The 144,179-nt window shown below is 34.2% G+C and overlaps 1 protein-coding gene and 1 pseudogene across 2 annotated transcripts; both read right to left on the bottom strand.

Annotated features, from left to right (window-relative positions):
• Positions 1–17,686: 17,686 nt before the first annotated feature.
• SPPL2A (signal peptide peptidase like 2A) lies at positions 17,687–65,576 on the bottom strand. Of its 2 annotated transcripts, XM_031955193.1 has the most exons (16): positions 65,289–65,576; positions 54,099–54,218; positions 53,571–53,750; positions 50,352–50,441; positions 48,323–48,456; positions 39,887–40,035; positions 37,548–37,644; positions 37,161–37,262; positions 35,374–35,455; positions 34,516–34,590; positions 29,567–29,623; positions 29,292–29,345; positions 28,770–28,872; positions 27,692–27,766; positions 25,804–25,964; positions 17,687–18,008 (listed from the first exon to the last, which is right to left on the bottom strand). In XM_031955193.1, exons 1-16 carry the CDS (start codon positions 65,352–65,354, stop codon positions 17,937–17,939), a joined length of 1,617 nt encoding a protein of 538 aa, XP_031811053.1. In that variant the 5' UTR covers positions 65,355–65,576; the 3' UTR covers positions 17,687–17,936. The 2 variants fall into 2 exon arrangements, with proteins under 2 accessions (XP_031811053.1, XP_031811054.1); XM_031955194.1 differs by lacking the exon at positions 29,292–29,345 and having other exon boundaries at positions 65,289–65,574.
• Positions 65,577–68,156: 2,580 nt separating this feature from the next.
• On the bottom strand, positions 68,157–69,845 carry LOC111719882 (annotated as a pseudogene).
• Positions 69,846–144,179: the final 74,334 nt, after the last annotated feature.

Here is a 144,179-nt window from a genome sequence, read left to right on the forward strand (position 1 = left end):
TCTTCCAATGATGCTAATCAATCATAGGCCTCTTCAGGACTAATGGTTACTCATTGTAGGAGTTGTAGCTGTTTCCCCCCATTTCAATAAAATATCTAGAGTAACATAAATTGTAATTGGGGAGACAGTCCCAGGATATTATGAGATACTAGACATATTTTTTCAGTTTTCCTGGGAGGAAATTATGAACTGTGAATGAGAAAATTTCTCAAAGCATACCTGGATCCTTTGGGCTATGACTGAGTCTTTCAAACAAGCAGTATAAATATAAGATGTGACATCAACTTTAACTCCAAACTTTTAGTTATTGTGATTTATTAATAAAAGTTGTTGCTCACTAATAGGCAAATAACATGTGATATTATGTTATAAATCCTCAAGGATAAGATAAACTTGGAAGCAGGCACTTAAGATATGATAGCACTGGAGGCAACTTCAAAAGTGAAGGAGGGATGGGGATTGTAGAATGATAAGAGGAGGTCAGAGCTGAACTTCATTTCAAAAATGTTGCTTTGGGATGACACTAGACTCAGAAAGAAAGACAAGACTGAGAAAAATGTCTTCTTTCTGCTATACTTCTAGTAGGCCCTGCTTCTTCTGGAGCTCAGAACTTAGAATTTAGTATTAATAGTAATATCAATCAACTACATCATAGATTAGAAAATCATCTGGACTGGGCTAGACCCTATTAAAAGCATTGTGTTGAAGGGAAAATGCATTGTGAGTTTTAACAACTGACAGGTACACACTTGGGAACTTTGGGGAATGTTATTTTACTGGCAATCTTATTTTAAACCTTATATTATAGACATTTCTACCTTGCTAGTGTAAAAAGGCATCTCCTGGTACCCTTGAAACCATACTACAACTATAAAAAGTTTGTTCCTTTGGAACTTGACTTATGAATAACTATAGTATGATTCCAGGAGTGGGAAGAGAATGTTTGCTACTCTTGCAATCATTTTTAATTCGAATATGAAGGTTCTAACTTGAACTATGAAACTTCACTTTTGAAATGCAATTTCTTTTAGCCATTAATTTATTTCAGCTTCATAGATATTGTGGCCCATGTGTGAAAAGTTACTCTTTGATATTATGTACACTCATCTTTTAGTCATTTTTTTAGATTTAGATTTAGATCAATCAGTCATCAAGTATTTATTAAATACTTTGTGCCAGACACTGTGTTAAGTTCTGGAGATTCAAGTGAATCCTGACCAACTATAAACTGGACTCACAAACCTTATAGTTAAATGATATAAAATCTTAAATTGGCCATTTAAAATTTTTAAATTGTAAACATATCTTCAGACAAAAGAACCAGGACTTCCATGGGGGGAAAAGTTAATTGGCAGGAATCAAGAAGAATTAAGAAGTTTACTCTGGAAACTTACTAGCTGTGTGATTTAGAGCAAGTCCCTTAACCTCTAAGAGCTTCAGTTCCTCACCTATAAAATGAGGATAATAGTACCTACTTTATAAGGTTGCAGTAAGGATCAAATCAGAAAATATAAAGTGCATTGTACACCTTAAAGTGTTATATAAATACTATTATTACTATTATAATTGGAGGAAAAGAGTAAACATTATTGTTCCTTGTTCCCTCTCAGATCTCCCAATCCCTTACTCCAGTTTTGTCTAAAAATATGTCAATAAATCAGGGCTCAGGCCCTTTCTCCTCCCTCCCCCAGGCAATTGGGGTGAAGTGACTTGCCCAGGGTCACATAGCCAAGAAGTGTTAAGTATCTGAGGCTAAATTTGAATTCAGGTCCTCCTAACTTCAGGACTGGTTTTCTATCCACTGTGCCACCTAGCTGCCCCCGGTCCAGGCCCTTAAAAAAAAAATCTCTTCATTTGCCCTTTGGCTATTTCTTAATCTTGGTGACTCCTATTTTGTTTATTCCAGTTCCTGCTGGAGAAAGCTCCTACTCCCTCATAGCTGCTGGAGGAAGTTATAGGAACTATGCTGACCACAAATTCATGCTATTGAATGATTTCAATTCTAGTTGACTCATTACATTTTCAATAATTGGATTTCCAAACCTCTTCTACGTAATCAGTTTTACCTCCACTTCCATTGCTTCCAGCATTTGCTTCCTACTTGACTTAGATAATAGCCATTATTTATTCTTCTCCACACCCAAATAGCCTCCCCTTTTTTAGATTAAACATATACAATTTTCCTAAACATATTCTCATATTCATCATGCAAGAAAATTAGAATAATAGGGGGAAACGAGAAAGAAAAATAAACAAGCAAACAACAACAAAAAGATGAAAATATTATTTTTTGATCCACATTCAGTCTCCATAGATCTTTTTCTGGATGCGGAAACTTTCTACTTATGGGAAAATTCTACTGGAATTGCCCAGGTAGTCTCTTTTTTTCTTTTGGTCTTATGACTCTTTCTCCTTGTCAAAGCTAACTGTTCCCCTTCCTTGTCCCTTAGGACTTCACCTCTTCATTCCCTTTTTGTCATAGGATTAGAGGATAAAATAAGGACCTAAGAGATGATCTAGTGGCATAATCCTCTCATTTTAGCTTTGAAGATACTAAGATCTCAAAAGTTGAGATGAAGTGAATCTGAAGCACTATTAAATGATTCAGATTTCTTTTTCACCTCCAATTTCTCTCTCTCTCTCTCTCTCTCGGATCCTTTCCCTCTACCTAAAGATATGCTTAGATCTTCTGATACTAGAAATTGGCTTGAACATACTTTAAAAAAAATCGAACAACAGAACTAGAATTGGAAAAAATTTCAGAAACCATTTGGTATAATCTATACCTCAGAAAGAATCCCTTTTACAACAAATTTGGACAAATGGTAAACTAGAAGATAATGTGTGAGGGGAAACCTAATCCTGACAAAGCAGTCCATTTCCCTTATTTTGGTTAAGCTCTAATGAGATTATTAATGGATTCCTTTTAGCTTTCTCCTGGATTGCCAGGATAGTTTCCAAAAAGCTATTATTAAGTATTATAAAAACACATTCAAAAGCTTCATGAACTGTGAAATTTCCTTTGAGAAAATTGCTATTATGGTATTTGAACTGTGTCTTAGGAAGAGGTGAATGATAGGAAGGCAAACTAGTCTAATAGGATTTACTGAAGAATGAACATCTGAACTATAAGTATTTCTCTTTTTAACAAATTTGTCTAAACTCATATATTGTATTCAACTAAAAATCCAAATTACTAAGATATTTCATTCCTGAAAAATGTTACACAAAATAAGTGAATTTCCCTAAATTGGAGGAAAGAGGAAGTATTTTAGACATAAAGGAATAAGGAATCAAATAAGCATTAAAAGCTTTGGTATAACTTAACTTGGTATACTTTTCTTGGTAGACTCATGGAAAAAACTCTTGGAAATATTACCTTGACTAGTAGTGTAGAGAAGCTCTAATAATTCTGATAATATTTATGTAATACTTTAAAGCTTGCAGAAGGGAAACACTATACCTACTAGTAGGATTTAATAAATTGCTATTCAACTTTCAGATTAGTGATCCTTGCTCCCGAGTAATATTTTTTTCTTAAAGTAGGGCATGGGAAACCACATGCAGAAAAATACATGCAGAAGGAAAATGAGAACCTGTATAGCTTTCTTCTACACACCTTGTATGCATATTTTATAATCCATCTTCCTCATTAATGAATTTTTGAATAAAACTTCTCTTTATAAACAGCTTTCAGGCTCAAAACATATTATTAAGTAGCCCCAGGGTGCTAGATTATGACATAAACTATAGTGATTTACTAGTATCCATAGAGAGCAATTCCCCTTTGAATGAAGCTAAGCCTTTGTGTTGATGAAGGGTTTAATCACTGGGACTACCAAATTAAATACTAAATTACCTGCTTTGAAGAAAATTTGAGGATATAATGAATAAAATTAACCTAGTTGGACAAAAGGAGTAGAAGTATCATAGAATCCAAGTAGCAGCCATTCCTCCCCCTCCAGGCTGTGATTTATTTTTTTCCCTCACTAGAATTTTTTGGTTCTGTAACCTGCACTCAATTATCCTGAGCAATATTTTTCTAAGACAGCATGAGGAAAGATGAGATATTTGTTCTCAAAACATAAGCGTCATCGACCTAGCAGACATAGTCTGATAGTATTTATATAAGCGCTAACTCCCAAATTCTCAATCAGAGATACAAGAACTACCTTGCTTATAATCATGTTTTGAGAATTTGAGAGAACCTGTATTAGAATATTTACCCAGATTGCATGTTCACCTAAACACTTTTAGATGATAAGAGATAATAAAATGGTATGAAGAATAACAGTGAGGCACATTTTCCACTACTACATGTTTAACTAAAACAACCAATTGATGCTATTTAATAATGGATTACTATTATTCACTTCAGTGAGACCTCAATGTTTTCTGAAAAACTTGAGAAGATAAGTTATACGTAGGTAAGTACATTTTCTCTTGAAAACCTTTTCTAATTTTTTTGGAGGGTATAATTTCTATCACCTTTAATTCTAAATCTTTTCCCCTCTCCCTTCCTTACTCAGATAACTCTCTCTTATAATAATAGTAATAATAATAATGAGGAAGCAATTCAGCAAACTTAATGTAATATTCTGCTCCCATAATGCCCTACTTCTCTAATTGAAAGAAGGGAGGTACATTTTTTAATCTTTTTCAGGGACAAATTTAAACCTTACGTAACATCTGAGTGTTGCTTCTTTCCATTACATTAATGTAGTAAAATTGTATATACTGTTTTTCTAACTGCACTAATTCATATAAATAAATGAGCACATTATCAATATGAGCCTCTGGCTTTGTGCCTCCATAATTACTTTTTAAAAAATTTGTTTTTAAACTCTCATCACATAGGATGTTAGTTAGAAATAAGGTTGTGAGAGCATAAAAGAAAAAGCTTTATTTTGCAATGTGAAGGCTATTACACTGAGATAAGCATTATCTAATCACTAATCACATTTTAAAATTACAACCTAGTTTAAGGAATAACCTAAAATTTAAAACACATAAAATTGAAATGGAAAGATAAAAATAAATGAAACTTGGCTATTCTCAAGAGATTCTCAACTTGTTTTCATGAGAATCCGAAGGGGACAACATTCAGTCAGCGTTAGTTAAATACAACTCAGAGCAATTAAAAACTAATTATAACATGCACAAAAATTCAGTAAAATTCATAAACATATAAAATATAACTACAATAGACTGGGAGACTTCCCCTGATCAAGATAATTTTAATATATTGTAGGGTTCCAAAATTAACAATAACTTTTCTCATGATAGTCTATTAAATTTCAAGTTTTACAGCTCTATCTCATACATACATATATATTTAAGATATTTTTTAAAATACTGAGGCAAACTTTGTTGGTTCTTACATTAAATTTAAATAACTCAAGATTTTAAAAGGCAATAAATCAATGAAATACCTTAATTACCTATCATAGACCTGTTTTCCATGTAAAGAGTTTTTTAATTGAAAAAAGCTTTCCCTTCCTAAATGAAACTTTAATAGAAGGAATTTTTTGGTTGGTTATATTTTAAATATACAAACACAATACAGTTCAAAAGACCTATGATTTACTCAGTGGATTTACTCCCTCACACCTTAATCTTCATAACCTGGTGTGGGATAACTCCAAATTATATTCGGTAGTTAACTTTATGAACCTCTCTGAATTTAGGCACTGATTTACAGAATGTTTTAGATGTACCCTATTATTCCTACTCCCATGCTCTGGCACATTTTATTAAGTTGGAAACACTTCAAGTAAGGACTGGTCAAGGGACTGAATGCTTTTTGTCCAATGACCAACCTCATTAGATTTGGAAAGGCTCGTCATCAGGTTGGCTATCATGAATTTTCATGACATAAAATACTTCCCTCCTGGGACAGGACAGTTAGCAAGTCATAAATCAATCATAATCCAAGTGGTTAAGATAAAATATAAACAACATCTTTTATTTGAGTCAGAATTCTAACAAGAGTAATTTTTCTGTATTGCATATGCAAATCACTTGGAAATATTCCATATTTGAATAAGTGGTAAATTCTCTCAAATAAAAACTCCCTTAATAGCATTCCCCACTATCCTTATTTCTTGTTTCATGGACTAAAATACCTGGAAAGGAATTAAAAAAACACCATTCAATCTATATCCATATATTTCAGGCAAGGGGAAAATCCTAGTTACCCAGAGAACTTGTTCTGCCCTTAAAAGAATAACTTTTTTCTTCTTAAAAAAAAAAAAGAGACAATTTGACATGTTATAAATCAAAGTTATCCATTAGAAATGATTTTGAATCTATTTAATTTATAAATGGAGTTTTGTGTGAAGTTTGGAATGCCATAGTTTAAGGAGAACATTGATAAGCTGGAATGTGTAGAGGAAAGCATTTAGCAGGGTGAAGGGTCTCAAATCTATATGGAAAGAAGATCAGTTGAACAAATAGATGATGTTAAACCTGGAGAAGACTCAAATGTGACCTGAGAGTACTGTCAAGAGATCAGATTTAGGGGGCGGAGCCAAGATGGCGGAGAAGACACACGCGACTTTTTAAGCTCTTCTCTTACCCTCGTTACCAATATTATATCGAGCCTCAAAAATAGTCTTGACTGCTACAATTGGAAAGATAAGAAGTAGAACAACTCACCTGCCAAAGAAAATCTGCAGTCTCTACCAAAAAAGGTATGGTTCCGGGCCAGGGGAGATCAGCCAGACGGGAGAGAAATTAGGTTCCGAGGAGAGTCTCAAACCGGGGTGAAGGCACAGATCTCAGCAAATGCCAGCAGCCCCAACCCGCAGTAAGGGCTTTTCCTATGGGGCAGTTAGATCCTGCTCGCAGGAGGACACAGCCCGGGTTAGCCTCCAATCTGCACAGTGGGAGCCTGGCTGGGGCCATCAGAGCTTTTCCAGGGGTCATTGATTGGGCAGAGACACTGGGGCAGAGTTCGCTGGTTCGCGTGCTGCACTCAGCTGCTAATACTCACAGTCCCACAAGAGGCTCCGGCCTAGGGGCAGTGAACACCTTCACCATTAGTCTCAGCCTCAGGGCAATCGAGAATCCACTCAGCCCCACTAAGCCGCTTGATAGCTCGGTCAGTGCTGAATCCACTTCCTGTTGGGGAAGGGAAAACTCCACCCAGAGTCACTCCCATACCTGGAGGCAGAAATCGCTTGAAATCTTTCCCTGCTCTGCAGAGGAAGCTGGTAACCCCTGCCTAGGAGACCTACCCTAAAGGCTTTAAAACATGAATAAAAAGATGAAAAGAACAATCGACAGCTTCTATGCAGAAAGAAGAGCAGGTCAGCAAACCTGAAGAGACTCAAACAGCAAAATGCATCAGACTGTCCTCCTTTAATAATGCTCTCATAGAAGAGACCATTAAAAGTCTCAAAAGAGAGTTAGAAGATAAATGGGGAAAGGAAAGAAAGCCTTATAAGAGAGCAACAACTTCCTGAAATCATCATTGGAAGAAGTTAAAAATTCCAGGAAGTGCAAATTGGTGAATTGGAAAAAATAAAAATCACAGGAAAGTAAGAATTGTGAATTGAAAATAAAGAATTACTAGAAAGTAGGATCCGTGAATTGGAAAAGACAAAGAACACCAAGAAAGAGGATCGTGAATTGAAAAGAAAATAATTCACTAAAAAAAAATTAGTGAAATGGAAAAAATTCCACAGACCAAAACAATACATTCTAAAACTCAATTGGACATATAGCAGAAAGAAGAAAAAGCCTAATGAAGAAAATAATTTTTAAAAATTAGAACTGAACAAATTGAAACTAATGATGCACTGAGACAGCAAGAATCAGTCAAGCAAAACCAAAAAATGACAAACTGGAAAACCATGAATTATCTACTATGCTAAAATGACAGACTTGGAAAATAGATCCTAGGAGAGATAATCTGAGGATATTGGACTCTTCTCAAAAACTATGATGAAAAAAGATGCCTAGATACTTATTTACAAGAAATCATCAAAGAGAACTGCCCAGATGTAATAGAATCAGAAGGTAAAATAGGCATTGAAAGAATTCATCTAAACCTTCTGAAAGAAACCCTAAAATAAAACACCAAGAATATTGTGGAAAATTTCAGAACTATCAGATAAAGGAAAAAATTTTACAAGCAGCCAAAAAAACCATTTAAATACGAAGTGCCACAATAAAGGATCACAACCAGGATCTGGCCTCTACATTAAAAGGAAAGAAGGCCTGGAAATGATATTCAAAGGCACAAGAACTTAGGGATGCAGCCAAGAATAAACTACACCAGCTAAGGCTGAGCATTTTCTCAGGGAAGAAGATGGACATTTAATGAAACAAATGAATTCCATTTGTTTCTGAAGAAAACCAGAATTAAACAAAAAATTTGATCTCCAAGAATAGAAATCAAGAGATGCAGAAAAGGTAAAATAAATTTGAGAATTGTATTTCTGTTGTGGATATACAAAAAAAATACATGTAAAATTTGATAGTACTGATATAACATAAAAAAAGGGAAGTAGATATGGAAAAGGGATGATGGCAGAATAAGGTGGGAAGGAGGGATAAAAAGAGGGAAACCACATCCCACAAAGAGGCTAAGGAAACTTATCACATCTGAGGGAATTTAGAGAGGGGAGGAACATTGTGTGAATCTTACTCCATCAGAGTTGGCTCAAAGGAAAAATAGATTGACATTTGTTTTAGAGAAAATTCTCCTCCTCATTAAAACGGGGAGAGGAAAAGGAAAAGAAAAAGAGTAATACTGGAAGGAAGGGGGAAAGACTCAAAGGGGGAGGGAGGGATTAAAGAGGATAAGATCAATGACAAGAGGGGTACATAAGTTTAAAAGGGGAAAGAGGGTTGGGGAGGCAAGAATAAGTAAAGCACAATCTGGGGTTATTAGGATGGCAGGAAATACAGATTTAGTAATTCTAACTAAATGTAATGGATGAACTCCATAAAGAGGAGGCAGATAGCAGACTGGATCAAAAGTCAGAACCCTACAATATGTTGTTTACAAGAAACACATTTAAAGCAGGGGACATATAGAGTAAAGGTAAAAGGCTGGAGCAAAATCTAATATGCTTCAGGTGAAGTCAAAAAAGTAGTGGTAGCCATCCTTATCTCAGATCAAGCAAAAGTAAAAATTGATCTAATTAAAAAGAGATAAGGAAGGAAACTACATCCTGCTAAAGGGTAGCATAAACAACTAAGCAATATCAATATTAAAACTATATATGCACCAAGTGGTATGGCACTCAGCTTCCTAAAGGAGAAGTTAAGAGAGTTGCAAGAAGAAATAGACAACAAAACTGTAATAGTAGGAGATCTCAACCTTGCACCTCAGAATTAGACAAATCAAACCACAAAACAAATAAGAAAGAAATTAAAGAAGAAACAGAATATTAGAAAAATTAGGTATGTTGGATCTTTGGAGAAAATTGAATGGAGATAGAAGGAATATACTTTCTTCTCAGCAGTCTATGGAACCTATCTCAAAATTGACCATATATTAGACATAAAGACCTCAAAATTAAATGCAAGAAAGCAGAAATAGTAATGCTTTCTTTCAGATCATGATGCAATAAAACTACATTCAACAAAAATTAGGGGAAATAGACCAAAAAGTAATTGGAAACTAAACAATCTCATCTTAAAGAATGATTGAAGTTGAAGCAAAATTATAGATACAATTAATAATTTCACTCAAGATAATGACAATGATGAGACATCATACCAAAATTTGTGGGATGCAGCCAAAGCGTAATAAGGGGGAATTTTATATCCTTAGAGGCTTACTTGAATAAAACAGAGAAAGAAAAGATTAATGAATTGGGCTTGCAACTAAAAAACTAAAAAGACCAAATTAAAAACCCCCAATCAAATACTAAATTGGAAATTCTAAAATTAAAAGGAGAAATTAAAAATATTGAAAGTAAAAAATCTATTGAACTAATTAATAAAACTAAGAGTTGGTTCTATGAAAAAGCCAATAAAATAGATAAGCCTTTGGTAAATCTGATTAGAAAAAGGAGGGAGGAAAATGAAATTAGTAGTCTTAAAAATGAAAAGGAGAACTTTCCACCAAGGAAGAGGAAATTAGAGAAATAATAAGGAGTTATTTTGCTCAACTTTATGCCAATAAATTTGATAACCTAAGTGAAATGGATGACTACCTCCAAAAATATAGACTTCCCAGACTAACAGAGGAGGAAGTAAATTGCTTGAATAGTCCCATTTCAGAAAAAGAAATAGAACAGGCAATTAAACAACTCCCTAAGAAAAAATCCCCAGGACCAGATGGATTTACATGTGAATTTTACCAAACATTTAAAGAACAATTGGCCCCAATGCTATATAAATTATTTGATAAAATAGGAATGAAGGAGTCCTACCAAATTCCTTCTATGACACAGACATGGTAATGATACCTAAACCAGGTAGGCTGAAAACAGAGAAAGAAAATTATAGACCAATCTCCCTAAGACATATTGATGCTAAAATCTTAAATAAGATATTAGCAAAAAGACTACAGAAAATCATCTCCAAGATAATACACTATGATCAAGTAGGATTTATACCAGAATGCAGGCTGGTTCAATATTAGGAAAACTATCAATATAATTGGCCATGTTAATAACCAAATTAACAAAAACCATATGATCATCTCAATAGATGCAGAAAAGCATTTGATAAAATCCAACATCCATTCCTATTAAAAACACTTGAGATATAGGAATAAATGGACTTTTCCTTAAAATAATCAGCAGCATCTATTTAAAACCATCAGTAAGCATCATATGTAATGGAGACAAACTGCAACCATTCCCAATAAGATCTGGAGGAAACAAGGTTGCCCAATATCACCGTACATATTTAATATTGTATTAGAAACGCTAGCTATAGCAATAAGAGCTGAGAAAGAGATTAAAGGAATAAGAATAGGCAATGAGGAAGCCAAATTATCACCTTTGCCGATGACATGATGGTATACTTAGAGAACCCCAGAGATTCTGCTAAAAGTTATTAGAAATAATCCACAACTTTAGCAAAGTTGCTGGTTATAAAATAAACCCACATAAGTCATCAGCATTCTTATATATCACTAACAAAATCCAACAGTCAGAGTTACAAAGAGAAATTCCATTTAAAGTAACTACTGATAATATAAAATATTTAGGAATCTATCTGCCAAGGAAAATCAGAAACTTTATGAGCAAAATTACAGACCACTTTTCACACAAATTAAGTCTGATCTAACCAATTGAAAATATTAAATGCTCTTGGATAGGGCGAGCAAATATAATAAAGATGACAAATTACCTAAACTAATCTATTTATTTAGCGCTATACCAATCAGACTCCCAAAACTATTTTAATGACCTAGAAAAATAACAACAAAGTTCATATGGAAAACAAAAGGTCAAGAATTTCAAGGGAATTAATGAAAAAATCAAATGATGGTGGCTTAGCTGTACCAGATCTAAAATTATATTATAGAGCAGCAGTTACCAAAAACTATTTGGTATTGGCTAAGGAATAGATTAGTTGATCAGTGGAATAGAGTAGGTTCAAGGGATAAAACAGTCAACAAATATAGCAACCTAGTTCTTGACAAACCCAAAGATCCCAGCTTTTGGGATAAGAACTTACTGTTTGAAAAAATTGCTGGGAAAATTGGAAACTAATATGGCAGAAACTAGGCATTGATCCATACTTAAGCCAGACACCAAGATAAGGTCAAAATGGGTTATGACCTAGGCATAAAGAATGAAATCATTAATAAATTAGAGGAACATAGGATAGTTTACATCTCAGACCTGTGGAAGGGGAAGGTCTTATGACCAAAGCAGAACTAGAGATCATTACTGACCACAAAATAGAAAATTTTGATTATACCAAACTGAAAAGTTTTTGTACAAACAAATCTAATGCAGACAAGATTAGAAGGGAAGCAATAAACTGGGAAAATATTTTTACAGTCAAAGGTTCTGATAAAGGCCTCATTTCCAAAATATATAGAGAATTAACTCTAATTTATAAAAATCAAGCCATTCTCCAATTGAAAAATGGTCAAAGGATATGAACAGACAATTCTCAGATGAAGAAATTGAAACTATTTCTAGTCATATGAAAAGATGCTCCAAGTCATTATTAATCAGAGAAATGCAAATTAAGACAACCTAAGATACCACTAACACCTGTCAGATTGGCTAAAATGACAGGAAAAATAATGATGATTGTTGAGGGATGGGAAAACTGGGACATTGATTCATTGTTGGTGGAGTTGTGAACAATCCAACCATTTTGGAGAGTAGTTGGAACTATGCTCAAAAAGTTATCAAACTATGCATACCCTTTGATCCAGCAGTGTTACTTACTGGGATTATATCCCAAAGAGATTATAAAGAAGGAAAGGGACCGTATGTGCATCAATGTTTGTGGCAGCCCTTTTGTAGTGGTAGAAACTGAAACTGAATGGATGTCCATCAGTTGGAGAATGGCTGAATAAATTGTGGTATATGAAAATTATGGAATATTACTGTTCTGTAAGAAATGACCAACAGGATGATTTCAGAAAGGCCTGGAGAGACTTACATGAACTGATGCTGAGTGAAATGAGCAGGACCAGGAGATCATTATATACTTCAACAACAATACTAGATGATGACCAGTTCTGATGGATCAGGCCATCCTCAGCAACAAGATCAACCAAATCATTTCTAATGGAGCAGTAATGAACTGAACTCAGCTATACCCAGAAAAAGAACTCTGGGGGATGACTAAAACCATTACATTGAATTCCCAATCCCTATATTTATGCACACCTGCATTTTGATTTCCTTCACAAGCTAATTGTACAATAATTCAGAGTCTGATTCTTTTGTACAGCAAAATAATGTTTTGGTCATGTATAATTATTATGTATCTAAGTTATATTTTAATATATTTAACATCTACTGGTCATCCTGCCATTTAGGGAGGGGTGGGGGTAAGAGGTGAAAAATTGGAACAAAGAGTTTGGCAATTGTTAATGCTGTAAAGTTACCCATGTATATATCCTGTAAATAAAAGGCTATTAAATTAAAAAAAAAAAAAAAAAAAAAAAAAGAGATCAGATTTAAAAATTTTAAATTTTAAATTAAATTTTAAAAATTTGGTCCAAAGGAATAATACCAGGAGTAATAGGATGCAAGTTGCATAGGAAAACTAATGTCAGGAAAAATTTTCAAACCTGCAGACTACTGAAGCCATCCAAAACCAGAATGAGCTTCCTGGAGTTTTCTCCTCTTTAGTAACCTTCAAATATAGGCTGGATAACTATGTGTCAGGTATTATAATTTAGATTGATACCTTTTACATATAGGTTGGCCTAAATGACTGCTGAGGTCTCTCCTATGACTGATAATTACGTGAATGCAGACCACTCTAACAGATCTCAAAGTTGCAATTCTCTTTCATAATTCAAAGTATAAAAAGGCATAATAATTTTTTTAAAAAGAAAATACATTTATTATTAAGATTCATTAAATACAGTTAAAATATTGTTTTATGTTGTCAGTATTTGCACATCATAATGGTAGTTCAAAGCACAATGAATAATTGTTCTAATTGGAAAAAAACAAATTTACATTAAAATGTTCTACACCAAAAGAAAGCTTAGTAGTGTTAAGTTTTATGATAATATATACACTGAAATGCAAGCATAAACATTCCATTAAATTATTTTAAAAATAAATGTCACATTAAATGAATCATTTAGGCAATGAAAATGCAATCATTTAATTAAAAAAAAAACACTGATATTTTGCAAATAAGTCTTTTTAATTCATATTTGAGTTGAATGATAATTTGGGCCACTTCACAAAATAAAATGATACTAAGAGTAAGCAGAACATAAAACTAACAATTTGTCTTTAAATTAATATAGTCTTAAAGTTAAACAAATATGTTTATCCTTGTAGAAATGAAGCTACTTACAAGTGGTTTGGTGGATTTTAAAAGGGAGTAATGATTTCCTACCACTTTTCATTATTTATCCCAGATGTTCCTTTTTTTACATCTAACAATGATTGGCTTGTGGTGGTCAGATGAAAACTTCTTCTCAATGTTTTTTTTCAACTCCAATTTTTCCAAAGAAATGAAAACTTTTGTTCTAACTTATGGAAATATTTATAAGAATCTCGGGTTGAATATTTTTCATGGCTTGCAAATTCAGCAATAGAGGACAATATATACTGAAAAAACACCTTATAACTTCTAAATGCATAAAGTACAAAAAGTTTAACAATTCAATTCAGGTGTCTTCAGTTTGTATATTTTCCGTTTGAGAAATTCAGTGATTTTCAATATAACATATACCTTATCTTCATGATCATTTTGAGGAAAGCATTTTGAAAACTATAAAATATATAAGTGGAAATACTATTGTGCATCTTTCCTTTATAATTTTTCTGTTGCTAAAAAAGACAGCAATTTTACATAAAGTAACAGAGGACCAAGCATCTACAAAGTGAAAAAGAAAGCTGAAACATCAAATCTGCAAGCTTGATTTGGCATTATGTTCACAAAAATAACAAAGCTGATTTGATTTGATGTAAAATTGGTCAAAAACTGTATTTGTGAAATATAGACTTGCCCCACATCATATAATCACAGTCAGTGTCCATGAGAACTAGAAAATACTCCTAATTCAATGCATTCCACTAGAAAGAAAAGAAGTCTTAAAAAAAAAATCTCATTTGCTAAAATCAGGATAGAAGTTTCACTAAGCATATGTACATTAATTCAAATGTTTAATATTCAGAAATATTAAAATATTTTTCCAGTACAAAATCAGAATTCAATTCAATGAATATCTATCAATCAAGCACTATTGTGTCCCCTGCACCGTGAATTGGAAGAGTTTGCAAAGCTTAGTTATTTTTGCTTTAAACATGTCCACTTCCCATTGGTCTCTATGTGATAGGCCAATAGCTAGAAATTTATTCTAACAAATAGACTAACATTCTCACTGAAAAAAAAAAAAAGAAGCACTAGAACTCACCTTCTAAGAATTAATTTAAAGGTTAAGTTTTTATGCAAGTTGGAATAATCAGGAAGTTTAAAAGATTCTCAAGTGCACATTCTATAATCTGATTTTAGGAAAACACAAACAGAGGGAAATATTCAGATCCTTTTCCCCAGCTCAATGGTCTCACATTTCAGTAGTATCTGAATCTAAATAAATAAAAGTTATATGTATATAAATATTTACATAATCTATGTGGTGGGAATACTCAATAATTTCTAAGTAGCTTTATATATCTCATTGTAATTTTTTTCTATTGTATTAAAGATGAGTAGATACAAGTTTATTTTTTTATACGATAAGCTCAAAAAGGATTTGGGTAAGTCAAGACTGTCCTAATTGAGTAAGAAAGAAAACAGGAGACTCTAATACTAAATCCTGTCCTACTCTAATTTTTAGTTATTTCAGATTGTTTTGTACTTAGTTTTTGGTAATTAGGTAACTTTGTACAGTGCTCCTTAAAGTTAAAGATAAAAACATCACCTGTATTTTACCATGATTAATAAATGCATATTATTTTAAATTAATTTGTTATGTTTGAGTTCTTGCATTGATCAACCTAACTTTTTAAGAATATACTGCTTGTGATGAGAGTTAAAAATAATTCCCTATTTCTGAATTCATTTGATAAATTTTAATTAAAAAGTGAGTTTTGTCATTGAAAGCAGCAATAAAGCAATGCTTAGAAAAAAAGCAAATAGTATCAGGGATCACATTTTCAAAGTTGGAAAATATATCAAATGTCAAAAAAAAAATACCAGAAAGATTATTAAATAAAAATTATTATAATTATTTCAATTATACAAAACAAAATTTTTATTTTAAGGCATATGCAATAGATGAAATTCCAAACTTGACTTAATATGATAAAGCAGAAAATAATAACCTATCATATCAAGTCTATCATTGCTTTAGCTGTCAAGTTTAGATGAAATAGCACTTCTGAAAAAGAATCTATTAGATGAAAAATTTTATTGAAGTTATACATCAAAATATAGATGAAAATTTTCAAGGAATTTAATTTTAGTCTATCTTTCACTATCAAAGTCTTCTCAATAAGAAACTGTTTTAGGAAACCATGCTTAATTTTCTGTCCCAAATAAGGCATTCATTAAGAACTACAAAAATCTAGGTTTTGGTCCTAGTTAAGCCATAACAAGCATTAACTTGGCTTACAAAACTCTTTGGTCTTTAGTTTCTTTATTCTCAAATCGAAGGGAACAAGACTTGAAGATTCTTTAAAAGTCTCACCAGTTCTTAAATTCTATGGCCCTCTCATCATTAAATACCTATGCAAAAAAGAAGGGTCCTGGTATTCAGATGACCCAAAGAGAATTGCTTTAATTAGCTAAGTTTATATCACTTTAGTCCCTTCCACTGGTAATTTACTCATGCAAAGTTAAACATTAAACCCAAAACCAAATTCTGTTATGGTCCAAATCTTGTCTATGTCACATGTCTGATCTTTGAAAATGAGAAAGATTAGCTATGACTTTTAGTAAGTTATACTTAGTCCTTAAAAATAGACAGTTATAGCCATATACCATACATATTTTGTAAACTGCTTATTGAACTGTACTATCTCAGCAGTTGCACAATTATGCTTTATTTAGGAATTCATAGGAAGAACAAAAGTTGAAAAAGAAAAGAAAGATAAAAGTGATTTTTGACTCTGACCTCCAAGGAGACCTGGATTTATGTTTTTGGATTAATTGCCAGATTCCTAATTCAGTGAGCCTTAAATCACAGAATATTACAAGCAGGAAGAGACTTCAGAGTTCACTTAATTTAACACTTTCATAGGTGAAGAAACAAAAGCAGAGAAGTTAATGTGGCTAGAGGGATTAAAACTGAGTCTCTTGACAATTCAGTACTCTTTTCCCCACATCACATTTTGTATATTATTATGCTACCATTTCTACCACATGATTATAACCACCTAAACTCAATCTAATGTTAATGAAAAAAAAAATGAAAGCTACCATACCAAGACACGGTAAGCTATTAAATAACAGATTTAGGGGCAGCTAAGTGGCACAGTGGACAGAGCACCAGCCCTGAAATCAGGAGGACCTGAGTTCAAATCTGGTCTCAGACACTTAACACTTCCTAGTTGTGTGAGCCTGAGCAAGTCACGTATCCCCAATTGCCTTAGGGGAAAAAACCCCAAACATTTAATTTTTGGTGTTAGTGACTAAAATTTTAGTCTTCTATTTTTTCTTCAGCTCTTGGGAAAAAAGTTTATAACAAGGTATGTAATCTTAAATTCTTAATTTGATTCCAATTTCAAAGTTTTTTCTACTGTACTATATTACATAAAAAAATATTGTGTATATATCCTCCAAATTCTAATCTATACCCTGCTTTCTTGAGGTCAGTTATTAATTTAAAAAAATAGATAATTGCTTTTTTATATTTTAGTTATTTCTATATATATTTAAGAATTGTTAAGATATTTGTATGACTCTTTAATAGCACAATCTGTTTAAAGCCTCATTGTGACAAAAATAGCAATTTGTCACTAGTCATGGAACTAAATTCAAGTCAGAAGAAAAATATTTAATAAGAGGCCCAGGGGCAAGATATGCTTTCAGAAAAAATTATTCTGTATACAATGCATTTGAAAATTGCACAGACCATATGCTTTTATTTAATGTGAAGGCACAACTAACATTTTGGCTCTTAAAATACATTTTCATTATTTATGGTGTACTTTGTACCAGCTCATAAAAAAATACATATGCAAGCAGTACAAATTATTGAAGATTCTTTTAAATTTCCCATTCAAAATTCCTATTTTAAAAAATCAAACTTTGTTGTCTATTTGTAGAAAAATGTATATAACAGATTATTGCAGGTTCACCTAATATCACTGTTGGACAGTTTGTTGATTGGTAGTCACATTTTCTTCACTAGCTCCATAGTCCAAGTTTTCCATCACCTAAACATAAAAAAAAAAAAACATTTAAAAATTTCAACACTTCCCAATTTTTTAGTGAGCTGACACAGAAAGTTCCTAGTTCCTAGGAGAAAACCACATGAATCCTCAGGACTGGAAGGTGTCTCTTTTTGCTAAGAGGTGGAAATAAGGATAGAATACATAATAGACATAAAGGACACCCTACACATAGACATTGATATGGGAAAATGGACTGCAGCACTTACAGACTATTTATTGGGAAACCACTCTTCTCTTCTTTCCTCTTTTGACTGATCAGGTACTCCTTTCAAAATATTACCCCCCAAGCCCTACCATCTTACCTTCTAAAAGAAAATGAGTTTTCAAATAAGTTTATAGAAACAAATGATCTCTCACAATATCCTTCCTATCCTTTAAAATCCTTCCAATAAAAAGAAAACAAAATTCAGACTCAAATACATATGCTAAATTTTTAATAAGTTTGAATGGCTTATAAAATTTACAAGAGGAAAGTATTTTCCTTAAGTTTTTCACATCTTTAAAAAGACATAACAAAACTAATGACAATGTAGACAGAATGATAGCAAAAAATATTTGTGAATAGACTATAAACTGGAGATTTCCTTCGAAGTATTGATTTGGCCATTTGCAGATAGTTCTCCTGTTTATAAATGGAATCTTCTCAAAAACTGGGCCATCAACTATTCAAAATGATAAAACTAGAAAAGTGCTGATATTAAAATTTAAATGCTTGTTCAAAGGGCTTTTACATTATCATTTGTTAGTTTTATCTTGTGAATTCTAAAAATAATAGAAGTACTTGTGACATTTAGCAGAGCCAAAATGGATGGATTGTAGGATGTTAGCCAGCTGTAAAGCTAATGGAAAATACATTCAGATAAAAATGACAAAAATTGAGATTTTTTAATCCAATGTTTTGGGATTGGAAATTTTTACTACAGGAACAAAATGATTCTCTAAAATCTTTTACAGCTCTAAAAACATCAAACAAACCACTGGTTTTTCAAAGGAAAACATACCATCGTTAGTTGGAAACAAAGACTGAATCAAATCAAATAAATGAAACAGAAAAAGAATTGTTTTATATTTAGAAACATATTCCATGGCAGCTCATGTATATATAGAATTTATAATTTGCTTTTTTTCAAGTTAAGGATGCTTTGATGAGTCTGAATTCTTGAACCAGTTAACAGATTACTTCTGTGCAGAAAAGGATAGGATAGAGAATTAAGACTAAAGAAAAAATTCCTTACTTTTTAAAAGCAGATCTTTCATGCTATAAGCACAGACAAAAGCAAGTCTGTTTTTTGGCTCACATAGCTTTCTTTCCATTAGCGTGTGAGCTCCTTAAGAATAGTGTTTGCCTCAATCTTTGTATTTGTACCTCTATAGCTTAGCATGGTGTTTGGCACATAGCTGGTACTTAAAAATGTTGGACAAGTAGGAAAACTACATATGATAATGGGAATATATTAGATAAGAATCACTGAATCATAAAATCCTAGAATTGAGGGATCTGAATGTCATCTAATAATAACTTGTCAAGCAGTAGCTGTCATTTAACATTCAGCTGTGCATATCTAACGTCTTTAAAAATACTTAAGAAGTGGTAAAATATTGCTGACATTTAACACTTTTTAAATGCAGCACTATATTATATCACTGTATTCTTTTGTGTTTTAAGGTTTTTGGTCTTAAAGAGTTTTTTTTTTTTTTTTTTTTTTTTTTATTAAAACAGATACCGCGGGGCAGCTAGGTGGCACAGTGGATAGAGCACCAGTCCTGAAGGAGGACCTGAGCTCAAATGTGACCTCAGACACTTAACACTTCCTAGCTGTGTGACTTTGGGCAAGTCACTTAACCCCAATTGCCTAAGCAAAAAATAGACATAAAAACTCCAAAACACAGATACCTCACATAGATACTGCTTTGAGGGTGATTCTCTTCTGTTATTACTGGGTCACACAAGGTCATGAATTTTGTAAGATTCTCTCAAACTATGAAACCTTTATGAGCTATGAATGCAAAATAAGGATTTTGGAGTAGATCTGAAAGATAAAGAGAGACTACTTGGCCTTTTTGTGCAATAAAATGATATGATAAAAATAGGAGGACTTAAAAACCAAAATTGTAAGGGTGAGTTTAAGAAGTCAAATGACAGAAAAAAAGCTGGGAACTGAATATAAATGATGCAAGTTAAAATTCCTTTTCTCTTAGCAAACCTGGAACTTTCCCATTCCATTTGATGAAGTATGGACTTAAAGCTGATACCACCCAACTGTGACCCACTGGCAAATGTTAATCTATGATGCAAGAATATTTTCACACAAATGAAAGTTCATTCCTTTTAGGACAGCTCCTTTGTTCATTCAAATATGCCAGAAATGTTTGCAGGGTCAGTTAGCTACTTTACAAATCATGAATAGCTCCGTTAGCATTCTGAAAATTATTATACATAGAAAATAAAATGTATTTATTCCTCTAACTTCCCTTCCCAAATATTTTCATTCTAAAATAGAAGAAGAGGATGAGGTCAAAAGATTCTAAGTCTGATCCATGTTTCCAGGAAAGAATGTTAGGTGACTGAAAGACATTTACATTTATTATTTCCAATTTCTTTTTGAGTTACATTTTAATTAACCCTTTTAAAGGATTAAGAATAATTTGTGATAACTGTAAATGAATCATTAATTCATTAAAGCAGATCCAATAGGATTTCTGCTTTCAGACCGATAAAGTGTATAGGGTATCTACAATTCTTGAAAAGTATACATTTTGCATTTTTTAAAAGTTTTACTTAGCCTTGTTTCTCTTTCCCAATCTATTACAAAAGGCTTACTGTAGTGCAGAGTAGTAGGTAGGTAAAAGGTATTAATTTCAACTTGTAAAAAAAATTATGAGACACACATTCATTTCTCTATAAATAAGATTTTTGCAAAACTGGATGTTCAAGCCATCAATCACACTTCAAACAAAACTTTCCTAGGTTTTGTCTATGACATAAACATTTACAATACTCATAGTGAGTTACTAATAAAACTGGTCACTATTTCTCTCTCTTCCTCTTCATCTCCTTTTGATGGATTTGGTACAATGCTCCTCTTATTTATTTTCTTTGTTCATTACCAATTTAATTAGATATGCTGATAACTAGAGTGGGTCTTAGGTCCAAAATTCATGAATAATTTTCATGGGATCCTGGGATGCTGATTCAAAGTTCCCACATATAAAAACAGATGAAGTATCAGCAGAAGTAGGGTCTAAATGTGGTTGCTTCTACTTAACTCCCAAGCAGAGATATATCTTAGCAGATAAATAAAACACTTTATTATGGGACAGTCAATAGGAAATAATCTAAAAGTAAAAGCAAGCCTTGCTATAAATTGCTACTTTTCAACATGATTTAGTAAAATAATGACACTTTGATGGATTAGTAATCTCAATTCCTCCACTGGCTCACATGACAATTTACCATGCTTTCTCATCTTGTCCAAGTACTTCCATTAATTGTTCAAATAAATTAAAAAAAAACATTTATTACATGCTTATATGCCAGGCACTGTGATAAACCTTAGGGGATACAAATTTAAAAGAGAGGCAGTCCCTCCCTTCATGGAACTTACATATTTTATAGAAAAGGAGAGGAGCATTATTGGCCATGTAGGCTAGATTCTTGCAAGGTATTGAAACCATCTTTGAGACAGGCCCAATTGGGTCAGTGGTGTCTCCTGGTGAGTGAACTATACAAGAGAGCAAACAAGGAGGCAGGGAAGCTGCACCTAAGTGAATCAATGTTGATTTCTTACTAAGTGTGTCCATTTAATGTTGTGGCTAATTAAATGGTCTGAGTTGCTCATTTTATTTTGAACCTGAAGCACCAGAAGAAGTTCTAGTCTACAACTGGCAGAGTTGACACAGCTGGATTGGAATGGCTTTGCTGATGTAGGAAAAGATAATGCAGAGAAAGGCAAGTCCTGGGTGTTCTCTTTTCTTATTTATGGTAGTAATGGGCTCATACTGTGAGATAATGCTTTTATTCCAAGGGGATTAGAAAGAGAAAGAAAGAGTAAATTGACTGTGGGTCTTTAGCAATAGATGTGAACATACTCCGTCTTTGAACCATAGGCTGATGATAAAGATAAATGTTCTAAACTATCATTTCACAAATTTATATAATTTTTTATTTGGGTGTAAATGGTGATCTCCAGGCTCATCAGCTGTGCTAGGCCAGAGTCTTTCCTAAAGAATAGAATGGAAAAATTGTCTGAGACTGTTCTGATGGAATACATTAGGATTTTTACACTGCATTTGGAGAACTTTATTGGTATTCTCTGGTTAAAGACAATGGGGAGACATGTGAAAGGATAATGCTTAATTTTCCCCAGGAACCTAGTGATCTCTCCAGAACTGGGGATATGGGCAAATGTGCCACATATACAACAATTGATTTGCTAAAGACAGCGGGCAACATATCAGTTTAAAAGAGTAAAAGAAGAGACCAATTCCATTCTTGCTCCTGTGACTTTCTTTCTCTCTGAAATTCCCAGTCAGAGGTAAGTAAAGGGTCCGTGCGGAGTGGATCCCAGCATATATCCCAGCATGGGAGGGGAAAGCATAATAATCCTCAACAGTGTTTGACCTGGCCCAGTAGAGTAAAACTCAGGCTCTGCCGTAAAGAGGCAAGTTTTGATACCAGCAATAGTAGCACTTGCAACAGCACTTAACCTGGCACAGATCACAGTCCTAAATCTTGGCATGGGGGTGGGCAGAACTAGGTCCTCCCAGAGTAGTGGGATGAAAAATGTCAGAAGTAGAGTAGACAATGGTATGGACACCAAGATAGTGGGCACTGGTTTGTGCTACAACAAAATTAGGTCCCACAAAGCCCTTTTCTTATTATAATCTGGAACTGGCTGGGCTCTCCCATATTGCTGCCAATATAGTAATAATTAGTCAATGCTCAATTCTTTCTCAAAGGTGGCATAAAGAATCAAAGTGTAGCACTGTTGGTAGATATGGTGTTAAAACTGTCCCCTGAAGTCCTTTGGAAGAGAGAAGCAGAGGTCTCGATAGGGACATATATTTAATATTATCCACATGTCTCTCCTCCTTAATGAAACTCCCAATTCCTAGCTGGTAGATCAGGGAACATAGAATAAGAAGTGGTGCAGGATGAATCTCAATATTGACCCTGGCACTGGGATAGGCTGCATGCATGGCCTCTTAGCTACCTTTGTAGAGATGACCCTGACCCAAGATGAAGATCAATGACTGTGCCAGAAGTGTCATCATCTGTGCTGGGGCTTTGATGTTCTTGGGGTTCCTCCTTTTCATCATCACCGCTTTCCACTGGGACTCCCACTGTGAACTGCAAAGATTTGGTATCATCCAACACATGGTCTAAATTGTTAAAATCTGGAACTTGGTCCTTCTAAAAGATGAGGGGAAGATGAAACTTGGAATTTCTGGTCTTCATTCACTTCCATAGTCTGTCATTCTTCACGGAGTCATTACATTATTTGTCTCCTTTTTTTTTTGGTTTGCTTTTTTGTTTTTCTTTTATCTACATTAAGCTCTTTTTTCAGCGCTACTTATAGTAGACTTTTAGCATCTCTGAAATGAGGGCTGCCTAGTAATGGTTCAAAAACCATTTAAGTATTAGAAGATGATCTAAAAACTTTTGGAACTTTGCCACCAGGTGGTGAGGCATGAAAGGAATATTATAAACTACTTAGACTATCTAATTTTTTCTTTCCATATAGAAACTCTCCTTAAGATTTAACTAACTCAGGGGACTAAGGCTCTTGCCAGTGATATAAAGTTCTTGGTCGCGTAAGTGAAAAAACCACTCAACAAGGAAAAATAGAGAGTGAGGGAACCAGCACAGAGAGGTATCAAAGGTGGACTTCTGCAAATAAATGCTGTGTCTTTGCTGAGTGTCCTTTCTATGTCATGATTAAGATCATTTCTTCTTGTTAACTATTAAGTAGTTGAGTGTCTATGAATGTCTTATGTCACTCCAATTCTGAATCGGCAGTAGCAGACTAGCCTAAATCAGGCTGAGCCTACCATAAGGAAACAAAATACACACAAAAAAGATGGGCACCAATAGTGAACATGGTAAATGGAGCTAAATAGCAATTGACAAATCTTTTCCAGAAGTAATAGTATTGATGATTTTCTTACAATTCACAGAGAGTAACAACCCAATAATACAGAAGCCTTTTAAGGTAGAATGTAGTGGAGACCAGGGCATTATTTGGGCTATCCATCTGTTATTTATCATTTTAATTTTATAACAGTATGATTTATTTAAATTTTTGAAGATATCCAGGCAACACTAAGACAAGATGTGATTCAAATCTTTCATTCTTTATTTTTAAGCTAATAAATTGTTAAATTGGTCTTCTTCAAAGAAGAGTTTTTCTAATTATTCATATATTATAAATATTGATATCACAGATATGATATGGCCTAAGGATTTTGTCTAATTAATTTTCCATTTAAGAAGAGTGTTCAGCTCATTTCCTACCAATTCTTCTCTGACTTTTTCACCATGCCCTCATGCCAGGTAACTTTTTCTTCCCTTCCCCCTCCTTTGACTTTTCATTTTCATTTATGTTTTGTCTTCAAGCCCTGTTAAACTGTAAGCACTTTGAGGTTAGCACCTGCGTTTCTTTCTTTTCTTTTTTCACATTTGTATTCCTAGCACTTAGCACAGTGTATGGCATAGAATAGGTGCTTAATAGATATTTATTGACCAGCTGAGAGTGTAGCTAACTGGACTTGGAATATCCTCATCATAACATGGACCAAAGCCATGACTTTGACCTCAGTAGCAAAGTGCTTCTATCTAGAGTTTCCCAACTATTTTCAGTCCTAGCACATTTGTAAACACTGTGTGGGTGAGGCAGGGGAGGGATAAAGGGGACGATTCAGCTTCACTGAACTTGGGAGGAATTTAGTTTCAGTAAAGAGACAAGCCTAACACCCAACATAAACAAGTTCTGATAATGAAAATTTTCTCTACTCTAGGAATTTACAGGCTGGCTAATAAATCACATTTAACCTTACTGCCCTGTTTCTCTCTCTTTCTCTCTCTCTATCTCCTTCTCTCTATCTTTTAAACCAAAGTTATGATTTCATTACTGTAAGAAACTCCTAATAAGGAAACTTGTTCTTATCAAAGTTGGCCTGGATCTGCTTGGTAACTCAAAGTTTTAGAGAGCTACCTCGGGCAGAGAAATTGATTTGCCCAAGGTCATTATCTATGTATAAAAGACAGCACTTAAACCCAGGTCTTCCATACTCCAAAGCTGGTTTCTCATTCACTATGCCACATTGTCTCTCATCTGGAAACATTTTTATAAGCTCCTTTAGGAGCTTAAGAGCAGCTGATTATTTAGTTATATAAAATGAATGCTCTGACTACTTATGAAGATTAAGTTAATTTTTAAGTAGTTTTATTTTCCATGAATCATGCTTTTGTATATCTGAAGATATTTTTAGCAACTTGAATTGACTTTTGTTTTCTAAAGTAGTTTCCCTCCTAATCTTTATTTTCTTCTTTCCACAGACGTGGTTTTTCAAAGGATCTTCTAGCATTTGTGCTTTTGCCTTCAGATACAGAGAGGAAGTTATCAAAGATTGAAAATGTGGTAGGAGTGGCAGGTGGGCAGCCACCAAAAGGTTCATCCTGTTTCTAGAATGTCTTCATGACACACCAAAGTAAGCTAGGAGACAGTGATCATCAATAAAGTCAAGTCAAAATATCAACACAAACCCAAGTACATACCTGATAGCTAGTGCCTTCCCAGATCTTCTTCACTTCCTTACGTCTCCAAGCAATAATCACAACAGTAATAAGTGTGCAAGATACTAAGTAGAGAAGAGCTGGCTGCCCCTTTTTCATTAGCACCAGAACTATAAAAGTGAGTACCAAGCCCACAGCATATGCTATAAAAGGAAGAATGCTACAGATTAGTCATTTATATTCACAGGCACCTGTGCTGATATTATAAAAATTCCTGAAGACTTTGTATTTAAACATCTGAAAGACCTGGGAAACTGGCTTCTACTTATGGTTTTAAGATTGTTTTACCCAATGCTTTTTGAAAAGTAACTTTACAATCTCTTAAAAGTTTGATTAGAGTATATGCATATTATTAGCTTAATTATTTGTTAGGGATAAAAATAGTAATAGTAATGCTTCAATTATCTGGTCTCACCATAGAAGGAATTGCACCATAGTCCATAACAACTAAAATGTAATTATTCTACTGAGTAATAATATTTTGTTTCAACTACTTTGGATAGTTAAAAAGTATCACAGACTTTTCTGACTCCTTAAAAAGGAGAAAATATATTAAGAAATAGTTAACCTTTTCTGAATGATCCAAAGTAATCTTTTTTCCCTGAGGCAATTAGGGTTAAGTGACTTGCCCAGGGTCAACAAGGAAGTGTTAAGTGTCTGAGGCCACATTTGACTTCCTGACTTCAGGGGTGATACTCTATTCACTGCACCAACTAACTGCCCCTCAAAGTAATAATTTTGAACATACAATCAATAATAGACTATTAAAGCAGAAACAAACTTTGAATATAATTCTAGGCTAATTCCATGATTTTTCAGAAAAATAACTGAGACCCAGAGGAATTAAATCATTTGCCCATGGTCAAAGAGCCTCCTAGTTCAGTGCTGCGTCTCCTATATCAGAATGTCTTTTAAGATACTACTACAATAGGTGATACCTTTAGGAGTTACTGATACAGAGTTGCTTTAATTAAAAAAAAAAAAAGCTTTCCCCATCTTTCTTATTAAAGACTATCAATTGTCTTTTCTATAAGTATGCTTGATTATAATAAGACTCCCTTCTTTGGCTTGTTTTGATTTGCTGGGCTAAGAAACCAGATTTAGGAGTTTGTTATAATTGTATTTGAAAAGAACCAAAAGGCTGTAAGGGCCATTCTGTACATAAAGAATATATACTTTATTCTATCTTGGATGGTTGCTCAGAAGCTTTTATAGGTACTTCCTGGTTGTTGCCTGTATATTGGATAATTACAGTTTCAAGATAAGGGAATTCCTGATAAATGATATATTATACTTTACATTTATATGAGTCTTTTGCTTTTAAATCTATTTTTAGGGGTGGGGATGTAGTGAGCCTAGACTCCGGGAAACCTGTGATTTCTTTGGCAGAAGGAACTCCCAATTTGGAAACTCCTTTTTACCAAAGAAGAGCTATACTTATTCTATCAATTAATATTCTTAGGAAGTTGCCTGGAGGTATTGAGAAGTGAGTTCAGTGATTTACTTGGGGTCACACAACCAGTCTCCTTGTAAGAGGCAGCAGAACTTAAAATTAGATCTTCCTGCCTCCAGTCTTTGGCCTATACCAAGTTAACTTTCAAAAACCTATTTTTATTTTCTTTTTACTAATTAGTGTTTTTCAGTCTAATTTTCTCCTTTCAAAAAGTTTGTGAATTAGGTAAAATAAATAATTATTGTAATCTACCTGTGACAAATGAGTAGACTGAAGAATAGTGACTACTCCTCATAATCTGGCTAGCTATGAGCATAGTGAGGGCTATAATCTGTAAGTCTTACTACCTATATTCCCAGACTTGTCTTCTATTTGTCTATACAATTATGAATAAAAAGAGGAAGTAAAAGAACTTGCCAATTACACAGGAAATATAGTAGATAGAAGAACCAACATGTATATCGAATCTTCGACAATAAGCAACCAGGAGACCTAAAAAACCCAACAAAATTAGTTTCTTTAGCGGAAAAAACCTTTAAAATGAGTTCACTTATGTGTATGCCTTTCAATATTATAGTGGCAGTAAGGAACCTTGAACTCTCTGGAATAAAAGAGGCTATATAAGTTTAACAAAACTTTGAAATCACTAACCCTAAGATAACTTAAAGGGGTTCTTTCTCCACTGACTTTCTAGAACTTTATCATCCTCTCCTAAATTTAGAATATTTTGATTTCTATTATATTAACTATGACTCTGGCAAACCCTCCATTAGAGGAGGATCATATCTCATCTTCATAAGCACTGGATTTTATGATTTTCAAAAAAGGGTAATTTTCATAATAGCATGAAAAAATTTCAAGTTTTAATACTAAAACTTAAAAGGTCAATGAAGCATCAACTTTAGTTTTATAGTTGTACAGAAATAACTAGTTTTAAAAAACTTTTTAAAATTAAAGATATCCTTTGTAAAATTCAGTCTATGAAGAATCCTCAGAACTGACTATATGAATAAATATTTATACACACAAATGCACATCTAGCTAATATACACATCTACTGGCCTAGTTTCCCTCATAGGCACCTAAATCATAGACCATCCGTGATCAAACATTAGCTATTCCTCTCAAGAGAAGTGCCCCAATACTGTATATCCCCTATAGGTCTGAGAGCATTTCAAGAGTCATGGAGAATCAGAAAAAGAGAAGATAATTACTTTATTGAAACCTACTCCAATGGTCCAATCATCAACTACCTCTTTAAGTGTATTTCTTATTATCCTGTCCTGGTTCTTCTAAGTCATCTCACATTTTAAAATAGAAATTTAAAAATATGATTTGTCTTACAGGCAATTTTGGGAATAGTAGTTTCTCTATAGACCTGTAATTACAATGTAATTACTAAATTTATTAACATTCAAAGGAAATATGAAAAACAAGTTATTTAAACAACCACGTTAAAAGCAAATAAAAAAAATTATTATAGACAACTGCTCACCTGGAACAATAATGTCTCCAAAACCCAATATTGAAACAGGGGCTAAACACACACTCATTGCTGAGAAATATATCAACCTTGGTACTCTGATAACAACTGGTAACTGCAGAAGGAAATGCTGACATTAAGCCTCATCTGAATCTTTAATTATTTCATTTTAAAAGCAACATATTCACATCAGAATTATTGATTTACTCATTTTGATCAACATTTAAAAAGAATTTAAAATTGGAGGACACACATTGAACACACACACGCTCACACACACACGTGTATACACATGATTTACAAAGCTTGAAAGAAGCAGATTATGTAGCGTTAGAAAAATGAAACCCAACACACACATAGGATTGATCTTAATAATCCAATAGCCCCACTGTCTAACTTCAATGACCAACAATATGACTCAAGTCTTGAAATAATATAGACTATTTTGGTCATCCATTTTTCCCCCAAAGAAGAATCTTATCTCAGAGGATGTGATTTAGAATCCAGTGAACATATCTGAAATACAATTCTTACTTTCTCATGGGGAGCTGAGGGCTGAGCAGTGGCTTCCACCAAGTTTCCACCATTCTAGGATGAAACCCAAGTCAATAGGTATTTAATAATTTTAAATGACTAAAAAGTGGCTATATTTTGTAAGAAAAAAATTATACCTTAATATGTACTACGTGCTCATTGAATTAAATGAGAAGACAAAATTATTAATTGCAGACACTATGGAAATGCAGCAAAATTAATTGTATACACACACACTCGGTATGAAAATGCATTTCTGTGTAAGATATTCCTACCTTTTCATTGCTTCCAAAAGGTCCAGCTGCAACTTCGATCATGATACTTTCCCCATTCTATTCAATGAAAAAGAAAAAAGATATGCCCTCTAAATGATTTAACAATTTGCCACTCTTCAAGAACTGTTTGAGCACCTAGCACAAAGCATCTATCTGGTTAATATTTGCTGAATGAGTAAATAGCAAAAATAGAAAACCAAATAGAATGCAGTCACTTAACATACAACTCAAAAATACCTAGCACACTTGTTCTTCTTACAATGGTGTTGATAAAACATCAGTGACTGACAGAGAATAAAATGTACACTTGTTCTTCCTACAATGGTGTTGATAAAACATCAGTGACTGACAGAGAATAAAATGCACCCAGTTTAACAAAGTAAACCAAAGTATTGTTCTGTACTAACATATAATTCTGATAATCACAGTCAACTCTTCATTATCTGCATGAATAATTAATAATGATAACTACAAATCTGTAATATTTAGCTAATAACTTCATATTTATATTTTAATTCAGATATAATTCTCTGAAAAGTCGCAACACTTATTGTATAATAATGAAACTATATTGCATAGCAATTAAATGACCTTCTAAACAATCAATACTGTAACAAATAGTCATTAATAGCTGCTGAATGGAAGAACAGCCTAAAAGGAACTGGAAAGCTCTATAAGCCTCCTGACCTTATAAGCTGCTCATATTCAATTTTGTACTCTTTCCACACTCCATGCTGGAATTAGCATTCTGTGACCTTTTTTTTGCCTAAAGTTTCTATCAGAGGAGAGTATAAAGTGAAAGGGGGAGAGAAGCAAAATAAACTTCTGTGTAAACAATTTCTGGAGATGGAGCTTGGCATGGAGATGGCAAAAACTCTTTAGTCACTGGACTGAGGATGCTGTGGGACACAGATTTTAAAGTTCTATCATCTCAAAGCAAAATAGGTTATGAAGGTAAACAGGTATTAAAAACAAAACTGATGGTATTAAAGGAAATGTTATGACAGACTAAGGATTCCCCCTTTACTTTGTTTCCTGGGTTGGAGAGGTAATCAACTGTGTTTTTTAAAGACTCTTTTGCTCCTGAGCAGGGTCCCAGGAGTAATAAAATTACTAACTGTAGTTAGTTGTCAGTCTTTCCACAGTTTAGCTTACTTTTTAAAGAAAGTTAAGAACTTTTCCCTACCTCTCAAAAAAATACTATTTGTCATATCAGACAACTTCCTGGGAAAATAAGGAAGAAGTAAAACAAAATATTAATTAAAATAAACAAAACAACCCCAAACTAAGGACATACAAAGCTCCTCCACCCATCCAAAGTTCTTTGCATTGTCACCTATTTTCTTCTTTTTCATTTTGAATCCTGTCTATATTAGTTATTACTTATATAATAACTTACACAAGTTACTGGCTAAATCCACATTTCTGGGCCTATTTCTGCATATTTAAAAATCAAGGTTTTAAATAAACTACCTGACTTCTAAGGTCCAGACACAAAACTCAATGACTTCAAATTCCTATAAAACTTTTCAACTTGGAAGTCTCACTAGTACCTCAAAATTCGGTCTGTTAAAATTGAAATCTGCTCTTAATTATTACTTCACTATTTCTGTGAGTGGTACCATGATTTACTGAGTCTTCTACTTTTGAAACTTGGTATAATTTTTTTATTCTACTACTTCCTTTACCTCTCCTATCTAATTAGTTAGCATCTCATGTCTACTCTACCTACATAATATCTCTGGAATCTATCCCCTTCCTCCCTCCCTCCCTCTCTCCCCCCCCCGGCCCGTCCCTCTCCCTCCCTTCCCCCCTCTATATATATACACTAGTGTATATACTATATATATATATATATATACTAGTATATATATATATTTATACTAGTGTAATAGCAGTTTTTAGAGGAGGATATATCCTCCTCTAAAAACTGCTATTACACTAGTATAAAGATAGTATATACTACTTACCTGAACTAGAGCCTCTTAACCGGTCTTACCTTCATTCTTACCTTACTTCAGTCTATCCATATCACCCCATCCAGTTAAAATGACTACCAGACTATGCTCTAATAGATGAATAGTTCCACTTAACTCCACTGCTAAAAGTTTTTCAGTAGATCTACCACTTTGGTTTCTATATTACATCTCTCCCATACAACTGTCATAGCTTTCTATTTGAGCTCTCTGTGGCAGCATTCTCTTACTCCAATTCAATGTGATTTTTGTGAAGCATGGATCTGACCATGATACACACCTGTTCTTGAAAAACTCTAGTGGTTTCTCTCTTATCTCCAGAATTAAATCTAATGTTCCCTGTATGGCATTTAAAGCATTTTGTAACTTGACTTCTTATTCTTTCAGTATTATATCTTATTCCCCTTCACATAATCTATAATCTAGCTACCATGGTCTATTTGCTTGTATATCTCCCAGCTTCCTGCTTTTGTAATGCCTCTCCCCTATGCCTGGAATGCTCTTCATATCTTATCTTTTAGTTTTTTTGGTTCTATCAAGATTCAGTTCAAATCTCATCTTCTGCAGGAAACCTTTTCCTGTCTTATCTTTGAGATTATCTTCCATATAATTCCACATACAACTATATGCACTTAGTTAGTTACATTTCCTCATTCATTAGAGAAGGTAAAAACTGATTTTTCCTTTCTTTATATTGCTATGCCTTAGTGCAATGCCTGGCAGATAGTAAATGTTTAATAAGAACTAGTTAATTAAGTCATTAAATTAAAGGGGAAGGTGACAAAATAAACGGTAAGGCTATTTCTTAAATCATATTTCTATGTCATAATTGGATTTCCATTTAATGGAGAGTTGACTGTGACTCATTTGCTTATGAATTCTTGTAACCCCAAACTTAAGTTTATTAATATTTTCACATGTTCTAAATACATGCAATCTTATATTCCTACTTCTATACCTACATGCCTACCTGCTATAAATCTATTAGGTTCATGGACATGATGTAGCACTTCCAAGGTTCAAACCTTCTAAGCATAACAGCAAAAATGGAAAAATTAAGAATGAAATTATCTGAGATTAAATTAATGACTATGTAATGAGGTGACATCAACAGCCTAAGTGTGTAAATTTAATCCCAATATAAAAACTTTAATAGAATTCATTTGCTTTTTGTTGCTGCTTTTCAATTTTACTATATGAATATAAAGCTAATAAACATTTCTAATTCCTAGGGCTAAGAGTAGAACAAGAAAGAAAAAAAAATTATACCTAGTAGAAGGAAGAGGGAATAGTTGTATATATGTTATTCTTCCTCAGGTCACATAATTATAGGTTTTTAAACCTATATGTCCCTAAGGGATAGACCTTAGAAGTTACAGATCTTTAGTCTTTTCTTGTGTGCTTCTGCTTTGATTTGGAAAGTGGCAGGGGAAGTATTTCTCACAGAAATGGTTTATAGGACTGAGACAAAAAAGAAATAATGGTACCCAAAGGATAGTTGCTTATTGGTGTAAAGCAGAATACCATAACTATAAAGAGTTCAGCTCCAGTTCAAATTTCCCTTGCATACTTTGTTCTCTCTCTGTTTCTCTTTCTCTCCCTCTCTTCCCCCCTCTTTCCCCACCTCCCTTCCTCCCTCCCTCCCTCCCTCCCTCTCTCTCTCTCTCTCTCTCTCTCTCTCTCTCTATATATATATATATATATATATATATGTATCTATATCTATCTATCTATCTATCTACCTATCTATATCCATCCATCTCTCTTTTTCTTTGTACACTGAATTGATAAAGAACATTCCTTTTATAAGGACATTCCTTTATAGAGTACATATCATCTGGACAGAGACTAGAGAAAGTATTTGTTTACTATATTATGTTATGAAGATTCAATAAAGTACTGTTAGTATAGGCCAATTATTGAAATAGGTTTGCTATTTGGAATCTGCCACAATAATGGTATTTCTTATAATGGTTTTACTGCTTCTTATAAATACATGCAAAGTGATGTAAGCCCTTAACCTGAAAAGATTTGGTGGCGCTTATAATATGGTCTAGAAGATAAGAATTTTAATAAAAATTCATATTACAAGTCATAACACTAATTTTATACTTATGTATGCCAAGTGATCTTCAGGTATTAAGATGCAAAGCAACTGACTATTTGCACTGACTATTTCACTGGGCTGTTTTTAGATCAAATGAGATAATGTCATATTATATGATTCATGAAAAACATACAACAGTGTTATTTTTTTCCCATTCATAGATATAGCCTCATCACTCTATCTATAAAAATGGAATATGCTAGCAAAATATTATAGCTGGTGATAAATTCAAAATACAATTTTCCAATTCAAAATTATTTGAAAAAGAGCTTTCTCTATTATTCATCACTACTAGATCATATCCTTGGGATTATAGTATACATTAAACATAATAAAAGTTTTTATTATAAATTTAAAAATCACTAGGAAAGAAAGAAGGAAACAATTGATGGAGTGATAAAGTTGGTTTGAAAAATTAGAAATGGTATGGATAGGCAAAAAATGAGTTAAGAAAGGAAAAACACATAACTTTTAGAAACTCAGGAGAAAGAAACACAAATCAAGAAAAGGATGAGTGAGAAGCAAAGTAGGAGTGATCAGATAATGATGATAAAGCTTCTTAAGTTGCAGAATGGGGAATGAAAGAATTAAAGGGGGGGGGGAAGCCAACACCATGCATATTATTAGTATCTCAAACTGAAACAATTTTTTAGTTAAAAATGCACAAAAATACCATTATACTCTCTATGAAATTGTTTTAATTGAAGAATAAGAATTCTCAAAATACTTCAAAATGGGGGAGAGGATTCATAAGGGCATACAGATTTCAATTTCATGGCAAAATCCTCATGCACAAACGATTTAAAGAACTGAATAAATGTCATTTCTCAGAATGTTATATGTAAATTTTAGAAATATTAACATACCTTTGTGATGAATGGTGTTATGAAAACAAAAAATACATCATAGATGAGGAGGAGAACTAGAAGTATTACACAAGCCTATTGGGAAAAAAATTAGAGATTATATTTCACACATCCTAAGAAAGCATTGATAGTACTTTCAGATAATCATACATCTATATACCTATTAAAAAAACCAACCAATCTTTACACAATTGCTATTTCTAATTTTGTCCTATAAGACAAAAAAAGATTTTGTTTTTCTTTCTACTGTTTTTATTTTTTTGAATATTGCTTGTTCTTCATTCTCAAAGAGAACCATGACATTAGGGAAGTATTGCCATGACATGCAAGTGAATTGGATTTAAGTAAGGGAGGGCTATGTAAAGTCACCCACCTCACTTTAAACTCCAGAACCACCTAGGTCCAGTGGCAAGAAAGAGATCAGGAAGACTAGAGTCTAGTGGCAAGAAATAGATCAGGAAGACTGGAGATAGCTTTCATTTCTTTTAATAGCACTGATTCAAAAGAAAGTCCTTTGTTAAATTTCTCCATTTTCTACAAGGCTATTCAGTATGTATGTCATCATTCAAACAGGCAGCATGGTGTAGTAGGAAGAGTAGGAACTTAGAACTAGAAGACTTAGGTCCAAGGCTCAGCTCCCTCAGCTTGCTAAACTTCACAGTTGTGGGTCTCAGTGATCACAAATGTGAAGTGGGGAAGATGTAAGTACTTTTTATTACTTCACAGTACCAGGGTTGAGTAAGATAATATACAGCAAGTACTTTGTAACCATAAAGGTACTTTACAAATATGACATTATTTTCTTATTACTCATGCACATAATTAGTATACTTTGGATAGGACAAAAATATACTCTACCTTGAAATTGGGTAATTTCAATGTTTTAATTAGATTCAGACAGAAAGCCATTCCCAAGAGATCTTGTAAAATCCAGGCCCATCTAAAATAAGATATTAATTTCATTATTTGCAATTATTTTTAAAATGGATCCCCACAAAATAGAGAGGTCACAATGAATAATATGTCTAACAAAATCAATACAATAAACATTAAACATCCATTATCATGTGTCAAATATTTGGTAGAAAAAAATTGAACTAAAAATTAGACTGAATCCTCAGGAAATTCATAATAAGAGAAATAAGGCATATTCTTGGAGGAGAAATCTCTCTTTCAAAAGATGGAAAAGATGGAGCATATTTGAGTTAGATCTTGAGAGAATGGATGGATCTCCATTTAGGAGATGGGTGAGAAAAGCATAGTATAGAGATGGGAGAAGGGAAGAGAAAAAGAGCTGATGGTGTGTATTCTGATTTGACTTAGATGTAGAAAGAGTGAAGGGAAGTAATGGGATATAAGGCTGAAATAGTAGACCAAATTATAGAAAGAGTTATATGCTACTATAAAGGACTTTAAAAGGAAGTTAATAAAACAGTTTTTGGGTTGAGAAGTAACATGATTTGAAAATTATTGAAAGTTATACAGGAAATAAGAGTCTGGTAGCAGAAAGACAAGTCAAGAAGACATTACAATTATGCTAAGTAAAGATGGTAGTGAATTCCTGAACTAGAGTGAATGCAGTTGAATTTGAAAGGAAGGAATAAATATGAGACTGTAGAACCTAAATGAAAAAGCCTTTATAAATGACTTTATATGGGTAATAAATGACTAGAACAGGTCAAGAATGATTCAAAGTTTCTCAAAGGTGATTGGCACCATCAATGTAAGTAGACCATTTAAAGGAAAGGATAGGTTTTCTGGTGGAAATGAATTCACTGTGACCATGTTAAACTTTAGGTACCAGCAAGGTCATAGAAAAAGAGATACTTAGCAGATAACTGGAAATGAACTCAGAAGAGTTAGAATATTGGAAAAGTTATTTCCATGGAGCTGTTAAATGAAGTCATGAGAAAGTGTGAAACTATCAAGAAAGAAAAGGGAAAAAAGCTCAGGACTGAAGTCCCTGTGATATGACCACTGGGTAGCATTGTGTAACAGAGTGCTGGACTTAGACTCTGGAAAACATGGGTTCAAATACTGCTTTAGAAATTAGCTATCTGACCCTGAGCAAGTCATTTGCTCTGGATTTCAGTTACCTCATCTATAAAAGGAGTGAGTTAATGATCTCTAAGGTCCCTTCTAGCTGTATATTTATGATTTTATGATTGTTTATTGTCAACTGTTGTTCAAAAAATTAAGAAAGCAATATTTCCTATATGTAACAAAACAATGACATGGTAGAATATTAAGCATTATGATGAGAAAAGGATACAATAATGCTAAATTTGTTTTTAAAATGTTGCAAGCTTGTAGAATAACTCTCCTAAATAATAAGCTAAACATTTAGATGTATTAATTTCTATCAACTTTTAACAATGTTAATAATTCATTAAATGGCTTTTTAGCTTTATTTTTAAGCCTACATTTAAAAATGAAATCATAGTTTCAAATATTTTTGTACATTTGGATACAAGTCAATCAACTTGAGAACTATTTATTTGACATGGTTTTTCCTAAAAATTCATTTTTTAAAGACTATGATATTCCAGGATAAGTCACAAATTCCTCAGCCAAAAGACGTTTATCTGAGTGAAATATGTAACACTCTTGTCTCTAATTTAAAGTTGTAAAAATTGATCTCCCACCTGTCATCATTTCGAAATACAGCCCAAACAACAGCCAGAGATATACAAAATACTGCAAGAAAAAGAAGTCTCACTTCAAAGCTTTTACTGCCACAAGCAATCCTAAAAGAAAGAAACAAACAAAAAAACAAAGGGAGTTAATTTAGTTTGTCAAGTACTAAAACAGATTGGGGGTAGTGGCTGGGTTAGGTTGAGTAGGCTCACAATAGAGCCAAAACAAATACAAAAACAACTGTTCAGTGCTAAAGTTGCTACAATAACCACTTTTAAATAGAGCAACTGATAATAAAGTGTTTAAATGTGTGCTATTTTGAAATTTCCACTTTTTCTGTGTCTACCTTCAATAGCTAATGGAAAAATTTTATAGTTGTCCAGAAAAATTCATACCTGCATTGTCCATATGGTATTTTCCTAATTAGTGATGAAAGGCAGTTGTATAAACTCATTGAAGATGCCAAACAGAAAATTGCTATCATAACATAGACTGGAAAAAAAGAGAAATATTAAATGAAAAAAGAAATGTCAGTAAAATACTGTTACATGGCATAACATTTCTGAACACCATATTTCAAATGATTGTTTTAAAAAAAACGATTTTAAATAGATGCTCAAAGAATATCCAATTAGACTGACTAGACTGCAATGTGATGGTATCTTTGACTGAATGCTTATTTAGGGATCTGTAAGAGAAGTGGGAGAGTTACTTGTATGCCAGTAGTTGTTTGAAAACCATTCATTCTAAAATTTAAACTAACATAATCATGTGAGTTTTAATAAAATAAATCCAAGAATACTTAAGAAAGAAAAATGAATTCCTTTATTCTGCTTATTTGAAATACATAATAACGCATACCTAATAATCTAACAATATATAAATTATTTCTGCGGGTTTATATAATATTTATAGGATATAAATTGATTTACTCTGTGGCCATAGCCATGTAATACAGTACCTTTTTTAAAAGTTTTTAATATAGTTTTCAATATTTAATATACATGTGTTTTTATTTAAAATTATTTTTGTGATAAAATTACTACACTTAAAAGATTGTTTTCTTTTTTTTCATTTCTCAATACTTCAAAATGATAATTTTGCTGCATAGGCATTTTGAAGTTTCAGTGAAACTGAGACCACTTCAAGACTTATTCAAGAGAGGAGGACAAGTCTAGAGCCAGGGAAATCATCCCTATAGGGGTGATTAAACAAGAAATAATACATATAAGATGTGGATGAGACATATACAAATAAATGTAATATAGGCACATGAAAGATTAGAGTTATGAGAAATTTGAGGGAGGAAATACTTTTAGTTCAAGTTGGGTGGAGGGAGGGATCAAAGACTTAATTGAGGAAGTGGTACCTGGGCCGAGACTTTAAAGAGAAGAATCTGAACATAGTCCGAGAGACTATATTCCAGGGGTGCATGTATGTTTGAGGCAGAGGCATGGAATGGGAAGGGAAGAGGTCGGAAGGATGATGTATACAAAATGAACATAGATGGGAAAGATGAAATCAAGAAACAATCAATAGACTAGTTTGTCTGGGATACAGGATATTGGATAGGAGTAATGTTAAATAAGAAAGGAAGGTGGGAAACATATTGTAGAGGACTATGAATACCAAGTTAAGGAATTTCTAATTTATCTCAGTAGGCAATAGTGAGCCACTGGAACTGGAGAGTAAGGTCATCAGATCTACTACAGTTATTTTGGCAGCTGAGTAAACGATGGCTTAGGAAGAGAAAAAAAAGAGGCAGTAAAACAAGTATGATAGTTTTTGTGAGAGATGATGGTCTGAACTGTAGCAGTGGGCCAGGAAAAAAAAAAGAATGGATTAACATATTGACTAAATTAAAAATGCTATTAAAGAAAGCTAAAGTACAGTTGTCATAGATTGAGGGATGTTTTAGAAATATTTTCCAAAGGCAGATGAATTAAGCAAATGATTCAAGATATGAAATCTCAGGTTCTTCACCCCCATTTTAGGCTAATATTCTTTGAAGAGTGGCTTGGGAAAGGTTTTTGGGTGATCTTCATGAATGTTCTTTTTTCTCCCATTTCCCTCTTCTTGCTATTATACACTTTGGCCTTTGTTGGACAGTTACAAAAGCAGGACTGGCAAGTTTCCAAGAGGCTATACTAGAAAGAGGATTATTCTAACTTTCACCTCAGCCATCAGGGTACAAAAAATTCAAGCTATTCCACAGGCCACCAACCATATTCCTGATTATACTGTAATATGATATAATTCTCAATTTGGTATAGAGGATCTGGATTAATGATAAAAGATTAATATATAAAGATATTTTTAAAATAAAATTTAATTAATACCAACTCAAATGCCAAACCATTTTAACTCAAAAATATATGGACTACACTTTTGGAGCATTATATTTGAAATCCTTCTAATTCATGCATGAAAAAAAAAACTTAGAGCACTATTTTAAATACAATTATGTTTTAGTCTTTAGGGAAGAAAAATTAATTATACGATAGCAAGTACTTCTGCTTTGTCAAGAATTAATTCTCTTATTGAGATTACAAAGTAACATCTAAACTAACAAGGGTGGAAGAATTTTAAATTTTGACAGCATTAAAAACGAAATAAGTTAAATCAGACATCCAAGTTTTCATTAAAAAAAGTCTTTATTTAAATAAAAGAGGAAGTTCATGGAAATGGATTAGGGTAATATATACCAAAACTTTTAAAAAAGCTAATTTCTTACCTAGCCACTTGTAGAAGAAATAAAGTAAGATAATTATAACACAACAGCCAACCACAAACATTATAACTGTAAGTGGAGTAAAAGTTAAGGAGTCTTCTTTCTTTTTTATTTCTCTATCTTCAGTATTTGTCACTGCCTTCATGTCCTCCCTGCAAAATACATTTAAGAGTCTCAGTCAACCTTATTCTGTCAAACACTCACACAAATACTTAAAGAATCTTCTTCAGCAAAGGGAATTCTTGTGTGACAACACTTTCACCAATAGAGATCACATCCAGCTGAATAGATGTGTAGATTGTGAACACAAATATCATCTCCTTTATAATTTTGTCTAGAACAATTCCTGGAGAGATCAGTTGAACTGGGGTGGGATACGAAATGATAAGGGAACAAAAAAGGGACAGGACTATAGAAAAACTTGGCAGCAAAGCAGATAGAAAATAATAGTATAAACACATGAGTTTATATGAATTAAAAATAAAAATTGATTCAAGCAAGGTTCAGATAAATTCTTAAATACCATTTTACCATTAGCTTTAAAGAGATATTTAGGATTAACATTCCAAGGGCAACATAAAAAAGAAATTAACACAGTCTCTTTAAAAAAACTCCTAATGCCATCATTTGAAACACAATATTAAATGAAACACTTACTGTTCTGACCAATATCATTTTAGAAGAGGATCTGGGTCAAACTTTTGTATCTGAACAACTTGATAATATTTATGACACAAAAACTTAAATTAAGCTTATTATATTGTTATTGCTGCATAAAGTTAAAAGATTTAAAATGTTGTGATTTGAAACATCAAAATATAATTATTATTAATCAATGCAATAACATTAAAATTATTGTCTTTCCTATAGAATGCTTCTTTTCCCTTGTTAGTGTCCTCTTTAAGAGTTATTTTAATAACAATATATGAATTTTTGTTTGAGTATACTTTTTACTTTCTAAATTGTCACGTAAAGGGCAAAAATTTTTCCATTATCTTCTTTGTAGACTTTCTAAATTTAACCGTGCAATCCTATTTGAGAGCCCATATCGAAAATTAGGGTTTACGGACCTTGATGTTGGATCAGGACATCCAAATGGTGCAACCTCTATTAAAGGTTCGGTTGTTCAACGATTAAAGTCCTACATGATCTAAATTTCAGTTCCTGAACTAGAGCTGAATGAATATTAATAAGCTGATTTAGTTTAAAATAAGTTTAATATTTAGTAGTAATGATTACTAAGTCAAAAGATTAGAAACATTTTTTAAAATGATATAGCTACTCTATATTCTGTAATGTCTGTATTAAAACTTCAATTACAGATGTGTTATTTCAATCCCTGCAGTCATCCAAGTCCAATAGATTTAACTATCCTTTCTATCATTTTTGATCTATAACTATAAGTAAGATTGTGGAAAAATAATGTTCACATTCTCATTAAGAATTAGATTTTTCAAACTAAGAGTTCTGCTAAATATTGACCTATCTGTGGACACAATCCAGCTAATTAGCTAGTTAATTTCATATTTTAAGACTCAAAAAAAGTAAGTGGTCTTCATTTTTTTCTTTCTCTTTCTTCCTTGCATTCATGTCTTGCCTGTATAAAACTATATTCATTTTATTATATTTCACTTCACTGTGCTTCAGAGATAGTAGGGTGTTTTTTGTTTGGTTGGTTTTTTGCTGAGGCAATTGGGGTTAAGTGATTTGCCTAGGGTCACACAGCTAGGAAGTATTAAGTGTCTGAGACCAAATTTGAACTCAGGTCCTCCTGACTTCAGGGCTAGTGCTCTATCCACTGAGCTACCTAGCTGCCTTCCCACACCTTTTTTTTTTTTTTTTTTTTAAACAAATTCAAAGCTTCTGGTAATATTGTGTTGAACAAGACTACTGGTGCCATTTTTCTAGAAGCATGTGCTCACATCATGTCTCTGTGTCACATTTTGGTAATTCTCAAAATATTTCAAACTTTAAAATTATTATTATATCTGTTATGGTGACCTGCAATTGGTAATCTTAGTTGTTTCTATTGTAACTGTTTTGGAGTGCCACAATGCTCCTATGAAATGATGAACTTAATAAATAAGTGTCTTCTAACTATTCCACTGACCAGCCGATCCTCCATCTCTTTCCCACTTCTCTGATTTCCCTATTCCCTGAGATACAACAATACTGAAGAATATTATATAAACTTACTTGTGAAAGCAGTAACAGGATTTTATAGGATTGATTCCAATATTGTCTTTTTTTTTTTTTTTTTTTTAGTTTTTTTTTAAATTATAGATTTTTATTTATAAAACATATGCATGGGTAAATTTTCAACATTGACCCTTGCAAAGCCTTCTGTTCCAAATTATCCCCTCCTTTCCTCCATTCCCTCCCCTAGATGGCAGGTAGTCCAATACATGTTAAATATGTTAAAGTATATGTTAAATCTAATATATGTATACATATTTATGCAGTTATTTTGCTGCATTAGGAAAATCGGATCTAGAAAGAAAGGAAAAAACCTGAGAAGGAAAACAAAAATGCAAGCAAACAATAAAAGAAAGAGTGGAAATGCTATGTTGTGGTCCATACTCATTTCCCACTGTTTTCTCTCTGGAGCTGGTTCTCTTCTTTACAGAACAATTGGAACTAGTTTGTGATTCCAATATTGAAAGAAGTTCCACTATGGGAAAAATGCTATCAAGCAGCATCATATGCTATGGAGGAATCTTTTCTGAAAGGAAGAATCAATCAATTTGGCAAGTTTCATTGTTGTCTTAAAGAAATTGCCACAGCCAGTGCCCTAATAAGCCAACAGTCATCAACATGAGGCAAAACCTCTAACAGCAAATAAGATTTGTTGAAAGCTGAGATGATAGTTAACAATTGTTTTTAGCAACAAAATACTTTTTAATTCAACTATGTACATTTCTTTAGACATAATACTACTGCACTAATAATGTACAATTACTACAGTACAGTAAAAATGTAATTTTTGTATATACTGAGAAACCAAAAAGTTTGTGACTTATTTTACTGTGGTGATCTGGACCAAAAATCACAACATCTCCACAGGATGCCTGCATACAAGAACCTCAGTCAATGTTTTTGTTTGTTTATTTGTTTTATTTTTGGACAAGCATTCATACAAATACTTGTGTTTGAGTCTATTATGAATTCTATGAATTGAAGAATCTATGATGATTCTTGGTATGGGGACTCCCTCATCCTCACCTAATAATAAGACAATAGAGAATTATTGCCATAAAAATTGGATCTAGTTGAAAAAAGTCTGGACTTCAAAGGACAGTTCTGAAAACAATATACCATTTCACCTACTTTTAAAGAAAGAAACAAAACATATTTTGAAACTTAGTAAAAAAACTAGAACTGTTGTATGACAGTGGATAGTTTCTGGACTTGGGAGTCAGAAAAACTGATTCAAAGATCAAGTTCTGAAATTTATTAGCTTGTGATCATGGGCAAATCATTTAACATCTCTAACTCTATAGCAGGCCTTCTAAGAATATAAGTTTGATACAGTAGTCATCTGTGTCCAGATAAGGTGTTCTAACACAGAAAAAAATAAAAATTCTTTAATGTATTAATATAAATTATAATCAAATCCCTTTTTTATAAAAAAATTATCTCATAAAGGTAGGTGAGTCTAAACTTGTCATTAACCATATCAACAAAGAGAATATTTTAAAAGCATGTCAGAATAGAATATGTTAAAGTGGAACATTATCAACAAGAATTTTCAATTAAGCTTTGTATCTTTATCTTGGGGAAAGGCAAAAAAGAATTAGATTCCAGAGCAAAACAGCCGAAACACAGCAAAGAACATTCATATCAAGACTTTAAAACAATAACCATCATCTAAATCTATATTCAGAGAATGTCCTGGAATCAGTATGCATTCAGTTTAAGATGCTATGCATTCTGGCTCTAAGTACTGGGTTTAGAATGAAAACTGTCATGTAATACAGTATTCTGAATGATTAGACATATTAGTGGGATTTAATATTTCCTTCACTATCATGGAGAAAGCTTAGACTCATTGTTACCTTTGTTTGGTACCAACTTTACCATGACTTTTACTATCTGTTCAAATATGATTCCTTCAGTACAAGGTCTTGGCATTTCAATACGTGAGAAAGCAGACTTGAAATTTGCTCATGACCTTTTTGAGGCCACTTTGGGAACTGTACAAAAGAACTGTCACAAGAGGTGAACTTGGAAAAAAAACACATTTTATTTATCTTTCAGTTCTTCCAAAGTTGAAAATATTAAGTCCTATTGCTAAAGAGGAAAAAACAAAACAGAAGCCTCTCTCTCCCTCTTAAAGTCACAAGATACAGAAAGATGTTTTTCTGGGAAGGATAAATACAGAAGCCTCGGAGGGAATATGGCCAGCAAAAACCTCTCCCAAAAATTTAAAAGCATAAAAAACATAAAAGAAAAAAAAAACCCAAACTGATCAACAGTAACTCTGATAAATATAGGACAATGCAGGATAAGTAAAAATGAAGAACAGTGAAGAAAACTCTTCAAAAAAAAGTCACTTAACCCTAATTGCCTCCAAAAAAAAAGAAAAAAAAGGAAAAAAAGAAAAAGTTATATACAACTGAAATGACTGAATAATTGAATGGTAGGTAGAAATTAAAAAGAGTTTTAAGATGTTTGGAAAGGGTTATGTGTTAGCTTAATAAAAAAAAAGAAGTCAACCCTCTGATATTGTTCACAGTAAAGAAGAATTTTAAAAGTCATTTTTAAAAAATGAACATTTGCAAAAAAAATACATTTACAGTACTGTCTAGATACAAATGCCTTCAATAAGGTTTTAGGTATTTATTTTCATTATTTTAGTAAACTTGACACAGGATGGTTTTTTGGAGAGGAAGAAGAAATTTATGTTCTGCAATCTTTGTCTTAATGCTACATTTTAAATTGCAATTCACCTATAAATTATGAAAAATACAATAAAACCCAAAACCAAACTTGTCTTAAATCAGCTATACATATTGTCAACTGTCCAAAGAGAATAAGAATATTTTTTCTATATCAACTTAATGTTAAAAGAATTATGCTTGAGGATATGTGATCTATTTATAATAGTCTTGAATTCTCTATCTTGAAGTATTCATGTGGAATCTGTGATCTTTTGCTTTCATTTCCTAAAGTAACTAAATATTTTCTATTTGACAGAACAATCTATTTTGATCTGGCTCTCAAAACCTTTTTTTTTTTTTTTTTTTTGCAATTTACCAGACCCCTTGCTAAATAATATGCTGAATAACATTTACATGCTACATTATAATCTTTTTACAGTTTATATTTCTATTTTCTAAGAAAATCTTATACTTGGTCAACCAACCAATCAACAAGCATTTTTTATCTATTATGTGCCAAGCACTAGGCATAAAAAGACAAAAATGAAAGTCTCTTTTCAAAATTAGTTCCCCAATTCTACTTGGGGAAACAACATGTATGCATATGCATATATATATATAAACTTTTAAAAGATAATTTGGGGGTAGAAGTACTAATACTTGGGTAGGAGACAATAAGAAAGGATTCATATAGAAAGGGCTCATGTGGGTGGCATTTGAATGGAACTGTGAAGGAAATTAAGTATTCAAAGAGCTTGCAAAAGTGAATTATATTACAAAAATGGGGGACAGGTTATGTAAAAGCCACATAGAAAAAATGGAATGTCATTTGTGAGGAAGAGCAAGGTAACAGAGTATGTGAAGTTGGAAAGGCAAGTTACGGAATGTGAAGGGCTGTAAATGGCAAACATTGGTATATGCATTTGTTCTCACAAGTAATAGAGAGCAGCTGTAGATTACTGAGTAGTGATATGACATAGGCAGACATGCTTTAAGAATATCACTTTGCAATGTCTACCTCTCCCTGCTTTGGGTACACCTACATTTTTGCACGTGATTTTCTTTTCTTATATTAGGCCTTCTTTACTCTTTTCCTAATTCTAAAAATCTATGTACTTACTTTGATCACATTGTAAAAAGCTATTGTCTTCAATAGAGATACAAAGTTTGCCCCCCTATGTCTTTATATACTTGAAAACCTGTCATTGTATTCCTCATGATGGTTTTATTTTTATGTTTTGTAGAAGTATCCTGGTAATTATGTATCTTAAGGTTCTTTGTGATATGTATTCTGATTAAGTTCCTGAAAAGCTTAGTTAGAGTTCTTTAATTTGGGGAGCAAAGATTGAACATAAGCTTTTAAGTGTGACATATTCTAGTACGTTTCTGAGACAGAGGAAAAAAACAAAGTGACTTTTAAAGTGACTAAAAGTGTACAATAAAAATCTGTGAAGCAGCAATTTCACTAGAACAATAATTATTTCAAACATTCTCAAAAACAGCCTATAAAAAGGATGGCTGATATCAAAGAGCTTCATAATCAAATAAGATGATTGAATATTGTGGAATATGCAAAACATAAAACTAAATGAATAATATTTTAAAGTCAAGATAATAAATTAAAATGCTAACGCAACATCCCTAAATGTTATATGTTACATGTTACATAAAAATTTCTAATTCTTTCACATGAGTTTTATTTTTGGGCAAGAAGAGAAAACCATTCATATGTACATGAGCAGATGTGATTAAAAAATTATCTTAATGCTCTTTCCAAATAGTATTTAAGTTCATTTCTCTCTTACATTTCTTTTGTTTTCAAGTTTTCCTCTTAATTTGAGTCAATGTTTGGTACTCACCAATATCTGAACAAATACAAAAAGGGCATCTTAAATGATGATACAGATGAAGCATGTTCACCTAGTTAAATGCAAATGTATATTAAATATATAGACCTTAGACATATGACCATGTCACAGAACTACAGCCTTAGACATTATATATATATTTACTAGAATTATAACCAAAAAAAAAGTTAAATTGAAGGGAGGAGGAGAGGTAAGAAGAAAAATCTGGAACACAAAATCTTACAAAAACATGTGGAAAACTATCTTTACATGTATTAAAAATAAAATACTATTGATAAATAAGAAAAAGGTTAATTGAAGAAAAGAATATTGTGGTGGGTCTTTTTTTTTTTTTTTTTTGAAGATGACAATACTAGCCCAACAAAAGGAGAAATATGTTTTCCACTTTTTTTAGTATTAGTTTGTACCTTTTGGTTCCCCTTATGAAGAGCCATACACAACCGTGTGGCATATGCCAGTTATCATTTCCATTTGAATTGTCTTAGGAAGATTCTGAAGATCACCTGGCAGGATAAGATACCATACACTGAAGTTCTTTCTTGAACTATACTGCTAAGCATTCAAACCCTACTGTAGAGAACACAACTCTGTTGGCTGGCCACATTATTCTTAATGCCAAATGTATGCTTTACGGAAGGATTATTTTATGGAGAACTCATATAAGGCAAGTGCTCACAAGATGGTCAGTAAAAAGCAATACAAGGACACTCTCAAGATCTTAAGAACTTTAAAACACGGGCACAGGAACATGTAGTATGGTGTGCCCTCATCAGAGAAAGTGTCATGCTCTATGAGCAAAACAGAATCAAATTAGTTCAGAAAAAAATTAAAATGCTCAAAGTTTGAGACACCATGCCAAATGTTCATAGGGACTATTTGTGTCTGACTCAAGTTAGAGCATTATGAACTCATATTGGTCAGACCAGTAACACCTGGACACCCTAACTTGAATCTAACAGAGTGATGGCATTTTGGTTCTCTTCAAGAACAAAGGACAACAACCAATGAACTAACCAGTCTGTAAGGGTCACCAAAGCTACAGGCTTCATTTATTCCTCTCTGGGCTTCTTTCTTTACTCCCCCCTATCAGCTTTTCCACTTCGGAGATCCCTCTATCCTTGCCATCACTTCTTTTAAGCTCTTCCCAGAACTTCCATTTTAAGGAAGGGTCTAGACCAACGAGGTTCACTCCTCTCCAGACTTCTTTCTCTACCATGTGCCAACACAGAAACCTTCTCCTCTCTCTTTTTCAGTTCTTTTTATGGGTTATCTTCCTCCCTTAGGATGTAAGCTCCTAAGATTATATGGAACTTATTTTGAAATCTGCATAATTTTCAAGTTCATTTTTCTTTGGAAACATGAACTATCCTCTGTACTTTCAGCCATGTTCAAAAGAACAAACTATTATGATTCTAATGTAAAAAACAAAAACAATACAAATAAACATGTTTCTGAAAAGTATTTGTTCAAGGGAAAAAAAGAAATGTAAGCTCCTCAATGGTAGGGACTGTATTTTCTGCTTCTAAGCACAGTCCTCGGCTCATAGTAAGAGTTTAGTAAATGTTTGTTGGTTTGAAGAGTTGGTTTAAACTATATCATGCTAAGCTAAGTAGCTCAATCTTTAAAAATTAGTTTATAAAAAAAATTTCTCTTCTGCCACTTAAAATATACCAAAATTTGATACAACTTACAATTCACTGACACCACTCCAGTAACCTCCTAAAGCCACACTTGACACAGCAATTATAAAGATGACTACCAAAGTATAATCAAATGTAGGCCATGATGGTGCATAGAAGTTCATAGAAATGTTATTTCCAAGAGTCTGAAAGAAAAAAAAGCCAATTTTAAAAATGATAATGAACACTTTCTAAGACACAAGGTTAATAAAGAATTATGGAAACAACAAAATTTTATACTTCAATCTGGAAAGGATTCTGTGACTAATACCAGACTTCAGCAACTGAAATACCAGATGCAGAATAATGGTAGGCATGATAAATTCTCTTAGGAGGGAAACCATGCAAGCTTTTCCTAGCTAAGCGCATCAAATATATTGATTGACATAAACTTAAAAGTGCATATTTTGCTGACCACAATAATATAATTTTAAAAAATATTTAAAAGATTAGAGATTGTCAATAAATATAATGTCCAATTGTGACTTCAGAGACCTGTCTTGTGTAAAGCATACTTTCTGTCTTTAGGTAGAGAAGTAGCATTCTATGGATGAGGAATAAGGAGTGCATTTTCAGACATAATGAATTTGTTTTATTTGCTTAATGTACTAATTTATTACAATGGAGGGAATGGGATGGAGTCGTAGGATGTAGTTATTGTCAATCATCAGTGATGTTAAAAAATATATCAATAAAATTTTTTAAAAGTTCACAATTTATAATGCCATATATCATTCAGTCATTTAAAATGAGCATAATTTACATGAAATAGGAGGACATTAACGAAGTCAAAATTATGATCATGTCAATGGGTTCTAGAGGAATCCTAATTCACATTATAGAATACCAGGATCACTCTGAAAACAATCTGGAAGGTACTGAAGTAGTAGCTGAGTTCTTCATAAATTCAGATTTTTAAGATGATCTCAAACCAGTATTTCAATAACACTAAAGTTGCAAGTCTACTGACTAGGAAAATGGTAGTACCCATGAGAGTTATAAGGGAATTCAGTGGGAAAAATAAAGATTTCTTTTTTGATCACACTAAGTTTGAATTGTCTTTGGAACATCAAGTTTAAGATTTCCAAGTGCTCATTGGAGATGAATGATTATAGCTTTGTAGACAGACTGGAAACAGATATAGAGATCTAGGAATCATCTGCATAGTGATAATAATTGAAACCAAAGAAGCTAATGAAATTACTGAGTGAGACCAAATGAAAGTGAAAAGAAGAGGACCCATAGCAGTTAATGGGCATCATTGGATGAAGAATTAACAAAGGAGATGAGAAGGTACAATTGGACAGATAACAGGAGAATAAGAAGAGAACACTGTGGAGGAAAGACTATCCAAGAGGAAAGGGTGATCAACACTGTCAAATGGCATGGAGAGGTCAAGGAGAATAAAAACTAATAAAAGTACATTAGATAGGGCAAGTGAGAGATCAATAGTAACTTTGGAGAAGACAGTTTTGGTTGAATGAAAAGATCAGAAATCACACTGCAAAGGAGTTAGAAGCAAATAAGAAAAAGGGAAGTAGAAGTACTAAATGTGGGTAGCTTTCTCAATGAGTTTAGCCATGAAAGGGAAGAGATACAGAATGATAACTCATAGGAATGATTAAGTCAAGTGAGGGTTCTTTCCAATCCAAATTGGATAACTCCAAACTTAGTACTCTAAATTCTGTGTTGTTTCCATTAATACATATGAACAATCCCTAGCATTTATATAACACTTTGCAAATATTATCTCATTTTATCCTTATAACAAACCTAAGAGGTAGGTGCTAATTTACTGATGAGGAAGCTGAGATATACAAAGGTGAAATGACTTGCCTAGAGTCACAAAGATAGTAAATCTGTTTAAAGGCTGGATCTGAATTCAGCTTTCCTAATTCTACATTTAGTGTTTTATCTACTGATATACCTAACAACCTTGTTATCTCAATCATTATAATATAACAGAATTGGAAAAAAAAAACCCAAAGCTATTGAAATTAGACTTCAGTGGCATTAAAACCATAAATTATAACTAACTTACCTGTTGCATATCTCTCAAGTCTTTGTTACTCATAAATGCAATCAATATTTTCACATCTTGAAATTCAGAATTGTTTCCTGATGGAGGAAACTAAAAGAGAAAATGTTTTACAAAAATATAGTAGAAGTAAAGAAGTAATAAAAAAAAAACAATTGATTAAAAATAATTAGGCAAAAATACAATTTGAAGGAATTGTGTTGTATGTTATTTCTTAATATTAAATGTTGTATAAATGATACTTTTCTTTGAAAAACAGAATATCAAAAAATTAATAGGTCCTCTTTTGACAAAAAATTTATTTATATCACAAATTTATTATTTATTTTAAAAAGTGTTTATTCCAAATTTTGTTAAACTTCAGATACAATGATAAAACACAATAGAAATTATATTCTATATTATTCTGGTATATAAAAATTTTGTAATCATCAAAATAATATAAATTATAATCTCTATTATTAAAATGAGGAATGAAATAGGCTTAATTCATAAAGTGGAGAATTACTGCTATTCTTAGGAAATAAGATTGTGCCTATATGTTAGAAACAGAAGTACTGAAGCTACATGTGTTTTCCCACTTTGACTACCAATACTGTACATGTGTTTTAATAACAATAGAAACACCTGAAATCACTAAAGTAAAAAAAGAAATAATCTTATTGATCTCAGTTTACATAAAATTTGCTTAATTTCACAAGCATTAAAATAGGTAGAGAGAGTTAGTCAAGGAATATGTTAAAATACTCACAATGTATATTTAGAAAACCCCAGAGAATTAGAAAACTATTGAGGAGAATTAGAAATTTCAGCAAAATGACTGGAAACAAAGTAAATATACATAGAACCAACATTTCTATACAATCTGAACAAAAGTCAAGAAGAAATAATAAATCCCATTCAAAATAACTACAAAATACATAAACTATATGGGGACACTATGCAACATTTATATAAATAAAAACATTCAAAACAATCAACAGAAATAAAAGGGATTTACATAAATGAAATATTCACTGCTTATTATTGGGCTGTGCCAATATATTAAAAATTAATAGTATTTTAAATTAATTCACAGATTAATGGATTTGCCAAGAAAATTACTGAGTTTTTTCAAACTGGAAAAAGTTCCTGTAACAGGAGGAAGAAAGCCATCTAGAATCATGAGGCCAATCCACAGGGAAAAAATATAGATGAAGGGAGTATATTATTAGATATTAATTTACAAAAACAGTAGTCATCACAACTACTTGGTATTGACTAAAACACAGATTAATGGAATGAGCTAGTTAACAAAAAACAACAACCCGAAAATTGAAAACAGTAGGGTAGGATTGATAAATCCAAGAACATAAATTACTTCTTTTTTTTGGTAGTAATGGTGGGGTACAAACTGCTGGGGAAAATGGAAAAGAATTTGACAGAAATTAGGGCTAATCCATTGTACAAAATGTTTTTGTGACCTGAACATAAAAGATCAAATCATTAAAAAATTAGAAGACAATAACAGGAAGTTCCTTTTGCAATTGAGGCTAAGGGAAAACTATTAACCAAAAAGTAAAGGATATCATAAAAGACAAAACTGGCAATTTTGATTATAGAAGATTTTTAAATTTTTGCATAAATAAAATAAAGCCAGAATAAGAAGAGAAACCTGAGTGAGAAAAAATATTTGCATCAAGCATCACTGAAAACAATTTAATATTCAAAATAGAGGGATTATGCAGAAATATATGATATTACCACATAGTCATGTTTCAATAAATAAGTGATTAAAAGGTATAGAGTTTAAAAATACAAGTAATAAATACTCATGTGAAAACATAGTCCAAATAACTAATAGTAAGATAAATATAAATGACTATAACTGTGACATTTCACTTCTCACCTTGTAAATTGGCAGAAATAAAAAAATGAGAATCATCATCAGTAGATGTATAGGAAGACAGGCACATTAATATGCTACTGGTAACACTGTAAATGCGTTTAACTATCCTGGATATCATTTTGGGAATTTGTAGAAAAAAAATGATTAAATTGTTCATGATCTTTTTCATGCCATGATAGCATTATTAATCACATGCCTCAAGTAAGCTAAAGACAGAAACAAAGGAACAAAGAAAATAATATTCACAGCAAATTCTTTGTAGTAACTAAAAACTATAAAACAAATAAGTACACAAACTGATGTTGAGTGAAATGAACAGAACCAGGAGAACATTGAACAGTGTACAATTGCAGCAAGATTATATGATGATCAATTATGATATACTTAGCTCTTCTCAACAATACGGCAATCTAAAATAATTCCAACAGATTTGAAATGGAAGAAGCCATCCCCTCCAGAGAAACAACTATGGAGACTGTATGCAGACTGAAGCATACTATTTTCACTTTTTTTTTTTTTTTGGGGGGGGAGGTGCTGCTTTTTCCTTCTCATGATATTTTCCCCTTTTGTCCTGATTTTTCTTTCACAATATAACTAATATAGAAATGGTTTAAAATTTTTATACATGTATAACCTATGCCAGATTGCTTGCTGTCTTGGGTAGGGAGGATTCAAGGGAGGAGAGAAAAAAAAATTTGGAACTCAAAATTTTACAAAAATGAATGTCAGGAGTAGCTAGATGGTGCAGTGGACAGAGCATTAGTTCTATAGTTATGAGGATCTGATTTCAAATATGGCCTCAAGACACAACACTTCCTAGCTCTGTGACTGTGGGCAAATAAATCACTTAATCCCAATTGCCTCAAAAAAAAAAAGCATTGATAATTTTTAGAAACAAAAATAACAAAACAAAACAAAAAAATAATGTTGAAAACTATCTTTTCATGTAATTGGAAAAATAAAATACTATTGAGAAAAAAAAGAGAAGGGAGCAAGGTACATTTTTATATCTTTTTTGAGCTAAAAGTAATATAGCATTTACTAAATGTAACTTCTGCATAAAGTCTTTCCTGGTTTTCCCATCTCCAGCCACTAGACCCTCTCCATTTAACATTACCTTTCATCTATTCTATAAGCTTTTAGAGGGCAGGAAATATTTTGCCTTTATTTATATTGTTCATACTTAGAACAATGTAAATACACAATAAATGTTTAATAAATGCTAACTGATGAAATAATTTTTGTTCTGTCACTTTATGTTGTAGTCATTTGTACTTAATATTTTGGGGGGTTTTGATTTTTGCTTATTATTTTAAAAGCCTATTCATACTTACATATAAACTGTCATTGGCAACCAACAATGCTTCAGCGCCTCCTTTTTGTGCAATCTTAGCTTTTTCGAGAAATTCACAGGTGCCCCATGATACTGCAACGACTTTATTTCTTATTCCAGTGGAAGGAATGTCAGAAGAGTTGCAGAGTGGTGTGGTCAGATTCTCCAAACTAAATGAAGTCTGCAAATGTAAGAAATATCTTTACATAGCAATTATTAGCCCCCATCCAAGAAAAGGCCCTATTTCATAAGAGAGCAATACTAATTTGATACATCAGTCTTGCAAATCAGATAAATGATTTGATCTAAATTCATTCTTATAAGAAACTTCCCAATTGATCTTTCTACAGACTATAATTTATTATAGCCAAGAGCATGAGATAAATAAAATCACTATTCATCATTACTTAACCACCATAAGTTTCTATTGGTCCTATATACAATAAAACTAATCAAAATTCATTCTCAGGATCTTCATTTTCATTATTCAGATTATCTACTTAAACCATAATTCCAATTATGTACTTACTGTATTTTCTATTGTAGTGGGAAGATTCGTCCAAGAGGGATTATAAAGCATGCAATAATCTTTAGATGGTAATGGTTTTCCTTCTCCATATGCATGTATGATTCCTTCCCGAGCAGCTGTCTAAGAACAAAAAATTTCTACATAAACAATTTTGTTTACTAATAACTCAAGATTTATTAGTGTTTGTGTGCAAGGTTAGTCATATTATATAACCATATTTCCTTGGGAAGAATATTTGAAAGGACTTGCTTCTTGCTTGTAGGATATTTTAAGATTACAACCACAATCAATCAATAAACATTTATTAAATGCCTACTGTGTGCCAGGCCTTGTGTTACATACACAACTCTTGCGTAAATACATTTGTGGGCCTTGGTAAAATTCTGGGGAAGATGACTACAATAACATAATAGATTCACTACTTCCTACATTTATGATTGCATTCTCAAATCATTTAAAAATGTTGTTTGTTATCTTGTAAATGTTAAATAAATGAAATGGGAATATTTACTCTTCCACAATCTAATACTAACTACAGTACAGACTCTGTAAACCACTAATTTTTATCTCAATCCATGGAGATTGGGAAAGCTCCTTGATAACCTTACTATTACATATTTACAGACAACCATTCTGCTCACTTAAATACTTATGTAAGATATATAAAAGAAGTTGAAGAGCTGGTTCCTACTCTCAAGAAAATGTGTACATCTTATAATTACATAATTTCAGTGCTGAAAGGAATCATCAAGTTCGATCTCTGACAAAGAATCCACCTGCCATACTGCCAATAAGTGGTCATTAAACCTTTGCTTGAAGACTCTAAGTGAGGTGAAGCACTCTACCTATAGCTCTAATTATCAATAAGTTATTCTTTGCATAAGTAAAAAATCAACCTCTCTGCAACTTTTATCGCTTGCTTTTAGTTCTATCCTCAGGGATCAAATCTATTGACAATGCCATTGTCATATGGCATCCTCTTAAATACATAAAGGTAACTGTATATTCTCCTTGAATCTTTTAGTCTGTAAGCTAAATACCCAATTCTTCAAGTAATTTTTATCTGGTATGATCATGAAGCTTTACTCTATCCTAGTAATCTTTCTCTAGATAATTTTCTCTTCAGATTATCAAATGTTCTCTTTAAAATATAGCACCTAATATTTAATGTGATTATTTTAAATGATACATCTCTCCAAATGTAGACTAAAGTGGCATTGTGTTCCGAACTGATGCTGAGTGAAATGAGCAGGACCAGGAGATCATTATATACTTCAACAACAATACTATATGATGACCAGTTCTGATGGACCAGGCCATCCTCAGCAACGAGATCAACCAAATCATTTCCAATGGAGCAGTAATGAACTGAACCAGCTATGCCCAGAAAAAGAACTCTGGGAGATGACTAAAAACCATTACATTGAATTCCCAATCCCTATATTTATGCACACCTGCATTTTTTATTTCCTTCACAAGCTAATTGTACAATATTTCAGAGTCTGATTCTTTTTGTACAGCAAAATAACGTTTTGGTCATGTATACTTATTGTGTATCTAATTTATATTTTAATATATTTAACATCTACTGGTCATCCTGCCATCTAGGGGAGGGGGTAGGGGGGTAAGAGGTAAAAAATTGGAACAAGAGGTTTGGCAATTGTTAATGCTGTAAAGTTACCCATGCATATATCCTGTAAATAAAAGGCTATTAAATAAAAAAAAGAAAGAAAGAAAGAAAGAAAAAAAGTGGCATTGTGTTCAACTATCATTTCACATTGTAGGCATATGAGGTTTGAAAAAAAGATTCTACTTAATTATATACCCTCCCAATTTGATTTGTTTATTCTTTCCCCCCTCTCCAATATCAGTATAAGATATTATATTTATCCTTACAATATTTTATTTGTCCTCAAATTCTAACCTAACAAAATATTTTTTGTCATCAAATATGCTACTTATCCTTCCCAACCTAGTATTGTTTGCAAATTTGAGAAGTATAACATTTATTCCTTTAATATTTTTAGCAAAGACTTGCAAGATAAACAGTATTGAGGTGAGAAAAACACTGCACTAGAGACCTTCCTCCCCAGTGATACCAATATATTAATTATGCTTTGGTTACAATCATTTAGTTGATACTGAATTTACCTAACTATAATGTTACCCAGCATATTTCTTACCATCTTTTCCACAAGAATGGCATGGCTTTATTAGATGTTTTGCTAATGTCTAGGTAAAAATATAGATATAACACTTTCTTTTTCTATTGCCCTATAAAGAAAGAAAAATCTGATGTGCCTGTTTTTAATAAAGCCATGCTGGCTCTTTGTGATCATAGTTTCTTTTTTCGATATTCTATCCTTTTAAAGATTTGTTCCAGAATTTTTTACCAGGAATCAGAGAAAATTATTTCTTCTGTGTTTTGCACCATCTCTCCCATTTTCTGTAAACATTCAAAGGTTAATGATAAGAGATTGTTAATCACATCTATCAGTTCCTTCAATTCATTTATCTGTGTTTGATAACTCAAACTCATAAAAGGTAGTTTTATCTAATGCATTTACTCACTATTACCTGTTTTTGACTTGTCCTTTTCAATCCAAAGAACATTTTCTTTGGCAGAGAAAACAGAAATTATGGAGGAGTTGAATAATAGTTCTATCTTCCTTCCATCATCTGTTATCACCCTATCCACCTTAAGGGACAATCATTTTCCCTTTTTGATCCTTTTTTTGCTTAATATACAAATCTTTTTTTTTTCTTTAGCATCCTTCACCATCTTAATCTCATTATGAGTTTAAGCATTGCTGACACAATTCTTATAGATTGTGCTACACTTCTGTATTTATCTTCCATTATCTTTCCTTACATTCCATTTTTGGTACATATTTTAAAACTGCAATCTATGAATTGCCTAGGGAATCACATATTTCTTTACACAACTCTATTTTTCTCCTCATCAAAATTACCTTTATGTTTTTAGAATTTCATTTATGAGAGCTTCTATCCCTCTTTAGCTTATTTCTCTTACAGAATTCTAGGCCAAACCACCTTTATCTTGATCCTCTGAAACAGACTCTAACCAAATTTATAGAACACATCAGATTATGCTTGGCTTTTATTTCCTTCTCTATTACAAATTTAAAAATGAAGTGCTTACTAGGTATTATTTTAAGAGATTACATAAATGTTTATTATTATTATTATTAAAATTATAATTATCTTTTAAAATCTCTGATTTGATTATTACAAGAAAAATTTTCTTGGAGTGGCAAGGACTGTCAGTGTAAAATAGTACATTCTATAGGTCATTAAACACAGGTACTGCATCAATTAGTCTTTATTAATTACTTTTTTAAATAATAAGAGAAGGCTCACCAATGAGTAGTTATATAATGTTATAGTAGTTATATAATTATATATTAATTATAATTAATTACTAATATGTAATTATAACATAATAATGCATCAATAAAACAAAACTCTGAAATAATAAAGTAGGAAATGATTTAGTATCACATGAATGATAAATGTCATAGGAACTTGGCTCACTTTCTTAGAAGTACTCTGCTTGAGGATTTATTCATGTATAAGAAAACTCCCATGAATCCACCTCCTCCCTTCCTCTATCCCCACAATCACTTCAGAAAAAAAAGGAGAGAAGAGGGGAAACATAAACCAATAAAATGGACAGAATTCAATGTTCTGCTTGTCACAGAATGAGCTTGGAAAAACTGAAATTCTTCACCATCAGACTTCTAAAGTACCACATTTTTATTCTATTTCCTGAATTTATCAAAATTGGCCTCATCAACAGATAACCTTACAACAATATTAATTCCCTTCTGTTTTAACCATCAGACATTCTCTACATAGTTTCTGAATATCCTAAAATGAATATATCTTCTTAATATACAATATTACTTTTCTCCTTTTGCCTTTTCTTTCTCTATTCTATTCTTTCTGAATAATGACTTCTCTTCTAAAGCCTTATTCCATTTATTTATTTATATAGATCTTTTTCAGACCAGGTGAAAGAGGAGATTCATTTCCTCAATTGCTATCTAGCAATAATTACTGAATGGGTGTGGCCTTAGTCAAACTGAGACCTATTAGAGATCTTAGTTTAAAAAGGCCAAGGTCTCCTACTTCATCCAGAGCCACCTCCTGTTGTCTTGATCTTCATATTGCCACTAGACCCAGATGGCTCTGGACAGGAAACTGAGGCAGGTGATCTTGCAGAGCCCATCCCTCACTTAAATACAATTCACTTGCATGTCATGGCTTGACCCTGATATCATGATCCTCTTGGAGAATGAAAAACAACAACAACCATCCTACCAACTCTGTGGACCAAACGTGCTTTCTTTCTTATGTTAAGATATTCAGTTCATCTTATTACCCATATTCTGTGCCTTCGGGTAGTCATCATATTGGACCACGAATTACTGGGAACCTTTACTTGTCTTTCTTCCTTCATGGTTACCATTCTCTATGGTGTTTTAATAGATATTGTATTTCTTCAATTGCATCTTCTCATACTTTTCTTCTTAGATTTAGTAAATAAATTCATTGTAAATAGATTTTCATAATTTTACAGTCTTTGCATTTATGATCTCAGCATAGTCTTTCAGATTTAAAGAGTTCTAATGTTTTTAAGACTGTCTTCATAGAATAACCTCCCATAGTTTAATCATATTAGTTATTCTTCTCAGATTAGTTCTATTTTATCTTTGGTGTGGTAAGGCTGCAATAATTTTGCATAAATGGAAACTTTTTTATTTTTAATGGCATTCTTGGGAATAGTCAATATTTTCTTGGTCTTTTTGCTTACAGCAATGTCTTGAGCTGACCTCTTCAGGGATCAGTTTACAATGACTCTTTTGAATCTCTTAGGGAATAGATTTAGTCTTATTAATTTGTATCAATTCTTTAAAGATTTTAGATGTCAGATTTTTTAAAAATAAGAATTGTTGATCACAAAGAGTTCTTACAGAACATTTTAAAGAATTCAAGATGCATTTTTGTTACACAAAATTTTCTTGAACTTGGAAAATTTTCATAATTTCAGAAATCCTTACTTTAAGAAATGACTTCCTTATTTCTGCTGAAATTGGCACCATTCTTTCAGACATAGCCATCCCCATCTTTTCCCTTTCTCAACATATCTAGTTTTACAGATTCTACCTCTACCACCTCAGAAAAAATCTCTCATTTCCACTCAAAGGGTGATTACTTTAAATCAAGATTTCTTGCCTGTACCTCTACAATAGTTTCCTAATGGGTCTCACTCTTTCTCGTCTCTTTCATTTTCAATCCATGCTTATACAGCTAACAAAATAATCTTCCTAATGCGCAAATATGACCAGGTCACATCTCCCTTTCCCAGTGTTTCCCAAGTTTCATGGATTCTAATTGCCACTAGAATAAAATACAAACTCCTTAGCTTAGCAATTAAAGGCTTTTGACTTTTTCCAGATTTACTTTATATTAGTACTCTTCATATAATTCAAGATTTCAGCCAAATTTGTCTACTTCCTGTTTCCTGAACTCCACATCCTATTTCCATGTTTTTGTACAAGCAGATCTCCATGCCAGGCTTTTTCATGGGCTTTTTTTTTTTTTAAACTGGTTATTAGCCTAAGACTTTTGAGAGTAAGAACTATCTCACTTTCGTAATTGTATTCTTAGAGCCTAACAATATCTAACAGTTTAAAAAAAAAAAGTTTTTAAAATATTTGATTGCCCCTCTTTTTAGTATCTATTTAAGATTTTGTATTCCATAAGCAATATATCAACTTCCTGAAGGCCAAGACTACTTGGCTCTTGTCTTTTACTCCCACTGCCTCGCAACTTTTAATTGCTTAATAAATTCTTGCTGAATTTAACTTATTGGGTCACAACTGATTGATCAGAAGATCATCATTTTGTAATTATAATTCAGGTTTTTTTTCCATGCATGCATTATCTTGCATTTATGGTTCCTTCTTGACTATGTCACAGCCCACTCCTCAATAAAATCCTGTTATCCCCTATTACCTCTAAAATCAAAAGGCAAAATCCTCTTTTTTGGTATTCACAGCCATCTGCCCTCCTCCTCCCCTTCTTCCAGCCTTCTTATACTCTATAACCATCAGGCCTTTATATAAACTGCAATCCAGTGATACAAACCTCCTTGCTGTCTTTCATTCAAGACATTCCATGTACTCACACCAGGCATTTTCACTGGCTGTCTCTCATGCCTGGAATGTTCTTTCTTCTCATCTTCAATTTCCTTTAAAATCTCAACTTCTATAGAAGGCTTTTCCTGATCCCTCTTAATTCTAGTGCTTTCTTTCTATTGATTATTTCCAATTTATCCCATATCTAGTCTGTTTGCAAATAGTTATTTGCATGGTGTCTCTTCTATTAGACTGTAAGTTCCTCAAGAGCAGAGCACAGTGATTAGCACGATGTTTGACATACAACAGGTACTTGATAAATATTTATAGACAGATTAACTTCATAGCATAGTCTAGAGCAGGAGAGACCTCAAGGGTCATCTAATCCAGGGTTTCTTAATGTTTTCTACTCCCAATCTCTTTTCACATGAAACATTTTAATGCAATTCTGGATAAACAGATATAGAAAATAAGTATATAAATCAAACATTTACTGATAGTAAATCATAAACAAATTTATTTTAAAACAATTCTTTTATAAATATATGTAATTTTACCATTTATTAAAGAGGAAAGGAAATTTGTATACTAATAATATGGATGTGCTTGTTTATTTTTACATTAAGAATTAAATCTTGGTGGAATATTTGATACCTTTTACTGTTGCCAAATTTTTCATGACCCCCACATTCAGTTATGCAACCTCATTTGGGATCGAAACCCATACATGTGCTTTGAGGTAGCATAAACCACTTATTTTTACAGATAAGAAAACTGAGGCCAAGAAAGTTAAATGATTTGCCCACACTTACCCAGAACAGTAAGCAACAGAGGTGAGAATACTGACTTTTCACTGTCTCCCTCTTGCCCACGATGAAATTGTTGTGTCATTCAATCATGTCTGACTGTTCAAGTTTTCTGGGCAAAGATACTGGAATGGTTTGTCATCTCCTTCACCAATGTGTCCCTGTTGGAATCCTTACAAAGTGCTAATTTAGCATGGTACTTAGCAAATCCTCTAGCTTATTAATATATTTAAGTACTTATTGGAGTTCACATGTTTGGGAGATTTCAGGGTTTAGTATGAGATATCCAAATTCACACCTCCCTTAATCCCTTCCTTAGGAGGAGTCAACCTTTGGGAGATCATATATACAGAAGCTCTTGGAGCTTCAAGTTAGTTACTTCCGAACATTGCCATGGGTCGGAGAGGAGCACTCTGGGAGGAAGCCCACAAGCCTATTCTTGGAGGTGGAGTCAGATTCATTCCAACTTTCACCTTGATGCTGGCTAGAGGCTGAAGAAAGCAGAGGCAAAGGACAACTGCAAGAGCTCTTGGAACCAAGCAGAGAGATAGGTCTCTAAGAAAACTAACCGGGCTACTTTGGAGGAAGCAATAAAAGATCTGAACTTTTAACACCTGGCTGCATTTGGAGCAATTATTGCTTTTAACTGAAACGAAGGCTGCCTCCAGAAAACCTCCCCAAGAAACCTGCTCTCAGAGAGAATGATTATATTATATTAAAGAAGAAAAACACCACATGTCCCCATTTTCAGATGAGCAACTGAGGGGGTTGAGTCACTTGCTGAGGGTCACATAGGGACTAAGTGTCTGAGGCCAAATTTGAATTCAGAGCTTCCTGAATCCAGGCCAAATGCTCTATCCATTACATCACCTAGTTATGAAGCTAACATTCCATTTTCCTTCTTACAATGACATTGATTCTATCTCACATAATGGCAGAGTTCTGGCCCTTGACACTCAGTCAACAAGTGTTTTAGTAAGCACCTGCTGTAAGCCAGTTTCTATGCTAAATGTTGGAGATATATAAAGAAAGCCAAAAACAGTGCCCTTTTCTCATGAGATAGTTCTGGTAGGGAAGGATATGAGATGTTAAAAAAAAAAAAAAAGATAGCAATAAAAAGTACAGCAAACATAAAGCAAGAGAAAATGATACCTGCTGAGGAAAAATTATGTAGGATGAAGATGTTTTAAAGAACCAACTTATCTGAATTTCATATTGGATACAGCCCTGGGCTTGGAATCAGCAAGAGTTGAGTTCAAATTCTGCCAGAGACACTTATTTGCTGAAATCTGGCATGTCACTTAACTTCTGTTTGCCTTAGTTTCCTCAATTGTAAAACAGAGATAAAAATAACACCTATCTCTCCCAGTGTTTTTGTGAGAATCAAATGTGATGATATTTGTTAAAAGTTCTTAGCATAATGCCTGACACATGGTAGATAAAAGACAAATGTCACACAGGGCTAATTAAAACCAAGCAAATGTGGAAAAGCAAACAAAAAACAAAAACCAAGCAAACCTAGAAATGAACAAAAATATGGAATGTAATATATGCAGTCTATTGAGCTCTGAGGCATAAGCAAGAAAATGAAAGAAAAAAAAGAATTAAGATGTTTTATAGGGAATTGTATTGAGGGTTTTTTGGCTTGCATATTGGGGAAAAACTATAAATATATTATATTTTTTAAAAATATACTTTAAAGGGGCACCTAAGTGGTACAGTGGATAAGAGCACCAGCCTTGGAGTCAGGATGATATGAGTTTAAATCCAGTCTCACACATTTGACACTTACTAGCTGTGTGATCCTGGGCAAGTCACTCAACCCCAATTACCTTGCCAAAATACATACATACACACACACACACACACACACACACACACACTTTAAATAATTTTAAAAGCCTATCAAAGATCCCATGAAATGGTATAAAATGATACTAAGAAAACTATCAAGCTCTTAGAGACCACAGGCAAATTACATACTATTTACAATATTTTGTAATTATATTAAGTGTATAATAATGTATATTCTCCCTCATTAGATTGTCAGTTCCTTGAAGACTCTCTCTCTGTCTATACATATATATGTATGCGTATGTGTGCGTGTGTGTGTGCGTGTATATATATATATATATATATATACACGCACACACATACATAATAACTACAAAGGCACTCTTAAGGTCTCTCTTAAGAACTTTAGAATTGATTGTATGACATGGGAAACATTGGCACAGGACTGTGCAGCATAGTGTGCCCTCATCAGAGAAGGTGTTCAGTCTATAAGCAAAGTAGAATTGAATTAGCCCAAAAGAAATATGGCGTGCAAAATTAGAGAAGTCACCCTAAATGTTTACAGGAATTACTTGTGTCTGATTTGTGACAGAGCATTCCGAGCTCATGTTGGTCAGATCAGCCACAGTTGGACACACTATAACTTGATTCTAACCTGGTGATGTCATTTTGGTTCCAACCAATCATATATATAATATACACATGTATGTATACATGTATGTATGTGTACACATACATACTTACTAATGCCATCAAATGTCTCCCCAAAATAAAAGTCCATTTTAAAAATACCAATATTCTTTAGTGTTTGAATAGTGTTTTTTAAATGTTTCAAATAATGTAACATTCCAATCTCCAAAGAATTAAGAATGAGTAGTCCTCAGAAGGGTATTAAGAATAACATGATTGCAATAACATAAGGAACATAATTCAAAGACTAGGGAGAAAGGAATGTGACAGAGAAATGAATATAAGAAAAAGATGGGCTGGTAACTTTATAAGGATGAATATTGTTTGACAGCCCTAGTACTCGCTGATATTCTCTCAATGTCAGAAGGGAGGAAGTCAATAGCACTTTGCACTCTTAGTTGTGGAACTTACCAGCATGTCAGCTACATAAAAATTTGTCAGTAGAGATAGGTTGTGGTCGCTACCATTAAAGGGAACATTCAAATCAATGAGATCATAAATCCATTTTACTATTTTCCCCTGAAGACTTTCAAATATTTAATCTCATTTTCCCCAAATAGCACAGAATACTTGTGGTAAACTTGTGAAATTCAATTTGTCCATTAATTATGAACTTTTACTGTAACTGATGCTAAAACATAAATCTTTCACCCCTGTTAGTTTTAATCAAGCTAGACCATATCAACATATTTTTGCTATTTTTAAAATTCGTAAAACGTTATCCAGAAAAAAAATGTTTTCAGCAAGTTCTGCAGTATAAGTCACTTTAAAGGCTAATTTAAAGAGGGTTGGATTAGATAACCTTTCTAGTTTTAAATCGACCATGATCACATATCCTATTTAAAGTTACACAGCAGTAAACCTCTGAAGCCTCAAGATGAAACTTGAAACTATAAAACAAGTGATCGTACTAGTAAGCTTTATGACCATTTCCAAGTCTGAACTGCTTTTCCACGTGAAGATTTGGTTTCTTTTAAATTATATTAAAGAGGAATGGTAGTAAATGACATTGTAGTAAAGCTCTCAAGAAGTTTAAAGCTTTTTTTAATGTTGGTGATTTATGGAGAAAGGAGGAGGGGGGGATTTCCAAAAGCGTCCGCTAGCACACAAAAACTCGACGTAAGAGGAAGTTAAAAACTCTGGAAATGTCTAACTCTCGGGGCAGGATGGAGGGGCATTAAAGTTATTTCCTGAAGGACAACTAACTCTACACAATCCAGAGGTCAATAAATCACTGTTTGAAATAACAGAGAACAACTATATCGGAGGAAGAAGAATCAGGGAAATAAGGGGGGGGGGGTGGGGGTGGAGGTGATGCTCCCCCTACACTATTGGAAGGGTAAGGCGTCCAGGAGGCAACAAGGAACGAAGTGGCTCAATACAGGCGGGAAGAGGAGAGGAAAGGATGGAGGTGGGGAGGGCAGAGAGGGAAAGGAAAGGAATAGAAGAAAGGAGGAGGGAATGAAGAGGAAACTGGAAGGAAAAGGAAACAGGAATAGTAAAGAGGGGAGGAGGAAGAAGGAAAGCGAATAGAGGGAGGAGGGGGAAGCAGGGCAGAAGGGGCGGAGGGCAAAGGAGGAAAGAAGGGGAGGAGAGAAGGGAGGGAAACTTGGGGGCATCCTCAGCCACGCCCTGCTGCTCGGCCCGGGAAGGCCAAAAAGGGAGGGAGCCGGAGCTCCGTGGCTGCCCCGGCCATTCGGCCGCCCCGCCCGCTGCCCCGGCAGCCGCTCCCTTACCATTCTTAGCAGAAAGCCCCAGAGCAGGGCGGCTGCGGCCGGGAGCAGCCGCCTCTCCGTCCCCATTCTCCTCGGCCCCTAGAACGCCTGTTCCAGAAATCCCGGCTACCGCTCGGACCCGGCTAGCAGGGGGCCAGCTCCTGTCCGGTCCGCTCCACTTCCTTCCGGCTCGGACCCCAGGCGGGCCGCTTCAGCTGGGGCGCCTGCAGTGGAGCGGGCGGACCTCGACTTCCGCCCCGACGTGTCCAGCGCGGGCGGGGCGGGGGTGGATGGGGAAGACTGGAGGAAAGTCCCTCTCGCGTGGCCACGCCCCGTGGGCGGGCCCCGATGGGGGCGTGGCCCAGCGTGGAGGGGCGGGACTGTCACTTCTTGGCTCCGGTTCCCCAAGCCTTTCCTTCTGCGTTCTCCTTTTGGACAGCTTTGCCTCCTCCTAACGTTCCTTTCAAGCCCTGTCTTAGTCTCCATCCTCCTAATTCTCCTCTGGCCCACATTAGGATTATACCTCCTAGATCTTGAAGGCACAACCTCCCCAGGAGCTTTCTGCCTCAGAGGAACCTCCAGTGCCTCCATTCATACTCATTTTTCACTTATTCATGGAAAACGTCGCTATGGCAGCGCGGGGGAAAGCACTGGACTTGGCTTGAGAGGACTTGGACTTGAATGCAGATTTGCGTGATCTTAGCCAAGTCACTTCCTGGCTCTGGGCTTCACTTCCCTCAGCTGCCAAATTAGAATAATAACAATACCTTACTAGCATTCCTGCAGCATTTTAAAGCTTGTAAAGAACTTTACATACGTTATTTTATTTGATCCTCAAAAGGCCGAGGAGTGATTATATGAAGTAGTCAGAGTCATTACTGTGGAAGGTCCCTCCCAGCTACCTCAGCTGGCACTTAGGCAACCTTTACTCTTTTCTCTCACTCCCCCATCCAATCAACATCCGAGTCCTCCGACCTATGTCTAATTAGTGGTTAAGTCATTCTCAGCCTCACAACATCTCTCCTAAATGAATGCCCCTTTCTCTTCTCCGACGTTTCGACAACCTTGATGCAAGTCCTCCATTCTAAAATGTGGATCTGATCAAATCACTCCCTGTTCAACAAATTGTAGAGGCTTTCCGTAACTTCCAAGATTAATTATAAAACTCTCCGACTTTCAAAGTCCTTTATAATAACCTGGTCCTTTACTACCTTTCCAGTCTTTTTACATCTTACTCTCCTCTACATGCTAAGATCGAGGGACAACGATCTATTCTCTGTTCCTTAAACAAGATACTCCATCTCTCTAGGCATTTTCAGCGGCTGACATTACATCTAGAATTCTTTCCTCATCTCAGCCTCCCAGCTTTCTTCTAATTTAGACTTAAGATTTCAAACTTAGCTATAGCCGTTGTACATTCTAGCAATTGTATGGATTAAATAAATGAATGGTAACCCTTCCCACACAGTCATACGTAGTACTTTTAAAGTATCTTTTAAATTCCATTCTGGGCAACCCATTAATACCTCAAGTCCCAGCTAAAATCCCATCTTTTACAAGAAGCCTTTCCCAATGCTCCTTAAGGTCAGTGCCTTACTGCAGAGACTTCCTCCATTTAATATATATACATTATACAATATGTATATTTATATATATCCATATATATCTTGTTTGTGCATAGTTATTTGTTTGTGATCTCCATTACACTGTAGTCTTGAAAACAAGAGATGTTTTTTCTTTCCCTTTTTTCTTCAGATTCTCAGTACTTAGCATATATTATATGCCTGGCATGTAGTAGGCACTTAATAAATGCTAATTGGTTGATATAACTAATGACTGAAGTAGGATCTGAATTTAGCAATTCCTATCTTTAAGTTCAGAACTCTATCCAGTGAACCACAAAGATCACTGGTTTATTATTAAGCCGCAGAGGATAAGGAATCTAACAAAGCTTTAAAGTTCTATATAATAATTATTGTTACCTGATGTGTGGTTTTGAGCATGTCACTTAATCATTTTGAGCTACAGTTTCCTTTTTTGGAAAAAAAAATGGGGACAATATATGAGACTCGCCATATGAGACAAACTGGTTGAAAGTATAGTAGGAAGGTATTAATGGGAAATTGTCTGGTTGCTCAGGCTGGGACTTAAAGACTACCAGTACTATATATGTCTGTTTGGGAGGGGTTAACATTCATTTATTCAATCCATACAGCTACTAGGATGTACAGTAGATAGAGCTAAGTCTAAAGTTAGGGAAGGCAGGAGTTCAAATTTGATTTCAGATACCAAGTAACTCTGGGAAAGTAATTTAATCTCTATTTACCTTAGTTTCTTCAACTGCAAAATGGGGATAATAACAGAACCTATGTCACAAGATCATTGTGAAGATCAGTTGAAATAATATTTATAAAGTTCTTGGCACATACTAGGCACTGTATAAATACTGTTCTTGTCACTCTTATTAATGAACAGTTGTGCTGGGAGAAAGTCAAAGTTCAGGTAATGGCCATTATCCACCAGAAGCTTACCTTCTAGAAGTATGAGAAATCTGCAAAATAGAGCACTTTGAGAATAGGAGTCCCCAAATTAGTATTTAGCATTTCAGGCTTGTGAATTTAAGTGGTTCTCACTAATCAATTCATTTAAATAAGCAGTTGTTACATCTCATCAATGTTAGGGTTCAAGCCACTGCAGATATAAAGAAAAAAGTTTCCGTTCTCAAGGAACTTAAATTCTATTCTAATTAAACCCATGTGGTTGTTCTCAGTTGTGTCTTACTCTTGTTTTTATTTTTTTCAGAGCCACAGACAGTTTATCTTTCCAAAATAAAATTACAAAGAAAAATGAAGAACTGTAGCAGGAGACAAAAGTTTCTTCTTTGGTCTGTCATTTGATGAGATAGATTTTCTGTTACTGTGCAATTCCATTGCTTTTCCATGGTAGTAGACATGGCAGGGGTTTGGGAACCTGCATCCCTGAGGCCAGATTACTCTTATGTTCCACAATTACATTGTTTGCAGGGCCACTTTAATTAGTTGTACCTCAGATGAAGGTAATGCTGGAATGCTCTCACAAATCTTTTTTTTAATAGCTTTTTATTTACAAGATATATGCATTGGTAATTTTTCAACATTGACAATTCCAAAGCCTTTTGTTCCAATTTTCCTCCTCCTTCCCCCCACCGCCTCCCCCAGATGGCAGGTAGACCAATACATGTTAAATATGTTAAAGTATGTATTAAATACAATATATGTATACATGTCCATACAGTTATTTTGTTACACAAGAAGAATCAGACTTTGAAATAGTGTACAATTAACCTGTGAAGGAAATCAAAAATGCAGGTGACAAAAATAGAGGGACTGGGAATTCTGTGTAGTGGTTCATACTCATCTCCCAGAGTTCTTTCGCTAGGTTTAGCTGGTTCAGTTCATTACTGTTCTATTGGTGCGGATTTGTTTCATCCCATTGTTGAAGAGGGCCACATCCATCAGAATTTATCATCATATAGTGTTGTTGTTGAAGTATATAATGATCTTCTGGTCCTGCTCATTTCACTCAACATCAGTTCATGTAAGTCTCTCCAGGCCTTTCTGAAATCATCCTGCTGGTCATTTCTTATAGAACAATAATATTCCATAACATTCATATACCACAATTTATTCAACCATTCTCTTATTGATGGGCATCCATTCAGTTTCCAGTTTCTGGCCACTACAAAGCAGGCTGCCACATTCTTGCACATACAGATCCCTTTGCCTTCTTTAAGGTCTCTTTGGGATATAAGCCCAGTAGTAACACTGCTGGATCAAAGGGTATTAATGGGTTGCCCAGAATGGAATTTAAAAGATACTTTAAAAGTACTTTGTATGTCTGTGTGGGAAGGGTTACCATTCATTTATTTAATCCATACAATTGCTAGGATATACAATGGCTATAGCTAAATTTGAAATCTTAAGCCTAAAGATTAAGAATGGCTTCTGGTTTAGAATAATAAGTAATTTTTGTCTTACTCATGTGAGAGACCTTTAAAGATTTATACAGGTATCATTTCCACTCTGAAAGTTTGATAACTTTTTGAGCATAGAGAACGGCTGGATGTGTTCACAATTCTACCAATAATGTATCAGTGTCCCCGTTTTCCCACATCCCCCCCAACATTCCACATTATCTTTCCCTGTCATTTTAGCCAATATGACAGGTGTGTAGTGGTATCTCAGAGTTGTCTTAATTTGCATTTCTCTGATTAAGAATGACTTGCTCCCACAAATCTTTATCTCAGTCTTTATCATAAGGTTACAATCAGAACTTGAAATCTGTAGTTTCTGGACTGACTGACAACATATAGCTTTTGTCATACAAACTTGAGATGTGACAGTTGATTTCAGTCCAGGAGGATTTTGGTGGTAAATGTTGAAAAGAGATGGTCAATTTGTTTGCAATATCAGATGATTTTTTTTTCTGCATTTGATCAGATGATAAGGGAACCTGAAGGCCCTGATGGGATGATTTTTTATTATGTGAGCTTTAGATAAGCTTCTCTAAATCTTAAGAATCAATGTAATTGTCTTTCATGTCTGCAGTAAAAAGGTTGAAGACCCAAATACTCTCTCAAAAGATGTGATTCAGGGAACTAGAAATGGCATCTTTCAGAATGCTCCAACTTGAAAGAAGCAGAATCACTCTTTTGTTGTTATTGTTTCAGGGAGCAGTTTAGGATCATTGAAATCACTGGTGATCTATCCTATTTACCTGTTTTCTTACTCCTATTTAATTCTGGAATCAGTTAGTTGTCTTTCCACAGAGTCCTTGCTATTTCCTCCTGTGGTGTGTTCCTATTTTATAGATGAGGAACTGAGGCAAACAGGGTTAAGCGATTTGCCCAGGTTCACATAGTAGCAAGTATTTAAGGTTGGATTTGAACTCAGATCTTTCTGACTCTGGGCCCAGTGTTCTATTCACTGTACCACTTAGTTACTCTCCTAAACAAACCCCAAAGAGACTGATAAAGCAGGGTAATAAACTGATTAATTCACAATGAAAAATGCAACTGTTCAATAATCTCAATCTTTGTGTTTGCTGTTCAGAAAGTTTTTTCCAAGTTAGAATTTTTTTTCTGAAAATTAAACTGTAATAATTTTAGAAGTTCTATTTTGTTTGTGATTTCAGAGCAAAGGGAATTGAGTGAGCCTATGAATATAGATTATAGCCAAAACCCTTATTTAATCTTAGTAACAGTCTTGCTGAATGAATTGGATAGTCAAATTGGTTCCCTTGGAGCAATTCTGAGTGAACACTGATAAAGTCATAATATTCAACTCTTCTTTGTAGAGTATTCTATAATCCAATGACCTGACCTTCATGTTCCTTATACTTCAATGCTCTGCATCCCCACATGCTTGGATTGCTTTCTCTTCTCAACTAAGTCTTTTAAGTTATTTCCCTTAAAGTTTCAGTTCAAATTTCCTTTCTGAAAGAGACTTTTCTCAGCAATTTTTTTCTATTTTTTTTACACACATACAATATTTATATCTATTGTATATATCAAATTTGTATATTGCCACCTCCATTAAAATGGGAATTCCTTGTGGGAAGTGTCTATTTTGCCCTTCTTTGTGTCTCCAATATTTATCACTATGCCTGAAACAAAGTAAATAATTAATAAATGCTTGTTGATTTGATTCATAATGCCTCCTTATGAATCCTGAGAGAGCATAACCCTGCTATGTTACTTTACTTTAGCTCTCTTTCAAATTGATAGCTTCCTTTTTAGCAATCTTGTCAAGGATCAAGAAACTCATCAACAACTTTTAAAAATATCTCTGAGGGTAGATGTGTTACTTTTATAACTTTCATTTCATCCAATCTATGGTGTTGATAATAGATGAAAAAGTAGCATAATTAGGGAGCTGGCCTGGGAGTGGTGGTGGAGGGAGAAAGGTCAGGAAAAGAGTGTTTAAATCTAGCCTCTAACATAGATTGGCTCTCTAGCCATGAGCAAATCCCTTCATCTATTTAAAGCTGAGGCAACTTCTCTGAGATTATAAATTGCAGGATAGCTACAAATCTTCCTAGACAAAATCTTTTCACTTTGATTTCTCCCTACCAAGAAAATCCATGGGCCAGAATCCCCTCTCCCCACTTCCCCACCTTCTGCCATTTGCTTTTGATTCTTATTGGATCTCTGCTATTAGCAGGGCTGTCCATAAATATGAAATACATAATTAGTTAGGAATCTGAAGCTTTTCCATTCACTGACTAGTGATGATCAAATACTAGTGAAAATGCCTTGGAAACCTGATAAAGGAAAGGGATTATTGTTTTCCCAGACAATCAGTACTGACAAGAGTATATCTCTTTTAGAACCCACATGTGCAAAAATATTTGTAGCAACCCTTATTGTAGTGACAAGAAATTGGAAATTAAATGGATGCCCATCAATTAAGGAATGGTTGAATAAATTGTAGTACATGACTTAATGGAATATTTTTGTTCTATAAAAAATGATGAACAAATCGGTTTCAAAAAAAGCCTTGCAAGACCCAATGAACTGATGCTGAGTGAAATGAAGAGAACCAAAAGAACATTGTACATAGTGTCAAGATGATGTGATGATCAACTGTGATGGACTTAGCTCTTCTCAACAATGAGGTTATTTAAGGCATTCCAATAGGTCTCAGGATGGAAAGTGCCATCCACATCTAGAACTATGGAGATTGAATATGGATGAAAGAATAGTATTTTCACCTTTTTTGTTTGTTTGTTTTTACATTTCTTGTAGTTTTTCTCCTTTTGGTCTGATTTTTCTTGAACAATATGACAATTATGGAAATATGTTTAAAAGGATTGCACATATTTAACTTATATCAGATTTCTTGCTGTCTTAGGGAGGCGGGAAGGAAAGAAAAGAGGGAGAAAAATCTGGAACACAAAGTCTTATAAAAATGAATGTTGAAATCTATCTTTACATGTGTCTGGAAAATAAAATAAGATTGAAAAATTTAAAAAGAGTATCTCTTTTAAAAATATCTTTTTTGTCTCTGGATGGTATGCAATTATAAATAAAAGGTTCTTCTTTATGGGTTTCATAATTGCCATTTAAAAGGGTACGTTTTTCTTTGAATGCTATTTTTTATTATATTATAAACAAACTTCAATCATTCTCATTGATGTGGGTACTGGATACTTTCCAAGGCAACCTACTCATGCCTTTTATACCAGTCAATTTTTGTACACATCCTTCTATAAATCTTCAATAGATACTCATTCTAGCCAGTGGATTGAAAGACTTTTTATATTTTCTGGTTACCAACACGGTACTCTGGGTGTCCATCTCTTATTCCTCACATTTGTTTCAGGTTTTTTTTTTTCCTTTTTTAAATATCACTTCTCAAATTACTGTTCAGGAGTAATTGGTCCACTTTGTGATCTAGACAGTAAAATGTGATCCAACTTAGGAGGTCCCTGAGATCCCATGAAGTCAAAACTACTTTAATAATACTAAGATATTATTTGCCTATTAAAATTTTCTTCCCTTTTTCAACTACAGATCCAGGTGAGGCCAGATTTTCTGTACATAATTCAACCAAAACATATCACAATAGATTGAATGCAACAGCAGATTTAGCCAGACATTAAAAAGATTTGCAAAAATATATAAAATAGTGCCACTCTTCTACATTTTTTGGCTTGGAAAATATGGTTATTTTTCATTAAAACATGTTTCTAAATAATAGACTTATTATTGTTATTTAAAGTGTATTAATAAATATATTTTAAAGAAAATTTCATTGATAGAACCCAGAAAAAACAAAAGCTATTTATTTGTGGTCCTCAATTTTTAAGAATATAAGGGGTCACTCTTTAATATTATTCTTATAATTTTTCTAGACAAGTCTCAAGTCTTAGCTATAATCCTACCTTCGGGAAAAATTTCCCTATTCTCTTTAATACTAGTGCCTTTCCTTGTTTGTATGCTCCCCCTCGTTGCCCCAATTAAAATTTGAACTCCTTGAGGGGAAAAAAGTATTTAAAGGTGGCCTGAGAACAAAAAAGTTTGAAGACACTCCCTCCCTTAGGTCTGGGGATATTTTACCTTTTTTCCCCCCAATAGAACTGATGAAATTTTGAATGAATCTTGTGTTTGAAGAGACCTTAGAAATTATCTTATATATCTGCCCCCCTCATTTCCCAGACGAAGAAACTGAAACTCAGGGGTAGAACCAGGATTTTAACCCAAAGCTTTTTACTCTAAGTCTAGTTTCTTAGCCAATATACTCTGTAGCAAACCTAAAAATTAAGAAACTCAAGCTGAGGAAGAATCACTTTCCTCTTAAGCAAAGGCACAGGTGAAACGTGAGATGAGCCATTCGTATGTTTTCAGGAGCTTCAGAAACTTACTCTCCTCACTGATGGTGAAGAACTACTCATGAATTCAATGAATGGAATTGGGGGTGTAGGAAGGGAATCTTTCCCAACAACAGTTAAATTGTCCATGAAAACTACCTTTTGCTTTCTCCCTTTGAGCCAGCACAGTCACAGATTTTCCATTTCCTAATTCAACTGCTGAGTCAGAAACCTAGAGATGGATTTAAGAAGCAGTGTATAAGAGAAAGTTCGTCTTTACAGTGACCAAGATGACTACCTCAGATAGAGACAATAGCCTCAAAAGACCATGGAGTCTAACCTAAGGAGCCTGAGAGTAACTCTTTTCCAACTTCCTTTGTTCTCTAGAAAAAAGGTCCTAAATTTCATGTTGCATAGAAACTTGAAAATGCTAAGTATAGTGTTCTGAACTTGGAATCAATAAAAACTAAGTTTAGACCATTGGTAGCTGTATGACTCTGGGCTAAATTAAGTTACTTATCTATAAAATCAGTGAATCAGTGCCTTATCTATAAAATGTTGGGTGAAGGGGCAGAGAAAGGGGTTGGACTCAAGGGTCTTTGAGTTTTTTTTCAGTTCTCAATCTAGGATTCAAATATTACTATCTTTCTTGTTTGTCTGAATATAGCAATTAAAAGTACTTTATATGGTACTTAAAGCATGCTCAAAGCTTTCTTGAGATATGACCCACCCAGGACCAAGAATAAAAAAACCAGTCAAGTTAAGATGTCATAGAAATTAGAGTTTGAAAGTATTTTCTTCTTTCTCCCCTGTCATATATTATGGATAGAAAGCTAAGAACCAGAGAGGATAAATGATGGACTTAAGAGCACACAGATGGTTAGTCAGGCTTAGCATATAGCTTCCTGCCCTCTAGTTTAGTGCTTTCTCCTCTACATTGAATTTCCCATAATCATATCAGGCAGATGAGTCTGAAGCCACTATCTTTGTATCTACTTAAGTTTATATCGTACCCTTAGGGCAGGTAAAACTGAAGTTACTACTTTATAAAAAAATCTATTTTATTTTATCTTTAGGTTCACATTCTCTATTGAAAAGTAAGAAAATCAAAATCTCATTACAAACACTTAAACTTAACTTCATACACTGGATACAAATTTTAAAAATCTCAATTTGTACTATCACTTCTTTATCAGGAAGTAGGTAACATTTTTCCTTCTGAGTCCTCTGGAATAGTTTGGTCATTGTTTTGATTAGAATTTGCTGAAGAATTCAAAGTTATTTGTTTGTACAATATTGTGATTCTTTAAATTGTTCTCTTGGCTCTGCTGACTTTACTTTGCATCAGTTCATACAAGTTTTGCCAGCTTTCTCTGAAAACATCTCATCATTCTTTATAGAACAGTAATATTCCACCACTATCATACACCATAATTTCTTTAGCTATTATTTAATTGATGGGCATCCCTTCAAATTCCCATTCTTTAACACCACAAAAAGAGCTTCCATAATTATTTATTTTTATATATATATAAATATATTTTCTTCCTTCTCTTTGTGATTTCCATCTATATGCAGTACTACTGAGTGAAAGGGTAGGCACTGTTCAATTTGCTAAGTACTTCTTTAGCTCCTCATCCTTTACTCTCTCCTTGCCCTTTCAAAGACTCAATATTCTTGGTCTATCTCTTTTCCTTTTTCTCCCTGTTTCATCAAAATTGCTCTCCTGAAAAGATCTGATAAACTTATATTAACTTGGAAATGACTGTTAGAACTTCACTTTTATTTTTTCTGGGTTGTTTATCTTTTAATAGAGAAAAAGATTTCTGTGTGAAATAGTGTTTTAATTTCAGAATTAGCAGGCCAAGTGGGAGAAGTATTTTGGACCATAGAAAAGACCTTTTTGGTACCTTTGCAATCACCACATGTAGATGACTCCCTATTCTGTCTATAGCGCTAACTGTAGAGATTTAATCAGATATGTTCTAATTTACTTCTTTTATCCCCAGTTAATATAATCTACCTCATCTCTCATTTCCATCTCTCCCTTCACCTTCTTTCCTATGCTTTTATATATTACTTCCAAATTAGGAAGTAAGGACAAACAAGCAGAAAATTTTTTTTTCAGAAAATATTTTTAAATGACTAAGAATGGTACATTTTCTGCCATCTATTTTGTTATAATAACTCATAAAATAATATGACATGACCATTGAGTAAATATCCTTAGGAAATTTTGCTGACTCCAAGTAATTAATAGCTTTAGGATGTACCTTGTATATCATAATAATAAATATCATAATCTGATATTTAAGTAGTTCTTTGAAGTTATAAAATGCTTTATGTTTATATTTCTCTTGAACATTAGGACTGGGAAGGAAAGACTATCATAGTCTCATTTTACCTATGAGGAAATTAAGTCTCGAGGAAGTGAAGTGACACTACCAGGGGGATATAGCTGGTTAATAGCAGACTAGAATTCAAATTTCTGCCTCCTGGTGTTTTTCCTCAGCATGGTAGTTATAGTCAAAGATAAAATATATTTCATCTATCAATAAATATTTTAGTAATCATATTTATTTTGCAAGCTTTAAATACATGGTTTATCCAGTCATTTATACAAATTGGATTTAGGATAAAATAGAATTAGGATTGGGATAGACTAAAATCTGGAGGGAAGCCAGGTGGTAAATTGGTTAGAGCACAGGATCTTCAGTCAGGAAGACTCATCTTCCTAAGTTCAAAACTAGCATTAGATACTTACCAGCTATGTGACAATGGGCAAGTCTCTTAACCCTGTTTGCCTCAATTTCTTCAGTTGTAAAATGAACTGGGGAAGGCAACAGCAAACTACTCAGGTATCTCTGCCAAGAAAACTCTAAATGGGGTCGTGAAAAGTCAGACACAACTCAATAACAAAATCCAGTGGGTTTTTTTTTTCCTTTTAGAATTTAAAATTTCAGTATTGCAGGGTCTCCCCCCCACTCCCTGGCAGGCAGGCTAATTGCTAGTATTTGCCTCACATGGGTTTTGGGTCCTCTTGTTATCTAAGATGACTACAGAATACTATGTATCTAGAAAATTTATTCCTAGCTAAAATGCAAACCCCAAAGCAATTTTAAACCAGCTACTGCCAGTTTGTAACACCTTCATGCATATAAATGTAGTTTTTAAAAGAGAGAAGAAAACAAAAGCAATAAAGGAATTCTGTTCCTTAAGGGTAAATACTTAGATAGGATCTTTTTAAAATGCCATTGAAATTAGGTACCTATTTTGTACTTTATTCTCAATGAACTGTTGTTAACCTATGAAAACATATACAAATATTTGGAATCACTTCAGACAGCTTATATTTTACTTAACACTTGTCTTCACTCCTACACCTAGCTTACTTAAGTATATAGTCTGACACCATATTTAATTTGTATAAGCATTTATGTGTGAGGAAGGGGAGAAATAATGTCTAGACAGGTTATCTAAAATGATGAAGTATATAATTGTAAACTTAACCACAATAAGAGCATTTCAAAATCTAGCTTGCTTTGATGCATCAATTATTATGAACTTTTTCTTTCTCCTAGTTAGTTAAAAATTAAAATAATTTAATGATCTTCATAGTGAAAGGGGTTAAATCCCAGAATTCTCAAGGTTAATCTTTAAAAAAAAGAAGCAAACTTTAAACACCTAATATGCCAACAATTATGCTCCTGTGTAAACATTCCTTTCCATTTTTGGACAACGCTTCTTTTTTTTCCATTCCCAAAGTGAGTTTGAGAACGAATGAGTTAGCTTTATTTATAGACTCAACACCTTAGCCATTAACTCTTAAATAGTAGGAGGCTTTAAAAAAAAAAAAAGAGACATCTTCAGCAGATTGACCTGGACTACAGAAGAGCTTTTTTTTATTCAGCAATCTTAGCTCCTAGTATGCCAAGGTAATTGTCACCAGTTATTGACAATCTATTAAATAACAACTTGAACTTCACTGAGGGAAGGAGCTTTTTGAAATAAAAGACCAGCAACTCAATAGCAATGAAAAGGAAAGTTTGATTAATCTCAGTTTATACAACACTTCTATGAATGAGAGATATTTAAAAGAGGATAAGTTGACAGTGTGGGGAAATAGAAAGTCTGCTCCCTCTGGAATCAGAGAGCTGGTTCCAAATCCTGGTTCTGCCAAGTGGTTGTGTGAAGCTAGGTGAGACTACACACCTGTCAGATTGGCTAAGATGACAGGAAAAAATAATGATGATTGTTGGAGGGATGTGGGAAAACTGGGACATTGATTCATTGTTGGTGGAGTTGTGAACGAATCCAACCATTTTGGAGAGTAGTTTGGAACTATGCTCAAAAGTTATCAAACTGTGCATACCCTTTGATCCAGCAGTGTTACTACTGGGATTATATCCCAAAGAGATTATAAAGAAGGGAAAGGACCTGTATGTGCACAAATGTTTGTGGCAGCCCTTTTTGTAGTGGCTAGAAACTGGAAACTGAATGGATGTCCATCAGTTGGAGAATGGCTGAATAAATTGTGGTATATGAAAATTATGGAATATTACTGTTCTGTAAGAAATGACCAACAGGATGATTTCAGAAAGGCCTGGAGAGACTTACACGAACTGATGCTGAGTGAAATGAGCAGGACCAGGAGATCATTATATACTTCAATAACAATACTAGATGATGACCAGTTCTGATGGATCAGGCCATCCTCAGCAACGAGATCAACCAAATCATTTCTAATGGAGCAGTAATGAACTGAACTAGCTATACCCAGAAAAAGAACTCTGGGAGATGACTAAAAACCATTACATTGAATTCCCAATCCCTATATTTATGCACACCTGCATCTTTGATTTCCTTCACAAGCTAATTGTACAATAATTCAGAGTCTGATTCTTTTGTACAGCAAAATAATGTTTTGGTCATGTATACTTATTGTGTATCTAAGTTATATTTTAATATATTTAACATCTACTGGTCATCCTGCCATTTAGGGAGGGTGGGGGTGGGGTAAGAGGTGAAAAATTGGAACAAGAGGTTTGGCAATTGTTAATGCTGTAAAGTTACCCATGTATATATCCTGTAAATAAAAGGCTATTAAAGAAAAAAAAATAAAATAAAATATTAATTTCTTTGAAAAAAAAAAAAAGAAGCTAGGTGAGGCCTTTTTGGTCTTCATGTTGCAGCTATAAAAGAAGAGAGCTGGATTATTAAATTAAAAGAGTTCTCAAGGCCTCACCTATGATACATTAAAATATATTATTTCACTGTAAAATACATGTATAGAATATATATTCTCATTCCAGACAAATTTTTAAAATTTCTGAATCTTCTAAAATGACTAAAGGTCTGTCCAAAATAGTTACTCAATCTAGTAGTATAAATTTAAATTGTAAAGTTAATATTAAAAATTTACAAAGGTCAGTCAACCAGCTAATTAGCTTTTATTTAACACTTGTGTGCCAGGTACTGGACTAAGTGCTAGAGATACACCCAACTAATCCCTGCTCTCAAAGAGCTCACAGTCTAATGGGGAAGACAAAATGTAAATGCTTCTGTACTAAAATAAACTGGGGATAATCCCAGAAGGAAGGCAACAAGATTAAATACAGGTGTATCTGTATTGGTTTTATCTGGATTATTGAAACAGTTTAATAATCTCTTTGACTCCACTCTAGCTTGTTCTATCTGCAATCTAGCGTCCACATAATGCCCAAAGGGTCAGCTAATCATCCAGAAAAAACTGTACCTTGGAGGACTAACACCTGAAAGTATTAAAGTACTCCAAGAGCTCTTTGGGTAATGCAGACACAATATTTAGCCATATTTTAACTGGAAGAAGAATCTAGACAAATCTAATATTATTTCATCTATTTATTAATATAGTTTTCTCTGATTAACAAAATTCTGCATTCCTCGATAATTAATATGCAAGGAATTGAGTTCATCTAGGAAATAGTTCATCTGATGAAAATTGTACTAGAATAGAACTCCTTTTGAAAAAAATCTCTTAGAGTTTTTCTACTCCAACACTCCTAACTACTCTCATCATCAAATCTCTGCTTAAAGACCTCTTAGTTTATTTATTTATTTTTGAATCATGTTGGGAGACAAAAATCAGGACAAAAGGAAACATATCATAGTTTTTATGGTAGAGGGGAGAAATAGAAAGAAGTGAATATAGCATGTGTTGATTTACATTCAATCTCCATAGTTTTTTTTTTTTTTGGATGCAGATGGCATTTTGTATCCAAAGTCTATTGGGATTGTGTTGGATCACCGAACCACTGAGAAAAATCAATTCTTTCTTAGTTGATCATTGTACATTCTTTTTGTTGTTGTGTACGATATATTCTTGGTTCTGTTTGTTTCGCTCAGCTACAATTAGTGTAAATCTTTCCAAGCCTTGAAGACTTCTTATGATGTGGAACTCATTACAATCCAAGGTAATTGAAAAACTATAGAGGCCCCAGTAGTATCGCTTTAACTTCATGGTTTCTTTCCATACATCTTTAGAAGGGCATTTTTTTTTTTTTTTTTTTTTAGGTTGCATTGGAAATGCAGCGTTTGGCACTAAGAGTGAAGGTGAATTGTCCTTTAAAGAAGATCCTTAAGGCCATCATTAAAGCACTACCTTCCCAAGAACTGATCATTTTTTTCAGTGTTTTTTTTTAAATTTCCTAACTTAATGATAGCTTTAGAATTACTTTGAATTTAGTCTGTTCAACAAGATAGCAAGAGAAAAAACAAGTCAGTGCAATTCAATTTCATTTATTTCAAAAAAACATTTATTAAATCCATAGTTGTGAAGTCTGGACTAGCTCCCTGGAGACCTCAGGTTCAGACAGAGTCAGGATAAGTAAGAGTTCTTGGTCTTTAGGGGGAGAAGTGAAGGGGATGGACAAAACTGCCACAAACTCTCCACCAATCTCCCTTCTCCTGGTCCTCATGCAAAGTAAGTCTGGCTTGTCTTACACCACCCTCTAATCCCTCTTATCTGTATATACCAAAAGATAGAGCCAGCACTGAATAGTGAGAAGAGCCATTTTTCCAAACATATGCTAATAGAGTTATTGTCCAATAGTAAATTAGCTTGGTTGTCTGATTCAAGCACACCTTTTAAGAGTTTCAGCCCTTTACATATTTGTACCCAAGAAATTTTCAAGTCCACTGGAAAAGGCAACTTGTACACAGATAAATACAATGTAATTTGAGCATAGGAAAACACTAATATTTAAGGAGAACAGAAGATGTTTCCTGTTGGAGGAATCACCTAATCTTAACAGGGAAGTAAATTTAGAGTCTAAGAAGCATAAATGAGGACAAGATTAAACTCACACATGATAAACAGCCTGTGCAAAGCCATAGAAGTAGGAGATGCAATGCTAAATTTGGAGAACAATAATCAGATTTATTTGGATTATTAGGCACAAAGTATATGAAGGAAATTGATGTGAAATAAAATTAGAAATAGAGGCTAGAACTAGATTACAAACATCTTTAAATGTCAAGCTAAAAATCTGGGGTTTTTTAAAAAATATTTTTTATTTTAAATATAATAGAAAACTATTGAAGTTTCTAAAACAGGGGAGTAACAGTCATATCTGCTTTGGAAAATTATTTTAATAGTTGTGTGGAGGAAGGATTGGAAAGGAGAAATTGGAAATAGAATAAAAAATAAGACAAAAACAAAGAGAGCAAGAAGACTAGGGGAGGGGGAGCCAAGAAATAAATGTTTATTTACACAGTCTCTGTGCCTTAAGTCTTTTCTCACTCTAGTCCATCCTCAGGTTAGTTATCAAACTGATCTTTCTAATGTGCAGATCTGACATATCAAACTTATTCAATCCACTCCATTGACTTTCTATTATTTCAGTATCTGGCTTTTAGAATTTTTATAACCTGGTCTTTTCCTATGTTTCCAGTCTTCTTAAGCCTGACTTCTTTCCATGATCTCTACCATCTTGTGATAGTGGCCACCTAATGAAACTGCTTCTCACATAAGACCCTCCATCTCTTGAATCTGTCCATTTTTGCTGGCTCTTCTACTATGCTTAGAATTCTCTATTTCCTCCTTTTTTTAAATCTTACCTTCTCTGACTTCCATCAAGACCCAGCTAAAACCACATCTTCTGCAAGAAATTTTCTTCAACCTCCTTAATGCTCCTTAAATCCCACTGTGATTATTTCCAATTTTTAACCCATTTATAGCTTATTCATACAAAGTTGTTTGCATGTTGTCTCCCTCATTAGACTTAAGTTCTAAGAAGGGACTGCTTTCTTTTCTTTTTTTAAATAGTATTTTATTTTTCCAAATATAGTTTCCAAAGATAGTTATCAACATTTCCAAAATTTTCTCCCACTATTCCCTCTTCCCCTTCCCTAAAACAGCAAGTAATCTAGGTTAAACATGACAATTCTAAACATATTTCCATATTCATCATATTGCACAAAAAAATCCAATCAAAAAGGAAAAAAGCACAAGAAAGGAAGAAAAAACAAGCAAACAAACAAACAACAACAAAAGGTGAAAGTGCTATGTTTTGATCCATATTTAGTCTCCATAGTTCTCTCTCTAGATGTAGATGGTACTTTCTGTCACAAGCCTACTAGAATTGCCTTGAATCATCTCATTGCTGAAAAGAGCCAAGTCTCTCACAGTTGATCATCACATAATCTTATTGTTACTGTGTATAATGTTCTTTGGTTCTTCTCACTTCACTCAGCATCAGTTCATATAAATCTTTCCAGGCTTTTCTGAAATCAGTCTGCTCATCATTTCTTATAGAACAATAATATTCCGTTACATTCGTATACCATAACTTATTCAATCATTTCTCAGATGATGTGCATCCACTCAATTTCCAGTTCCTTGCCACTGCAAAAGGGCTGCTACAAATATTTTTTGCACATGTGAATCCTTTTTCATAGAGACTGCTTTTTGCCCTGCTTTATATCTCCAAGGTATGGCTCTTAGTAAGGGCTTAATATATACTTGCTTACTGAGAAGCTTTCTTAATGACTGCTGACTGTTAGAGACTCAGGCACTTAAGTCATTTAATGTATTAGTGAAAGCACAGATATAACTTCTTTAATTAAATTTCATTGATAAAAATAATAAATCTGATACAGTGAAATTTGTATGTTCACTAGATGAGGCTAACCAATATTTAATAAAAAGCATTTCATAAAAGTATTAAGTGATTCATAATATGAAACAATTAAAATAATTTATCACAATAAAAAGCATTACTTAAAGGACTATGTAGGCAGACAGGTAGACCAGGCAGCCTGATCAAAATACAGTATTAAAGCAATAGAGTTTTGCTGCTGAATGATACAGGTAATAAAATTCCAAAATGTAAGCTAGCTAGATAGAGAGTAATAACTGCTTTTTTAGTTTATTTTTTATTCTTGATCAAATTCATTTCCCTGTTAAGCATTAGAAATACTTTACTCTAAGTGAAGTAGTTGTCTGGAATGGGGGGATTGTAATCTCTCTTCACAGATTTAGGAGTAAAAAAGAAAAGACTTAAAGATATAATTTTCATCCAAAGGGATGGCAGTCATTTGCTAGGATCAAGTAGCTAGAACATCTCTGATGAAGATATACTTGTAGCTCTTTGTCAAAGATCCTATAGTCAGCTTCCTTCCTTCCTTCCTTCCTTCCTTCCTTCCTTCCTTCCTTCCTTCCTTCCTTCCTTCCTTCCTTCCTTTTCCTTTCTTCTTTCCTATCTTTCCTTCTTCCTAATTGTTATAAGCAATAACTCGGGAAGGGTGGGAGAAAAAAACCCCAAAAAATCAGACATTATTAGTACATATGCTAAAAAAAAAAAAAGATACCCACAAAAATCTATTTTATAAAAGGTGTTCTTGGGATAGTAGGTAAATTCTATTCAAATTAAGGACTTGAGTCAATCTAAGTTCTCTGTGCATACTTCAAAACTTCATTTTGCACCAAAATCAACCCAGACTCTCCAGGATGATTACCATAAGTAACTTGAGCTTGAGGCAAACCTTTCAAAGCCACTTGGGCCAGATATATGGATTTAAAGTCCATATGCCATAGTCTTTAAGTGTGTAAGCACTTTATATAAACTTATGGAACTACCAAATGTCAGAGTTGGTAAGAACCTGAAAGGCCATCTTTCCAGTCAATATCTGAATTCAATTCAACAAATACTTGTTAATATCTTCTACCTTGTTATTGTTATTAAATAATTTAATTAATAATTAAATTTTTGTTGTTGATTAATAGTTGTTAAAATTTTTAACCTCATAAAATGAATGACAGAGGATCATACTTGGAATTAGAAACTGACTTGATTTATTGTAATATGCTTTTAGGCCTTGGAATAGTTAAATGACTTGTCAGTAAATATCTGGAAAAGTATAGGAAATTCCAGTTTTATATGTTAAACATCTGGTAAAGTACTATATTTTGAGAAACCAGATCATGCTCCAGAACATATACACATATACACTCTCTCCCTTTCTCTCTCTTTCTCCCTCTCCTTTCCTCTCTCCTTCCTTCAGAGAACAATGGATTAAGGTAAAGACTGCTTTCTGTTGCAGTCATATCACTCATGTAGCCCATATCATCTTTCTTTTAATTTTTTTCTTTCCCCTATTCTTCTAGTTCCATTTCCTATTCCTGTTAGATCATTCAAAGGATCAAACAAGTGCAGGTAGTGTATTACGAGGTGGGGAGTGGGAGTAGGGGTAGGATGTGGGAAGGAATAAGGAAGCTCTCTTTTATAGACTGATATAAATTTGAATTCTGGGCCACCAATCAAGATTTTACAAAGGTGTCTCTGTTTACTGGCCTACTTCCAGCACTTCCCCAAGCATCTGTCACCAGAATTACCCATACTATGTACACTAGGAAGGTGGACTCCTTTTAAGGCCCTCCAAGTACTGTAAGCATTTCTTGGTCCCATTTACATCTGAGAACAAAATCATTAATCATTACTTAAAGTCAGTTGAAACCTACCATTTTCTTGTTTAATATGTGATCTTAAATGTATTAACAAAGATCTGCTACTAGTCCAGATGGATTGGGATAGCATTCACTCTATCTTCTAAAGAGACTTCTAGCTCTGGACCCAGGTTACAAACCAGATTCAGGACTGAAAAAATATAACCTCTAAAGAGAAGGGTCAGGTTTCTTTTTTTTTTTTTCTCTAAAATCTCTTACTCTTTACATTTAAATCCGCAGTCCTACTGAGAACACTTTAAAACTTAGATTTGGCTCATGTCTCTAGTGTCTCCAAAAAGGGATACTAGAAAGGTCTTCTCTGAACTAGGTAGATAACTGAGAGGGCAGTAATTTCCTTCTCACAAAAGAAATTTTAAAATATAAGAGATTCACTTGTATAGAAGGAAGTGAGATAGTATTATAGATAGAATGCTAGGCCTGGCATCAGAAAGATTTGATTTTGAATCATGTCTTAGACTTTTACTAGCTGTTTGACTCTGAGCAAGTCAATTATTATCTCAGTTATCATATCTGCAAAATGGCATTTGATAATAGTACAAGTCTTACAGAGTTGTTGTGAGAATTTAATGAGAAAGCATATGTAAAGTACTTTAAAAATAGCAAAACACCATATAAATGCTACTTATTAGTACTTATTGATAAAAACTTAAGCATAAAATAATAACTTTATTCTCTACTGGGAAGTTGATACTTAGAACATTAAAATATAAATATATATTAAAATATAAAACACTCAGTGGTTGAATAAGTTAAATAACTACTTCACCTTTACCTCTGCTCCATATAAACAGTTGTCTAAAAGTCCATGTGTTCCAACAAATCAGGTCAAAGTTTGTGCTCAAGGTTCAGCTAATTGTTGCAGTGGATAGGGCAGTAGCCCTGAAGTCAGGAGGACCTGAGTTCAAATCAGACCTCAGACACTTAACATTTCTTAGCAGTGTGACCCTAGGCAAGTCACTTAACTCCAACCTCCAATTGGCAACTATATATTGTCTATTTTTAATATTTTAAAATAATATATTATATCAACTCTCCTTTAAATTCTGAGGTACTATCTGTCAAAGTAATTTAATTGTAAACTGAGTATCTCTTGTGGGGAATGGTGATAGGTTCCTCCTGCATATTATCAGAGACACTGAGGGACCTGGAGGTGGTAGCTCAAGGACAACACCGAGTAGGAAAGAAACTAGATACTGTACTCCCCCACAGGATAATTAATATAGTGTCATGCTGTTTTTCTGTAAGCTTAAGGCTAAAGTAAGTAACGTGGTAATTTGGATCATTTCAATAAATTACATTAATAAAATACATTACTTCAGTGCTTCAGGTATCAGTTCACTTATGGATTACTGTGTTCAGTTATAACTACCACAGTTTAGAAAAGATTTTCATAAAGTAGAAAGTATTCAGAATAGAGCAATCAGTATACTGAAGAGCCTTCAGATCATGTAACAAGAGAATGGGTTAAAGAGAACTGGAGTTGGTCTGGAGAAGAAAAGATTCAAGAGAGATAAAATATTTGAAGTATTTGTTAGCTAAAGAGGAATTTAATTTCTGGTTACTAGGTAGTAGAGTTAGGAAGAGGAAGAAGCTGCAGAGAAGCAAATTTAGGCTTCATATAAGGAAAAAAACCAAAATCTCTCTAAAAGAGCTTTTTTTTTTTTTTTTTTTTTTTAAATAGCTTTTTATTTACAAGTTATATGTATGGGTAATTTTACAGCATTGACAATTGCCAAACCTTTTGTTCCAATTTTTCCCCTCTTTCCCCCACCCCCTCCTCTAGATGGCAGGATGACCAATACATATTAAGTTTGTTAAAGTATAAATTAAATACAATATAAACATACATGTCCTAACAGTTATTTTGCTGTACAAAAAGAATCGGAGTTTGAAATAGTATACTATAGCCTGTGAAGGAAATCAAAAATACAGGCAGACAAAAATATAGGGATTGGGAATTCGATGTAATGGTTTTAGTCATCTCCCAGAGTTCTTTTGCTGGGTTCAGTTCATTACTGCTTCATTAGAACTGATTGGTTCATCTTATTGCTGAAGATGGCCAGGTCCATCAGAATTGATCATCATATAGTATTGTTGTTGAAATACATAATAATCTCCTGGTCCTGCTCATTTCACTCAGCATCAGTTCATGTAAGTCTCTCCAGGCCTTTCTGAAATCATCCTGTTGGTCGTTTCTTACTAAACAATAATATTCCATATTATTCATATATCACAAGTTATTCAGCCATTCTCCAATTGATGGGCATCTACTCAGTTTCCAGTTTCTGGCCACTACAAACATTCTTGCATATACAGGTCCCTTTCCCTTCTTTAAGATCTTTTTAGGATATAAGCCCAGTTTGACTGCTGAGTCAGAGGGCATGCATAGTTTGATAACTTTTTGAGTATAGTTCCAAATTGCTCTCCAGAATGGCTGGATGTATTCACAATTCCACCAACAATGTATCAGTGTCCCTGTTTTCCCACATCCCCTCCAACATTCTGCATTATTTTCCCCTGTCATTCTAGCCAATCTGACAGGTATGTAGTGGTATCTCAGAGTTGTCTTAATTTTCATATCTCTGATTAATAATGACTTGGAACATCTAAAAGAGCTTTTAAAAATAGAATGATCTTAAGTGGTATATTCTCATCCACTTGTTTTAGAGAAAAAGTCAGATGACCACTTGTATATGTTGTAGAAGGGACTATTATTTAGATGTTTATTATTAAAGGATTAAAGTAGTAGGTAATAGAAATCTTGTTTCCATGGATTCTTGACTGGTAAAGGGCCTAAACCTTGAGTGGCTCACTCTCTAATTGACCTATTTACAAACTATAGTTTTATAAAACTGGGAGTGGCCTTTTTCTACCTTGTAAAGAGTCCTTTTCAGACTTTGGTGGAACAGTATAAAAGAGTATTTATACTCCACTAGGAGGTAGAAGGTAGGTAAGTGGTATGGAATTCTGGGGTGGAAAAACAATTCCCGAGTTCAAAACCCAGTCTCAGATACTTACTAGCTGTGTTTGTTATTTTAGGTAAATCACTTAATCCCATTTGCCTCAGTTTCCTCATCTGTAAAATGATCTGAAGAAGGAAATGGCAGACCACTCCAGTATCTCTGCCCAAAAATCACTAAATGGGGTCATGAAGAGTTGGACACAACTGAAAACAAATGAACAACAACAAAGAGGTATGTAGAAATTTCTCAATCAATTTGGTGAAATGACAGGTAGCCATGTTGGTTAATTAAAGGTTCAGCCATATTCTTATTGGCATTTAAAAGAATGACCAAACTTTAAGAATACAATGATCTCAATGAGTCAGATGCAGACAAACTACAGCTATGTCTTTTTTCCTATTATCTCTTCTATAGTGCAGCATGACATTTTCCTTTCCTTCCTCTCCTTTACTCTCATACCACATGTAACAGTATCTTATAGAAACTTTCTCAGCAAGAGACCTCACATCCAGCAGAAAGAAGATTCAAAACCTAGCTGACTAAGTAGCTTCTTAAGTCTCTTTCAGCTCTAGATTTATGATCCTAAATAATCTATCTTCAGAACATCCCTACTAAACTTCTCCATTGGTATCCCTCTTGCTCCATGAATAATTGGCTTCTTTCTGTTCCCCCCCCAAATATGAAATTTGACAATCCTTGCAATTAATTTTAAGTCAGTCACTATGTGTTTATTATAGTTAATAGTGTGGCATACTGAAAATGGCACTGGATTTGAAGGCATATGATTTGGATTCAGAGTCTAGTTCTGCTATTTACTATTTTTTTTATCTTTATGCGATGCAATCATTTCATGTCAATTAAATTATATGTATTCATTAATTAGACTTCCACATATTTGCTGCAGATTGTCTCTCCAATGAGGTGGAAAACCTTTGTTCTTCTAACATTATGAGGATCCCAACAGACCACTGTGGTTGTCTACCTGTTATTCATTACTTTGTCAAGTGACCAGCTCATCTTTTCTTAACATAAATTTTCTAGTGAAATCTTTTATTCCTCTTCTCTTTGATGTTGTTGATTGGTTAATAGGTTGTAACTTTCTTATACCTTCCTTGCACCTCTCCATTGTCCTCTGTGATATTCATTTTCACTTTGGAGACTATGTTGTTTCCTGTTTCAAAACTATTTTGTGGTTGTTGTTCAGTCATTTTTTTTAGTTATGCTCAACTCTTTGTGATCTCATTTGGAGTTTTCTAAGAAAAGATACTGGAGTAGTTTGCCATTTTCTTTTCCAACTCATTTTACAGACGAGGAAACTGAGGCAAGTGAAATCAAGTCATTTGTCCAAGGTCACATAGCTACTAAGTATCTGAGGTTTCAGATTTGAAATTCAGGTGCTCCTGACTCTAGATCCAGTCCTCTATCCACTGTGTTACATAGCTGCCCTCAAAGCTAAAACAGAATAGAATGTTGGTATTTAAACAGTGGACCCTTATTTCAGAGAGAATTGTAGAGTCATTAAAGTAGCTGGCAATTCAGCCAGCTTTCCAACTTCTGTTTAATTTTGGTCCATTTGTTCTGTCTGTTTCAGGTAAACATACTAATAGATAAACACTGTGAAATTCAACTGAATTTCACAATCTAGGGAACAGAAATTTTTCTTTTTCTTTTTCAAAATTTCTTTATTTTTTTCTTGATGGTAATTTATTTTTTCAAATAAACATAAATATAGTTTTCAACATTTATTTTGGTAAGATTTTGTGTTTCAAAATTTTCTCTTTTCCCAGCCCCAAGACAGCAGACAATCTGATATAGGTTATACATATTCAATCCTTTTAAACATATTTCAATAATTGTCATATTGTGCAAGAAAAATTAGACCAAAATGGGGGGAAAATCAGGAGAAAGAAAAAGCAAATAAGAAAACAAAAAAGGATGAAAATACTATGCTTCCATCCATATTCAGTCTCCAGTTCTCTCTGGGTACATATGGTATTTTCTATCCCAAATCTATTGGAACTGCCTTGAATCACTGCACTTCTGGCAAATGCCACGTCCAATACAAAACTGATCATCACATAATCTTGCTATTACTTTGCACAATGTTCTCTCAGTTCTGCTATTTACTTCTTGACTGATTTTGGCCAAGCCATATTTCTGATTTGGGCTTTAGTCTCTTCATGATATAAAATGAGAGGGAAGGCTATATAATCTTTAAAATTCCTTTGAGCTCTAAATCTATGATCCTGTGTAATTTGGGAGAAATTTCATCTAAAAAAAATTTTTTTTTAACATTTCACTGCTACCACTATTATTTGTATTTTTTTCTCTTTGTGTTCTATGATTAGTGGGAAAGCAAGTTCTATTTCCTGCTTTGTTTACCTTCTTTCCTTCAGGTTCTCCCTTCTTGGCATTCCAAGAGTGCCAAGAAATGGCATTCTTCTACATACCTTATAAGTTTCATTGATGTACTTTCTTTGTTTCTTAACTCCCACTTATTTATAGAGAAGTTTTATGAAGGTATAATCACATTGCACCTGATACAATAAATTGAGTAGCCTCCACCCCATGGCAGATCTGGAACCTACATTCCTAGCACACAGTAAGTTGATTATGACTTTGAGTTACTAGTTTGTTTTGCCTGTGATACTTAAGCTAACAAATATTTTGCAACTCTAAGGAAGTAATAACAGCTGAACTATTTGGACAAATAAACAGTAATAGTTGGATATAATGACTTTGAATACTACCAGCCCCTCTTCTGCTTTGAGGCTACTTGAAGACAACAAGAATAAGTAGGGATACTGCTATTAGATATATATTCCTGAATGACAAAAGGGAAAAGATCATATATACAGAAATATTTATAGCAGTATTTTTTTGTGATAACAAAAAATTTAAACAAACTTAGATGACCATGAATTGAGGAGAATCTGAATAGATTTTGAGAAATGAATATAAATAGACTTAAGTAGTCTCTCTAAACTACAGGCCCTACTCCTGAACTTCCATTTATAGGATTGCTTTTCTAGGGGGTGATTAACATAAGTTCAAGGTACTCTGTGTACCCATATAATTATGAACCCCAACCAAGTTGTTTACCTTTCATAGTTAAACAGTGGACAATTAGCTCAAGGCAAAGATTTACTGAAACGGCATAGAAAGAACAACAGTTACAAAATATATCCTTCATAAACATACAAAATATATCCAGACAAATACATATGGTATATGTGATGGAATGGATACATACACAAAGAATACATAGCTTGAGCCCACTAGAACCTCTGGATCTTTTTTTCAAATAGGAAATCTTTTCTAAACATCTCTTTTCCATACTATACCTATTAAGCTGATATTTTAACTCCACATGTAGGATTATATATTATCTCTATTAAATTTTACTTTAATTAACTTGGTCCATCATTTTATCTTGTTTAGATAGTTTTGGATCCTGATTTTGCTATCCAAGATGGTAGACATCTCTCCCAATTCCATATAGAAGGCTACATAGTGAAAGAGCATGAGCTCTGGAATAGGAGGATTTCAGTTCAAATTCCACTTCTGATTTTTACTACCTGTGTGTCACTTAACCTCCATGGGCTTCAGTTTCCTCATATATAAAGGGACTGAATCAGATGACTTCTGTCTTAAGTGTCTTCTCTGATTGATTTCTTCACCATGCCTAGGGCATGTTTGTTATTGGGAATAACTTCATGAACCTTCGCATTCTACCTCATCATTACCTTCTGCATCTCTGATTGGATAGTGGAGTCATGAACCCCGACATCTTCTTTTAAAGAGGGAGCCCAGCTTAGACATCTTCTCATTTCCTTATTGCATTACTTTGGGATATCTCTGACTGGCATCTTCATCATATTCCTTGTTTGGTATCTTTTATTCCACTCTCTTCCTCCCTTCCCCTACTCTAGAACACTTTTCAGTTTTCTTTTGTGTACTCTTTCCCAATTAGATTGTAAACTCCTCAAAAGCAGGGACTGTTTTTTTTTTTTTTTTATATTCGTATCTCCACTCACTTAAAACACTTTGTGACACATAGTAAGCACTTGAAAAATATAGATTGATATATGAGAAAGTACTCTACATCATTATTGATCAGAGAAATGCAAATTAAGAACTCTGAGATACCACTACATACTTCTCAGATTGGCTAAGATGACAGGAAAAGACAAGGACAAATGTTGGAGGGGATGTAGGAAAACTGGGGCACTAATACATTGTTGGTGAAGTTGTGAACAGATTCAGCCATTCTGGAGAGCAGTATGGAACTATGTTCAAAATAGTTATCAAACTATATATACCCTTTGACTCAGCAGTATTTCTACTGGGCCTGTATCCCAAAGATATCTTAAAGGAGGGAAAGAGATCTACATGTGCAAAAATGTTTGTGGCAGCCCTTTTTATAGTGGCAAGGAACTGGAAACTAAGTGGATGCCCATCAGTTGGAGAATGGCTGAATAAGTTATGATATATCAATGTTATGCAATATTATTATTGTATAAGAAATGATCAAGAAGATGATTTTAGACAGGCCTGCAGAGACTTACATGAACTGAAGTTAAGTAAAATGAGCAGAACCAGGAGATCATTGTACATGGCAACATCAATATTATATGATGATCAATTTTGATGAACGTGACTTTTCAACAATGAAATTATTGATGCCAGTTCCAATGATCTTGTGATGAAGAGAGCCATCCACACCCAGACAGAGAACTGTAGGAATTGAATATGGATCACAACATAACAGTCTACTCTTTTTGTTGTTGTTTGCTTGCATTTTGTTTTCTTACTCATTTAATTTCTTTTTTTTTGATCTGATTTTTTTTGGTATAGTAAGAGAATTGTATATGTTTATACACATTGGATTAACATATATTTTAACATGTTTAACATATATTGGATTGCTTGCCATCTAGAGGAGGGGGTGGGGGGAAAGAAGAGAAAATCTGAAATACAAGGTTATGTAAGGATCAATGTTGTCAAGTTATCCATGCATGTGTTTTGAAAATAAAAAGCTTTATATATAAAAAAGAGAAATATTGATTGATTCATCTTAGGTCCCTTCCTACTGTAGTTTATGAAGTAAGAACTGTTAAAACAGTTTAGGATGAAGGACAGGTACTTGGAGGTGTTACACAGGGGAACATTCTCCATGTGGACTTAGATCCATTGCTGCTTTTTGATCAGATTATTTAACCAATTTGGTCAACTGGGAGTTCTGTGTCAAGTCAGAATTAAACAAGGTGAAAAAAATTATTGGCCTACCTACTTAAACATTAGGAAACTGGAAATCTACGGATAACTAAGATTTACAGAGGACACATAATCTTTGTGCCCTCTGTAATCTTTAGTTACCCATAGGTTTCCAGGGATACAATATTGCAAGGCTCAAAGTGCTACAGGAAGGTTGTAGATGGATAGAAACAAAGTTATGTGCTACTATATGTGAAGGACATAAAGAATGTGAAACAAGCTTTCTAAGCTGGAAAGCTTACCTGATAAAGAAAGTATTATGAAATCTCTGTGGGTAAAAATTTTCTTGCTATTACAACAATAGTAACAAAATAAGCTAATGAGTACTATAGAAAGTAATAGTGACAGGAATGTTGAGCTGGCAATGTCTAATGAAATTGAGGAAGTGACATTACTGGATTATATACTAATAGTCATATAAAGATTGTTAGAATGCTTTATGTGAACTATTGGTTTCCAATCCCATGTAATGGGGAAAAACCCCACTAAATTTGAAGTCACAGGATCTATGTTTCCTTCTTAACTATGTTACAAACTACATATATGACTAGATGGTACAGTGGACTGAGCACCAGGGCTGGAAGCAGGAATACTTAGTTCATATTTGACTTTAGATACTAGGTGTATGACTCCAGACAAGTCACTTAATATCTTGTTTGTCTCAGTTTCTTCACCTATAAAATGGGATAATTGCATTTATCTCCCAAGATTGTTGTGAGAATCAAATGAGATATTTGCAAAAAGTGCTTAATGTAGTGCCTGCCTGGTACATGCAAGTGAATTATATATATATTTTTTTAAAGAATCATTAAATGTCCTTAGGTTACCATGGTTTCTTCATCTGTAAAATAGGAGATTGAAAAGGATGATTTTTGTTTTCAAAAATGTAACTGCTGTGTAATCAAAAGGATCAAGTTTAGTTTTGAGAAGAATTGAGAAAACATATCTCCTTCCTTTCATTAAAGAGGTTGAGATTATTAGTTGGAATGTTTTATATACTACCAGAGAGTCAATATATTGGGTAGTTTGGTTAAATTGACTTTATTTTCTCCTTGTTTTAAAAGTCTTTGTTTTGAGAAATGTTTCATTCCATAAGAAAAAGATATCTTAATAAATGAACATGACATAGATATAAAGACATAAATGAAAATAAGAATTTTTCTTAAAGTAGTAGATGAGATGATATTTGAGGTTTTTTCCAAACCTAAATTCCTGTGCTTCTGAGTAATGGATAAGAATTAGGTGAATAAAAATATGATATCACTAGGTTAATTTAAATATTTCTGAGATTTTGTTCCAATGCTAAATTTTATGATCCTGGTAAGAGATGAAAATCCTAAAAAAAGTAATGATTATTCAATTTCAATATTGAGAACTCTTGAAAAATAGAGTTATTTAGGGAAAGAATGAGAGGAATGTTTATTAAAGTAAATAACCTACAGGAAATCAAGAGAAAATTAAAACACTTTATTGGAAAAACAGGAAATGTGTGCCATGGGTGAAAAAAATAGATATTAAAAAATTCCAAATGGCTCACTGGTAAAGGGAAAGAGACCATTGCAGAGAGAAAAAGAAACACATCTTTTTAAAAATTGGAAATGAGAGTGACAAGAAAGGTCACAATATATAGTCTAACCAGTTTAAATTAAAAATTAGGCAGACCAAAAAAGAATTTGAGGAGCATTTTAGAAAGATTTCCAGGCCAATAATAAATGATTCCTTAAATAAACCAGAGAAAGACTGCTAGAGAATGTCAAAATGTTTGATGATCATAGTAAAAGAGTACTCTTGGATATGAATAGGTGAAAGCAGATGTTCAATGCAGTCTAATATGAGAGAGAGAGAGAGAGTAAAAGAGAGAAAGAGTGTGAGAGAGAGAGAGAAAGTATGCTCCTATTGGCAAAATGCTTTTTCAAAGAGGGAAGTCAGATTTATCAGAACAATTGTAGAAAACACTCTCAGTGTTCTAGGCCTTACTGTCAAACTGGATGGACTCACTGACAACTCATTCAAAGATTGTGAATGAAGAGAAAGAAAACAATATGAAACTGCTGACCAAAAATGTGTCAACTGCTGTTACTAAATCAGGAATGGATAGATTGCTAACTGGATTGCCATTCATATTATTGTCTTCACATCTATACTTCTAGGATAACAAAATGGAGAAATAAAAACAATGAAAGGGAGTCAGAGGTGGGAGAAGAGTGTGGGGGTGGAACAAAGATGGCAGAATAATATGACGGAAAAGTATTAAATTTGAAGTTATACAACTTGGATTGAAGCTCTGCCAATCATTCCCAATGCAGTGTATTGTAAATAGTATTACAGTGTTGAAGGATCCAGATCCAGATTGAAATTCTAGATCTGATACTTTCTATCTAAGTGATCTTTCCAATTTATTAAGCTCTCTGGGTCTCGGTTTCCTAATTTGTAAAATTTGAGGGTTGGACTAGGTGGTCTCCATTGTCTCTTCCAGTTATAAGGTAGAAATTAAATCTTCTCTGAATTACAGTGTTGAAGGATTAAATAAATGTGATATGTTGTATGCTGCCATTTCAAAAGAAAAAAAATATATATGCACACAATTTAAATATCATTTTATTGATCCTTTTGTTTTTGTATCCTAGTGATTTTTATAAATTCTCCTCTTCTTACCAAAATAATCAATGAGTTGTTGCTTGTATACCACAAGTTATAGGGTTGACCACACTAGTTGCAAATCCTTCCTTAGTCTGCTATTTGATTCATTCTCATATTAATTTTATCATCTTGAGCTCTTGAGTAATCTATGGATGTTTTCTTATTAATTAATAAAATTTAACCTCTTTAACATTTACTGAATGGCCTGAACCCCCACTCCAATTCATTCAATATTATATATTGAATAAACTGGAGAAACCTCCTTTCCCGATAGTAGTTTCACATATCTTTCTACTAAATAATTTCCTATGATTAAGTAGTATCAAATCTGTTGAATACATAATTTATTTTAAAATGAAATAAATAATTAAACAGACATGGATGATTACTTCTAGTATTTGACTACAAGAAAGATAGTTTCTTTTTAAAAATTTTTTTAATTGAAGCTTTTTATTTTCAAAACATATGAAGGATAATTTTTCACCATTGACCCTTGCAAAACCTTCTGTTCCAAATTACCCCTCCTTCCCTTCATCCCCTTCCTCAGATGGCAAGTTGTCCAACACATGTTAAATATGTTAAAATAGATGTTAAATTCAACATATGTATACATATTTATACAATTATTTTGCTGCACAAGAAAAATCAGATCAAGAAGGGAAAAAAATCTGAGTAAGAAAACAAAAATGCAAGCAAACAATGACAGAAAGAATTAAAATGCTATGCTATGATCCACACTCAGTTCCCACAGTCCTCTCTCTGGGTGTAGATGGCTCTCTTCATTACTAAACAATTGGAACTAGTTTGAATTATCTCATTGTTGATGAGAGCCATGTCCATCATAATTGATCATCTCATAGTCTTGTTGTTGCCATGTATAATGATCTCCTGGTTCTGCTCACTTCTCTCAGCATCAATTCAAGAAAGTCCCTCCAGGCCTCTCTGAAATCATCCTGTTGTTCATTTCTTACAGAACAATAATATTTCATAACATTCATATACCATGATTTATTTAGCCATTCTTCAATTGATGGGCATCCATTCAGTTTCCAGTTTCTAGCCACTATAAAAAGGGCTGCCACAAACATTTTTGCACATATGGGTCCCATCCAATCCTTTAAGATCTCTTTGGGATAAAAGCCAATAGAAACATTGCTGGATCAAAGGATATGTGTAAAGGGCAGAACTTTGGAGAAGTATACTTGAAACAATGTATTAGTTCAGTGAAATCAATGAGACTGTTGCAGAACTTCAAAACTTGCAGGAATCATTGGATTCCCTGACACTTGAAGTGATGGACAATAGATTGGTTTTGGGTCTTGTTCTCTCCCCCTGTCTTCTCACTTTATCTCTATGCCAACATTGAGCTTTCACATGCCCTACTTTACTACATTGAAAGCATTGACGAGTCCCACTGGAAGTCCCTTCCCAAGAGGGATCCTGTTTTCCCATGTTCTGCATCATAGCCTGGGCATAAAAAACATTTGTGCCCACTGGCACAGCATCTTATGATGTCATCTAAAGGAGCATCCTTGTGTAATCCTAGTATGATTCTTCTACAAACCTCATTATCATTTTCTCTAGCAAGTTGTTTTATCATTATTCCTGTTGCTGCATTTTCACCAATAGTTCATATGACAGCTGTTTGTAGATGTCCCACAAAATCGGCAAAGGGTTCATTTGGCCCTTGCTCTATTTTCATGAAGGCTTCCCCTCTATCTTGTTTTCCTTGGAGGGTGCCCCATGCTTTGATAGCATGCAGCAGCAGCAGCAGCAGCAGCAGCAACAATTTGCTCATATGCTATCAAAGGGTAATTAATCTGTGCTAAAGTGCCTGCATACTGGCCTTTACCTGTTAGTTGATCAAGATGATTGGTATATTAACTTCAGTTTGCCTGTTTCGTTGGTCTTGTATTCTACAGAGTTCATTATACTCCAAAAGCCACAACAAGTTTTGTCCAGGTTCTAAACATATCCTTGCTATAGATTTCCAATCACTAGGGGTTAAAATTTCAAAAGCCAAATTCTCTAATACCATCTTAACATAAGATGATGTAGCCCCATAAAGAGTGCAACCCTTTTTGAGATCTTTGATAATTTCCAGATCAAAAGGAGTGTATCTTCTCCTGGCTTGACCTGAAAAATCAAATTCTTCAATCACAGGGTATGCTTTTATTCTTTAATCAGATATATCCTGTCCTTTTTTAGCTTTAACTAGTGCTTTTTGTAATCTTATCATAGGGGGTACACAGAGCTGCAGCATGGGTGATGCTGATTGTGTCACTGCCCCTCCCAGTTCTCCTCCTCTCTGCAACCACGAAGGGAAAATTGAGGGGAGAGTATGGGATGGGAAATGCCCTAATGGCTCCTGCTGTAAAGTACCACACGCCTTAATTTCATCAGCACTATACTTAACTCCTTTCTTATCTAATTCTTCATGCTTTTTGGTTACTTTGTCAATACCATCCTCCTCCTGCTCTTTCTCCTTTTACCTTATTCTAATATTTATGTAATTTCTTAAAGTCAATTGTATTATGTTGTATATATAGAATGTTCCTTCAGGAATCGAATCAGGACCATTATCATTGTAGTATTCTATTAGTTGCTCTCCCATAAGTGGGAGATGTAGAGGGCCAAGTGTATTTGAAACAAGTAATCTTACAACAAGGTGTTAACTCAGTGGAATTGAGATAATGATTTTCTAGTTTACATGTACTTAGTACTTAGTATAGTTCTACAAGTTGACACCTATTCTACAAGATTGAAACCTATGATGATGTACTTATAATAGAATATATAAGAGCTAAGAGTTCCAGGAGGGAAGATAGACTTGGAAATAGACAGAGAAGACAGAGGATTGGAGGCTGGAGCTCAGCTTTGAAGATAAAGACCTTCGTGGTGGCTTGTCCTATCTCCAATGATTCCTGCAAGTTTTGAAGTCCTGCAATAGTCTCATCAATTCCACTGAGTTAACACCTTGCTTCAAGTATACTTCTCCAAAGTTCTGCCCTCTACAGGTATGCACAGTTTGATAACCTTTTGAGCATAGTTCCAAATTGCTCTCCAGAATGACTGGATCCATTCATAGCTCCACCAACAATGTATTAGTGTCCCACTTTTCCTACACCCCCTCCAACATCTTAGCCAGTCTGAGAGATGTGTAATGGTATCTCAGAGTTGTCTTAATTTTCATTTCTCTGGTCAATAGCTATTTAAAGCACCCTTTCATATGACTAGAAATGGTTTTAATCTCAGATGAAAATTGTCTGTTCATATCCTTTGACCACTTATCAATTGCAGAATGGCTTGATTTCTTATAAATTTGAGTCAGTTCTCTATATAGATTGGAAATGATGCCTTTATCAGAACCCTTGAATGTTAAAATGTTTTCCCAATTTATTGTTTCCCTTCTAATCTTCTCTACATTAGTTTTGTTAGTACAAAAACTTTTAAGCTTAATATAATCAAAATTATCTATCTGGTATTCAAAAATGAGCTCCAGTTCTTTTTTGATCATAAATTCCTTCTTTCTCCACAGATCTGAGAAGTAAACTTTTGTACGTTCTTCTAATTTGCTTATAATATCACTCTTTATGTCTAAATAATGAACCAATTTCAACCTTATCTTGGTATATGGTGTTAGGCATGGGTCAGTGCTTAGTTTCTGACATGTTAGTTTCCAATTTTCCCAGAAGTTTTTGTCAAATAGTGAGTTCTTATCCCAAAAGCTGAGGTCTGAGAAAGATAATTTCTAGACTCACCTCAAACTGTCACTATAATATCAGGTTACTTTTCTTCATTTTTGGAAACAGAATCCTATTGTCCAGTTTACTGATTAAAATTCATCAAGAATCCTCTTCACATTCTAGAGAATGAACTAAAAAACTACTAGAAATAATTAGCAACCTTAGCAAAGTTGCAGGACATAAGATAAACTTACATAAATCACCAGCATTTCTTTATATAATCAACACAGCCCCACAGCAAGATTTAGAAAGAGAAATTCTATTTAAAATAACTGTAAATAATATAAAACAGTCTACCTTCCAAGACAAATCCGGGAACTATATGAATACGATTATAAAACATTTTTCATACAAATAAAGTTCTATTTAAACAACTGAGGAAAATATCCATTTTTCATGGGCAGACTGAGTCAATATAATAAAAATGATAATTCTACCTAAACTTATTCAGTGCCATACCAATCAAACTTTCAAAAAGTTATTTAGTAGATCTAGAAAAAGAAACAACAAAATTCATCTGGAAGAATAAAAGTTCAAGAATATCAACTAATGAAAAAAAATTAAGGAAGGTGATCTAGCAATACCAGATCTCAAACTACCTTAAAAAGCAGTAATCAACATTATCTGATACTGGTTAAGTAATAGTGGTGAATCAGTGGAATAGATTAAGTACACAACTCACAATAGTCAATGACCATAGTAACCTAGTGTATGATAAATCCAAAGACTACCTACTCTTTGGGATAAGAACTCACTATTTGACAAAAACTGCTGATAAAACTGGAAAAAAATAGGATATAAACTAGATATAGACTAGCATGTCACATCATATAGCATGATTTAGACATAAAGGGTGATACCATAAGCAAATTAGAAGAGCAAGGAGTAATCTACCTCTCAAATCTATGGAAAAAGGAAGAATTCATGATTAAAAAAAAGATAGTGAGCATTACAAAATAATAATTTTTATAATATTATAATAAAAAATCTTTTGTTCAAACAAAACCAATGTAACCAAGATTGGAAGGAAAGCAGAAACAATCTTTATAGGAAATGTCTTTGATAAAGGCCTCATTTCTCAATTATAGAGACAACTGAATCAAATTTAGAAGAAAACAAGCATTCTCCAATTGATAAATTATCAAAGAATATGAACAAGAATTTTTGCATTAAGAAATCAAAGTTATCTATAGGCATATGAAGAAGTGTGCTAAATCACTTTTGATTAGGGAAAGGCAAATTAAGACAATTCTGAAGTACTATGTCACAGGTTGACCAATATTGCAAAAAATTACAAATTTTGGAAAGGATGTAGGAAAATTGGGACACAAATGCATTGTAGTTGGAGTTATAGACTTATCCAATCATTCTGGAGAGCAATTTGGAACTCTGCCCCAAAAGCAACCAAACTATGCATATCCTTTGATCCAGTAATGCCACTACTATGTCTGTATCCCAAAGAGATAGTTAAAAAAGAGAAAAAACTTACATGTGTAAAAACATTTACAGCAGCCCTTTTTGTGAGGGTAAAATTGAGATTACCATCAACTGGGGTAAATAAGCTGTTGTATATGAATGTAGTGTAGTTGTAAGAAATGATGAAAGACAGATTTCAGAAAAACCTGGAAAGACTTGTGTGAACTGATGCAAAGTGAAGTGAGTAGAACAAGGAAAATATTGTATACAATATTAGCAATATCATATAATGACCAACTATGAATGAATGACTCGACTCTCAGCAGCAACACAATGATTCAAGACAAGTACAAAGGACTCACAAAGGAAAAACATTGTCCACACCCAGATAAAGAAATGATGGACTCTGAATGCAGATCAAAGCATTTTTTTCCTATTTACTTTATTCTTTCTTGTGCATATATGTATGTGTTTTTGTTCCTTCTTTCACAACTGTAACTAATATAGAAATGTTTTACATGATAATACATGTATAACTTAAATCCAATTGCACACCATTTTAAGAATAGGAGAAGGAAGGAAAAGAGGGAGAGAAAAAAATTTGGAATTCAAAATCTTATAAAAATTAAAGGTAAAAATTGCCTTGATATGTAATTGAGGGAAAAACAAAATACTATTTTAAAAAATTCTCTTCACATTTCTTTTTCAAGTTAAGTTAATTTTAGTCTCTCAGGAAATATGAATTTTTACCTTTTTTTCCTTTTACTTTCTTTCTTTTACTCTTTACTGGTAACAGTCTCTCTAGAATTTACTAAACCTTACACTTCATTTTAGACTCTTCACAGAGTCTTATCTGTCTTCTCCATAGATTCCTTATTGATCCTAATCAAAGTTAATTTCCACACACTCTTTGACACCACAGGAAGAAGTCCACCACAGGAAATCATTTATAACTACAATTCTAAACTTCTAGCCCAAAATGCTCTTTCCTCAAGATACCATTTAGCTCTTAAAGATAAATAAGGATATTTATAGATTCTATGTGAGAGCCTAGTGAAACACACACACATGAACATATATATATATATATATATATATATACACACATACACATGTACATTCAATATATACAACAAAATATAATCTGTATACACCTATGTGGGTGTGGTGTGTTCATATTTTTAGCCAAAAAAAAAAACCATAGTCAAACACAAAACTAGCAGCCTAGTATTTGATAAACCCAAAGATCCCAACCACTAGGTTAAGGACTCACTATCTGATAAAAACTGCTGGGAACACTAGAAAGCAGTTGGGCCAAAATTAGATTTAGAATACTACCTCTTACAATAAATTAAATTAAGCTCCAAATAGATAAATGATACAGATATAAAAGATAACAGTATATAAACAAATTAAATGAACAAGGAAGAAATTATCTTTTAAATCTATGTTTAAGAGAAGAGTTCATGACCAAACAAATGATAGAGAGGATAACACTTGACAAAATAGAAAGTTTTGATTCCATAATATTACAAAGTTTTTACACAAATTTAATGAAGAGACATTTAGAAGGGGAAATTAAGTGGGAAAAATATGTTTAGCAATTTTTCTAATAAAAATCTCATTTTCAAGATATATGAAGAACCAATTCAGTTTTATAAAAATAAGAGCTATTTGCCAACTGATAAAGGAAATGAACAGGCAGTTCTCTAGAGAAAAAATCCAAGTTATCTATAGCAAATGAAAAAATACTCCAAATCTGCTTTTCTCTTCTTCTTTTCAGGGCATGAGGAAAGAGAAAAAGGGAAAAAATATTTAATTAACAAAAATAATTAAGCAAAATAACTGACATAATAACCACATTTAACAGTATAACATTCTTCACTTGTTAAACCTTCTCTCTAAATAGGAAGGAAACCTCTCCCTCTCATCTTTTCTCCAGGCACAAGACTAATTATTATACTTAGTCAGTGTTTAGCTTTATCTCACTGAAGAGTTAGATATTTAAAAAATATTAATAACATAAATAAAATGCAATTATTTTTTGTGAAACTGTATATAGTAATTTCTTCTCATATGTTCTCTTATTATTTATTATTTCATTGATTCATCTTCCTGCTCTGGATAAAAAGATACTTCTCCTCCATCCTCCCCTCTCTGGATTGAGATAATTATTGCTCATTGCTGATGGAATAGCCTTTTTCCATTCTAGTTCATTGTTTTGTTGTTCATCGTAAAACTCAGAATTGCATTCATGAAAAATATTTATTGTTTCATAGTGGGCATTCAGGTAAACTCTTCCAAGTTGATTTGAATATACTTCTCTTATTTTGTTCAGGAGAAAGCTTGAGGCACATCTCCAAGAAAAGTCCTGCTTCCAATTAGAAAGCAATATTTGAACTATGAGAAGAGACATAGAATAAGGCAACATGCAGACCTAAAGGCAGGTCTGTGAATGTCTCAGAAACCCCATGTGCTCAGGAGCTCAGGTTAGAGAGACACAAATTGAGAGTAAGCATACTTCTAAAACATAATGGCAGCAGGTTTAAAAGGCAGTGAGAGGACTGTGGACTGCTGTATTAACATATACTCTTAACACACCTCCCAGGCTCCCAATGAAAGATGAGCCTTGAAAAGAGAAACAAGTAAGAGAGATGAACCCTTAATAATAAAGAGTATTATTGCAAGAGCATGGAGTGCATATATGTGTGTATGTGTGTGTGTGTTTGTGTGTATAAATGTACTAGTATATGTTTGTATATTTCTGTGTGTGTATGTGTGTAGATAAAGATAGAAACATAAGGCCAAATGTACCAAGAAGTAATGAAGCACAGATCTAGAATGTGAAGGAGCAAACCATCCACTTTGGCTGGTACTGAGTTAAATGGATTGTATAGCTCCTGGAGGGAAAATTTACTCTTAGTAAGTTCTTTACAAATGAGTAATGTGGAATCTGCCAAGAAGAGGTGTTGATTGACTCTCTATCAACCCTGAGAGTGTATTATTATAAATTGGAAGACATATATAAGTCTCTGAGATGTGAGTGTGAAGCTTTTTATTGTTGTGAGTTTAGTTTTTTTTTGTTTTGTTTTGTTTTGTTTTTTGTTTTAATGTCTCATTCACATGAGCATTTGCAAGAAAAATGAGGGTCTTTTATACACATACATACATATATACACACACACATTTTTAAAAAGCATAGCCCATGTTTCCCAGTATGTATCCTTCCTCCTTTCCACCATCATTTTTAACAAAGAATAAAAAAATAGAAAAAAAACCTCAGCATAAATAATTCACACATTTAAAAAGGCAGACATTCTGTGCAGTGTTGCACACTTATAGTTTCCCCTCTTTAAAGAAATGATGTGTGTGTGTGTGTGTGTATGATATGTGTGTGTGTGTATGATATGTGTATGTATGCCTGTGTTTTTGTAAATGTGTTTTTGCAAGAGGAAAGTAAACTACATATTGGTGTTCTCATAGTTTCCCTCAGGGAAGGCATAAGTCAGAGATATTTTGTGAGATCTTCCAAAACAGTACTTGGATTTTTTGAAAAGAACCATAGCGCAAATGATAAACTGTTTATTGTATAGTATTACAAAATTAAAATAATTCAATATGAATTTTGCATGTGTTTTACCCTTCCCCCCCAAAAAAAGATTAAATTACAAAATCTCATTATGGTATGGAGGTGACCCTGCATGCTTAAAACCTGTATCAGTGCTACATCACACTCTGCTAGGCTCTAGCATAGGCCCTGTGATAGTGTATTTGACATCTGAGGACTAGTCTCTCTAAAATTCACATTGTTCACCTGTCAACAGTTGAGAGGAGGATGCTGAGAAGATATAAGCAAAGAACAGTTTCAGTAAACTAAAAAGTATCAATAATATGCCACGGCAGTCAAAAAGTTAATGAGAACTTAGACTGTATTAAGAGAAGAATGGTGTTCCTAGTAAGGGAGGAAAGGAGTCATTTCATGGTCTGCCCTGATTAGATCACATATGGAATGTAAGTGTTCAGTTCTAGGCACCACATTTTATGAAGGACCTTTACAAACTAGTAGACATCCTAGTATTTAGTAGAGAGCAGCCAGTGTGGTCAGAGGACTCAAATCCCATAAGGATAGATAGGTTTAAGGAACTGGGAATATTTAATCCGGATACTTCTATCAGGCCCCATGATACCAAGAGCAAGAGATTAATCCTGATTTTGGCTTCTAAGGGCAAAAGTAATGGAAATGGTAGAAATGAAGTGAGGGGAGAGTTGGAGAAAGAGAGAGAGGGAGGAAGGGGGTGGAGAGAGAGAGAGAGAGAGACAGAGAGACAGAGACAGAGAGACAGAGAGACAGAGAGACAGAGAGAGACAGAGAGAGAGACACACAGAGAGAGACAGAGAGAGAGAGAGAGAGAGATAAAGATAGAGAGAGACAGAGAGAGAGAGAGAGAGACAGACAGACAGACAGACAGACAGAGACAGAGAGAGTGTAATGGGCTGACTTTTAAGATGATATAAACTACCCACTCACTAGAAGTCTTCTAGGAAAGGCTATAGATGACCACATTAGTGCCTTATATATTATTTAGCACAGAGTAGATGTTTAGTAAATGCTTATTGGGTTGAATTGGAGAGTATGAAAGGCATTGCTAGTCTAGAATAGATTGGATTAGATGATCTTTTAATTCCCTTCTTGTTCTATAAGTTTCTATAAGAATTTCTATAAGTCTATGATTGATTCTGTTACCTCTTATAGCTCTAGGATTCTCTGACTCAGTGAATTTTAAAGTTTCATATGCTTCTTAGGTTCAAAACCCTCTTCTTGCTCTCACAAGATGCTTTTAATTCATACTTATGGTGAATCAATCATTCAGTTAATTAATCTCCAAAGGTTTTTAAAATTCTATTATTCTAACACTATGACTATTGGCTATAATTTTATTTTCATATTGTAAAGAACAGCATGAATTTCTGAAATTCCTTTATTTTAACTCATCTATATGTTTCTCTGAAACTGATGTTTTAAAAGAAATTTTACAAAAACAAAAAAATTGGTTGCCTCGCTGAAGAGTTAGAAACATGAGCTTCCAAATGAGCCTATATTTCTGATGTCACTATTTACTACATAGTTAATCTTTTTACATTCTTTGTGAATTATACTGCTGGATAATGGATTTTAAATTGAATGTTTAAATAGGATAAGAACACTATGGTTAGTGAGTTATATTTAAGTTACCATAGCGGTGATAAGACAGACAATTAAAGGGTAAGTTCCTTCCAAACCCCTTAATTTTTGTTAAAGTATTCATTTACCACTCTCTATGGGCAAGTTTGAATTTTGATACAAAAGCAATGAAGTCAGAGAAATCTGCAGACTGTAGAATCTTCTCTACCCAAGTATTACTGAGCCCACATTGAACCAAACTGTTTACGTTTACAAGCAATTTGGGGTTATTGGAATTGAGAGGTGGTTAATCCTTGACTAGACTGAGACAATGGAAGGAGCTTTAAGATAGAAATTCATTAGAGAGTGTCTCAAAGAATTTAGGTTGACTTGATATTATGAACTGAAGAAATGTGTAATTCAGAGGTTAAAGCCACCAGCATAGACCTAAGCAGTATTTGGAAGGCTCCTTGCTTAATGAAAAAGTTTCATTAAGGATCTTTGTTAAATTAAATTCTCTATTGACATTCTTTACTTCTGCTTGGAATATCAGAAAAGCATAGATTTGGAGCCAAGAAACTTAGCAGCCACTTAGTTCAACCTACCCCTTTTTATGGATGAGGAAACTGAAGATCAGAAAGATTATAACTTTTCCTTGTTATCATAATTAGTTAATTTTAGACTCAGGATTTTAATCCAGGAATTCTTCATTGGGATCTACTTCACTTTATATCTTTGAAGCCCTTGTGTCTCTTGTAGAATATCAAACTGTTTCATTTTTTACTTGGATTCTGTCAAATCATCAAAAATTATTTGGTGAATCCCATTTCATGGACCCGAGAAATATGCTAAGAGTTATGGATTTTAGAGAAGATGGCTTATATCTAATCTCTTAAGGAGCTCTCAAACCAAACATGTATGCAAAACTTTAATACTGTGAATCAAATTCAACAAGGAAAAAGTGTAAAAACCCAATATATTTCTTAGATAAGTTTTCTCAGACTCTTGTTTGTACCACTAGAGATGGATATGATTTTTTCAATGAAAATGATATTAAAGAAGATTCATCACCCTCTGTTTTGTCACCATACCTTAAGAACAAAGTTCTCTAGGTAATCTATACTACCAGCAAAATTGACAGCCTACTCTTGTGACAATTTTTAACATTTACAAACAATTTTAACATTACAAACATGAGGAAGCCTTTAGAAATCTTTCTGCTCCTTTACTGGCAGAAGCTCTACCTTTTTAGGAAGTGGGAAGAAGAAACCATATCCTCAAGTCAGTTAAATGGTAAACAATTGAAATTTCCATTCACAGGACTTTTGATGGCCAAGAAAGATAAAAATTGGAAGGGACACAGAACAAAGAGCATATCATTGCCCTCAAGTCTCTAAATTTGGAATCACTTCTCCAAATACTGTGGCCTACAATTGGGTGGTCTTGAGCAAGCTGGGCCTATGACTGTAGAAGAGGACAGGGTCTTTAGAGTGCTAGTAAGAGGCAGATCAAAGCTAGATATGGGGGGATAGAGTATAGTGGGACTGGCAACATCTTTCCTCCTTGGAATTCTAAGGCTAAGTGGCAAGAGAAAGGATTGTAAAAGGTGGGTATGGCATTTTGGCCTGAGAACAGCCAGAAAGGGACCTCCTGCAACCAAACATGGGGGAGACAGGACTTTTCATCTTCTCTTTATTGCTCTCCTTTACTCCCCTCCCTTCCCTTTCCTTGTCTTTTCTTTTCCTCTCCCTGAACATTTTTCTTTGCCAAGTTATACTGTGTATTTGAGTGATCTTGTACAGCTGCAAATGTTAAACTTTGATACTCTCAGTATGTCCCAGCTTAGATAGCTCTGCCTCTCCTCACACCCTAAATAAACAGACTATTAAAGGATATATAAGAATTGTTGACTTAAACCATCATACTGAAGTACAAAAGCAGAAAGATTCCAAACCCAGTGATTTCTAAGAGCTGCAGTTCTGGTATCTTTGAAGTAATTACAAAAATTGAAAACTTATGGACAGGTGACAAAAAGATCCTAACCCCTGGTAGTATTTCTGCTATAAAAGTTTGATTTTTGTGGCAGATGGAAACATTTTAATTTTAATTTTATTTCTGATAATATATATGTACATTCATTTTTTAAAAATACATATTTCCTGAGTGTAAACCACTACATACATAGTATTTCCAATCTCTCTGTTTTTGTCCATATACATTTTTTATTTCCTTCACAGGTTAATCGTACATTATTTCAAAATCCGATTCTTCTTGTGCAACAAAATAACTATGGATATGTATGCATATATTGTATTTAATTATACTTTAACATGTTTAACATGTATTGGTCTACCTACCATCTGGGGGAGAGGGTGGAGGAAAGAAGGGGAAAAATTGGAACAAAAGGTTTTGCAATTGTCAATGCTGAAAAATTACCCATGCATATATCTTGTAAATAAAAAAGCTATAATTAAAAAAATTAAATTAAATTAAAAAATACTTATTTCCTTATGACTCATGTTGGGAGAGAAAAATCAAAACAAAAGGGAAAACCATCAGAGGAGAAAAAAAACAGGAGAAAAAAAACAGAAGAAAAAGAAAAAAAAAATTGTGTGTTGATTTATCTTCAGGCTCCATAGTTCTTTCTCTAGATACAGATAGCTTAGATGTAAGCATTTTAAAAATGTTTTGTTCATGATCTTTTCTTTTCTTTTTTTCATTTTCACATCACTCTAAGTTCCCAATAGCTCCCTATCTTTAGCTCTATAATTCTCTCTTCTTATGCTTCATTTATTTCAACATAAATTTAAAAAAAAATATATTGAATTCTAAATTTTCTCCCTCACTCCAGCCTCTTTTCTACCAATTGAGAGGGCAAGAAGTATGATATCAATTATACATCTGAAGACATGCAAAACATATTTTCATATTGGCCATGTTAAAAAAAAAAACAGAAGCAAAAAAAAATAAGTGAAAAAAGTATGCTTCAGTCTGTACTCACAAATACATCCGTTTTCTTTCTGGAAGTAAACAGTATTTTTCATAATGAGTGCTTTGGAATTATTTGGATTATTATATTGATCAGAGTAGCTAAGTTTTTCACAGTTGGTTATTACAATATTTCCATTCTTTCATATGATGTTTTCCTAGTTCTGCTCATTCCACTTTCAATCAGTTCATCTAGGTCTTTGCAGGTATTTGTGAAACCATTCTCCTCACCATTTCTCATAATACAATAGTGTTCTATCATGATTATATACCACAAAATATTCAGCTATTATATCCCAATTGATGATGGGCATCCCCTCAATTTCCAATTCTTTGTCACCACAAAGAGTTGCTATAAATATTTTTGTACGTGTAGGTCCTTTACCCTTTCTTCTGATGTCTTTGGGATACAGATTTAGTAGTGGTATCACTGGGTTAAAGATATCTACTATTTGATAGTCGTTTGAGCAGAGTTCCCACTTAGAACTCTTTTTGGTAACAAATAAGAAAAAAACAAATTAGTACATTGGCCAAATCTGAAAATCTATGACACATTTTTCACCTACAATTCATAGTCTCTCTGTTGAGGCACATGCTCCTTTGGTCCTCTGTAGCCACAATTGGGTATTTTACTGGTCAGAGTTCTCTAACTGTTTGGTGTGACTTTATATTCTTATGATCACCATCTAAATTGTTTATCTAGCTTTGAATTATAGACACCATAGGCAGTGTCACATAGATATCAAGTGATTAAGACAGTACACTATCAGCTAAAGATCTGGGTTTAAATAATCTCTCAGACACTGACTGGTTTTGTGATCATGGGAAAACCACCAAACATTGCTGTCACTAGGTTTCTTCATGTGTAAAATCAAGAATTAGGCTCTATAGCCTCTGAAATCCATTCTAGCTTTAGTTGTGTGATCTCCTTAAAATACATGATTGAACTACATTTTAAAAATGTTTTTATTCCAGAACTAATCCAGATTATATCCTAAAACCTCTACTGAACTCTGGAAGCATGCTATCGCCATATACACCCTTAGAGAAAAGAGTAAGTAAAAAGAGGAGTAGGTTATTCACTGATCAGAGAACTATCTGATGGCTAGATACTTCTACACCCCCTCAGTTGGCTAATTAATTATCTGATGAGCCAGCACTTTTCACTTCAGTTAGATGACTGTCTCAATTGTGTCTTTGTATAGGCTGCTTCTTCTTACCTCTGCCTCTTGGAATCTTTTATTTGCTTCAGGCTTAGAGCAAATGTCACCTCCTATAAGAGGCCTTTTCTAATTCCCTCCACCCAACTACTTTGTTTTAATTTTGTCTATATTTTATATTTACTTATCATTATCTTCCCCCTCCTACACACATAGTCCTGAATATGATACTGTTAAAGACATGAGAGGAGAGTTGGATTTTGGGTCTTAGTTTTGTCCCTTAATTATTTTCTAAGCCACAGCCCTGAAAAAATCTGTCCAGACTCCATACTGGATTCTTTTTTTCTGGGTATCTAGGGAGAAGAGGGTGCCCCAAATTGAAACCTTGGGGAGGCACAAAGCTAGATCTGAAATTCCTTCTAGGACTCTTTGAAGAGATCTGGAAAGTTGTGAGCCTAGGACAGATGGGAAGAAATAAACTGATGCTGGCAGGAGGAACATGCTATGGCATGAAACACATGAGATCAAGTAAAATACAACTCTATTGCCTTCTTTTCCCTCTTCTTTCAACATTTGGATGAAGAAATTAGGGTAAAAGACAATTGAGCCAAGTTGTAATTCAAAAGACTTTTACACTTTCTTTGGTTCAAAAGACTAATAATACTTTCTTTGGATTTGTATACTTATGAAAGTTGTATAAAATCATATTGCCAATAAGAGTAAATTGTTAAATCCTATGGATCATTGGCTCCTATATGAAAAGGAAGTACAACTCTGGCTCAGTTTATAAAGACATTTTATATTTTTGGTCATTTGGGGAGGTATATTCCAAACGATATCCTTAGACATCTATTGAACCCTAGAAGCTAACTACCACCACAAAGACATTTGGGAGAGAGAGCAAGGGGTAGGAGGGGAGCAGATTGTTTACTAATCAGAGAACCATCTAGTGGTCAAATAACTATATTCTCCCAACTGGTTAATTAGTTAATTGTCCAATGAACTTCTGCTTTCTGTGAATAGCAAATAGAAAGTGAACAAGCCAGGTGTGGGTGAATATGACTCCATGCAATTATAGCCCACCACCCACTCCACACCACCTGTTAAACTTGTCAGTATATAAAAGTGGCTTGTATAAAGCTCATATAACTACCCTTTTTCTTATGATTGATCATGTGGGATTCATGGGCTTTTTCTGGTCATGTGATGACCTTTTGCTGAAAGGACTTGGTGTTTTACTATGATGTGAAAACCCCCAAGCATTTCCTTTGCTTCTCCCTGCCTGGATTTCCATCTTGTGACAGCAGCAGGTTGTCAGAATGCTTCATGTGTTAAAAGAAGAAATAATTAAACTCTGCTTTCTTGGCTCTTACAATCCTCAAGGTGATAAAAGGCAACTCCAGGAAAGAATGGGGAAGGAGAGAGTCCTTTATTCTAGTACCTTGGTGATTCTGCCCACGTGGCTGATGATGCTGTTTCTTTTGTGTTTCCTTTCTTGAATAAATAATCTTGTGAGCTCAAAAGATCCAGATGTCTATGTAAATCAGTGGAGTAGTTGTTTGAGGCTTTGACAATGACAAGTTGGACTGGCAGCAAGGGCTATTTCTGCATAGAAACCAGACACCAAAAAAGATAAACAGAGCTTGGCTAGTTGATGAGCTTAGTTTAGCTAAGGTTAAATATAAATTGCCCCATTAGTAGTATTTGAAAAACTGCTTCATATTCTAAAGAGGCTTGGAGATTAGAGAAGTAATTAACAAGCATTTATTTAGTATTTATTCAGTAAAGAGCTGTGTGCTAGGCATTGAAATGACAAATTGTTGTTTTATGTTGTTTGTTTGTTTTTTGTTCTGGAAGATGACCATGACAACTGGGATGTGATAACCATGACTTTGCAAGTGAATTGGATTTAAGTGAAAGTGGGTTATGCAAAGTCATCAGCCTCTTTCCCCTCCAGAGCTCTCATAGTCCAGATATAGATTAGGATGACTGGAGATGACTCTAGAAGCACTGGGGAACCTTGACTTTTTTAAGCAAAGATCTCAGGTTGACTGAGTCAATGTCCAATCAGTGCTTAAGGATAGGTAAGAATTGAAGCAAAGAATGGCCTTTTTTTTTTTTTTTTTTTTTTTTAACCTCATCATAAAATAAATAAATAAATCAGTCAGGGAGAGGAAGATCTTCAGGGTTTCTAGCCAAAAGAGAAATAATGATTATTTGTATTCACTCTGAGCCAATCAGGGCCCAAATGGAGCTTGGTTTGGGACCTATTGTTAGCCAATCACTGAAAGCCAGTGTGATTAGAATTTAAGGCATGGTCCTTAAGGAAAAAAAAAGGCGGGGAGGGTAGCCTGTAAACTCCAAGATATCTTCTGAGGTTTCAGCAGTCAAAATTTACATTCCATTGGGCAAAGCACTGCAGGTTCGGCTATGATACCCTATATGGAGAGAAGGAAAAGAAGAGAAGGGAAAAAGAAAAGAAAAGAAAAGAAAAAAAGAAAAGAATCCAACTGGTTTTCAGTTGAGTATGCAGTGGGGTTGTTGCTTGTCCTGATTCCATTACATCAAAGTGAATTGGATTTAAGTGAGGGAAGGCGGAGCAAAGTTACCAGTTTAACTTTCTCTTGAGATTTTAGGTGAGATTTGAAGGAGGGGGGGGTGCAGCTAGATTGAGCATAGAGTATTGGCCCTGGATTCGGGAGTACCCGAGTTGAAATCTCTGCATTTTTCTAATTCTGCTTTCTCTTAGTCCTTCCTTTTCCTGCCTGCTACTTTGAAGTTTCCTTTGCTGTATCATCATCCATATCATATCCCTTATTAAGGGAGCTAGAGGCACAGTGGATAAAGTACTGGACACAGAATCAGGAAAATCTGAGTTCAAATCTTTCTTTAGACACTTACCAGTTGTATAAATCCTGGGCAAATCATTTAACTTCTGTTTGCCTCTGTTTATTCAACTGTAAAATGGGGATATAAAAACACCTATCTCCTAGATTGTTATGAGGATCAAATGAAATATTTGTTTAAAAAAATACTTAGCATAAGTGAAGTGAGCTGAACCAAAAGAACATTGTACATAGTAACAACAAGATTGTGTTATGATCAATTGTGATAGATTTGGCTCTTCTCGAGGTGATTCAAGACAATTCCAATAGACTTATAAGGAAAGAAATATCTGCATCCAGTGAGAGAATGGTAGAGTCTCAATGTGAATCAAAGAAGAGTATTTTCATTTTTTTTTTTTTTTTGCTTGGGGTTTTTTTCTTCCTTGTGGTTTCTTTCCCTACTGATTTGATTTTTTTTTTTTTTTTTTGTAAAGCATGACAAATATGGAAATATGTTTAAAAGAATTGCATATCAGATTGCTTGCTTTCTTGGGGAAAGAGGGAGAAAAATTTGGAATACAAGGTTGCAAAGGAACATTGAAAGCTATCTTTGCATGTGTTTGGAAAAATGAAATACTATTAAAAATTTTTTTAAAGTACTTAGCAGAGTGCCAAGCATATGCTTATTCCTTTCCTTTAACTATGCATATCCAAAGGCTGTGCCCTGGACTCTTGATGGTCTCATCAGATCGTATGACTTTAATTATTATCTCTATGCTGATGACTCATATATATATTCAACTCAAATCTCTCTCCTGAGCTCTTGTGCCATATTAACAACTATTTGTTAAACCCTACAATCTGGATGTGTCACAGGATTTCAAATACAACGTGTCTAAAGATGAATTATGTCATCTACTAAATCCATTCCACTTCTGTTTCCCAATTCCTGAAAAAGCACTACTATCCTCCCAGGAACCTACCTTCACAACTTCAGTGTCATCTTTGACTATACTCTTTCTCTTTCCATATCCAATCAATTATTTCAACTTTCACATCTCTCACATTTGTTCTCTTCCCTTCATTGATACAGCAGTCCTTTACTCTGGCCTCAGAATTGTTCTCCCAGGCTTAATTTCCTAATCCATCCTCCACACAGTTGTCAAAGTAATTTTCCTAAAGAACAAGTCTAACTGATTTATTCCCCAACTCAGTAAAGTCAGTTGTCTTCCTATTACTTCTAACGTCAATGTTTAACTTTTAAAACTCTTACCAAACCGAGGTCCAGCCTACCTTCCCAACCCTTTTATATATTATTTCACACATTGTATAGTCCAGCCAATTAACATGCTGTTGTTCCTCATGCAAAAGATTCCATTTTTCTCCTCTATGCCTTTGAATATTGGTTATCCACCTTGCCTAGAATGCATTCCCTGAGTATTCCCCACTCCTTCCTCCAAATTATCTTATATTTATGTATTTATTTTATATATCTTTTTATATATTTATATACATGTAACATATCTAATAGATTTAAGCTCCTTCAAGTCGAGATACTTGTTATTTATGTATCTCTTGAACTTAACACAATGTCTGACATATTGCACCTCTCATTTCCTTGAAATAGGGAATTTGTGGATGAGGAAACTCCTTCTAACAGTGCAGATTGGCACCTTTTTTGCAATCTATCATTTTAGAGAATTGCCTAGAGCATTGGGAACAGGCTTAATCAAAGTCACACAGCCAGTTTATGACAGAGTTAGGATGTGAACCCATTTTCCTAGCTCCAAGGCCTGTTCTCTCTTCACTATTTCATCCTGTCTCCCTGACACGTGGTGGTTGCTTAATATATGCTTATTGATTGGTTAATTGATTAGTATATTCTTTCTAGCACAAGTAGATGTTTAACAAATAAAATTTAAATAAATGAATGGATGCATAATAAGTAAATAAGAATATTTGTTGCACTTAGTAAAATTCTTAGCATTTAACAATTTATAAAGGAAAATAAATAATTATTAAGCATCTGTTATGTGCTAGGCACTATGCTAAATACTTTATAAATATTATCTCAATTGATCTTTAAAACAACCCTGTGAAATGGGATATTTTGTCCTTTTACAAAAGCAAAAAGGAAACTGAGGAAACTGAGATAAACAAAGGTTAATTGGTTTGCTATGGCCACATAGGTAGTAAATGTCTAAGATCACATTTGAATTCAATTCTTCCTGCCCATAGATTCAGTATTCAATACACTTCACCACTAATTTGCCTAGGGCACCACCTATGGGGACCAATGTTGGAGGAGTTAGAGGCCTTAACTGTAAGACTTAAATGTGAACATAGCAAGGTTAAAGTTGAGGAAAGAGTCTTCTCTCTCTGTGCCTCTAAGGGGAAGAAATGAGGACCTGCAGAAACTCCAGAAAGTGATATGTACTTGTCCAGGTTGCTTACAGTTCCTAGACATCAGTTTTCTGTCCCACTTTTTTCTTTCTCTTTCCCTTCTAAACCTAGGTCAGAAACTAGAATTTTTGAAAGTATGCTTTCTTACCCTTGGGGTTTACCTTAATCCCAAACTCAAGAATGTCTAAATTTGAGAATTTAAAGGTTTCCTAATACTAATAATAAAAACAAACTAAAATTTGTATGTAACATTCTGTAGCCATATTCCACTACCAAGAGGAGGGAAGTGTGTTTCATCATTAGTTCTCTGTAACCAACATTAGACATTATATATAACTTGAATTCTGGTGGCTTTTAGTTTTTTTTTAAATATGTTGCTACATTTTTCTACATATTGTTTTTCTGACTTTCTTCCTTCTGAATTAGACCATATGAGTCCACTTGTGTTGGAACTCTTCATCTTCAGCATTTCTTACATCACCATAATACTTCATTACATGATATAATTTGTTCAGCCATTCTCCAATAAATGGGCATTTCCTTTGTCTCTAGTTTCTCACTATTACAAAAGTGTTGTTGTAACTGTTTTGGCATACAAGGGATCTTTGTTTATCCCCTTTACTTCTTGGGGCATTCTAGGTAATCCCTAGACCAAGAGTTTTTATTTGTTCAATATCTACTAAGAAAAGTCTTTTTAGTGTGAATTCAATTATTCAGTGAAAAAAGTAGTATAGATATGGTGTTATTATTAGTAGTAAAGGTACTTCAGGAATGACTATGGATAGGTGTGTTTAAGTCATCACATCATTGGAGTCAGTGAACAGTATAGGATTTAGCATCAAGAATTTATTGTTTACCATAAGTAGATTAAAGTTCCAATAACTACCAAAATATTCATTGTACTTTTTGTGGTAGCATAGACCTGAAAACAAAGTCGATATCCATTGACTGGAAAAATTTATGACTACATATATATATATATATGTATATATGTACATATACATATATTATATATGTGTATATGTACGTCATATATATGTATATATGAAAGAAATGAGTTATTCAGGGTCCCAACTCAAACTCTAATCAGTATTAATCAGTCCTTTATGATTTTTAAATTATAATGCTGGTTAGTAAATATTTTAATATGTTAATCTAGTAATACATAATCACTTAATAACAGATATAAAAATAAGCAATATGTTAATAAATATTTTGTATAAACTTTGTACAACAGGTAATCCAATATAAGTTAAATATGTACAATTCTTCTAAACATATTTCCACATTTATCATGCTGCAGAAGAAAAATCAGATGAAAAGGAGAGAAAATGAGAAAGAAAAAACAAGCATGCAAACAATAAAAAAGGTGAAAATTCTATGTTGTGATCCACATTCAGTCCCCATGGTCCTCTTTCTGGATGCAGATGATTCTCTCCATCACACATCTGTTGGAATTGAATCACCTCATTATTGAAAAGATCGAAGTTCATCATAGTTGATGATCACATAATCTTGCTGCTGACTTCACACAATTTTTGCTTCCCCCTGCTAATATGTCATTTTTTGGCTCTCAAGAGCAATATCTATCAACCAATGAGATTCTATATGCCCCTTTTACATATTTAGGTATCAAACTCTATAAATACAAGGTCCAGGAAAAAGAGGGCATCTCAGATTGTGAGGAAGTTCTGAGGTCCACTTCATTAGAGGGGGAGAACCATCAAGCCTTTAATAAAGTGCCATTGGCTCAGAAATCTGCCTCAATCTTTTTTTTATTATAGGTTGGACAGTTTAATACACATATCTATATCTGTGTGATATATAAAAATGTGGATAGTAATAATAACTTCACAATTATGAATTATAATAACAATAGCATTTACATGGAATGCTTGAAGGGTTACAAAGCACTTAATATGTGTTATGGTCTCTAGGATCAAATAGAAAATGCTCTGTTTGGCATTCAAAGCATTTCATAATCTGCTTTTCTAGTCTTCTTGCCTTTCTGGTCTTCTTGCTTCTTCCTCCTGATAAGTACTTATTAAATCAGTGACATTGGTCTTCTGGCTGTCCCACAAACAAGGCACTCCCATTTCTTGGCTCTGAGGATTCTCTCTGACTGTCCCTCATGCCATCTGCTGACCTCCCTGGCTTCCTTAAAGTCTCAACTAAAATCTCACCCTCTACAAAAAGCCTTCCCCAGCCTTTCTTACTTTCATCCCCCTCTTGATTATTCCCTATTTATCGTGTGTGTACACACACACACACACACACACACACAATTATTCCTTCTATATCATGATGGGGTTAGAGGCATAGCAGCCCCTCGCTATCTGGAAAATCTACATAAAGTTTTTCAACCTCCTTTCATATTGGAGAAAAAAATCTGAATTTTTTTCTTTTATGGAATGTTTATACTACCTTATTGTAAAATTTGGGTTAAGTATTTGATCAAAGGCTCTGTGTTATATGCTGGACTTTATGTGTTGTCTATAGCTTCTGCAAAACTTCCTGTTTCATTTCTTATGCTAACCTTTGAAATATTGAAAACACATTGGAAAAAATTGAGATGCAGAAGGGATAACTGTAGTTAAAATGGACAGATTTATGAATTGGCACAGTGAGATAAACAGAATCAAGAGAACAGTATTCATTATGATTATGATTATATCAATAAAAAGATCGCTTTTTGGTAGAGAATTTAGAGCAGAGAGAGAGAGAGAGCGCGCTTCTGTGAGAAATTTGGGAAATATTTCCTAGGATTATAAAAGGAATCTGAATAGTTCATAAATCTTCTTGTGTATATGAGACATTTTAAAGAGAACAGTGCTGAGTTTCTCAAAAGGAAGGGATAGTTTGCTGAGATTTGTTGGGATGTATCACTAAGTAGTGCTGAGGAAAGTTTGATGGATCATATGCAAAGTCAAAAGTTCACGTGTCCTGGATAGCCTGATGTAGCACTAAAACTGCCCATTATATGCTATCATAGCTAAAATGGGCATCTTGGAAAAAATGTTCTCCAAACCTGTAGGTCTGAGAACAGAAGAAGACCTGATTATAACAACATAGGATCAGATGTAAGAATTATGTACTGAAACTTGAAACTATTGAACCATTGATTTCTCACCAAAAAGGGCACTATTCTTTGCATTAATCTTATTTTTATTATATTGATTATAAAAATACTTATTATAATTGATCATAAAGACAGATAATTACCAGTACTATTCAGTTCTAGATTAAAACTCTACTGCTATTTCAAATTTTCTTTTTTATTTTCTTTTAAAATTTTTATATTTTTTCTAATAGTATTTTATTTTTCCAAATATATGCAAAAATAGTTTTCAAAATTCACCTTGATAAAACTTTGTGTTCTAGATTTTTCTCCCTCCCTCACTTACATCCCTGTTCCCAAAGACAGCAAGCAATCTGATATAGGTTCGATATGTACAACTTTTAAAAATTTACTTCTATATTTTGTCAAGTTGTGCAAGAAAAATCAAACCAAAAGGGAAAAAATCATGAAAAAGAAAGAAAAATAAATCAAAAAGGTGAAAATTATAAGCTTTGATCTACATTCAGTCTTCATAGTTCTCTTTCTTGGTACAGATGGCATTTTTCAACCTGAGTCTATTAGAATTATCTTGGATCACTGCTGAGAAGAGCTAAATGCTGACAAGATATCTGAACTCTAAGGGGCATGAGATTAGGCACTAATAGCCTCTATAGGCTACCACATGGGCTCAAATTTGAAGCTTTTCTGTTGACCCCTTTGACTGTCCCTTTCTTCTTGGAGGTTAGACATTTTTTGAAATTCAAAAAGAGCAGATTGGTTAAAAAGACAGGAAAAGATAATGATAAATGTTGGACATGTAGGAAAACTGGAACATTTACATTATTGGTGAAGTTATGAAATGATCCAGCCTTTCTGAAGAACAATTTGGAGTTATACCCAAAGGGCTATCAAACTGTGCATACCCTTTCATTCAGCAGTCTCACTTCTAGATCTGTATCCCAAAAAGATCATAAAAGAAGGAAAAAAGATACACATGTGCAAAAGTATTTGTAGCAGCCCTTTTTGGAGTAGCAAGAAACTGAAAATTGAATGGATGCCCATCAGTTGGGGAATGGCTGAATAAGCTATGATATATGAAGGTAATGGAATATCATTATTATAAAAGAAATGATAAGGATGGGGCAGCTAGGTGGCTCACTAGATAGAGCACCAGCCCTGAAGCCAGGAGGACAAGAGTTCAAATCTGGTCTCAGACCACTTAGCATTTTTTAGCTGTGTGACACCGGGCAAGTCACTTAACTGGAACTGTCTCAGAAAAAAAAAAAAGAGAGAGAGAGAGAGAGAGAGAAAGAGAGAGATGGATGGATGGATGATGAGCAGGCTGATTTTAGATAAGCCTGGAAAGATTTACATAAACTAATGCTAAGTGAAGGGAGCAGAACCAAGAGAACATTGTTCACAGTAATTATATAATGATCAACTATGATAGATTTAGCTTTTCTCAGTAATACAGTGATCTAAGACAATTCCAATAGACTGAAGATGGAAATTGACATCTATAGCTAAAGAAAAAACCATGGAAACTGAATGCAGATAAAAGCATACTATTTTTACCTTTTTTTTCTGTTTGCTTTTTCTTCCTCATGGTTTCCCTTTTGTTTTGACTTTTCTTTCATAATATGAGAAATATGGGAATATATTTAAAATGATTGTACATGTATAACTTATATTAGATTTCTTATTGTCTTGGGGGGTGTTAGGGAAGGAAGACAGAAAAAATTTGGAACTCAAAATCTTATAAAAATGAATGCTGAAAACTACTTTTACAAGTAATTGGAAAAATAAAATACTACTGAGGGGGGGAAATGTACTATTCAAACTTGCTACAAGCTGGTCAGATAACACCAGACCCATGTCTAAGATTAGGAATGATTTCACGCTCTGGAAATTTCAGTAGTAGCCACTGTAATGAAAAAAGAAAAAACAAATACCAACTAACCAAGCAAAAAACAACAAGACCCCCGCTCCCCCCCCCCCAAAAAAAAAAAAAAAACAACAACAGCAAAATCTTTGGAGTTCTCTGATATTTTGCCTAGACATGTCCCTCAGATCTCATGAACATTCAAAAAATAAATAGCTATAATTAGATATAGTTGTAGACTGTGGTTGGATTAAATAAAAGGAAGGAGCATTTTTAATTTGGGCTTTCCATTTTATCTTTCTTTAAAAGGTGAAAGCTGCAGTATTAAACTAATGTAAATGACTTTAAGATCTAGATGTTCCAAGTTTAAATGGTGTTCCAAGTCTCTGGTGAGTCCCCCCTCTTTTGGCTTTGTTTCCCGTTATCTCCTTAATTAGAGGGCTTATCAAAGTGTAGCTAAAGAAAGCTATAATATGCATTACTTCAAACCTGTGTTTCTCAGGACATAATGAACACACCAGCAATTCTGAGGTTCTTGAGGTCAACTTTTAAATACCCTTAGAATTTGATATATCTCACCTCAAATTTTCTACCACCATCTATCATTAACTCTTTTGTTTGAAAAAGGTCAAGTAAGCTATATCTGGCTACACAAAAGGTTTTTTTCAAATGGATTAAGTAGTTTCAGGCATAATTCTAGGCATTCAATAAATACTTGTGGAATTGAATTAAAGCACTTACTATCCTATTTGACTGTAGAGTTTTTTTGTTTGTTTGTTTTTTTTTTACTGTGGTTCATTTTCCCTGGGGATATTAGTCATTAAGTATTTATTGGAGGCTTATAATGTGCTAAGGTCTTTACTAGCTAAGCATTTTGAGAGCCACAGAGAACTGACAAGATATTTAGAAATACATACAGATGGGGCCAAATTACTGAAGATCTTGGAAGCTAGGCTGAGGAAATTAGATTTGATTAGAGAGAAAAGGCAGTCGTGTATAAGTGACATGACAAAAACAGCTTATTTAATATAAGTAACATCTAATAATACAAGAATAACTATGATATAATTATAATATAACATATCATATAATAAATATCTTATAATTAGAGTGAGACATCTCATGTATATAGGCTGGAGTATTTGAATAATTTTCAACAATTTTTGTAATGAAACTTTTTTCCCCTTTTATTCAGTCGAGGCAGGAATTAGGAATGTTTAGCCAGAGGAAGGGAAAACTTGGTGAGGGGGAAACACAGTGACTGCCTTCATATATATGAAGGTTTTGATTATAGGAGAAGTTTGAGTCTTGGCTCCAGAGGACAAAATGAGTAGTGGGTAAAAGTTACGGGGGGTGGGGGGGAGGTAGTGTGGAATTTATTTTTGTTGAGAGAAAATTGTCTAATAATTGTGCCTATTAAAAAATTAAATTGCATGTCTTTTAGAGAGTGGGATCTCTTTTACTGAAAGGCTGCCTGTTATGGGCTGAAACTGAGTTGATGCACTGAGGTCCGAGAACTTAAGGCTAATTACCAATTGGACAATACTCTGTTAGTATATGCTTGGAGAAAGAATGGCCCTGCCCACTACTCTGTGCAGGCCTGATCTCTTGTATTGAGAGATTGGGTGGAGGATTTAGAGGGTGGAATAGGATGAGCAAGGTGGCTCAGAGCAGTAGAAGAAAGAGGATATTCCTGTGTTCACTAGCTCTCTTCTCCCTCTGATAAAGAATAAAAATCAAGGACTTTTGTTTATCCTGACACCGGCTGATTTTAAAGTATCCAGGGTGTTAACGCGGTCATCACAGCTGCCAAAAATAAAAAAAAAAATCCAGATGACTACTAATTTAGATTGTATGGGAAATTCTATAAAGGTTGGATTATGTGGATTTCATGGTCATTGTCTCTAAGAGTCTATGATTTTATGACTCTAAAACAGTGATTTCCAGCCTTTTTGGAGTTGTAACAGCCTATTGATAATTCTTCCTACCTTCCAGGAATGCTATATAAATAGTCTTTGTGGTATATTTAATAGGACATTAGAATAGATGTCAGAAAGACTTGTATTCAAATGCCTTTTAGAAACTGATTAGCTATGTGACCCAACACAAGTTCCTTAAAATCTGTGTCTATATCCTTATCTATAAAATGAGAAGGCATTGAACTCGTCTGCTAACTTCCCTTCTAGCCTTAAAGTTTATTGATATCTTTTGTTTTCATATTACCTTCATTATATATACCTTTCTCATCTCCTAAGGATTTATTGCATATAACAAAGAATACAAATAAGGAAAAGACAAAAAACAATTCATCAAACCAACCAATTATATCAATGTCTCAATTATATTTGATACTATATGTAGTATACTACCTTCCTGGCCTCCCCATTCCTCTACTTCTGCAAAGAAGAGAAAGAGGGAAATACATTTTAAAAATTTCTTTCCTGGGGCCAAACCTGGTTTTTAAAATGACACCATTTAGTTTCATATGTTTGTTCTTTCGATTTATATTGTTATGGTGATTATGCATATTATTTTCCTGGTTTTATTTGCTAAATTCTTTATAGATTTATACAAATTTTTCCATATTTTTCAAAATGGTTAAACCAGTTTACAATTAATTTGTTTATTTTTTTAAAAAAGAAAATGAATTTAAATTGATTTAACTTTAAGAAGTTTACAATTTTTTTTGAGAAAACTAGAGAAAACCTTGGAATTATTACTCTAAATTCTCTAATTTTGCTTGTTATTGGAAAAAGGAAGTAATGCTGAATATGAATGAGCCATTACAATTCTTATTTTTATAGCTTGAGAGATATGCAGAACCAGAGTCCAAGCCCATGAGGCATGAGACAGGCAAACCAAAGAGAAACCAGACTGATTATTCATTGCCACTTAGACAATTCATTCTTGTTAGTTAGGGATAATGATTTAACAATTTTCTTGTATTGAAGAATTCAAGGCTTTTTTTTTTTTTTTGTCTTCATGACTAAAAAAAGTTCTCCCAGAATTTGTTCAGTGCATCTCTTGATTTCATTCCATTCAAAATATCTGTGTGTAAACTCCCTTCCTTCCCTTTTTAAATTTGCAGTTTTGTCCTTAGATATGCCTGAATAAATGTCTTCTTCATTACAAACTAAGAAGGTACATGCAGTTTCTGTGTGATGTGGTGAAAAGAACAATAGTTTTGGAGTCTGGGATACTCTATTCAAATCTTGGCTCTGATACTTTCTATATTTGTGGCCCAGGACAAACTATTTAACTTCCCTGGGCTGGGCCTCAGTTTCCTCATCTGTACAATGAAAGAGCTGAGCCTAGATAATCTCTGAGGTCCCTTTTAGCTCTAGAACTACAATCTTATCTCAAAAAAAAAAAAAAAAAAAAAAAAAAAAGAGAACAGAAGCACTTCTAACTAATCCAAATGGGTGTAGGATACCACCTACAGGATCATTGTGTGGGATAGTAATGACCCCCAAAACAATCAGAGACTCTCTAGGTAAGAAAAAAAACAAAAAGGGATTTATTGTGATCCTGGCAGAAAGGGTAACTCCTAACAGACAAGCTGTCAGTAAAGGAGTGCAAAGTACAAATTGCAAAACACAAGATTAAATAGACCAGATGCCCCTACTTCCCTGACCTTTTCTCCCGTTGTCTGGGAGAGTCCAGGCTTACCTTCTAAACATGGAAGTCTATCCCAGAAACAAAAAAAAATTAGTAAATAATAAACTCTTAATTTAAATTTCTCTAGAGAACTGCTATGCAAGCAGATATTCTTGGATGAGAGAATTGTTACCTGAATTCCTAAAAGCCATCCTTGCCTTTAAAAGGAGTACTTAAGAGGGGTGGGGAAAACAGGATGGGAAATATCCCTCCAAGACAATCAAACAGGTTTTTAGTTACATCTCAGCTCCTTATAGCAAAATCTCAAGGCTATATTCCCACTAGAGATCAGTTTATCCCAAACATCATGATCTTGGAGATGAAGAATATTTCATTTCCATCTAGTTGTGCCCCACGTATGTGAAGTTTCTAAAAGCCACTGAGGAAGAGACTTCATGTGACTGAGATTATATTTTATCTTTGGATACTGTAACTAAATTATAATTTCCAATACTTGATTCATATAAAATTTGTATGTATTGGGGTTTGTGGGTTATTCACTGAGGGTTAGCACCTCTGGTTTGAGGGCTTGCTGAGCCCTATTCAGGGCTGCTTATCCACCTTGGGTGTCCAGGTGGCCCTTAGCACTTACCTGTGACTCTGAGAAGCTGCAGCATATACAATGGCCACACCCCACTAGATGGGCTAAACCAGGCTGAAGGAAACAGATGGACTTCAAGATCATTGTATAAATTATCAGCATATCTCAGGCATGTAAACACTTTCCATAGCAGATAAGAACAGTTTGTTACAACGTCCATGAAGGTGACTGAAGCAGGTGTGGAGCACTTAGAGCTTCAGCAATTATTGAAGATGCCAGTATTAACCACTGCATCCCAGGCCTTTGCCAGATAAGTCCTGCCACTGGACTTTGATAACTCTGAAAGAGAGAATGAGACTGGCAACTTTGCACAACTCACTTAAATCCAGTTCATGCCAAGTCAAAACATTACCCTATGATGTCATTAGTCCTCTTCCAAAATGACATTATATGTATTATTTTAAATCCTACTCTATTCCTGAATGCTGTGATAGAGGGGCAAGTTCTAGTAGGTACTAAAAAAATAAAAAAAGTTTTAAGCCATAGTACAATGGAAGGAATACTAATTTAGGAATTCAGAGATCCTGATTTAAATCCTGTCTTGAAACTTAATACATGTGTGATATTCAATTCATTTAACCTCTCAAGGCCTCAGTTTCCTCATCTGTAAATTCAGAGGATTAGACAGGATGATATTTGAAGTCTGTTCCAGCTCTAGAGCTATGATCCTAAGAGTCTTTTCTGGTTCCCATCTCTCTTGCCAGTTCCCTTGCCCAAGGCCTTCTCTCTGAAATTACCTTCCTTTGAGGTGTATATATATATATATTGTGTATGTGCAAGTTTTTGTCTGTTGTTTCCCTCTATATAATGTAAATTCCTTGAGGTCCTGGACTGTATTTTTGCCTTACTTTTACTTCCAATTCTTAGCACAGAACCTGACACATAATAATTGCTTAATAAATGTTTGTTATTGACTGGTAAGTACAGGTCTGGTGACAGCCCATAATGTCAGATGTCTGAAGATTTGTTTGGTTAAGCTGCAAAGCACCTTCCTTGTTTGTCTAAAGGGTGCCGAGTTGTTGTTTTTTCCTTCCATAGTTGCTCTTGAAGACCATTATCTAGGTCATAGAAACACTGTAATTACTTGGTGGAAGGGAAATTCATGTGGACAAAATTGCAGTTCTTTCAAATATATATTATTCCTAGATATTTGCTTTTTTTTCTTTCTTTTTTTTTCTTTTCTTTTTTTTTACTTTGTAGAATCATAGATTTATGTAGGGAAACTTAGAGGTCATCAAGTTCAATCCCTTATTTTACAAATAAAAAAATACTGGAGTAGTTTGCCATTTCCTTCTGCAACTCATTTTATACGTGGAGAAACTGAGGCAAACAGGACAAAATGATTTGAAAGGGGTCACACAAATAGTAAGAGAACTCAGGAAGAAGAGTCTTCCTCATTCCAGGCCTGCTACTCCATCCGCTATACCACCTATCTACCTTTCTACTGATGTAGATATCATCTATTCTATAGCTTGTATTATATTATAGAGTTGTCTAAACATATTAAAAGGCTAAATGCTTTACCAAGAATTACACAGAGACAAAGGGGTTAAACTTGGATTCCTCCTAGCTGAATCTCTATGTAGTAGGGCATGCTCTCTTTCAGTAATAAAGTTAAATTATAATAGTGATAGTACTAAATAGTCTAACCAGCATTGAGCACAATGTTTGATATGTGCTAGGTACATAATAAATGTTTATTGGAATAAATTAGCTACCTTTTCTCCTGTTGTGTCTATGAAAAAGTACTGTTCAAAAAAACCCGAGTGGAGATACTAGGAAAAGGTATTCCTTTGCAGAGGTCCCAGAAGATGCTATTAAGATTGCAATATTCTCTTCCATATTCTCCTTTTTAACTATAGGGTCTAGGAAAAGTTGGTGGTTCCATCAGAAGGATCTTTTAATTTGGAGGATGAAGATAAGGTCTTGATGAGATGGCATGAAGAGAAGGGGCTCTAATGTTGCTGGGACAAAGTATTCTGCATTATTAATTTGTATATTCCAATCTGAAAATATAGAGAAATGAACATTTCTTTTTTTTCCCCTAAAGTGACTGAAGGTGACTTTGAAGTTGAGAAACCAAAGTGAAAGCATTTAAGGAAAAAATACTGAAAAAATAGCTCAGTGAAAAAGGATAAGGACTCTGGAGGAATTTATTTTTTTCAAGATAGAACTTTGTGTGTCAATAATCAATGACTATACTAATCTACTGTTCCATAAACCCAAAGACTGCAGCTTCTGGAACTCACTATTTGACAAAAATTGTTGAGAAAACTGGAAAATAGTATGGCAGAAACTAGACATAGACCAACATCTCACAACCTATATCATGATAAGGTCAAAATGGGTTCGTGATTTAGACTTAAAGCAAGACTATAAGCAAATTAATAGAGCAAGGGATAGTCTACCTGTCAAACTGTGAAGAAGGGGGGAATTTATGGCCAAAGAAGAAAGATTACAGAAATGTAAATTAAAACAATACCACTTCTCCTGAGATACCACCTCACACTTCTCAGATTGGTTAAGATCACAGTGCAGTGTTTTTTTTTTTTCTTTAAAATAATATAATGGTTCTCTCTGGGAAAAAGGTTTCTCGGGGAGGTTTTCTGGAGGCGGCCTTAGTTTCAGTTAAAAGTAAATAATCACCCAAATACAGCCAGCTGATAAAATGGAAACATTTATTTTCTTCTTCCAAGTCTTGTCTCTTTCCTTGGGCCTGGATAGCTAGATTCTTAGAGACCTATCTCTCTGCTTGGTTCCAAGAGCTCTTGGAGCTTTGTCCTTTGCTTCTGCCTCTGCTTTCTTCAGCCTCTAGCCAGCACCAAGGTGGAAGATGCAATGAAATTCTCTTGCCTCAGAGAGAGGGCTTGTGGGCTTCCTCCTAGAGTGCTCCTCTCCGACCTCTGACAATGTTCCAAAGTAAAAACTGATATTTCCAATGTTTTCAGCTCAACTCCCTGAGAGAGCCTCTGTCTGTTTCTTGTATAGGATCTCTTCTGAGAGAAAGAGATTATGGGTTTCTCCCAGAGTGCTCTCTGGCCCTAAGAGCTTCAAGGGAGGTGTGAATTCAGATATCTCATACTAAACCCTGAAATCTCCCAAATGTGTGAATTCCAATGAGAACTTAAATACTTCTTGCTTATAAGAGCTCTCTAAAGGTGTGAACACAAGCATTATTGTCTATCAGTATTAGCAACTTATCACCTTGTAAGGATTTGCTCTAAGGTGAGAACCAATAAGCACTGTATCAATTCCATTGAGTTAACACTAGGATTCTGATAGCTCTCTTGAGTTTTCACCTTGTTTCAAGTTGAGTTGACACTAGGATTCCAACATGACAGGAAAAGATAATAGCAAATGTTGGAGGGGATGTGGGAAAACTGGGACACTGATGCATTGTTGGTGGAATTGTATGAAATCATCCAGCTGTTATGGACAGCAATTTGGGAAATATATCCAAAGGATTATATCCTTGATCCAGCAAAGTGTTATATGCTTTGGTATACTGTGGTATATTGTGTGTACCCTTTGATCCAGAAGTGTCAGTACTAGGTCTGTATCCCAAAAAGATCATAAAAGAGTCGAAAGGACCCACATATGCAAAAATGTTTATAGCAGCTCTTTTTGTAGTGGCAAGGAACTGGAAATTGAGTAGACACCCATAAATTAGGGAATGGTTGAATAAATTATGATATATGAATGTAATGTAATGTTATTGGAATGTAAGAAATGATGAGCAGGCAGATTTCAGAAAAGCCTGGACTTTCATGAACTGATGCTAAGTAAAGTGAGCAGAACTAGAAGAACATTGTATACATTATATACAGCAAGATTGTGTGATGATCAACTGTGATGGACTTAACTTTTCCTCACAATACAGTGATCCAAGACAATTTCATTTGTGTAGAGAACCACAGACAGTGGGGGAACTCTCAGTGAGGTATAAGACCCTTCAACCCAAAGGGAACCTGCTGACAATGTCTGGTTTGGTTCCCCATCTCCCTTTGGTGAGTCTCACCTTTCCTGAGAAGTCAGGGGTGGGGGTGACCACCTATGTTCTACTTGAAGCAGAGATATTTACAGTAAAGATACATTTACATATTAATAGCAGGGTGCTTATAGTTAGCACTTGCTCAGTGTGCTGTAGTGATGTAATGGTACTAAAGTTGGCACTTGCTCAGTGTGCTGTGGTGATATAATGGTACTAAAGTTGGCACTTGCTCAGTGTGCTGTGGTGATGTAATGGTACTAAAGTTGCCACTTGCTCAGTGTGCTGTGGTGATGTAATGGTACTAAAGTTGGCACTTGCTCAGTGTGCTATGGTGATGTAATTGTACTAAGGTAATTAGGGATTGAGAGGACTTGGAAATAAACTGATTCCATCTTTGACCATCCTCGTGGGTCCCTGCTTCATCATTCCTCCACTAAGACCAAGGACTCTGGGATCCTCCAGAGAGCTAATCTGGACAGTATATTTTGGCACCCAGTGTGGGGGCTCTAGAAAACACACTATAATTAGGGATGGAAAATGCCATCAGCATCCAAAGAGAGAATTATGGAGACTGAATGTGGATCAAAGCATACTATTTTTACCTTTTTTAAAATTTGCTTTTTCTTTCTCATGTTTTTTCCCTTTTTGTTCTGATTTTTTTTCACAATGCAACAAATATGGAAATAAATTCAAAATTATTGTACACGTATGACCTACTTCAGATTTCTTGCTATCTTGAAAAGAGAGAGTATGGGAGAGAGGGAGAAAAATTTGAAACTCAAAATCTTACAAAAAAGAATGTTGAAAAACTATATTTACATGCAATTGGGAAAAAAATACATTGGGGGAAAAGAATTACACATACAAAAGAAATTGGCAAATAATTAAAAAAGACTTCGTGTGTGTGTGTCTTTCAGGAAAGTCACCTATAGAGAGTAGGTACCAATAAATAACATAATGGATCTAGAGATTAGTGGACTTCAGAAACCAACTAGTCCCAACTCTGTTTTACAAATCAATCAAATAACAAATATTGTCTACCATGTACTGGAAATTTATATAGAAGAATTTTACATATTTAACATATATTGAATTACTTGCCATCCAGGGGAGGGAGTGGGGAGAGGGGAAAAAAGAGAGAAAAAAATTGAAACACAAGGTTTTGCAAGGGTGAATGTTGAAAACTATGCATGTGTCTTTAAAATAAAAAGTTTTATAAAAATATTTAAACTGAAGAAAATTAGGAATTTTGAGAGACAGTAAACATGGGGAAAAGCCAATGTGAAGACAAAGGGGTAGCAGATATAAGAAAAACAGGAGGGAAAAAGTTAGGATGGCAGTACAAATAGTAGGTTGGTGTCAAGTTTGTATTTGTTCTTAGAGATTATATGAGAAGTCATTGGAGTTTTTGAGTAGGGGAGGGACAGATATGCTTTAGAAAAACTGGCTTAGCAGTTATGTGGGAGATGAATTGCAAAGGGAGAGATTTGAGGGAGGACATCAATTAGAGGGTCTTGCAATATTTCCAGATGATGTGAGTCTAAGCTAGGGTGATGGCTATGTGAATAGAGAGAAGAGGAGAGAGATAAGAGAAGTTGTAGTGGTAAAAACAATAAAATTTGGCAACTGAGAGGATATGTGAAATCAAGGATGACACCATAATTGTGAACTTGGGTGTCTTGAAGAATGGTGGGACTCTCACCACTTGGTGAGAAATTGGGAAATTTAGAAATTGAGTGAGGTTAGGGGTAGGGATGGAGAATATGTTAAATTCAGTTTTGGATATGCTTATACATACAATTTGAAATGTTAATTGGCAATTGATGATGCATGTCTAGAGCTAGGACTGGATATATAACTGTGAATTATTACCATAGAGATTATCATTAAATCTATAGGAGCTGATGAGGTCCCTAAGAAAGTGTGAGTAGAGAGAAAAAAAAGAAGGCTCAAGAATGAGCCTTGGAGTATGCCCTTCAGTTAGTGGGTGTATTGTGGATGTTGATTCAGTAAAGGAGACTGAAAAGAAGTTGTCAGAGGCGTAACAGGACACCAAAAAAGCAGTATCTCTGAAAGAGGTGAGAGAAGAAGAAAGGGGAGGAGAAGGGAGGAGAGGGGAGGAAAATAGAAGGAAAGGGAGAGGAAAGGAAAAGGGGGAGAGGTGGAATGGTAGGAGAGGGGAATTTAGAAGGAGAGTGATCTACAATGTCAGGTATTACAGTGAATCCTTGAGAATAAAGATGTGATGTGATAAGAAGAGGTCACTGTTGATTTTGGAAAGGGTAGTTTCAGTTGAGCAATGAGATTAAAAATCAGAATGTAAAAGGTTTGTAAGTAAGAGGAAAAGTAAAAGCAATGAGGGTAGGCGGTTAGGCAAGCAATTATTAAGCACTTATCCTGTGCTGGGCACTATGTGAAGTGCTGGGAATATATATGTAAGCAAAAATACAATCTCTGTCCTCTAGGAGTGTGCATTCTAATGGGGTAAAAAGGGATCAGAAAAAGGCAACAGAGACCATCCCATCCTTTACCTCTCCTTTACCAGTTCTTCTTTTTTTTTTTAAATATGTGTTGTATTCCCTTATTAAAATATAAGCTCATTGAGAGCAGGAATAATCTTGTTTGCTTGGATTTGTCAACATCTAATATAGTACCTGACCCATAATAAAAACTCAAGTGCTTTTTCATTCATATTCTGCATTGTAAGAATACAGAAATGTGACTTTCACTGGTCCTTACATACTTAGGACCTTTTAAAAAATAGGTGTGTGCTGGTTGTTTTGGGAGCAGTCACAACTTCTATTGATACCAGTAGGTGCAGACTTCTATGAAGGTCAATCAAGTCAGTCCCTATTTTAATTTTGACTTTCTGACTTCAGGGAATAGAGATGATCAGATGGCTGACTCTGGGAACTAGGTAGGAACATAGCTAAAAAACTGAAAACTCTTATCTTATTTTGGAGAGTTGGCCTAAACCTAACTAAGAGTCTAAGGATCTCTATTAAACATAGATTAGGATATTTCTTCAGATTGACATCTTGTTTTAAATTTTTGATAAGGTAACAAGGTTTGACTTTGAGTAAAGCGATTAGATTTCAGAGAATCCAATCTTTTGCTTACAACTAGAGGAAAGAGATATTTTTCTTTCTTTCTAGTTTGAGGTTATAAAAGCCACTTTTTTTCCTGAGTTGGCTGGAGAAATAGAGGACTAATGAGAAAATGGAAGAACTCCAGTGGAATTGCCCTGGAACATGAAAAGATTTTCAGGCTTTACTCTAGCTGGAAAAATGGAGGACATGATACTTTTATCAGAAAAAAAATGAAACATTTTGAGTTAAAATTTTGCTGTTTCATGGTTCCAGGGCTCTTGGGTAAAGTTACAGTGCTATGCCAAGGGGGAAAAGTGTGACAAGGACAGGACCCAGGGGAAAAATGGATTATCACAGAGCACTTTTGTGAGTCACATAAGCAAGCAAGATGAAGAGACTAAATCAGGAATGAAATTCATTGTGTCATCTTAATTTCCGATTTGGAAAACATTTCAGAGAACATCAAAATCCTGTCTAAACAATAGTGTTAAGGACGATGCCTAAGGGGCAGGCCAATTCTCTGAGAGCCTCCACAGCTGTGAATCATAAACTGGCAGGGCAGCCTTTACTGACACAGATGTTCCTTGTGGATTGGGAATGAAATAAATTGGAGACAAGAGGGAAGAGGAGAGAGCTCAGAGAACAGCAACTGCCTCTCAGTCTCCATGTATCATCATCCTCCTCCTCCTCTTACAGACCTCTACGGGTCTGAGTTAGACCTCCAGCAGCCACTGGCAGGTGGTTCCCGCATCACAACATATGCCACCCAATGTCAGGCACAAGAAACAAAAAAGAAGCATTGTCTTGAGAGCTGTTCATGAGTAGGATCCTCCCAGAGTTCCTTCGGTAATCTAAGGGAAAGAAAAGGGAGAAGAGACTTGGTAAGACTTTTGTACTCAGGGTAATTAAATGAGCCAGTACATCAAAGGGCAGAACCAGGAGACTGATGAGAAATTTAAATGCCTGTTCTGACTTCAGTCCTCTTCTCTGTTTAAAGTTTGCTTCCATGATATCTTACAAGCTTCAACACCTACTATAGTGCTGTTTGCATTCCCTAGCATGCAGACTCAGATCCCTTAGCATGTGGACTTAGATAACAGCTAATGCATAAACTTACTGACCATGCTGTGGGGGAAAAATAATTACGTTTCCATAAAACAAAAAAACGGGGAATTGTTAAGGACCATGCCTGAGTGAAGGGGCAGATCAATTATCCAAGAGCCTCCACAGCTGTGAACCATAAACTTGAAGGAATTACAAAGCAGCCTTTGTAGGTGTTCCTTGTGGATTGGGAATGAAATAAATTGGAGGCAAGAGGGAAGAGGAGAAAGGTCAGAGAACAGCAACTGCTCATCAGTCTCCTTGTATCATCATCATCCTCCTCTCACATGAAGAGATCCATTCTACAGGTCTGAGTTAGACCTCCAGCAGCCACTGGCAGATGGCTCCCATATCACAACACAATAGTTCTTGTACAACCTCTCCAATAGTTCTCAAACAGATTTTGAAGACTTGGCAATAGGAAGTCCAACCCCTGTTGAGGCAGATGATTCCACCTTTGAACAATTCTAATTGTTAGGAAAGGCAGCTGTGTGGCAGAGTGGATAAAGTACAGGACCTGGAGTCAGGAAAACCTGCATTCGGACACTAGTTGTGTGACTCTGGGCAAGACAATTAACACTGTTTGCCTCAGTTTCCTCATCTGTAAAATGAGCTGGAGAAGGAAATGGCAAAGCACTCTAGTATTCTTGCTGAGAAAATCCCAAATGGGGTTAGGAAGAGTTGAACCCCATTGAAAACAACTAAACAATTTTCCTCTATTACTCCTAATTCTATAGTTTCAAAAGCCTTTTGGCACAATTCAGACAAAGGTAGATATAGATAGAGGATAGAAAGAATAAAGAGATTATTTTAAACAAGACAATTAAAGGAGCCATCAAAATCATGCCAAAAAAAAAAAAAAAGATAAAGGAAGCCAAACTATTTACATTTCGGTATTCCCTTAAGAGGTAGGAGGTTCTTCAATCAGTTTAATGAGATTATAGAGTTAAAGTTACTAGCCACTGATTAATGAGGAATCAGTTCTATCTCTGATAACCTTCAAAAAGGATAAGCAAGGAGAAACTCTTTATCTCCAGAGAGCTCTTGTGTCTCTTCCGGAAATGCTACAGGGGAAAAGAATCTTCTCTGTGTCCTCTTCCCCCATCAGCAAGGAAAAGTGACAGACAAAACCCACTTTCCTAATAGGCAGATTATGTCAAGCTTGCTGCAAAACTTCCAAGGGACCTTCACCAAATTAAAATGTAAAATGTTGGGGGGGGGGGGGGGAAGTTCTTAACAAAATAAATAAATTTAATACCACATAGATAATATTAATTTGTCGTTTTCTAAAACAATATGCAGACCTGAAGGAATCCCTTTCTATTTGAATTTGACACCACTGCAGTAAAGACTCTGTTTCCCAAAGAAAGAATGACCAGAAAGTCAATCCACAGAAATAAATTGAATAGTAGATAATAGAAACTCAGTACCCAGGGGCAGTAGCTTGAGGGCACCCAAAAAGAGAAAGGACATTGAGGCTGGGGGTCTTTTAGGGTTCACTGCTCAGAAACTTACGCTTGCCACAAGATGCTATGCATTTTTGTGGGAATAGTGCACTCCTGGTTTTGTAGGGAAATGTTCTGTACTTTTGTTCACATCATGCCATTTCAGTAAATTCCTTTGAGTTAATTGTACCTTTTTGCTGACTATTGAAGCTAAATGCATTACTGAGGGATTTACATGTACAACCCCACAAAGTATCATGAACAGGGTTCTTGAACTTAGTCTCCACAGGACTCAAACTCTGAATGTGAGTTGGGGATTAACCCCAAAGAGGGGCTAAAGCCACAGACCAATTAAAGAAAAAAAAAATCCTAAGGCCTTGAGACTATGATCTCAGACATATTTTAAAAGGGTAGATAACCTGTTTTAAAGGATGGTTTTAACGCAGTCTAGCCTAGAGACAAGGAGATAGAACTTTCAAAATCTCTTCCAGTAAGAAATCCATCTGGAAATGCAAGGTCTTAGGGCAGATATTTAATTTTAACTTGTTGAGGCCAAAACTCTACATGATCTCTTCAGGGTCATTTCTGTGCCTTCTGTGGGCAGTCAATTTTACTTAAAAAGCTGTTTAGAACTGCCAGGTAAACATTTTAGGCTGGAAGTTTGTTGAATTGCTCCTCAGGAAATAAATTGCTGTGTCACTGTATTTGGAAAGCAATCATTTTAAGCTAGTCTTTAGGCAGGTGAAACAAACTGATTAGAAGGCAGCTGTCATCCAATCCCCTTGGACCATTCTGAGGAGAGGGTGCCTCAATTAAGGGAATTGAGCAATAATTCCTGGCACAATATGTATTTTGCTAGGATGCTGCTTCACCTTAGGTTTTAAGTTTCAGCTATCCAGAACTGTAACAGGCTACATTACTTTAAAAATTCTAAGTAAGCACCAGAATGTCTGAGATAAGGGAGCCCTTTGTAAATTAAGGAGAAAAATAAAGAACACTAACGGACTCAAAAAATAATCTAGATATTAAGGGGCCTCCTAATGAGACACACCCTCTCTTTTTTTGCCTGTACTAGGAAGACACTTGTTTTCTTAATGGGGAAATGGACAGTAGTATATACCCCAGAGCCTTTTAAAAGAAAAAATTGCTTATGAGACACTGTTTCAGCCCATAGAAAATACCTAAAATTCTCCCAGATTATCAACACAGAAGAATAAAGCCCTCCCATAGCCCATCAGTGCCCCCTACAGAAAGGGTCTGAAACTTGGGGGTTTGGGGTCAGTTTTATTATATTGGTGAGTCTTACCCTTCCCACAGAGTCCTATGCAGCCTTCCCCATGCTCATGGCTTTAGGCTACTCGTGAATGGCAAAAAAAAAAAATGTCTTGGAGCTTATTCATCAAGCCAAGTAAGATGCTATTTATATAGAATTCATGTAGATTGTCTTCTCCCTTTCAGTTAGTAACTGAAGAGTTACCAACAATGCTCAAAGCTGGTATTGTTCATTTTCACTGTTGACCAACTTTTCATGACCCTATTTGGGGTTTTCTTGGCAGAGATGCTGAAGTGGGGGTTGTCATTGCCTTCTCCAGGTCACTATACAGATGAGGAAACTGAGGCAAAGATGAGGCTTCCTCCCTCTAGGCCTGGCACTCCATCCACTATGCCACCTAGCTGCCCACAGGAAATCTGACACAAGGGTAGATTCCAGGATCATGCTGCCCTGGTGATTCACCATCTCTTGTCTTTTGGGACGAAGTAACGGTGTCCTTGAAATCCCCTCATGCATGGAAGCATGTTAGGACATTTTTCTCCCTAAAAATGTGTTAGAGCAATATATTGAAAATAGTTCAGCAGAATTTTAAAATAATATGTTTTAAAATATCTTTTAAATAGTAGAGGAGTAGCGTAATATGGTCAAGAAGAGCTAGGCCCAAAGTGACTACCTTTAATATATTTTGCTTATAAAATACTGGGCAAGTCGATTAACATTCTTTATACTTGAGGCTAATCTAGCATTGTAAGGCAGCTAAGTTACACAGTGGATGGAGTTCTGGATTTAGAGTCAAGAAAATCAGTCCAAATCTGGCCTTAAATACTTCTTAGCTGGGGCATCTGGGTAGTGCAGTAGATAGAGCACCAAGCCCTGAAGTCAGGAGGACCTGAGTTCAAATCTGGCCTCAGACACTTAACACTTCCTAGCTGTGTGACTCTGGGCAAGTCACTTAACCCCAACTACCTCAAAAAAAAATACTTATTAGCTGTGTGACATCTCTCTGTCTCAGTTTCCTCAACTATAAAATCAAAATATTAAGTAATAGCATCTATTTCCCAGGGTTATAATGAAAATAAAATGAGAAGATTTGTAGAGACTTTGCAAACAATGAAGTACTATATAAATATTATAGTTATTAGTTGCAGAGAAGATGCCAATCTGTGTTGGTAGAGGGAATTTCCTCACAACTGGATTCCAAAGGAAGTGTACCAAGGATATAGGAAAAAAGGAAGGAAATAAGTATTTATTAAGCATTTACTATGTGCCAGATGCTATACTGTGTCTTAAAAATAGTATTTCATTTGATTCTCACAACAATTCTGGAAGATTGGGATTGTTATAATCTCTGTTTTACAGATGAGGAAATTGAGGAAAAGTGTAGTTAAGTGACTTGCCTAGGATCACACAGCTACCAAGTGTCTGATGCCAGATTTGAATTTAAATTTTCCTATTGACCTAGAAATCTATTCATTATGCCACTTAGCTGTCTCTAGACTGTGTTCCATACAAGGAATATACACACCCAAAATAACTAGCACATTTAGCACTGCAGGGTCCTAATGACCTTTCTCTTCAATGTAATAGCCTTTTCCGCTTTCTCTTTGTTGGGCAGCTTACTTATCAGGGCTCTATTGAGCTGCTATTTCCAAAAGTCAAGGCTCTGCCTTGACCTCAGCTTTGTGTATTGTCTTCTATTAGTGAATTGTTCTTTGGTGAAACTTCATTAACAATGAGGAAATGGGGGTGGAGGAGAGAAACCCTTCTTTCCCAATAGTGCTTTTGTTCATCACTCCAAGTAGGATGTTATCTCTGCAGAACTCATGTAGATTGAAGACAAAAGGGATTAGAGACAAAAGGGAAAAGGTGAATGATTCCCTCTCAAAGGAATGTGCTTGAGGCACATGGGAAGGTCAAATGACTTAGATTAGACAGCTAATAATAAGAGATTTGAACCCAGACCTTCCTGAGTCTAAGCCCAGTATTTTATCCATTCTGCTTCCTTTAAGTCTAGCACATTTTAGGAAGATGATATGTTTGTCAAACTGATTTGAATAAACAATACAAAACAGAGCAAAGTATGAAAAATTGATTTTTTTTTTCACTTCATTGAATTAACTACTTGAGTAAATTTCATCTGAAATGGGATGAGAAGGATGTGAATGAAGGATACAAGAGAGACATTTTGTAACAAAATATGGAGAATGTGTATTTAACTTTGTTGAGATAAGCCTTCCTCCTTTTTCCTGTTTATTTTTAAGGTTGTAACATGCAAGAAGTAAGTTTACTGATAAGCAGTAATTATCTGCTCACATGATATTTGTGTGACAAAAGAGAATTCTCCATGCCTAAAAGAAATACGCAGAAGAAAGAAAGATGAAAGAACAGGAATTGTAAGCATTATGCAACAATAGAAAGGATGAAGCAAGCCTTTTTATGAGACAATTCTCTTATTGTTTTAAAGCCATTCTGGGAAAAATTTTCCTCTCATGAGGGTATGAGAATAGAATGGGGAACCTACATGTATTAAAAAAATACCGACTACAGTAAAAAATATACTACTTGTAAAATACAAGATTACTATGAAAAATATTTGAAGAGATAGCTTTTTAATTTTTAAAAAAATTTCCAGATTTTTGTTGTTGTTTAGTCATTCCGGTCATACCTAACTCTTTGTGACCTCATTTGGGGTTTTCCTGACAAAAATACTGGAATGGTTTGTCATTTCCCTCTCCAGTTCATTTGATAGTTGAGGAAACTGAGGCAGATAGGGTTAAGTGACTTGCTCATGGTCATATGGTCACATAGCTAGTAAATGTCTGAGGTCAGATTGAAACTTAGATGTTTTCCTGATTCTAAATCCAGCACTCTCTCCACTGTACTACCTAGCTGTACCCACTGTGCTAATATGTTCTACTTTAAAAGAAAACACACCTACACACCAAAACAACAACAACAACAACAAAAAACACACACACAGGGTATGTTTCAAACAATGGGATTATTAAATCAGATGGTTTGTTTAATTTTGCAGTGTTTGCTGCATATTACCAGATTGCTTTACAAAAAGATTTTTTAAATTCTCAATTGAATTGATAGTAAAGTAATGTATCTATTGTTTAAAAAGCCAATTTTAGAGTCCAAAGCAAAATCTGATGGGTGGATGTGAAGTGATTCCTTAAATTTATTTTATATATGAGATTAGGAAGATTGAGTATGTTTTCAAAAGATTATTCTTTATTTGTCTCTTTTCTTGGGGTGGGGAATGCCTATTTATATTCTTGTATCATTTATCCATTGTAATCTAGTTACCATTTAAAAATAATTCTTTATACATTTTATGTGAAGATTTTAACTGTCATAATAGCTGAAAAAAATCCCCCAGTATATTGTTTTTTTCTTCTTTGAGTTGTATTGGTTTTTGTTCAATAAAAGTTTTTTTATTGTAATGTAATCAAATACAATTATTTTGTCCCTAACAAATCCTTCTATTTGTTGAATTAAAAAGCAATCATCTCCTCTCCCTAAGTCATTCCATTTTCTTCTACTTTTTCTAAAATTTGTTATTTTTAAGTCCCTTATCCAGCTGGAATTCAGTGGGGTATATGGTATAAGATGTGAATCCTAATCTTTTTCTTGCCAACTTGCCAACCAATTTTCCCAAGTACATTTTTAAAATAATGATTCATTTTTCAATTTTTTTAAAGGCATGTCAAAGAACAATCTTTTGTACACATTTGGTTGGATGTTTGATATATTTATTTTATTCCATTGCTGTAATTTCTGCTGCCATCCCCCCCTCCAAATAGTTTTGATAACTATTTTGTAACATTTTAAAGTCTAGGATGTCAGATCCTTTTCATCAACTTTCTCTTCAAAGTGCTCTTTAATAATTTTCTCTGCTTATTTTTTTCTACATAAATTTCACTCTGACTTTGTCTAGTCTTATCCTGTTAAAAATGTGTCCTCCTTTTATTACTCTCTTATTAGTGACCTTCGATTGGATCACTTGAATGGTAACTATCTTTGGTTTGTTGTACTCTGCAGGTCTGCACTGCTGAAAATATAGCTCATGAACATCCCCTGAGAAAAGTCATCCAGTAGACACAATTAGTTCAAACAAAGGAATTTTATGATGTGGTATTATAAAAACTGTAGTAATAATCCTCCCCTCCAAATCTGGAATGCTCTTTATCACAAATACAGTATGTTATTAAGAGTAGACATAGAGCCATCTGCTATGTATGTGAATAGAGTGTGGATTGAAGCATACTATTTTCATCTTTGTTTTTAAATTCTCATTTGTTCTGAGTTTTCTTTTACAACAGACTAATATATAAACATGTTTAAAATTATTGTACATGTATAATCTAAGTAAGGAAGGGAGGGAAAAAAAAAACTTTGGACTCAAAATCTTACAAAAACGAATATTAAAAATACCTTTACTTGTAATTGAAAAAAATAAACTACTATTAAGTTACAAAAAAGAATAGACCTAGAGACAGCTAGGTGATGCAATAAATAGAAAGACATCCAAAAGCTAGGATGACTTGAGTTCAAATATGCTTCAGAAACTTATGAGCTATGTGACACTGTATAAATTCATTTAAGCCCTATTTATCTCAATTTCCTCCTCTGTAAAATAGGGATAATAATAGCACCTATCTCCCAGGGTTATTGTGAGGATCAATTGAGATAAAACTTAGAAAGAACTTTGTAAATCTTGACATGCTATATAAATGCTATTATTATTGCATATTATATTATATTGATATTATATATCAGCTGGGTGGATTACTCACCTGAGCTGCCCTTCAGCTCTTTTCCGTTTTTAAGAGTTCACACTCTTTAAGGCTACTCTGTGCCCCCCCCCCCTTTTTTTTTATCAGAGGCAGATTCTTTTCCTGGGTAAAAAGTTCTGATGCATGAAAACAGAGCATGACCATTGAAGAAGAAGAGGAAATGAACATCCCAAACCCTTTCTAGAAGTAAGAAACAATTCTCTCACAAGGGGCGATTCTTTTTTCATTACTGACTCTCTTCTCAGCTTCCAGGGATCACACTTCTGAAAACTGTCTCCTGCCTTGACCACCTCCAGGACTAGCAAGCTTGTTTAAAGTATATCAGGGTCATAGTCAAATTTTGATCAGTCAATAATTAGCTGCTTTTAAATTTCATCAAAAACTTTTTCACTTGTCACTGTGGTATGCTGGATTTTAACTTTTTTATTCTACAACCTAGACTACAAGATGGAGGTGATGATAACCCTATAAATCTCTTATATTTCTAATAGTGTTATTCTGTGATACTATGAAAATGTGAAACACTTCTTTGAATTTAATTTAAGACCTTGACCCAGAGATATAGTATTATTCAAAAGGTATGAATGAGCTTTATTCAAAAGAAAGCTCATCCTATTTCTATTTTATAATATGACCTTACAGGTACGGACATGGTACAAGAATTGTATTTGAGTAATGTATTCTTTTTTTTTAATGCTTAATTTTTATCAATAACTTTTACTTTTATATTAGATTAATTTACAAATATATCCTTCCTCTTTTGCCTCTCCAAAGAATTAGTCAAATCAAGACATCAAGAACTTATTAAATGTCCAGTATGTTCCAAGCACTGTGCTAAGCACTGGAGGAAAAACGAGCTCACAATTTAGTGAGGGAGAAAACATTTGCAAACACTCATGAACAGTCATGCTACATACAGGATAAATAGCATTGAGAGCAAGGATATCTGATCATGGCACCTTCCGACTCCACAAATTCCAGTGATTCCTTATGACTTTGAGGATCAAATTTCAAAGCCATTTATAACCCATCTCTCTCCTACTTTTCTTGTCTTCTTATACCTTACTCCCCAACATGTACTCTTCAACCTAATGACCGCTGAACTCCTGATTATCAATGAGCAAGACCATTCATTTTTTCTGGATTTCTCTGTTTCCATGCCTGGAGCACTTTCCCTCTTCTGTTCTAACTACTGGATTCCTTTAAGTATCAACTAAAATCCTACCTTGGATAGGGAGCCTTCCTTAATCTCTCAATTCTAATGCCTCTGACTGTTGTTTATTTCCTATTTATCCTGCGCATAGTTTGCTTTGTAAATATTTGTTTGCATGCTATCTCCCTCTTTAGATAATAAATTTGGTGAGGGCAGGGATTATCTTTGCCTCTTTTTATATCCCCAGCTCTAAGAACAGTGCCTGGCACATAGTAGACACTAAATAAATGCTTATTTTTTTTTTATTGAAAGGCTTCTTGAAGAAGATAGAACTTGAAATCAGGAAAGACAGGAGGTGGAGATGAGTAGAGTTCCACACATAGTGGACAACTAGTAAAAATGTCTGTGTCAGAAGGGAGTGTTGTGCAAGGAATAGCAAAGAGGGGGTGCCACTGGATCTCAGAATAAGAGGAGGGCAGTAGAGTGTAAACCAGTGGTGTCAAATGCTAATAGAAATGGAGCCAGTAATCCATACTTAAGAATTCTCACTGACTATATATTGACTTAATTTTAAAATGTAAGCATATATATTTTATTATATTTTCATTTATTTTGTTAAATATTTCTCAGTTACATTTTAATGCGGTTCTAGAGGCCCTGAGAAGTGTTGTGGGCCCAATGAGCTGTTTGACACCTCTGGTATAAACTATCTCTTATAACAAAAAGTAAAACAACCAAAAAAAGCAATTTAATAAAGCTAATTAACTCATCAAAGGACTCTGACAGTCTATGCAACATTCTGCCTTCATAGTATTATACCTTTTGCTAGAAAAGTTGGAAGTACATTTTCCCATGACTTCTCTGGGGTCAATTATAATTATTCAGCATTTCTTTCCCTCCTTCCTTCCTTCCTTCCTTCCTTCTTCCCCTTCTTTCCCTTTCTCCCTTCTTTTCTTCCCTTCCTCTCCTCCCTCTCTTCCTCCTTCTCTCCCTCCCTTCTTCCTTCCCTTCCTCTCTCCCTCCTTTCTCTCCCTTCCTCCCTCCCTTCCTTCCTTCTTTTCCTTCCTCCTTTCTTCCTTCCTCCTTTTCTTCCTTCTCACCTCTCTTCTTCCTTTTCTCCCTCCCACCCTCCTTTCTACCTTCCATGTTAAGTCTCAGTCATTCCATTTAGCTCATTGATAAAATTGCATGTCATTTCATGTAGAGTGCCATTATGTTGTAATGGAAAGAACACTAGATTAAGAATCAGGAGACTTGGGTCTAAACTTGCCTCACATAACTCACAGTCTGACCTTGGATTCTTAACTTCTCTGGATTTGGTTTTTTCCTATGCAAAACATAGGATCAAATTAGATGATCCTAATTCTAAGCTCTTTCTCAACACTAACGTTCTGTGGCTGTCTATGTTGGTCTATAAGCATGTTGTGGTTTTTGTCCTTTAGAGAGCTTTGAAAATAAAAGAGGGGTGATGATTTTATAGAGGCTTGACTGTGTTGTCTAGATTTGTTCTTGTTATGAGATTTAGAATTTTAGGTGATTTCTCATGACCCACTTTAGACAGGAGAGGAGGCATTATGGTATAGAATAACTGAACACTGAATCTAGAGTCAGAAGAGTAGGATTCAAATATCATGGTATTACCTATGTGACTACTACCATACTACCCATGGCAGCTCAGTAGATAATAGTGGGTTTGGAGTCAGGAAGACTCCTCTTCCTGAGTTCAAATCTGGCCTTAGACACTTACTAGCTCTGTTATTTAAATAAAGTCACTTAATTCTAGTTTGCCTCAGTTTCCTCATCTGTAAAATGAGCTAGAGAAAGAAATAGGAAACTACTGTGGTATCTCTGCCAAGAAAAACCCAAATGCAATCATGAAGAGTTGGACATGAGTGAAAGACTAAACAACAACTCATGTGACCTCAGGAAAATTATTTAATTTCCCTGGGTCTCGATTTCCTTATCTGAAAAATGAAAAAGCTGAACTAGAGGACCCCTTCCAGCAAAACTAGAAGCTTCTTGTTTCTAGCCATGTTAGCAATTTCTTCTAGTTTTTAATCTTTGAACCTATGACACTAGATCTTTCAGGTAAGTATCCTGCAATAGAAAGTTCGGGAACTTTTTCAATTACTATCGCAAGCAAAACAAACTAACCAAATTGAACCACTTTTTCCCTATCTACCACATGTTTCCTTTTTTTTAGTGACTAGTCAAGCTGTAGATTTAATTATAAGTCTAAAGCTAGATCCCTAGATAACCTGATATTAGAATGGATCTGGGATTTCATTAGTATAGGTTTTCCCTTCAATGATGCAAATTGTAACTCACCTGTTTGGTTCTTGTTCCTATTCTTCCATAACTTTGCCCAGGGGGTGCACCCAGGTGCAGGTGGCCTTCCTCTTCTTCTCCTGATATTGCATGGATATCAGTGGTGCACATGATTGTTTACTGGCATAAACCTTTAGGTACACAGCAATTACATTTGACTTTTGATGAATTTAAAGTTAAAAGTTAACAACAATCTATCACCATCAATTAACTTTATGTAAATGGAATCCTGTTTGATGGCTGAAAGCCCCTGTTGGTCTTAAGTTTAGGAGAAAAAAGTGTGCTTGTGAGTGAAAAGAATAGTAAAATGGGAGTTGGGAAATTTGAGTCCCCAGACCAGCTCTTTCACTAACTATAAACTCTCACAGTTGGACCAGATGATGAATGAATTAGACAAAAAAAATGAAATGTGTGCTAGGATTAAATGTAAATTCCTCTGGCTTTTTAAGCTCTCCATAAGTTGTTTCTTTCCCGTCTTTTCCATCTTCTTACCTTTTATTCTCCTTATACTCTAAGGACTAGAGACTTTGGCCTTTTCCATGTTCTTCATACACAATCCTCCATTTCTTGACTCTTTTCATTGACATGTCCCACATGAC

Source organism: Sarcophilus harrisii, chromosome 2 (genome assembly GCF_902635505.1).
Source record: "Sarcophilus harrisii chromosome 2, mSarHar1.11, whole genome shotgun sequence".
Taxonomy (NCBI): Eukaryota; Metazoa; Chordata; class Mammalia; order Dasyuromorphia; family Dasyuridae; genus Sarcophilus; species Sarcophilus harrisii.

Bases quoted from the DNA above. Each gene is read 5' to 3' on its own strand.
- SPPL2A (XM_031955193.1), bottom strand. From the start codon at position 65,354: ATGGGGACGGAGAGGCGGCTGCTCCCGGCCGCAGCCGCCCTGCTCTGG. The intron at 53,751-54,098 runs GTAAGTACATAA...TTACATTTGCAG, and splicing joins CCACTACAATAGAAAATACA to ACTTCATTTAGTTTGGAGAA. The intron at 35,456-37,160 runs GTGGGAGATCAA...ATCTTATTTTAG, and splicing joins GTATTTCGAAATGATGACAG to ATGGGCCTGGATTTTACAAG.